The sequence below is a fragment of the Spermophilus citellus genome, assembly GCF_964194105.1.
Source record: "Spermophilus citellus genome assembly, chromosome: 4".
Classification (NCBI taxonomy): domain Eukaryota; kingdom Metazoa; phylum Chordata; class Mammalia; order Rodentia; family Sciuridae; genus Spermophilus; species Spermophilus citellus.
This window is the reverse complement of record NC_138185.1, coordinates 107,261,710-107,367,103: the sequence shown is the minus strand read 5'-3', so window position 1 is coordinate 107,367,103 and position 105,394 is coordinate 107,261,710. Positions and strand designations below refer to the sequence as shown.

At 42.4% G+C, this 105,394-nt stretch overlaps 1 protein-coding gene and 2 pseudogenes across 3 annotated transcripts; 2 read left to right on the top strand and 1 right to left on the bottom strand.

Annotated features, from left to right (window-relative positions):
• Nucleotides 1–442: 442 nt before the first annotated feature.
• Nucleotides 443–50,111, bottom strand: LOC308648173 (schwannomin-interacting protein 1-like; annotated as a pseudogene). The gene is made up of 2 exons: nucleotides 49,898–50,111; nucleotides 443–1,118 (listed from the first exon to the last, which is right to left on the bottom strand). The product of its transcript is annotated as a schwannomin-interacting protein 1-like (transcript).
• On the top strand, nucleotides 49,947–96,881 carry ARID3B (AT-rich interaction domain 3B). The gene is made up of 9 exons (XM_081292720.1): nucleotides 49,947–50,069; nucleotides 52,828–53,458; nucleotides 73,126–73,197; nucleotides 73,391–73,463; nucleotides 88,559–88,742; nucleotides 90,313–90,599; nucleotides 90,726–90,980; nucleotides 92,517–92,615; nucleotides 94,355–96,881. The coding sequence occupies exons 2-9, from the start codon at nucleotides 52,904–52,906 to the stop codon at nucleotides 94,519–94,521; spliced, it is 1,692 nt and encodes a 563-aa protein (XP_081148846.1). The 5' UTR covers nucleotides 49,947–50,069; nucleotides 52,828–52,903; the 3' UTR covers nucleotides 94,522–96,881.
• A 239-nt stretch (nucleotides 96,882–97,120) lies between these two features.
• On the top strand, nucleotides 97,121–98,151 carry LOC308648026 (small ribosomal subunit protein eS1-like; annotated as a pseudogene). Its single transcript has one exon. The product of its transcript is annotated as a small ribosomal subunit protein eS1-like (transcript).
• The last annotated feature ends 7,243 nt before the right edge of the window (nucleotides 98,152–105,394 follow it).

Below are 105,394 nucleotides of genomic sequence, written 5' to 3'. Positions count from 1 at the left end.
AAAATGTTGAAAACTGATTCAGATACATATTAGGGCAAGCTACGACTTCACAAGGAGGCAGGCATATATTTTGACTTGTGTAGCACTGTCATTTACAGATCTTTAAACTATAGTGAAGGATGAAGTAGTCAATGCAAAGTATTGCTCCAACTTAAAAACCTCTAAATAAGTAAAAATAAAGTTAAAACCACCCTCCGATCAACCATGGTTTATGATGGTATAAATACAGTACATTTTTTATAACAACATTTTGTTAAAATGCCTAATATTAAGTACACACATAAAAAATAAATTAAAAATCAAAGGCAGATCACTGAACATGAAGCTTCAGGCATCATCCATGACTGACACTGCAGTTTGTCTGCCTCTGAGCCACTTTCAGAAACAGCACTTCAAAGTATAGAGGCAAAGTCAACTCCACTGGGCTCTGGCTGATGGTTCCTCACTTTGCAGACATCTTCTCTGCCATGCGCTTCTGCTGACTTTCAGCATGTCTGGTCAAGACTTTGATGTCCACCAGCATGGTATCTTGCTCTGTATTCAGCTTGTCTTGGTTGAGGAGCAACTGCACCAACTCTTCATTCGAGCTTTTGATCTGGGAGTGGAGATCATTGACTTATCACCTGCAGCTGACCAGGGTCATGCCACGAAGGTCCGGTGATCTTCAGGTTCCTCTTTATCAAGCACTCCCTGCTATGAGGCAGGTGAGGCAGGAGATTAGCCATGGGAAACTTCTTCCTGTTCTGTTTCTCCACCTCCACTTGCATTTTGTCCATGGGCTTGGCCAAGATGAGGGCCATCTTGGCTTCAGCCTGCAATTTTTTCTGCCTTGTTAGGAAGTCCACATCATCCCAAGTCTCGGACTCTAGGAGTATCTCTATGGGAATAGAAAGAGCTCTGTTTGCTCATAGGGGATGAGGATGTGTCCCATCTTGCTGTTGTTATCACTGTCATTGACAAGCAAATATGCAGGTTTGTCCCACTCTGGAGTCCAGAGGAGAGTTTGGGCTTGCCACTCCTGCTGCAGCTGGTATAAATTCCCAGACCATTATTGAAGCAGCTTCCGAACACCAGCTTGTCTGAGAGACTCTGGATTTTCTGTGCCTGGTATGGGCATCCTAGTACGCAGACCCACGGTTACTTAGCACAGCCCACAGCAGGTGTGGGGCCTCCATGAATAATTTTTCATATAAGCAAAAATATGGAGCTTTTCCTCTTCTGTACCCCTAAAGCACCCTGTGTTTCTTTCGCTCAGTTATTGTATGTGTTCATTATCTTGTAACTATTCACTTCTTTTTCTCTAACATTGTGGTAGATTATGTTGATGGCCCAATTCATCACCTTCCTGAAGTGGAGGCCTTTATCACATAACCTGGCAGTTTCCCTCCCATTAAGAGTGGAACAGCCTGCACCGTGCCTAGCTTCTACCATGTAACCAACTTTGACAAATGGAATATTAGTCAATATGACAGAAGCAGAGGCTTGAAATGGACTTGAACATTGGAACTCCCCTTTTGCTCTTCTGCTATTACCATGGGAACAGGTCAGACATGTTGCAAAGCTCAGTCTCTTGAGTTGCCCCTGTTAAACCAGTCTAAGCTAGCTATCTGCCAGACCACCTATAGACATGAGAGCAAGCCCAGCCATGGGAAGTGTACAAATTCTAATAGCACTACTTGATGGAGTTTCAGAGTGAACACATGTACATAATCACTGCCCAGATTAAAAATAAAAACCTTAACAACACCTCTGAAGCCCCTCTCCTGCTGCTCCCAATCATAACCACTCTTCCCCCAAAGGTAAACATTACCCTGACTTCTAACACCATAAATTAGTTTTGTCTGTTTTTAAACTTCTTCTAAATACCCTATACATATAATCTTTTGTGTCTGGCTTCTTTCATTAGAAATTATGTTAACGAGGTTCATGCAGGTTGCTGTGAATAACAGTAGTTCCTTCACTTTCATTGCATTTTAGAACACCACAATATGGATATAACACAGTGTATTTTTAATGCTAGTGTTCATGCATATTTGGGTTATTTTCCATTTAAAGCTTCTAAGAATAATGAATATTTTTGCACATGTATTTTGGTGAGCATGTGTACACATTACTGTTGTTAAATTTAGTACTTAGGAATGGAATTGCTGGGATATAGTATCAATGTAGGTTCAGTATTAGATTGCCAAACAGACTTCCCAGTAGCTATACTACACTCCCACCAGAATTATAAAAGAGTCTCAGTTTCTCCACATCCTTGCCAACATTTGGTATTATTAGTCTGATAAATTAATTCCAATGATTATTAAGTAGCATCTCAGTTTGGTTTTCAGTGACATATTCCTTATGACAAATGAGCATGAGTAAATTTTCATATGAACATTTGGACATCCTCTTTTATGGATGAAATGTCTGTTAAAGTAAGATTCAAGCTTGCCTCATGGCTCTTCTACTCTAAGACCAGAGAGCAGCAAGTCATGTCATGAAGCTCACAGCAAGAGATGCTAAGATGAAAAGGAATTTTGCACCAGCTGAAACCCAGCCTTACCAAAACCAGGAATGACACACACAATGGGATTCCAGCATAAAACGCTGATCTCTCTGAGGCCTCATACTAATACCCAAGAAATAGGTGATGGGTTGGGCATGTGGCAATGTGGGGGTCTCCAAGAGAAATTCATCATCTGTTTCCTCACAGACTCACAAGTTGTCAGATATCTTGAAAACACCAGGACTTCTATGGTCCTCAGCCACACAGGCTTGGAAAAGAGTTTTTGCATATGCAGTGAATCAGAAATCAACATCAACACCAGAATGCTGATGTATTGATTCATACTACCTACCACAGCTGCCAGGCATCACAGTCTCTGCTTAGGACACTCTCTCCCTTTAGAAAAACAGCAATGGAAACCAAATATAATCAGCAGACTTCAATAGAGAGCCAAGCACCAGCACAGAAGAAAAGAAAGATAAGGAGTGTGCTTCCAAGACCCTCATGGTAAAGATAAACCTGCCACTGCAACTGGATAGGAATATGACCTTGGACCAGGGCTCCCCCTTCCCCAGCATGCCCAGATGAACACTGCCAATGTCACCTCAGAGACTGTCCTATTTTCTGTGTTTCTGGTGGTAACTAATCTCCAGTCTCATGGACTCTTTCTTTAGCCATCCTAGAGAACATTTGCTGGTTGTCTTCTTATCATCATTTTCCCCATCTCACTATCTGGAGGTCACTGGTCTCTTTTCAACAGACAATATTTCCTTTTGGGGATCAAGCCATGTAGCTCCTGGAAGATTTCTTCCTAGCTCTAAATTTGAAACTCACTACATGGGTGAATCCAGTCAGCACAGTCCCTCCTCTAAGGCCAGTGACGGGTTCAGCTTGTTAGCCACAAATGCTGGGATCCTGATCCTCTGTATTGTTTATTGGGCATGAATCCCTGCAAGCTATTGGTGAACTATTCAGAGACCCAGTCTCAGACTATTCTGACATCATGGAGTAAGGCAGGGTGGACGGCTGGAGAGAACTAGGATTACTGGTGATTTCAGTAAGTCCTGGATCAAATTGGCACAATCTCTGGACTTTTCAGTGATTTAAGTCAAGAAATTTCTTTTCTTGACTGGGCACAGCCATGCATGCTTATAACCCTGGTGACTCAGGAGGCTGAAGCAAGAGGATCACAAATTTAAGGCCAGCCCAGCAACTTAGTGAGACCCCTCAGCAACTTAGGGAAACTCTGTCTCAAAAAAAAAAAAAAAAAAAAAAAAAGATGGGCCATGTAGCTCAGTGGCAAAATGCCCCTGGGTTCACATCTCCAGTACCAAAGAAAAAAAATTTTTTCTGTGTACCAGTTTGTATTTTCTGACAAACCTAGTTGACTATCCAACATCTGTTCTTTTCTTACTTATAGAAACTCCATTCTATTCATAGTTCAAAAAAATTCATCTCCCCACACTCCCCTGGAGTTAAGGATGACATTGTGGTCAACAAGATGGAAGTGAAAGTACTAGCTGGTGCTTCTGAAATAGCTATTGACTACCCAATTTAAAAATGTTAAAAAGAGAATAGACTCACCAGGCACAGTGGTGCATGCCTGTGATCCCAGCAGCTTGGAGGCTGAGGCAGGAGGATTATGAGTTCAAAGCCAGCCTCAGCAACTTATCGAGAACCTGAGCAACATAGAGAGACCCTGTCCCAAAATAAAAAATAAAAATAGAGTGGGGGGTTGGGCTGGGGTTTGGGCTCATGGGCTAGGGTTGTGGCTCAGTGATGGAACACTCGCCTAGCATGTGCAGGCCCTGGGTTCGATCTTCAGCACCACATAAAAATAAATAAAGTAAAGGTATTGTGTCCATCTACAACTAAAAAAATAAATATTTATAAAAAAGAGGGGGGGCAGACTCAACTCTCACATGCATTCTGCTTTTCTTCATCCCTTCTTTCTACCTGCAGAGCAGACACCATGCCTGAAACAATGAGAATTATTTGTCATCATGAAGCCAAAAGACACACACTGAGGATGGCAGTAGGTAAAAAGATCCTGATTCCTTCAACTGCTGCTCCAGCCCTGGACTGCCTGTCCCAGACTCCTTATAATATATATATATAAAAAAATAGAGTAAAGCCAAAAAATTGGTTAAGCCACTTTATGGATTTCTGTTAAATGCCGCCAAATGCAATCCCATCAAATAGAGAACTTAGCACACTGAAGTGGAGGGCTCTATGTCATATCACCTGAAATGTGAACTTTGTTGAGTGGTAGAGATGGGACTTTGGGCAGTGAGAGCAAAGAGACTACAGGACTGGAATACTGATAACCTTATTATGCAGGTGAAATATTTGATCAATCTGCTATTTTTATGAGAAACACGTCACATGTCAACCAAGTCTGTAGTATTAGGGGAAGTGACTGAAATAATGCAAAATGTTGGTATGTGCTGATGACTTTGTTCCACTTTGAATTAATTCCTGAAAGAGACCAATTGAACCAGAATTATCCAGGCTGAAGGAGAAAGGGAATGAAATACCACTTCATTAAAGACAGCACTCTCTGCCATGGCCTGCAAATCTACTTTGAGCATTTCATTATTTGGAGATCCATTGCTACTGTGTTCCAAACAGGAATGGTGGTTGCACTGTCAAGCTATACCTTGAAAGAAGATAAGACTGGCATCCCAGGCCTTCCTAATCACGTTCCTTTAAAAATTCACCTCTCAACAGAGGAAATGGGCTCTGCAAATGATCTTCAACTAGAGTTTGTTCTTTCAAATTATCTCAAGTCAGTAAACATAAAGTCAAAGGTTAGAGGGATAGACAGAGCACAGAGACCAATAGGAAATAGAGGAGGATGTTCAGGCTTAAAAGACTATAGCTATGTAGGATTTTTGGCTATGATTATTCACACACAGAAGCAACCAGAGGCAAATATACTAGGAGTCTATAATACTTTTGAGGGAATCATATTACCAAAAGTAAAAATTTTAAAACCTAGCTAGCAAAAGCTGTTAATTTTTCACACATCAGAAGGAGTATCCTCTCCCAAGTTTACCTCAGATATGGCTAAAGAGAATGATGAACCAAACAAGATAAGACTCAGGACACTGAGTACAAGAGGAAACAGAGTTCCTTGTACAGAGTAGGTTGGCTGAGTAAGGAAATTAATCCCTGTCTTCAAGGGAGCATAGGTCACTCATGTCTAGCAGAATCTGACACTTGCTATAGACTTGATGTTTGCTAGAGATTTGAAGTGCTTTAAACAAGGATTTCTCCCTTCCTTCCCTTTCCCATAGAAGTTCCTTCTTCACTCTTGTCTGAGACATGCTGGGGGAAGATAACTTGCCTTTTAGTTTATAGATTATAGACTATGAGGATTGACATCAGGATTCAATGAAGAAAATGATGCAAAGAGATTCTAGTTTTTGAGATGGATATAGTGTCTGGAGACTCTGGGTTCTGAGATGGATATAGTTTCTAGATGAGACTTCTGAACTATCTTTCTCAGAGAGTTCCATGCATGTACAGATGGAAGGCCAAAAGAATAAACCAGGCTGTCACAGCTTTCTTTCTATCCAATGATTCCTTCTCTTCTCCTCATTCCCTTTCTTCTTCCTCTTCTCTGGGGATGGAACCTAACAGCGCTTAACCACTAGACACATCCTCAGCCCATTTTATTTTTTATTTTGAGACAGGGCCTCACTAAATTGCTGAGGCTAGCTTTGAACTTGTGATCCTCCTGCCCCATCCCCCTGAGACACTTGGATTACAGGTGTATGGAGCACCCAGCTATTCTTTTCTTCTTCATTGCTAGAATCCTGAATTCATCAATGTAAGAAAAGTGCCAGATAAAAGATTGCAATCTCCCAACTCCCTTGCAACTGGGGTGACCATCAGTTTTCCAGTCAATAAGAAACAAGCAAAGCCATGCCTGGAATATCTGAAAAACTTCAGTTTCGGGCATAAGGGTCACTTACTCTCTCCTTTCTACTTCTTTTCCCACAAGAACCAGATGAAAACATGTATCTTCAGGAAATAATGAAGGACATCTGAAATGGTGAATATGTGAATACACATTTAAAACTACAGTAGTCCTCTCTTATCCATCAGGATCCATTCCAAGACCTCCATTGGATGCCTGGTACCATGTAGCACCCAACACTATATGTAGCACTGTATTTTTTTCCCTGTACATACACACCCACCTAAGATAAAGTCTAATTTATCAAGTAGGCATAGTAAGAGATTAACAACAACAATAAAAAATAAGACAATTACAATAATATATTGAAATAAAAATTATGTGAATGTTCACTCTCAAAACTTTTTTATTGTACTGTATTCACCCTTTTTTTGTGATGATGTGAGAGAAAATGAGCTGAGTGATGTAGGCACTGTGATGTAGCATTGAGCTACCGTGTAAGGTTTGCTTGAACATAAGCACTGGGATGCCAGGCCAGTGTCTGATAATCAAGACAGCTACTAAGTGACTAATGGGCTGGCGGTGTATACAGCATGGATGCTGGACAAAGGGGCATTCATGTACACATGAGGACGGAATAGGACATTGACAGATTTCATCATGCTACTCTGAATGGTGCATACTTTTAAACTTAGTGATTCTTTTTTTAATATTTATTTTTTAGGTGTAGATGGACACAACACAATGCCTTTATTTTTATGTGGTGCTGAGGATCAAATCTGGGTCCCGCCCGTGCTAGACGAGCACTCTACCGCTGAGTCACAATCCCAGCCCCAAACTTAGTGATTTCTTATTCCTGGAATTTCCTGCTTAATATTTTCACATCACAGTTGACTGAGTAACTAAAACTGTGGAAAGCAAAATGGGGCATTATGGTGTTTCTCCCCCGCCTCTTACTTTCTTTAAAATGCATGAGATTTTTGTTTGTTTTCAATGGGGGGGCGGGAATCAGTGTTTCTTCTTTTTGGTTTGTTTTTGTTTTTGTTTGAGCTGAGAATTGAACCCAGAACCTTGCTTATGCTCTACTACTGAGCTTTACCCTAACCCTCATGTGGCTGTTTAAAAATAATGTGGGAGTTTTCTTTTCTAAGCTCTGGAACACTTTAAGTAGCTTCAAAGATTTGGTAGATATTCCAGTGAATCCTTGGAACTTCTTGAGGGCTAATTCTTTGTTTCAATTTTCTGTTTTCTGGGGCCAATTTTGATAAACTTTTTCTAGGAAATTATTTATTCAATGTAGGTTTTCAGATATGTTTGTCCAGACTTATGAAAAGTAATGACTGAAATTTTTAAATTTTTCTTCTGTTTCAATAGTTATGTCCCTTGTCATTTCTTGTATATTTATGTCTTTTGCTTTTTTGTTCTTGGTTAGGTTAGCTAATGGGTTGTCTACTTGATTGACTTTTTCCTCAGGAAGAGCAATTGAATCAATTTGTTCTTTTTAGATTTTTTTTCTGTTTTCTTTTTCATTTTTATTTTCTTTTTCATTTGTAAAATCAAGCCATTTGTTTTAATCCCAATAGAATCATGTGTAACAATCAAGATCATATATATGGCTTAGAAATTTCTGAGATGAATTTTGGACTCAGATGAATAGTTTATTATCAGCAGCCATTAAATAATATTTCTAGTCCAAAACCAGATAAACAGAAGGGATACAAGAAATATGTTTTAGACTTATTTTTCTAGTATATAGTAAATTATATTAAATAATATGTCTTTTATGAAATTATTCTGTAAATTAAACAAATAAGGACAGCTACCACACAACCCACCTGTCACCCTCTTGAATATTCTTATGGCTTTTATGTCTTCAAGTGAAGTTAAGCTCTAGTCTCATCCACTGTTGAGTTCACCTGATGAAACCTCATACCATTCCTTGCCCATCTCATCCTGCAAATAGAGATCTTACTTCTAAGGAAATAAATTCCTTTTTTAATATTTATTTTTTAGTTGTATTTGAACACAATATCTTTACTCTATTTATTTATTTATATGTGGTGCTGAGGATCGAACCCACGGCCTTGCATGCACTAGGCAAGCACTCTATCGCTGAACCACTACCACAGCCCCAGGAATAAATTCCTTTTTTCCCAGTACTGTGGTTCAATAATTGATACTATGATTTTAGAAGGTTTTCCAAGATTTGTGGATTCTCATCACAGAATCCTATAAAAGAAGAAAGCAAACTAAACTAGTTCTTTTTACCATGCCATTTATTTTTTATTCTTTAAGAGACTGGGTCTCTTTAAGAGACTGTTACCCTTGCTGACCCCAAACACCTAGGCTCAAGCAATTTTCCTGCCTCAACAACAAGCTTCTCACATTTATCCCCCTCTGAGTCAATGTACTGGCCTTTTAAAAACAAGGATAAGAGGGTGAAATAAGGACAGCTTTGGGGAATGAGCGTGGTATGTAGTCAGCTTTTTGTAGCTATGACCAAAATATCTGACAAGAACAACTGACAGGAGGAAAAGTTATCTTGGCTTACAGTTTCAGAAGTTCAGTCCACAGATTGCCAACACCTTTGCTCTGGGCCCAAGGCGAGATGGAGCCTCATGGCAGAAGGGTGTGGTTGGACAATACTACTCCTCCTAAAGGAGCCAGGAAGCAGAGAGAAAGGGGAAGCGGCTGCAGGAAAGATGAACCCTTCTGGGGCATGCCCCCAGTGACCCACCTCCTCCAGCCACACCTCATCTGTCTATAGTTATCATCCAGTTAGTCCATTTTAACTAAGATGAACTGATTAGGTTACAGCTCTCATAACCCAATCATTTACCTTTGAATATTCCTGCATTAACGTAGGAGGTTTGGGGAATATCTCATATCAAAACCATAACACCTGGCATCTGAGACCAAGCACACATCTACCTGCAACATACCCTTCCAGTCTTCTCCCCACCATTTCTGCAACCATCATAAACTTAGGTCTAACCGTCCACAAACCACCCTCCAAATTTGGCTCAAGTTTCCCTTCCCATGCTGACATCATTTCCTTTCCTTCCTTGCAGCCCATTAAGTCTTTACTTGATTACATCTTAATTTTCTTTGGAAACTCAACAGAGGAGCTAAAGGAGTCCTCCAGTGGCCTTTCCTAGGTTTGTGTGCCTCTAGGAAGTAAAGAGAACTCAATTCCATAGCACGGATAGCAGCAACCCCATGGCACTGAGGGCAAACACAAGGACACAGGGCTAACATCACTCTGTTTCCCCTCATAGAATTAAAGATCAGTCCAGGGGAGACATGTAAAGTTTTAAAAGATTTTAGCCATCATTTATTGAAAATATTCATCTGCTTCTGAGTAATATAAACAATTTTAATGCAAACATTTCAAAGGGCATAATTCCCATTGCTTCCAAGTTCATCTCTTTCTGCTGCCATAGGCACAGATGGCTGTGGGAAGCCACTCTGAATGACCCACGCCTTCCATCCTGAAGTGAGGCTCTGATGGATCGCTACATTTCGTAGTGACTTGGGCATTGTCCTGGTTCAGGAAGTTGAGGGTGTGCATTCAGATGTAGGCAAGTCACCCATGGGGTTGAGCTACACTCACCTATTCCTTTGTAATACTACCCCTTTACCCTGTTTGGGATAGAATGTTCCATGGAAACGCCTTTTGTGTGTCTCCTTCTCTTGCTCTACCTTTGGGTGTGGCCTGCTGACATCAGACATCACAAAGCTGGACTCAACCCCCTGAAACCTGACCCCTTGCCTCATTTGAATGGCTTCTTCTCAATAAAAGGGTTCAGCACGTTCTCTCTCCCCCCACCCCGCCTTAAGGTCAGAAGAGCCATCACAGGACCCAAAGAAAACTGTACCTCTGTCTCTTGTATGATTATTTTGCGCAGCCCAGTTCACCTGGAGTGACCCTGAATGTTTTAGTCATGAGGAACTCGACAGATGGCTTCGCTCCATTCTGTCTTTTCTGGCCCGTGCCAGAATTCCAGAATCTTGGGTAGTTTTTTAAACGTTGAGAAGACTGTGGAACACCTTTCCCTGTCATAGTTTTTCTCATCTGTACACTTGGTAGGAGTATTAGATTCTGGCAAGGACTTACGTCAGAATCCCTCAGCTTCCACTTCACCTCGGGCATCCTAAGTTTTCTTATGGAAGGGCTGATGAGAGCAAATGGGGGATGTGGAGGGATGAGGGTCTGAGGCCTCATTGCCTTCCAGTGCTGGCTGGTCAGTGTCTAATTGTGGACAGTGAGCAGAGGTAGACACACCTTGCTTCAGCCTCTGTCCAAGAGGGGCAAAGATGAGGGAAACCCAGGAAAGTGGGGGTGGGGACAGGCAACTACACTTCAAGGGCTGGAGTGAAGGAGGACAGAGTAATTGCAGTGGGTGTCCAGACAGGGCAGGAGGCATCTTTCCCACCCATGGCCCAAATAGCTTGTCCAGTAGTTAGGCCATCTCCAGGTTCAAATACAATTTTGTTTTTTAACTCTTTATTTATTATTATTATTATTATTATTATTTGTTTGTTTGTTTGTTTATTTTATTGAACCAAGTAGAGCTTAACCAGTGAACCATATCCACAGCCCTTTTTTGTATTTTATTTAGAAACACGGTCTCATTGAGTTGCTTTAGGACCTTGATAACTTGCTAAGGCTGGCTTTGAACTTGCAATCCTCCTGCCTCAAGTTTTTGAAAAATTCTGAGTGGGGGGCTGGGATTGTGGCTCAGTGGTAGAGCTCTCACCAAGCATGTGCAAGGCCCCGGGTTCGATCCTCAGCACCACATAAAAATAAATAAAACAAAGATATCATGTCCAACTACAACTAAAAAAATAAATATTTTTTAAAAATTCTGAGTGGGAGGGCTTTGTGTTCTTAATTGTTTTAATTTATGATCACAGCCAGGCATGGTGGCCCACACCTGTGATCCCAGCAGCTCAGGAGATTGAGGCTGGAGGATCTCAAGTTCAAGGCTAACCTGGACAACTTAGTGAAACCCTGCCTCAAAATAAAAAAAAGTAAAAAGGGCTGGGGGATGTAGCTCAGTAGAGTACACCTGGGTTCAATCCCTCTTATCCCCACAAAATCTATAATTGTATGCATTATGATCAGAATGTTGCTTTATACTATAGATATTTTTTAAAGTGACTGAGGTTTTCTTTATGTCCTGAAACCCTGCCTCAAAATAAAAAAAGTAAAAAGGGCTGGGGGATGTAGCTCAGTAGAGTACACCTGGGTTCAATCCCTCTTATACCCACAAAATCTATAATTGTATGCATTATGATCAGAATGTTGCTTTATACAATAGATATTTTTTAAAGTGACTGAGGTTTTCTTTATGTCCTGATCTATTATCAGTTTTCACAAATGTTCCTTTTGATCACCCAGTAGCCAGTAGTCTGATCCACAGGTCTCAACATGTTCTCTCCATTTCCACTTTCTGGATAGGATTTGCTCCTTCTGGGCACAATCTCTGCTAGTGCTATCAATTTTTTAGCCACCTCTAGGATCCAGCTGCTCTCTGCTCTCTCCCACCACTCCTTTGACTGTTCCTGTGAGCCTTAGCTCAGCTGGTTTCAGATATTTATCTCTCCATTTACATATAAATTGAAGTTTGATATATTCTCTGTCTCAGAGAGATGCTGCAGGTGAGGGCTGGGGTGATTTAACTTGCTTTCGTTGTCTGTATGGTTTTTGAAGGATTGTGAAGGGATTTAGGTGTCTGCCCCAATTATTCTATAGGAATCTGGAAGCTTCACGCTTTCTTTTCTTTGCTGCTTTCCCATCACTCCTGTCTTCCATTGGTTTAATAAAATTTTCTTTTTTGCTCTTTCCTGCTCACAAATGTTGAAGTCACAGTTCTATTTCTGTCCTTTCAGTGGTAACCCTTAAAAGCACAGTGTGCACATCTGGCTTAGCAAAATCTCAAGATAATCAAAGTCACTACCCTCCTTCCAAACCACATCTGTCATGTGTCTTTCATAGTATTATTCATTCAACCGACAATTTTGAATGTTTACCACATGCCAGGATGATACAGTAATGAACAAAAGAAGAGAAGAAGAGGGAATTCCTATTGTAATAATTTACATTTTAGTGAGAGACAAATAAGATGTAAAATTTTTAAATGTAAAATGTTGAATAGTGAAAAGTACTAAGGAGAAAAAAATAAGGCAGGGTAGGGGAATATGAAGAGGGGGACATGAATGGCCTCACTAAAAAGGGCAAATTTAGCATTAAGACCCAAAGGGAAGTATGAGAGTTAGTTATACAGATATCTTGAAGAAGAACATTCTAGAAAAGATCATAGCCAGTGTAAAAGCCCTATGGGACTTTTTGGCATGTTTAAGGAGACCTATGTAGCTATGGCGAAAGGACTGAGAAGCTTGGAAGGACATGAGGTCACTAAGCTAACAAGGAGATCAAAGTGAACCTTGCTGTCCATAATAAAACTTTGGTTTTTCTTTTTCTTTTTGTAGTGCTGGGAATCCAACCCAGGCACTCCTGCCTATTAGGGAAATGCTGTACCATTGAGCTACACCTCCAACCTCAGGAGATTAGTTTTTCTTCCAAAATGGGAACCTTTTGAAGGGTGCTGAATGACATGACCTGGCATATGTTGAACCAGGATCACTCAGGTTGCTATATTAAGAACAGATTGCTGCTGAATGCAGTGGCACATGCCTGTAATCCCAGTGACCCAGGAGGCTGAAGCAGGATGATCACAAGTTCAAGACCAATCTCAGAAATTTAGCAAGACCCTACTTCAAAATAAAAATGGTTGGGGATGTAGCTCTATGGTAGAGCACACCTGGGCTCAGTCAATCCCAAATATGGGGGTGGGGGTAGATTGCTGCTGGGATTGGTGGTACATACCTGTAATCTCAGCTACTTGGGCTGCTGAGGCAGGCAGATCACAAGTTAGAGGCCAGCCTGGGCAAATTAGTCAAACCCTGTATAATAATAAAAAATAGAATAAAAAACAAAATGGCTAGAGGTGTAGCTGAGTGGGAGATCACCCTGGGTTCCATCTATAGTACTGTGAAAAAGAAAAAAAGAACAGATGGCTGAGGGTGAAGCTGTAAGGAGGTTACTACAATGATTCATCTGAGAAATGATGGTGGCCAGCTCGAGATAAAGCAATGGAAAGTGTTGAGGAGGCCTGAATTCTGAGTGTTTGGAAAGTATGGCTGACACAATCTGCTGACTGCCCAGTGAAGTGTGAAGAAAAGTGAGGTCAAGGATGGCACCTAATATTCTGACCCAAACAACTGGAAGAATAAAGTCACCATTAACTTCCTATTAACTAGAACTTAATCACATGGCACAGAAGGCAGAATTCTAAGAATTCCCTCACTGATCCTCCCTCAGGTATAGTAATTCCTTCCTTCTCCCTTGAGGATGAATTTTGTTCCTGGTAATTATGTTCTAAGGTAAAAGAGAATATTCAGGTAGGCCCACCCTAATCACAAGCCCTGTAGAAGCACATTTTTTTCAAGCTGGTGAGCAGAAGGGAAAGTCAGAGATTCTAAGCAGGAGAAAGATACGGCATCACTGCTGCTTTGAAGAGGAGGGGCCCAGGAGAAGGCCTCCAAGCTGCCCTAGAAACAGCAGCCTGCAGCCCAGAGCCAGCAGGCAACCAGGATCTCAGATCCACAGCCCCAAAGGATGTGTATGTATGTAATTTTAAATTTAAACTTAGAAACAGGTTCTTCCTCAGAACCTCCAGACAAGTCCCAGCCCAGTGGACGCCTTGATTTCAGCCTTGTGGGATCCTGAGAAGAGAACCCAGCCAAACCCACACTTTGACTCTGAACTCTGAAATAATAAGCGGGTGTTGTTTTAAACTACTAAGTTTGGGGTCGCCTGTGACACGGCAATAGAAAGCCAAGATGTGGCAGCACCCAACTTTTAGAAGGATGGGAAATGCAAACCTGTACTGACCAGTTCAGTGGGTACCAGCCACAAGTGGGTACTGAGTGCTGGAAATGTGGCCAATCCAAATGGAGTTATGCTGTGAGTGTAAAATACCCACCAGATTATGAAGACTTAATTTAAAAAGCAAATGTAAACTATCTAATTAAATATATTTTAAATTGGTTATATCTTAATATTTTGATATATTGGATTAAATAAAATTATGATTAAAATTAATTTCAGCCATTTCTTTTTACATTTAAAAATTGGGTATGTATGTAATTTTAAATTTAAAGTTACATATGTGGCTTGTGTATGGTTTTATTGAACAGTGCTGCTGTAAACTCTTTCAGACATCTCACATTTCTTTACCCTTTGCATTAGTTGAATTTTTTTTGAATTGTAAATAAACACAATACCTTTATTTTATTTACTTATTTTTATGTGGTGCTGAGGATCAGATCCAGTGCCGCATACATGCTAGGCAAGCGCTCTACCACTGAGCCACAGCCCCAGCCCACATTAGTTGAATTTTTAAAACATTATTTTTATTCAGTGTTATAGGTTTAAAAGGCAATGTTTCCTTAAGAAATAATGGCAGAGAGCACCCAGTCACTCTCAGCAAACCCGTCTTCTCAGACTACATTAAAACACTAGTTGATGCATATAAATGGACAGGAGGAGAGGGTAATGGAGAGATTAGGGAAGTCTTAAAAATGAAGGAAGGCAATGTCATTAGATGACCACTGTCGCAGAGTTGAAGGTGGTGCTCTTACCAACATGATTTCTCCTTTGAGGTTGGGCACACCACTGTCTGGAAGATAATCTAAGTTCTAATAGCAAAATGGGGAGGGGAAGTTGTTACATAGGTGGGAATCATAGCCTATCATTATGCAAGGCTGAGTAAAAGACCTGTGGTCACAACTAAACTTAATCTGGACACTTATGCAGCGCCCTCTGGTGGACTATGGGTACACTTGAGCTAGGCCAATCAGAATCCATCACTTCTCACCACCTCTACCACCACCCTCTTCCACCAAAATGATGTTTTAAAAACTTTCATCAGATGGCATTATCCTCTGCTGAAAACTCAGAATAATGTCCCTTCTCATTCAGAGCCAAAGTCCTCACCGTGGTCTCCAGGGCTGTATTCTATATGCCCTCTCCTCTCCCTCCAGCTACCTTTCTCTGTCCACCTCCTGTCACTCCACCCCTGGCTCTCCACTCTAGCCATGCTGAGCTGCTTCTTCTTCCTCTGCCAGGATAACACACGGAGCTTGCTCCTGCCTCTGCATCGAGGAGTAATGTATGGATTGCTCCTTTATTTCCTTCACAGCTGTGCTCAGATATGACCACATCACCTTATCGCCCTAGATTAAATAACAACCCCCCTCCCAGCATTCTATATATCCCTTCAACTGGATTCATTATTTACCATGGCATTTAACAACATCTGCTATATTATGTATTTATTTACTTGTTATATACAGTTTTCCCTCAGTATCCATGGGGACCCACCCTCCATCATTCAGGATACCAAAATCTGCAGTTGCTCAAGACCCTTACATAAAATGGCATATTTGCATATCACCTATATACAACTTCCTGTATACTTTAAATACTCTTTAGATTAATTAAAATACCCAATACAATGTAAATGCCATGTAAGTTGTTGTTAGACTGCATTGTTTAGGGAACAATGACTTTACAATTTCAGGACAGTTGTAATTTTTTTTTTCAAGTATTTTTGTTCTGTGGTTAGTTGAATCTGCAGATATGGAATCTATATTCAGAGTATATTGCTCATCTCTTCCTACCACAATGTAAGCTTCAGCATTTATGTATAAAACATACATTTTATGTATTTGTTTATTATCTGTCTCCCTCACCAGTAGAATGTAAACTTTAAAAAAAAAAAAAGCAGGAACTTTATCTGTTTTGTTCACTGTTGTGTTCCCAGCATCTACAACAGTGCCTGGCATGTAGCAGCTGCTCAAAAATTATGTTGGATAAATAAATGGAACAATAACTGAACAACTAATAGGCATATGGCCTCCACTGTTCATTCTTGGATATCAAGACTTAATATATGTCACAAAAAGGTCAATTCACCACAGATTTATATAAAATTAGCAAAATTCCAATTATAATCCCAACATATTTTTTTAATTATCTTAAAATTCATTTGAAAGGTTCAATGTATCTACAAATAGTACCAGTATGACGTTGGTATAGGAATAGACATTAGTATAACATTGGTATAGGAAAAGACAAATAAACCAGTGAGACAGAATAGAAAGTCCAGGAATAGATATACTTATAAAAATATAATGTATGAACAATGAAAATTTAATTCAGTGAGAAAAGGTTGATTATACAACAAATGGTGCTGGTATCCCATTTTATACCATATACAAAAATAAGCTCCAAGTGGATTTAATGCTGAAACACTACTGATATTTTTAAAACTTCAACATAAGTGCATAATATTGTTAGTCTGGTCCTCAGGCCTATGTGAAGATGTATGACTGATTTCATCATAGTTGCAATTTATAGCATGCATCCTTAATCTCTTAGCTTTAACGAGTCCCATTTTACTACTGGGTTCAGAGTGTCAAAGCCCAGGCAGAATGAGGAGGGAGTCCATGGTGGGGAGAGTGGGAGTGGACAAGAGCAGGGTGTCGGATCCCAAATATGAGGAGGTTTCCACAGGGAAGTGGGAGTGGTGGTGGCAGCCACTTAGCTGGGAATATCGGAGTCCAAGACAAGGAGAGGGTTCATGAAAGAGTGGAAGAAAAAAAAAAAGATCAAATAAGTAAATATGGGGGCTGGGGTTGTAGCTCAACAGTAGAGTACCTGCCTAGCACATGTGAAGCTCTGGATTCAATCCTCAGCACCACATAAAAATAAATGAATAAACAAATAAATAAATAAGAGTCTTGATTTAAAGAAAATAAGTAAATATGTTAAAGCTAATGGAAGCCAAATTTCTTGCAATTAAAAATGAAAGGACAGAGGCAGTAATGGAGAAACTAGAATGAACTTTGTGGTGTTAGTTTGGAATGGGAGGCTTTGGAGCAAATTCATGGTTTCCATTTGATATAAATAGATAAAATACATGTATAAGTGCATGTATTATACGGCATGTATTTACTGGGAAGGACTGGAACAGCAAGGAGCCTACTTAGCATCCATCTTAGATTCTGATTTTTTAAAAATATATTTTAGTTATCAATGGATCTTTTTATTTTATTTATGTGTGGTACTGGGGATTGCACTCAGGGCCTCACACATACCAGGCAAGTTCTCTATCACTGAGCCACTACTCCAGCCCTTAGATTCTGATTTTTAAGAAGGCTGGAAGACACCATCTTAAGTAAATCGAGTTAACATCAGCAGTAACATAATAAACTGAAATTGTGCACCACCTGAGAGGATGCAGTGGGGAGAACAGAATCATTTCTGTGATATTTCTGCCAAAGATGCAAAACTTTATTCTAGACTTGAGGTTACATCAAACAAACCCAGATCAAGAGACAATCTAAAAATAACTGGCTTGTTATCTCAAAAGTGGTCATGAAGGTCAAGGAAAGACTGAGGAACTACTCCAGACTAAAGAAGACTAAAGAGGGATGAAAACCCAAAGCAGTGTGTGATCTTAGGTTGGTTTCTTTTGCAAGGATATTATTCTGGGTTAAGTGGTGAAATTCAAATGGCATCCCTGGGTTAGACTGTAATAAAGTATCATCATCAATTATCCTGGTTTGGATAGACACACTGTATTTATGTAAGAAACTATTGCTATTTGCAGGAAATATACATTAAAGAATTCTCAAGGGTGACAGCCTATTGTTGGCCACATTCTATTGAATGGCTTAAGACAAAAAGTTTTTTGCTTTAGAATTGAGATCTTTCTGTATGTATTAAATTATTTCAAAATAAAAAGAAAAGGGGGAAATCTTATTTTAACCACCAGTCCTGTGGGGCAAAAAAAAGAAATACAAAACAAAATTATACACATAGAATTAGAACTTTTAGTTATATGAACCTGTATATAATTCAATACAAAATTATTGTCAACTCTCAAAAGGAATGATTTGATGAGTTTCTAAAATGAAAGGCATATTGGGGCTGGGTTGTAGCTCAGTGGTAGAGTGCTTTCCTGGCATGTGTGAGCCACTGGGTTCTATTCTCAGCACCACATATAAATAAATAAAATAAAGGTCCATCTGCCTTTAGCAGATGCCTCCACACTCTTATCAGATAAGCATCTTCTGGATGACATAGCACCGGACATGACCTATGCTAAATACCATAGCCATAGGTTCCTGGTCTGGTACAGTTATGTAGAACCCCATGCCAGTGGATCAAACACCCCATAAGCCCTGAGATAGTGGGGCTGGCTGAGACCCTAGGGCAGGAAAGGCAAACCCATGCCTGAAATATATGTCTGTTTCTGTGAGCATGAACTCTGGTGCTTCCAAGATGAGAAGAGTTCAATGTGGTTAAGATGGTCTCCTCAAGGAATGGTATATCCCAATTGGTCTTTATTAATTGGGATGCTAAACTTTTGGCAGAGGAAGTAGGAATTAGATCAGCCTTGGTAAGTGGACGTTCATGCCATTGGCCCCATGGGTAGCCTCCATCTTTGTCACTGTGGCCACCTTTTTCATGTGCCTTTAATGCCTACACAGGGCAGCTGACTACAAAGGCTGGCTTGGGTCAACTGGCTGAGTCATTTTTATCTTCTTGGTTATTTAAAGCTTTCTTAGTGGATGTTCCCTGGTAGGAATTAACATGTGATACAAAGATCTTCAAACTTGAAGTCCACTCCCATATATCTATCCACACAGCCCTACTCCAGATCTCTTTGCTTTCAATCTTCTAAGATTTTTCTTCCAGGACCCAGACAGTCAACCAAGACATTTGCCACTGCCTGAATCTATGCATAGAGTTGTCCCTCTGTATCCCTGGAGAATTGGCCAGGACCACTGCCTTCCCTGCAGTGAATAGATACCAAAACTCACAAATGCTCAAGTGCCTTATGTAAAATGACATAGTAACTGGGCTCAGTGGCTCATGCCTATAATATCAGTGACTCTGTGACTGTCCTGAGGCAGGAGGCCAATTTATATTATTTAACTTTATTTTTATGTTTTGGTACTGGGGTTTGAACCCAGGGGCTCTCTACAACTGAGCTACATTTCCAGTCCTTTTTATTTTATTTATTTATTTAAATACTTTTTCATTGTTGATGGATCTTTGTTTTATTTATCTATATGTGGTGCTGAGAATCAAACCCAGTGCCTCAGACATGCTAGGCAAGCACTCTACCACTGAGCTACAACCCCAGCCCTATTTTTTTTTTTTTTTGAGACAGAGTTTCACTAAGCTATTGAGGTTGGCCTCAAAATTGAGATCCTTCTGTCTCAATTTCCCACGTCGCTAGGATTACACGCATAAGCAATCGCGTCTGGCTCCCACCTCTAGATCACTTATAATACCTAATACAACGTAAATACTACATAAATAATTGTTATACTATATTGTTTGGGGAATAATGAACAAGAAAAAAAGTCTGTATATATTCAATATTGATGTAGTTTTTTCCAAAATATATTTGATTTGTGGTTGATTGAATCCATGGATGCAGAACCAGCAAATATGGAGGACTGACCATATTCTAAATTAGGGTTATTGCTCTTTCTACACAAAGCTCACTCAGTGTACTGTCTGAAATTCTGCTCCTAGTATGACTTCCCTTCAGCATTGTCTTTAATGTCTAAGTGATGCTGCTCGTTGTCCATGTGTCACTTATACCTGTAGACTAAGCTGACCCATCTGTAAACCAAGCACAGAGATTGGTCTCCTTCAGCTGGTCATCTAGGATTCCCTGGATAGTCATAAATGCAAGTAGAGAGTCCCTGGTTCCACAGTTGTGGGGACTATGGGAGTCTAGGCTATCTGCTTGTGCGACTTTCTCGTGTCTATGGTCCTAATTGTGAGTGATACTAGACATCTCCCTTCAATACTGTGATGGATTGTTGCTGGGTGCTCCTGAACTTATAAACTGGTGGTTCTGAGAGAATTCAAATCATGATGGGAAATTCCAGCTGCACAGTCATTTGGTGTCTCTTGGTCAGCCATTCTTTTTCTACCAAGGCCCAGTGGTGCACCAGAGCTGTTTTTCAAGAGGTGTTTAATTCTCTACTGCAGCTGGAATGATCTTTCTCCAGAGTCCCCAAGACACTTCTAGGGCTTGGTACAAATCACACATAGTGTCTTCTCCCATCTCTGATAATCTCCAGCCCTCTTTGCACTGTAACAGGTACTTCTGGCAAAGCTCTATCATGCTCTGAGCCTGCTCCAGGCCTCACTCAAAGCTGTCAGCCTTTCATGATGCCTGGCATGTAGACTTGAGCGGTGCTGTGCTCCGGAACCTGAAGAGATACAGGTTTCTGTGGTAGAAGGTGCAAGGTGCAGAAATTTCTTTGCCTTGGGAGGGGATATCCCACCAACATCCCTGATGACTGGATTTCTAAAACCTTTATGGGTATAGAAAGCCCCTGAATCTTCACAGTGCTCTCTCTGGAGTACACCTATCCTCACAAGGTCTCCAGTGTACTATCATCTCTTTTTCACGTGGCTCATTAACATGATGTCGTCAAGGTAATGGATCAATGTTGTACTCTAAAGTATGTCGAGACAGTTCAAATCACTTCTGACTAAATTATGACATAGCGTAGGAGACAAAAACCCTGGAAAACTTCAAGTGTTTATTGTTCATTCTATGTAAATGAAAACATCTTTCTGTATTTTTTTTATCTAATTGGGAGAGAAAAGAACACATTTTCCAAATCCATGGGTGCATAGTGTGATCTTAAAGTCAAATGATCTATTGTAGCAAACATGCCACATGGGGAATTCTTCAGCTGCAATTGGAGCTGTCGTATCTGGTTGAATTCATGGTACATGTCTACAGTCACCTGCAGGCTTCACTTAGTTTTTGCAGAGTCTATAATTGTGAATTAAATAGAGATGTGCTAGAAACCATTTTCCCTGTAGTCTTTGTATCCTTAAGGAAGGAACTAATTTCTATAATCCCTATTCCTAGCTGTTGAGAGCCACAGCCAAAGGGGCCCCAGCAAACTTCCAGCTGCCAGCTGATGATTGGCTCACAGCGGCCCCAGCAACATCTAGCTGATTGGCTCAGCCAGACTGCGGCATGAACCTGCGACCTTGGCGTTATCAGAACCAAGCTCACCCCCCTGCTGGTACAAAGACCTCTCCACAGGTGTGGTTGTATACTGGACCGGTAGTCAGTATCCAATTGCAATGGTACCAACCTAAGACAGGAGGCTGACGCCCTGAGGTCAGCTCATCCGATGACGGGTAAGGACCATATGTAGTATTGGACAACCTAAGGCAGGCACGGTCCCTAAGCCACATGCTTGTTGTTTAAACAGAGAGGGGGAGATGTTGAGACCCACAGCCAAAGGGGCCCCAGCAAACTTCCAGCTGCCAGCAAACTTCCAGCTGCTGGCTGATGATTGGCTCACAGCGGCCCCAGCAACATCTAGCTGATTGGCTCCTCTGCGGTGATGCTCATTGGGCTGTTTCCCTGCCCTTTCAGACCATGGAGCTGCTCATTGGGGGACTTCTTTGGCTCCGCCCACGTGACCCAGCCAATCAGCCTCAAGAGCAGGAGGATTGTGGGAGGTGAAGAGGCTGGTGTTGGGGAGAGAGGCTTGTGGGAAGCCAGTGGTGGCAGTTGGGCTCTGAGGGTTTTTTCCTGAGGAGCTGTTTTGTTTGGCGTGTGTAGTTCTAAAAATAAAGTTAGTTTCTTTTGACAAGTGGCTCCTGAATTGTGCCCAGCCAGACTGCGGCACCTAGCACTTTTCTATGTTCCCCAAGAATAACCAATCCAAATACACACTCAGGGCCTGAAAAACAACAACTGAGAGGACCAAAGACACAAAGGACACACGGTAAACCAGGCATGAGACAAAATTCCACTTACACTGTGGCCCCCATGTGCCTCCCCAACTCTAACAGGGAGAAGCCATAATGACACAAGGTCTCCCATATTAATGTCAACACAGACTCTGCTTCCAACAGACCATGATGTAGCTAGGCATCCCCCTGCCCCAGCGTAGTTACCCCAGTAAACAACCTTAAGTCTCTTTGAGATAGAACTGAGGAATCATTATCACATATTCTTTCTATATTGTTAAGGGTCTTTCTCCTCAGGCCCCAGCCACCTCTTTAGCCATGAGATTTTAAATCAGAAAACTGGTTCAAGTCTGGACATGAGAAAAGGGATTATGAGTTTTTCTTGGGGCTGTTGTCTTTAACCTTTCAGTCTGCTCTTCTTAATTTCTTCTGCTAGTACAAGGTGAGTAGTCTAGTTGTCTATGTTGTCTCTAGGAACACTCTATCAATCACCTCCATAACTGTGGGCCAGGTCCCTAAGGCTGCCACTCTAACCCCATCATTATGATCACTGTCATTGCCTAGCTTTTACAAGTTAAGCACTGTCACCTGGACTTTATTGTTTTATTTTTATTTTTTTTACTTTAATTTTTATTGTTGGTTGTTCAAAACATTACATAGTTCTTGACATATCATATTTCACACTTTGATTCAAGTGGGTTATGAACTCCCATTTTTACCCCGTATACAGATTGCAGCATCACATCGGTTACACATCCACCGTTTTACATATTGCTATACTAGTGTCTGTTGTATTCTGCTGCCTTTCCTATCCTCTACTATCCCCCATCCCCTCCCCTCCCCACCCATCTTCTCTCTCTACCCCATCTACTGTAATTCATTTCTCCCCCTTGTTTTTTTCCCCTTTCCCCTCACTTCCTCTTGTATGTAATTTTGTATAACCATGAGGGTCTCCTTCCATTTCCATGCAATTTCCCTTCTCTCTCCTTTTCCCTCCCACCTCTCGTCCCTGTTTAATGTTAATCTTCTTCTCATGCTTTTCCTCCCAACTCTGTTCTTAGTTACTCTCCTTATATCAAAGAAAACATTTGGCATTTGTTTTTTAGGGATTGGCTAGCTTCACTTAGCATAATCTGCTCTAATGCCATCCATTTCCCTGCAAGTTCTATGATTTTGTCATTTTTTAATGCAGAGTAATACTCTATTGTGTATAAATGCCACATTTTTTTTATCCATTCGTCTATTGAAGGGCATCTAGGTTGGTTCCACAGTCTTGCTATTGTGAATTGTGCTGCTATGAACATCAATGTAGCAGTGTCCCTGTAGCATGCTCTTTTTAGGTCTTTAGGGAATAGACCGGGATGATCTACATACTGTGGGGTTGGGCTCCAAATTCCTCAATAGGACACCCATAGCACAAGAGTTAATAACTAGAATCAACAAATGGGACTTACTCAAACTAAAAAGTTTTTTCTCAGCAAAAGAAACAATAAGAGAGGTAAATAGGGAGCCTACATCCTGGGAACAAATCTTTACTCCTCACACTTCAGATAGAGCCCTAATATCCAGAGTATACAAAGAACTCAAAAAATTAAACAATAAGAAAACAAATAACCCAATCAACAAATGGGCCAAGGACCTGAACAAACACTTCTCAGAGGAGGACATACAACCAATCAACAAGTACATGAAAAAATGCTCACCATCTCTAGCAGTCAGAGAAATGCAAATCAAAACCACCCGAAGATACCATCTCACTCCAGTAAGATTGGCAGCCATTATGAAGTCAAACAACAACAAGTGCTGGCGAGGATGTGGGGAAAAGGGTACACTTGTACATTGCTGGTGGGACTGTAAATTGGTGCAGCCAATTTGGAAAGCAGTATGGAGATTTCTTGGAAAGCTGGGAATGGAACCACCATTTGACCTTTATTGTTTTAGAGTCCAGTGACTCCCATGGCTATCAGTGAACCAAGTTCTGCAATAGTGTCTTCTATTATCAGTCCTATCCTCTGGAAGACAGCCCCTACTTAACTTTTTATAGAGATTCTGATGGGCAAATCACCAGCAAATTCTTCAAGATATTGATAAATAATGTACCTTCCCATGGAGCATAATTATCTGCCAGCTCTGTAACCACTGTCCTTCTATCACCATAGACTCATGTTTTTTATTTTAAATTTCTAATTACAGTAAAATACACATAACATAAAATTTACCATCTAAACAATTGTTAAGCACAGTGTAGTTCAGTAGTGTTGAGTACAGTAACATATAGTGCAACTAATATTCTTTTTTTTTAAATTTTTTTTAAAGAGAGAGTGAGAGAGGAGAGAGAGAGAGAGAGAGAGAGAGAGAGAGAGAGAGAGAGAGAGAGAGAGAATTTTTAATATTTATTTTTTAGTTCTCGGCGGACACAACATCTTTGCTGGTATGTGGTGCTGAGGATCGAACCCGGGCCGCACGCATGCCAGGCGAGCGCGCTACCGCTTGAGCCACATCCCCAGCCCCAGCAACTAATATTCTTAACTCGTTGTTTTTTGTTTTTGTTTTTGTTTTTGTTTTTGTACTAGGGATTGAATCCCAGGGCTTACACATGTTAGGTAAGTGCTCTACCACTGACCAACATCTTTTTCATTTTTTATTTTGAGACAGAGACTAAATTAGTTGCCCAGGCTGGCCTTGAACTTGCAATCCTTCTGCCTCAGCTTCCTGAATAGCTGCAATTAGAACTCCTTTCATCTCGTAAAACTGAAACTGTGAACCCATTAAACAACAACTCCCCACACCCTTCTCACCAGCCCCTGGCAACCACCATTCTATTTTCTGTCTCTATGAATTTGAATATTCTAGGTACTTAATATAAGTGGAATCAGACAGTGTTTGTCTTTTTTGTGACTGGCTTATTTCACTTAGCATAACATCTCCAAGGTTCACCCATGTTGTAGCATCTATCAGAATTTTCTTTCTTTTTTGAGGCCAAATAATACTTCATCATATGTCTGTACCACATATTGTTTATCTATTTATGCATTAAGAACAATTGGGTTGCTTCCACCACTTAGCTATTGTAAGTAATGTTGCAATGAATGAGGGTATACTTTTTTACCTAGTTTTGAACTTTATGTAAACGAAATGGAACATTATATATATAGAAAGACATTCTCTTTTTGCATCTGGTTTCTTTCCCTCAACATTATGTTTGTGAAATTGATCCATCTTGTTGCAGGTAGTCTGATTTATTCTTTCTCATTGAAATATTGTATTCCATTATATGATCACACTCATGTGTTTGTCTATTCTACCATAAATGGCTATCTAGATTGTTTCTAGGTTTTATCTATTACAAAGAATGCTGCTATGAATATTCTTGTTTGTCTTTTAATAAACACATGTATGCATTTCTTAGCCTATATGCCTAGGAGTTAAATTGCCAAGACTGTGTTTAGTTTTAGTAGACATTGCCAAATAGTTTCCCAGAGTAATTGTACTAATTTACTCTTTCAGAAACACTGAATGAGCATTCCAATTGTTTCATATCTGCAACAACACTTGACGTCATCAGTTATTTTAATTTTAGTCATTCTCGTTGGTATAGAGTGGTATCTCATTGTGGTTTCAATTTGTGTTTCCCTAATGACTAATGAGGTTGAAAAAGTTTTCATGTTTATCAGTCAATTGGATATACTCTTTTGTGAAGTGCTTATTCATGGTTTTTGGCCTTAATTTAGTTGTCTGATTTTTTTTTTATTGTTGTTGTTTTTCTTTTTCTTATTGACTTTCAGTACTGTAGAATGTGTTTTCTAAAGGGTGACTCTCCACTGTAGATGACATGGCTTAGCTCCAGAACCACAAGGAATTCTCTAGGGCTTGCCACAAATTTCATACAATGTCTCCTCCTGTCTCCCACACAAATTGTGTGTGTGCGCACATGTCTGTTCTTGATAAAGCTCACTTTTTTTTTTTTTTTGAGATGGGGTCTTGTTCTATTATGTTGTCTAAACTGAACTTGAACTTGTGATCATCTTGCCTCCACCTCCCAAGTCACCCAGTATGGCTTGCCTTTTTGCTCCTTTAATGAACAGAAGTTCCTCATTTTAATAAATTCAACTTATGAGTCTTTTTTCTTTATGGTTAGTGGCTTTTTGTGCTCTGCTTACTACCTATTCTACCACGCGGCCTGCGCAGTGGTTTCATTAATGAGGTTCTAGGCATAAAGTTAGTTAGAAGAGATCGAAATAAAACACACAAACCAGTTACCTTATTTATATTGCTAGGTCCGAGACGGCTCACCTCTCTGGTTCCCACCTCTAGCCGCCCAGCAGGGCAGCAAGGATTACTCTGGGCTAGCAGGAGAGAGAGAGAGCGAACACGCCTGGGAGTAGCCTTTTATTTGGGGAACAAGAGATTCAGGGGAGAATTCCATCCAATGAAGGTTGAGGGGGGGCTGCACTCCAAGGTCAGGGTCAGTGATTGGGTCCCCGGGGTCAGTGGTCAGGCACACCCCACACGGATGGGCTCTCTCATCAGGAAAGGGTTGGAAAAGCTTCGACACAGCCAAAGCGCCTCAGGCCCTTAACGGGAGTCACCCAATCACGTGTCAGAATGGCCCCCGACAACCTATCTTTAAAATACACTTAAAAATAAACATATACCTAACCAGGAGCAGTGGTGCATGCCTCTAATCCTAAGGACTCAGGAAGGTAAGGAAGGAGGATTACAAGTTTGAGGCCAACCTCAGCAATTTAACAAGACCTTAAGCAACGTAGTGAGACTGTGTCTCAAAATAAAAAATACAAAGGACTTCTGGGTTCAATGCCCAGTATCAAAAGAAAAAACAAAAAATAAACATGCATTTATTGAAATAAAAATATTCTTCTGTGAACCACCTAAGATTTATTGTGTAGCACTAGTGGTCTCATTGGCATACTGAATGAAGCCCGAATTGCCTTTGGAAGTGCAAGATCGTGCCCCTGCCAAGCTCTGATCCTCATCTCTGCTTTTTGCTTTTTGCTTCATCCCTCAACATGCCGAGCAGCTCTCATGGTACTGGAGACAGCAGTGGTATGTCATGACAGCATGGGGTATCAGCCCCCATGGCAGATACCCATTTTCTTTCTCATCAGAGCCCTGATTTTCTTCAGGTATCCACCTCCTCCAAGTTGCCTGTGCTTCACAGGAAGATGGCCCCAACCTGAGCTACTATAGGGATATCCTGATAGCTTAATCCAATATAGCTCCATATTCTCCCTGCCATGGGCATGGGACCCAATTCTGGCTAACTAGATGTGAGAAACTCTTGAGAAAGTCATCCATGCTCCTACCAAAGACAACAAGAAGAGAAGGCCCATATCTCATATAGACGTTTTCAGGCCTAAAGGAAAATCCCATATATGTACTGAAGACAGTGATACACAGATACTTGTCTGAAAGAACCTTGGTCTTTGATGACTTGGAGTGCCAGTGTTCACATGAAGCCTTCAAATGATATTCTGCTGGCCTATATCTCCTTATGAGTGAAGCCATTTGAATCAAGGGTCTGTCCTTTCAACTGAAAGTGCCTCAGTAGCATGACCTTAACTGACTCCAGGACAGTAACTGAATGTAGACATATTTGGTAGGTTGTGACATTTGGGACCTGCTTCCTGGGTGTGTTACCTGTGCCATCACTCAAGGCCTACTCTTAGTAAGGCCCTGTGCTTGGGTTAATGTTCTGCTGTCATGATTTTGAAATTCTTAATAACTTATAAAGAAGAAACCTGCATTTTTATTTTTCTCTGCACTCCCTGCCCTCGGTTATGTAGTTGGTCCTGGGATGTGACACTTGCTATCTTCTTGTTTTCCTGTTCTCCTAGTCTTTGAATCCTCACAGCTTCATCCTGAAGACCCTAGTCCAGACGCCTCATCTGTAAAACCCACGAGCTTAACTGTAAAAAAAAAAAAAAAAAAAAAAAAAAAAAAAAAGGAGGTTGAAGCATTCTATGGATACTTCCAGCTTTGATAAAAATAGAATCCTTGCTCAGCATTATATCTAGTGCAAAAGTTCATAAACCTAAACTTAACAAGTATAGTTAATTAGTTGTCCCTTTTGAAATAATTTCAGACTTGAAAATGCTTTCAGGAAAGGTCAAAAACCTCTTTTTATTCAAATTCGAAAAAATGTTAACTTTCTTTTTCTTTTTTTTTTTTTTTGCAGTTCTAATGATGGAACTAAGGGCCTTTTACGTGTCATCATTGTCTCTCTCCAAACACAGACACACACAGACACACACACACATGTATTGATAGATAATTATTTTTACAGAGCCATTTAAGAATAAATTGCAGACATAATGAATTTTTACTCCTAAATACTTGAATATGGGTTTGTTTCCTAAAATGAGAATATAGTATTCTCTTACATAACAGTAGCACAATTACCATGCCAAAAATAACATTGATAAATCTTACCTAACTTTGAGACCTTACTTAGGTGTCATTAATTGTCTCAATAATGTTCTGTACAGAAAAAAAGAAAAAAAAATTCCTGTTGCAGGAGCCAAGCCTGGAAAAAAAGGATCACATATTGCATTTACTTGACAGCTTCTGATTTTCTTTCAATCTGGAATAATGCTTCAGTCTGCCTTTGCCTTCTATAACTCATCACTTGAAGAATATAGACCAGGGGCTGGGGATGTGGCTCAAGCGGTAGCACGCGCGCCTGGTATGCGTGCGGCCCGGGTTCGATCCTCAGCACCACATACAAACAAAGATGTTGTGTCCGCCTATAACTAAAAAAAAAAAAATAAAATATTAAAAAAAAAGAATATAGGCCAGATATTTTGTATGAAGTTATTCAATTTAGTTTTATCTGTTTATTTTCCTCATGATTAGAATCAGCTTATTATCTTTTGCAGAAATAGCATAAAAATATGCTATGTTCTTTTCAGATCATTAAATCAGAAGGTACATGATGTCTATTTATTACTGGTGATATTTTAACTTTGATTCCTAAACTAAGGTGTTATCTGCCGAATTTTCTTTCTTTCTTTTTTGGTTCTGGGATTGAAACCAGAGGAGCTTAATCACTGAGCCACATCCCCAGCCCTTTTTTTTTTTTTTTTTTTTTTTTTTTTGAGACAGACAGTACGTTGCTTAGGGCCTCACCAAGTTGCTGAGGCTGGCTTTGAACTTGCAATCCTCCTGTCTCAGCCTCCTCAGCATCTGGGATTACAGTCATGTGCCACTGTGCCCGGATTATCTGCTGGATTTTCTACTGGAAAATTATTCTTTGCCTATTTGTAATTTAAAAGACTCTTGTGGTGAAACCTTTTGAGACTATATCCTTTTCATCATGAAACTCACCCACTATTTTTAGCATCCTTTGGTACTAAAAGAAAAATTATTTAATTGAAAAACTAGACAAAAGACAATGGTTTAAAAATCCTAAATAACTTAGTAAATAGTACTAAACAATTTTAGCAAGAGAAGCAAATTTCCTTCTGATATTATATCCTCAGACTCCCTCCTCCTATTACTGCTGTGTGTGTGTGTGTATGTGTGTGTGTTCTTGTAGCAGACACAATGCCACTTAGTATTGAATTCCATTTCATTTGCATTTTTCTGGGCATGAAATATGACAGTATTTGCTTCCCTGATTTACACTCATTCTGGCTCAGGGTTATGAATAGAAGTATTCTGTGCACTCTTGGACCAAAGCATTTAGTGCCAGCATATGACTCTCTGACTCTCTCTTCCTTTACTAGAGCAATTGTGGAAGCCATTCATTTACATGGTGGAGACATGAAACAGAAGCAACTGGATCCCTGAGTCACCACACGGAGAACAGCATCCCTGAAGTGTTGCCCATCTTACACAGGATGTGTGCATACACAAAAAATCTATGCACATACACCAAAAATATACTTCTTCATTCTGCTTAGGAACTAAGATTTCAAGTTTAATATGTTAGTTAATACAACATAATTTAGCCTATCTTAATAAATCTTTCCAGAAATGTTCTTCACATATTCATAAATGTGCATTAATGCCTAGTTTCATTGCATATAAATAGGCACATTGTGAAATATTACACCTCCTTTTTATTACTAATAAAATATCTATGAGACTTTTCTACATCAAAATATTCTTTTTAACATTTTTTAGTTGTAGATGGACAGAATCACTTTATTTTATTTATTTATTTTTAAAAAAATTTTAAAGTTATTGATAGACGGGCTGGGGATGTGGCTCAAGCGGTAGCGCACTCGCCTGGCATGCGTGCGACCCGGGTTTGGTCCTCAGCACCACATACAAACGTACGTTGTGTCCACCGAAAACTAAAAAATAAATATTAAAAATTTTTAAAAAATTATTGATAGACATTTATTTATTTATTTATATGTGGTGCTGAGGATCAAACCCAGTGCCTCATATATGCAATGCAAGTGCACTACCACTGAGCCACAACCCCAGACCTATATAGCTCATTCCTTTTAAGATTTACAAAATATTCTACTGCATGAATGTATTTCAATATATATAAGAGTGAGATTTCTTTATAGAAAACCAGTTTTCATGCTTACCTCATCATCCACCTCCATCTTCCCTAGAAAAGGTATTAGAGAGCTGGTCCTGGTGACATGTGCCTTTAATCCCAGGTATTTGGGAGGTTGAGGCAAGAGGACTGTAAGTTTAAAGCCGGTTTCAGCAGTTTAGCAAAACCCTAAGCAACTTAACAAGACCCTGTGTCAAACGAAAAATAAAAAGGGCTGAGGGGTGTGCCTCAGTGGTTAAGCATCCCTGGGTTCAATTCCCAGTATAAACAACAAAAATAGTGTCAGGAAAAATTGAAGAAAATATAGGAGACGCAGTTTTTAGAGAAAGTTATAGGTGTGCTAAGTCATTACCATCACCCCTAATCTTATTCTTACTGATGTATATGCCTTGCCTCATATAAGAATTAATTAATATAAGGAATTTTACTGAGATTGCCTAGTAGAGCATAGTATGTTTACCTTCCAACTTGAGAAAGGTGGTAGGTGGATATCTGAGTCACACCTGAGATATGTAAAAGGTGAAAGACTGATCAGGCACCCTGCGGGGTAGAGATGAGGCTATGGTTTAGAAAGTAGCAGTGCTCATAGTAATGGGTCAAACTAATATGTTAGTCCAAATATGATACAAACATGCAAGGGTTCTGGAAAAGGGTTTCTTGGATTCAGTTCAAGAAAGCTGCTTAAAGAAGTGAGTGGACTTCAGCAGAAGTGAGATGAAATCTTAAAAGTAGTTAGATTTGCTTCAAGAAAAAATTATAGACCAGGTGCAGTGGCACACACCTATAATCCCAGCAGCTCAAGAGGCTGAGGCAGGAGAATCACCAGTTCAAAGCCAGCCTCAGCAATTTATTGAGGCCCTAAGCAACTCAGTGAGACCCTGTTTCTAAATAAAATACAAAACAGGGCTGGGGATGTAGCTCAGCAGTCGAGTGCCCCTGACTTCAATCCCCAGTTATCCCCCAAAAAACAAAAGAATTACAAACAATTGTAAAAGTAATAACATTCATCTATGCAAAAGAAACTGCCAAGATGAGCTCCCCAATGATAGGAGGAGGGAGGTTTAAAGTGAAAGAATTCCCCACGCAAAGACACTTCGCCGGGAGAATTCCAATTTCATTGCAAAAAGCTGTGTGCTTATATAGAACTAAAGGGGAGATGGTAGGGCTTAGATAAATGGCAGGCCACCCGTTTATTGGCAAGTTCTTCCAGATATCAGCTCCCGCGCCCAGGAATTAGTTCTCATTGGGGCTAAGGTTCCCCGCCAGCGAGATTTGAAATTGGCGCCAGTGGGAGAATTCACAAGGGCGGGAACTTTTCGCGCCACTGCAGAGAAGAAGAAGGTAGGAAGAAGAAGTCCTTAGGCGCCATGTTGGGGTTTTTTCTCTGGGGTACGGCTGCCGTTTATACTTTTCCCAACATAAAGAGCTCAGGAATAATATAAAGAACTCAAAAAAACTTAATACCAATAAAACTTAATACCATTTATTCCAATGAATAAATGGGCTAAGGAGCTGAACAGACATTTTGCCGCAGTCTGGCTGGGCACAATTCAGGAGCCACTTGTCAAAAGAAACTAACTTTATTTTTAGAACTACAAACGCCAAACAAAACAGCTCCTCAGGAAAAAACCCTCAGAGCCCAACTGCCACCACCGGCTTCCCACAAGCCTCTCACCCCCACACAACCCTCACCACCTCCCACAATCCTCCTGTTCTTGAGGCCGATTGGCTGGGTCGTGTGGGCAGAGCCAAAGAAGTCCCCCAATGAGCAGCTCCATGGAGGAGCCAATCAGCTAGATGTTGCTGGGGCCGCTGTGAGCCAATCATCAGCTGGCAGTCTGAAGGGCAGGGAAACAGCCCAATGAACATCACCGCAGAGGAGCCAATCAGCTAGATGTTGCTGGGGCTGCTGTGAGCCAATCATCAGCCGGCAGCTGGAAGTTTGCTGGCAGCTGGAAGTTTGCAGGGGCCCCTTTGGCTGTGGCTCTCAACAACATTTCACAGAAGAAGAAACACAATCAATCAACAAATATATGAAAAATGTTCACCATCTCTAGTAATTAGAGAAATGCAAATCTAACTACTCGAAGATTTCATCTCACTCTAGTCAGAATGGCAGTTATCAAGAATACAGACAACAATAAATGTTGGTGAGGATGTGGGGGGAAAAGGCACACTCATATGTTGCTGGTGGGACTGCAAATTGGAAGCAATCTAGATGCCCTTCAATGGATGAATGGATAAAGAAACTGTGGTACATATATACAATGGAATATTACTCAGCATTAAAAAAGAATAAAATTATGGCATTTGCAGGTAAATAGATGGAGTTGGAGACTATCATGCTAAGCAAAGTAAGCCAATCCCAAAAAACCAAAGGTGGAATGTTCTCTGATAAGTGAATGCTGATCCATAATGGGGGAGAGCATGAGAAAAATGGAAGAATTGTGATTGGGCAAAGAGGAGGGAGGTAGAGAAGGGTGCGTGGGTGCAGGAAAGATGGTGGAATGAGATGGACATCATTACCCTAGGTACATGTATGACTGCACATATGGTGTGATGCTACATCATGTACAACAAGAGAAATGAAAAGTTGTGCTGCAACTATGTACAATGAATCAAAATGCATTCTGCTGTCATATATACCTAATTAAAATAAATAAATTTGAAAAAAAAGAACTCAGGAATATAGTCAACCTCCTCCCCAAAAAAGTAAGTCTTAAACATCTGCCAACCCCAGAGAGTACAAGTGCCATTCATACATTCATGACAATACTAGTTGTACAAACTTTACTGTCTCCTCTATTACTTTCCCCTTATGTTCCAATCTTAACAGGCCCATGGTTGTGATTCATTCACTGCTAAAGGCTACCTAGCTGAAGGTACAATGGGGACTGAAGTCTGGTCTGAGTTCCATTCTCCCAACCATATGTTCTGTGGCTACTTGGAAGAAAAGTTGCCTTTTTCTAATTCATTCAGAGGTATGGTTCTTTCACCATAGGATTACATGCACCCAGGAAAGGAACACTTTTATTGTCTAAACAGAATCACCATATGAATTAGCAGCCACTCAGCTTGGAGGCCCATGAACAGTGGCTAGCAGGGTGAAAAAAAAAAAAGAGTAAAAGCATTGAATTAGGAAGGAATAAAGTCAGTCAAATATTTTTAGTTGTAGATAGCACAATAACTTTATTTATTTATTTATTTATTAAGTGGTGCTGAGGAACAAGCCCAGTGCCTCACACGTGCTAGGCAAATGCTCTATCACTGAGCCACAACCCTAGCCCTCATACCTCCTTTTACATAGCAAGTCTGTGAATCTGCTCTTCATTGCTGTTACAAAATAACTGAGAAAATCTATTTAAAGGAATAAATATTTATTTTGGCTCACCATTTAGGCATAGTTTCTTGCACAAGAAACTGTTTTGAAACAAATAGATTCAAAAAGTTTCTGAGGGAATTATATTGTCAAAAAATATATAAATTTCATCTGAATCAATAAGTAAAGCCGTGAAACAACACTTGGATATCCAAACTTGCACCATCAGAAAGCAGCCTGTCAAAACTATGTACATCTCAAGGAGGGCATGCTTCCTACTCCACAGAAATCCAAGGAGGACAGTGGCCAGGAAGAATAAGTAGAGGATAGAATCAAGGTTTAAGGAGAACAGTGACAAGAGAATTTTCCCTAAAGAGCAAAATCTGGTCTAATCTAGGAACTTTCCCCACTGCCAGGAAAGGGCATCTATCTTCATGATACATATTTAGCAGGATTCCATAATTGCATTTGACACTGTGGCTCTATGTTTCTCATTCTCCTTTTTCCAAATAGGTGTTTTTATTGCCATTTACCTGTCGCTGTTCCATCACTGCATATTGGGTGGGAAGGTTTATTGGAATGGTAATGAAACAACAACTTGGCTCTTAGTTCATAAGTTGCTGAGCTATGAGGAAATTCATCCAGACCAATTAGAAATTAATGCATTCCAGATTTTGATGTAAGTGCCATAATTGGATAGGATTTTTTTTTGGTCATCTCCCTTGGGGGAAGGGTAAATAGTATATGGATTAACTGTAACAAGAGTCCTTTGGCTGTCTATCAAAGCCCTCTCTCTCTCTCTCTCTCTCTCTCTCTCTCTCTCTCTCTCTCTCTCTCTCTTTCTCATACTGAGGATTTAAAAGATACCGCTTTGGGCTGGGGATATGGCTCAGCTCAAGCGGAACCTTGCTCGCCTGGCATGCGCTGGGTGCTGGGTTCAATCCTCAGCATCACATAGAAATAAGATAAAGATGTTGTGTCCACCGAAAACTAAAAAAATAAATATTAAAAAAAGATAGCGCTTTACCTTTGAGCTACATCCCCACTCTTTTTTATTTTTTATTTTGAGGGTCTCACTAAGTTTCTGAGGCTGGCTTGAACTTGCTATCCTCCTGTCTCAGCCTCTGAGCCACTGGAATTATAGGTGTGTGCTGTTGCGCTTGGCTCCACTATTCTTTTTAGGCACACAAATACACTGTTTCCCATACTCTCTTTCAATTTGAGGGTAACCATGTGACAAAGTTTTCTCCAATGTAATGTGAGCTGAAGCAATGTAGCCCCTCTCTCTCTCTCTCTCTCTCTCTCTCTCTCTCTCTCTCTCTTTGTGTGTGTATTTTAGAGATAGGGTCTCCTTGAGTTGCTTAGGGACTTGCTAAATTGCTGAGGCTGACTTTGAACTATGGATCCTCCTCCCTCAGCTTCCTGAGCCACTGGGATTACAAGCGAGCGCCATCCCACCAGTAATGTAGCCACTTTCTGAGGAAGGTCACAAGATGGAAGGAGCCTGAGGCTCCTAATGAAAACAGTGAAGGAGAGCCACCTCACTGACCTGAATATCTGCACAGGAATGTTGTGCAAGCAAGAAATTAAGTATTTTTCTGAGTCATATTTTAGATTATTTGTTGCCTACAGTAACTGATACACACCCCATGAGTCATGCTTGTTCAACATAATGATTATGTACATATGTGTCCCTTTAAAAAATAATTATTAATAGTAACATAATAAACACTGTGTAATGAACCTGTGATTTTAAATTGTTAATAATAATAATAATTATAATTATTTAAATTGGAGATTGAACCCACAGCCTCATACATGCTAAATATGTGTTCTATCACTAAGCTACACCCCAGACACTATTTTTTCTTTTCTTTTTTTTTTTAGAATTGATTTGCTTTTTATTTTTTTTTATTGGTTGTTCAAAACATTACAAAGCTCTTGACATATCATATTTCATACATTTGATTCAAGTGGGTTATGAACTCCCATTTTTACCCCGTATACAGATTGCAGAATATGTTTTCTTTTTGAATAGCTTGAGTAACACTTTTATTTAACCAGTTCCCTGGTGATGAATGTTTAGGCTGTTAGGTTTGGGTTTGTTTTTTTGGTTTTTTTTTTTTGGTTTTTTTAGTTGTAGATGGGCACAATATCTTTATTTTATTTATTTATGTAGTGCTGAGGATCAAACCCAGTGCCTCACGCATGCGAAACAAGTGCTATACCACTGAGCCTCAACCCCTGCCCTGTTAGGTTTCCTGCATTTGTTTGTTTATTTTGCTATTGCCCTATGTTCAATTCTTTCATGTTCTTTCAACTGTTACTCTGCAAATACAAGAGGTAGGTCAGCTTCACATCCAACATTGTCTAGTTCTACTCACTAACTTAAGACTTCTTTAGTTTTTAACCAAATTGCAAAGCTAATACACACTCCTATTGATTCTCTGTGGTAAACTATGGTAAAGTGTATATTGAAAAATAAACTCAAGAAGTTACAAGTCAAATATTTACACTGGCAGGAGGACCATAGCAAAGTGGCCTAATAGCATGAATTACAGTAAAACCTACCAGGTTCACCCCAGTTCTATTACCTGTAACATGTGATTGAACCTCAGGTAATTTACTGAACTCCTCTAAGCATTAGTTTTCTCACTTGTAAAGTTTATTAGGGGAATTAAATGATAATGAAGTGTTCAGCACATGATAATATTTCATTAACAAGTACTATACTGTAGATTTTTCCTTTATAAGTTTTTAAGTATCAAAGAAAGCAAAAATTAACCTTTAGTCTAAAGGTAGAACATGTACCATAACTGCCTTTACTGTTTTGATGAAAATTTGTTTTTCAGCCAGGTGCTGTGGCACATGCTTCAGGAGGCTAAAGCAGGAGGATCATGAATTCAAAGCCAGCCTTAGCAATTTAGTGAAGCCCTAAGCAACTTAGGGAGATCCTGTCTCTGAACAAAATATAAAAAAGGGCTGGGGATGTGGCTTAATGGTTAAGTGCCTCTGGGTTCCAACCCTGGTACCCCTCCAAAAATAATTGTTTTTCAAAAGATTAAATCATATTAAATATCTCCCTTTTCAACATGATTTTATTTTACATACTTCCACCTTGCTGGTTTTTGTTTTTTTTTAGATTGTGCTAACATCTTGACATCTTCACATTCCAACAGAAGTATTGGCTTTTAACTACTTTTTTTGATAATCATTTTTAATAAGGAAAGATTTCTCAAGTTCTATGACTATTCATTTGAATTTTGTAATTAAACTACTAGGGTTAGATTGTTATCAGGGCTGATCCTATAGTGTAGGTTCAGGAAATTCAGTCATTCCTGATGCCATAATTAATGTTAAAGGAAACAACACAGAGGCTTCATAGCTTTGGGGAATGAGAAGGGAAGGAGTTGTAGAAACATACACAAATGTAAATACCATTCTTCTAGCACTTGAATTCCAGAAGTGAAACTGGAGGGCTGAACTGCCCATATTAGGAAATGATTCGTTGCTTGAGGACCACAGTGTTAAGCTAAGTAATTTGCTCCTTTTTTCTGGGGGTAGGGTGGTACAGAAAGGAATTGGTCAGGAGGATTTTAGATTAGTTAACTTTATAACTGCTCTATTCTCTTCCAATATAATCTCAGTACCATTATAAGTATTATAAAATCAAACTTCTACTTTAATTGGAGAAACTAAAGTTCAGTTTTCAAAGGTGATATTTCTGAATCAGGTTTCCCAGTGAGGTTATAAATTTTTCCCTGAAATTGCAGCAGGGCTAAAAATCTATGTTGAGATTGATTTGTATCAATCTAGTTATTCAACATGTGCTCTTGCCATAAAGCCTAGAGTGAAGACAACTTTTCAATCTCTCTGATGTTGAATGTATTTCACCTTAATAAAATGTCAGTATACTATACTATATTTAGCTTCCTTTAGCTAAGAATTCGGGATAAAATTGTATTCAACTTGCAACACAAACGTAAGTATGTGGTATGTGCTGTGTCTGATGATGAAGATATGATACAGCAGGAGTCCAACATCTCAAACCTAACAAAAGCAAGTACTTCTCACCCTGGATTTAGCAAACTACTTTCCTACCAAACTTTCTCCAGAATGCCTTGTATCCTCCAAGTTCATGTTTCTAAAATACCTGCCTAGTGTTGTCCCCTAACTTTTCTGAAGTTTCTTAAGCTGAAATTGATTGTGTGGGGGGGTGTGCCAGAAAAAAGGAATCCCAATCAACCTTAACAATAAAAAAATGTTTGTTACTGTCATTCAGTATCAAGAGTTTAGAAATAAAAGATTTTTGATGTATGTAAATTCCCCAGGCTTGGGTAGGGGTCTGTGGACACATTTGTAGCAACTGGTTGGCCACACAATTCTCCCAGTCAGCCAACTACACTGCCAGGCTGACTTTGGCTTGGGCTCCCTCTCCTTCTCCAACACTTTACAGAGTCTGGCTTATCACAGCTCTGTCAGATCAGGGGCCAGATGGCTCCCAAAGAGCCCCGACCAGAGGCACAGGTCTGTGACCAGATGTCTTGTTTAAGGACAGATGGCTTGAATTGCCTCCTGCTCCCTTTTGCTCTGGCAATCTGTGGGACTGCTGAGTGCTGGGGCCACCAAAGAAATCTGGATGGAGCTTTGCAAAGACAGCTTTCAATTAAGTATCACTGAGAGCAATACAATACAATGTTTTCAAAGATTAATCACTTTGGGATCAGCCCTTTTGCTTGTCCTCCAGGTCTAACCTCTTCTATTCCCAAGTGAGAAAAACAATAATAAAGTCAATTCAGCTCATCAGAATGTTGGCAAGTCATGGATATGGGTTTGGAAAGGACCTTTGCTGTGAGAGCAGGTTGAAAGGGAATGTGGTAAAAGAGCAGCTACCTCCAGGAAAATTTACTCCCAGGACTCATCACTTTAAAAAGTTCTTAAAGTTTATCTAGGGCCTCAGGAACTAGGTGCTGGCATTTCCTCAATGTTAAGTGGCTAGTGGAAGCTGCCTTATCAAACAACCAGGTCATCAGACCCAAATATCAATTGCTGACTTAAAGTACAAACAGTTCTATGAAGAGGAGACTTAGAAGGCCTACTGATGGGCATATGCCCTTCTCTACCCTTCCCATAGGACCACACTCAGAAGCCAATCAGGCTGCATGTGACTTACTGGTTCATCTACCCCCACAACTAGCTGGGTCCCCTCAGGAATGTGTCTATTCCATACACCTCCTTTCAGGGACCCCTCCCGTCACATTCTTTCAATATACACATTTACTATTTATACCATTTCCTCAGCAGAGGCTTCACACATGCTAATAGAGGTTACTGAGGGTATCCCTTGATCTAAGGACAATAAGAACCTTTCCTCATCTGGTTACATTTTAATTTTCAGTGACAACAAAAGGTACAGCCACCTCAGGACAGTCCTTTCCTGCCTTACTAGGGCAATTAATCCCGAAAAACCTTTGTGGAGCGGATTCAAGTTGAAAATGCAATCATAAATTATTTTAGAGGCAAAACATTTTGTATCTTCTTTTGAGTCTAAGTTTCATTAAGACAGATACAATTACATCAACAATTAACACTGGCTATCAGAAAAACAAACTAAAGGAATTTTTTCCTCATTAGTTATGACTAACTACATTAGTACTTGCTAATATAGTTATTTATCTCCTGCTTCTCAGTTTCTATGCACTGTACATTTAAGACTAAAATTATAATGAAACATACATAAAAAAATAATGCCTGGGGCTGAGGATGTAGTTCAGTGGTAGAGTGTTTGCTTACCATGGGCAAGGCCCTGGGCCAGGCCCTAGCACCAACAATCCAAAACAAAAAAACAGAAAGAGAGAAAATGAAAGAAAGGAAGGAAAGAAGGGAGAAAGGAAGGAGGGAGTGAGGAAGAAGGGAGAGAAAGTAAAAAGGGGGAAGGAGGGAAATTAATACACAATATTTTATACAATTCAACTTGCTGAAAATATTTGTTGCTGGGCATGGTGGTGCATGCCTGTAATCACAGCAGCTTGGGAGACTGAGGCAGGAGGATCACAAGTTCAAATCCAGCTGCAGCAACTTAGCAAGGCCCTAAGCAACTCAGTGAAACCCTGAAGCGGGGGTCGGGGTGGGGTGGCTGGCAATGTGGCTCAGTGGTTAAGTGGTTAAGTGCTCTTGATTTCAATCCCTGGTACTAAAAAAAAAAAAGAAAAGAAAAAAAATTTTGCTGAAATATATTGAAAATGCAGTGACACTCTCTCTCTCTCTCTCTCTCTCTATATATATATATATATATATGTATTGAACATTGTTTCAAAATCAACAAGGACATTGAAACACCACCACAATTTATAGCTAATTCGTGTAATTTTCTGTAAATAGATTTTGAGGTTCTTGGTTTCAGTTAGTGTCCTTAGAAAATTATGTGCTTGCTTTTTTCCTTCATCACTTTGTCTTTTTTTTTAAGATTTTTTTTTAGTTGTAAACACAATACCTGTATTTTACTTGTTTATTTTATGTGGTGCTAAGGTTCAAACCCAGTGCCTCACACACACTAGGCAAGTGCTCTACCACTGAGCCAGAACCCAGGCCTCTCATAACTTTATCTTAAACAGAGAGCTATAGAGAAAGTAGTGGGTGAATCCTGGAAAACCGGGATATCCCCATTTTTCTCTATGCAAAGGTGTTAAGCCTTCCAAGTTTGCCTAGTGACTGCAGACTGCAGTTGAGAAAGGCCTGTCTTTTAGCCCCAGAACTTGCTACCCAAGGCATGTCAAGTGCTTGATTTTAATTTCTAACTGTGAATTTGTGCCTAGATTTGTCTTTAGAATGATATAAAGCAAGCCAAATAATTTGAAGATATCCTGCCCATCTGTACTTTCTTTCTTTCACTCTTGGCAGAGGTTTTGAATACAAAGGGCAAAAAGAAGTTTGGCTTTTTTTTTTTTTGGAATGGTACAATAGCCCCCCTTATCCACAGGAGATACATTCCAAGACCCCCAATGGATGCCTGGAAACTTGGATACTATAAAACCTTGTGTGTGTGTGTGTGTGTGTGTGTGTGTGTGTAAAATCGTTTTTCTATACAAATATATCTATGATAGGTTTAACTTACAAACAGTAAGAAATTAACCATAGCTAATAAAATCAAACAAATATAACAATGTATTATAATAAAAGTCATGTAAATGTGGTCTCATTTTCTGTCAAAATAACATTATACTTTTATTTTTCACTCAAGGAAGACCTATATGGATTCTTCTTGGGGTTTCCAAATTTCCAGCATCATTACTCTTGTGCTATGGAACCATTATTAAGTAAAATTATGTTAATTTGAACATAAGGACTGTGATATTGCAACAACCAAACTAAGAACTGATTGGCTACTAAGCAACTTACAGGCAGGTAGCGTATACAGTGTGGATATGCTAGATAAAGGGATGATTCACATCCTGGGGGGCAGGAAGGAGAGGGATGCTGTGAGATTTTATCATGCTACTCAGAACAGCAATTTAAAACTCATGCATTGTTTATTTCTGGAATTTCCCTTTAATCATTTTGGACCAAGATTGACCATGGGTAACTAAAACCACAAAAATGGAAACCTGCAGATGAGAGGGGACAACTATAATAAAATGAATTAAAACCATGCAAGTTAAATTTTTATATATATATATATATATATATATATATATATATATATATATATGATGTAAATTATCCCTTACATATATTCCTTACACACTTTTTTTGCTATAAATGGGCAAAATGATAAGAAACTTGATGAGAGAACTTAATTTAAGTTAACATATAAAGATGAAGTATGGTGGGTCTCTTCACATGCTCAGCAGTTCCAAGCAGTTACAAACCAAATCCATCCTGGTTGATATAAAGAAACATCTTAAGTATCAGTTATCATTTGTTGCAAATAATCTCAGAATTTATTGATTTAACTTTTAAAACAATAAATATTTATTATTTTTCATTTGTCTATGGGTTGTTGGGGAGTTCTAATCTTGGTTAGTATAGAATGGCCTGGCTCACATGTTTGGTGGTTGGCAGGCAAGTTGGTCTAAAGTTTCACACTTATATGTCTAGCACTTGGTTAGATGTCAGATGGGGTAATAATCATATATCTGCTATCATCCATCAGGTTAACCCAGTTATTCACATGATGGTGGAAGAATTCCAAGCAGAGAGAGAACTAGGCCCAATTGTAATCACTTTTATAGACTCTCTTGCATCATGTTTGCTAATGCCCATGGGCCACAGCATGACATAGGACCAAGCCTACCTTTAGAAAATGGAATAATAGACTCTACCTTTTGATGGGAGGAGCTCAAACCATTGGCTATTCTGTTCAATCTACCACACCTTGAAAGCTAAAATAAAGATTCTATCACATTCTTTGTAAAATGAATAGGTATATATCTCAGGACTTAACCATATTTATGTGATGGAGAGAGAAGCACTTTCTGGTTTCAGCTACTGGGTCCTGAGGCAAAGAGATAAAACCAAAGAGGTAGGTAAGAAGCTAGATCTTCCTAATGCCTGTAGGCCCTGTGAAGGAATTTAGGCCTTGCCCTCGAGAGCAATGGGAAGCCATAAAGCTGTCTAAGAAGAAAAAAGATTGGAGCACTTGGGCTGCAGTGAGAACAATATCGCTGGATACCGACTGGAAGGGGAATAGTGAATGGAACAGTCATGGAATGTGGGATCAAGGGAAAGACTTTCTCTCTCTCTCTCTCTTTCTTTTTGTAAAAGATACCCAGTTTGAATGCATCCCCCAAAGTTCATATGCTGGAATGCATAGTTATAGTTTGAATGCATCCCCAAAGTTCATATGTTGGAAACTTAATCCTCAATGCAACAGTGTTGGGTGCGGGGGGGGGGGGCTAATATGAGGTGATAAGGTCATGGGGACTCTACCTTCATGAAAGAAATAATATTTTTTCTTTTTTAAAAATTTGTTCTAATTAGCTATATATGGGAGTAGAATGCACTTATTTATATATCATGCATAGATAGAGTATAATTTCTCATTCTTCTGGTTGTACATGATGTAGAATCCTACCAGTCGAATAGTTATATATGTACGTAGGGTAATAATGTGTGATTCATTCTACTATCCTCCTTACTCCCATACCCTCCTCCCTTCACTCCCCTCTACCTAATCTAAAGTAACTCTATTCTTCCCTAACCATTCCCCTGCCTTATTGTGAATTAGCATCCGAATATCAGAGAAAACATTCTGCCTTTGTTTTTGGGGGGGATTGGCTTATTTCTCTTAGCATGATATTATCTAACTCCATCCATTTACCAGAAAATGCCATAATTTTATTTCTTTTTATGGCTGAGTAATATTCCATTGTGTATATATACCACATTTTCTTTATTAATTCATCTGTTGAAGGGCATCTAGGTTGGTTCTATAGTTTAGCTATCATGAGTTGAGCTGCTATAAACATTGATATGGCTGTGTCACTGTAATACACTGATTTTAAAGTCCTTTGGGTATAGACTGAGGAGTGGGATAACTGGGTCAACAGGTAGATCCATTCCAGTTTTTCTGGATCTCCATACCACTTTCCAGATTGGTTGCATCAATTTGCAGTCTCACCATCAATGTATGAGTGTGCCTTTTCCCCCACATCCTCACCAACATTTATTGTTGCTTGTATTTTTGATAATTGCCATTGTGACTAGAGTGAGATGAAATCTTAAGAGTAGTTTTGATTTGCGTTTCTCTAATTGCTAGAGATGTTGAACATTTTTTCATATATTTGCTGATTGATTGTGTTTCTTCTGTGAAGTGTCTGTTCAGTTCCTTAATCTATTTATTGATTGGGTTAGTTGTTGTGTTTTTTATTTGTTTGTTTGTTTGTTTTTTGATGTTAAGTTTTTTTGAGTTCTTTATGTATCCTAGAAATTAATTCTGTACCTGAGGTGCAGGTAACAAAGATTCTCTCCCATTCTGTAGGCTCTCTCTTCACATTATTGTTTCCTTTGCTGAGAAGAAGCTTTTCAGTTTGAATCCATCCTATTTATTGATTCTCGATTTTACTTCTCATGTTTTAGGAGTTTTGTTAAGGAAGTCAGATCCTAAACCAACATGGTGAAATTTGGGCCTTCTTTCTCTTCTATTAGGAACAGGGTCTCTGTTCCAGTGCCTAAGTGTTTGATCTACTTTGAGTTGAATTTCGCACAGGATGAGAGATAGGGGTTTAATTTCATTTTGTTATGTTTGGATTTCCAATTTTCCCAGCACCAAAGAATTAATATTATTGCAGGAGTGGAAGTTATCTCAAGAGAGGCTTGTTATAAAAGTTAAGTTTGGTCCTCTCTTACCCTCCAGCTTTCCACTGAGATAACACAGCAATCAAGGTTCTCTTCAAATGGGGCACCTCAATATTGGACTTCCCAGCCTCCAGAACTAATTTTTTAAAAGAAATTATTCAGCCTCAGGCTTTGTTATAGCATTACAAAACAGATTAAGGCAATGAGTGAAACAAGTTTGCTTGAAACTTTATGGGAGGATCCAAATTCAAGAGACTAAAGGGAGATCCCAGAGAATTGGAAAGGGAAACGATTGTGTGTGAAAGGTTGGCTTTTAAGAAAAAACACTTCATACAATAAAATTAACTTTATTTTTCTTATATATAATCCTATGGATTTTAATACATATATAGAGTCATGTAACTACCACCACAATCAGCATTCAGAAAAATTCCATGATTGCCAAACCCTCCTTTTTACTATCCCTTTAAAAGCACCCCTCCATCCCCTTCTAGCTGCTGAGAATCACTTGACTTATGCCCCATTAATGCTTTCAAGAATAACTGGACCTGGTGCAGTGGCCTAGCCCAGCATACTACAGTGATGCAGCCACATCAATGTTTATAGCAGCACAATTCACAATAGCTAAACTGTGGAACCAACCTAGATGCCTTCAATAGATGAATGCATAAAGAAACTGTGGTATATACACAATGGAATATTACTTATCTCAGTGAGACCCTGTCACTAAATAAAATACAAAATGGGGTTGGGGATGTGGCTCAGTGATTGAGTGCTCCTGGGTCCAATCCCCAGCACAGAAAAAGAAAATGTAGCTGAGTGTGGTGGTGCATGCCTATAAGCCCAGTGTCTTGGGAGGCTGAGGCAGGAAGATTGCAAGTTTCAGGTCAGCCTCAACAATTTAGCAAGGCACTTAGAGACTTATTATTATCTTGTCTCAAATTAAAAAGGGCTGGGAATACAGCTCAGTGGTAAAGTGCCCCCTGGGTTCAATTCCCAGTACCAAAAGAAAAAAAAGATTTCAAGAATGTCATTTTTTAGACTGACTTGTTTCATTCAGCAAAGTGTATGTTATGTATTTGTGTATTTATTTGCAGGGCTGGGGATTGAACCTTGTGCATGCTATGCAAGTGCTCTACCACTGATCTACATTCCCAGCCCTTTAGTTATTTAGAAACAGGGTCCAAATCACTGAGGCTGGTCTTGAACTTTCAATCCTCTTGTCTCAGCCTCCTAAGTCACTAGGATTGCAGGTATGTGCCACTGTGCTCAGCTCAAAATATCTTTACTATGATGCTATAATCAATTCTGCATTCCTCTTTATTGCCAAGAAATAGTCAACTGATTGGTTTCTAATAGTATCCCCCTGGTCAGTGACACCATTATTCTACCAGTTACTTGGGCCAAAAACCTTGATATCTTCCTTGATTCTTTCTTCTAACCTATACAACCAGTCCATCAGCAACTCTTGGTAGCTCCACTTTCGATCTGACCACCTTTCACCACCTCCACTGCCATCATCTAGTTCAGGCCACCACCATCTTCTGTCAGGATTAATGCTTCTACTTTGACCCCTCTATCCTCATAGTCTGTTATACCCTGAGCTAGAATGGTCCTTTTAGGCACTTTAATTTGATCAAATCATTCTTCTGCTTGAAAATCTCCAGTGGTTTCCGTGGTGACAGGCAAAGTTGTTGCAATGTCCTACAAAGCCCTGCATGATTGGCTCTGACTATCTCTCTGATCTTATTTCCTACCACTCTACCCCTCACTCACTCAGCATCAAACATAGGGGTCTATTTCTATAGCATATTAAGCATGTTTCTGCCTCAGAGTATTCAAATTTGCTGTCTCCTATACTGGGATACTCTTTCTCTAGATATACACATGGTTCACCTCTATCAAGTCAATTCCAGTTTCTGCTTAAGTCATCTTTATCAGTGTGTTCTTTTCTACCATTTAAAATAGACGCTACCTGACACTACTATCAAATACCTTCCCTGCTTTATTCTTTTTATCACATATTCTTGATAAAACATTTTTAATTAATTTATTTGTTTTAATTAGTTATATACGACAGCAGAATGCATTTTGATTCCTTATACACAAATGGAGCACAATTCTTCATTTCTCTGGTTGTACACAAAGTAGACTCACACCATTCAAGTCATCATACATGTACCTAGGGTAATAACATCCATCTTATTCCACCATCTTTCCTACCCCATGCCCCCTCCCTTCCCCTCCCTACCCTTTGCCCTATCCAAAGTTCCTCCATTCCTCCCTTGCTCACCTTCATTATGCATCCACTTATCAGAGAAAACATTGGTCCTTTGGTTCTTTGGGATTGGCTTACTTTGCTTAGCATGATAATCTCCAACTCCATCCACTTATCCACAAATGCCATGATTTTATTCTTTTTTAGTGCTGAGTAATATTCCATTGTGTATATGTGCTATAGTTTCTTTATCCATTTGAAGGGCATGTAGGTTGCTTCCACACTTTAGCTATTGTGAATTGTGCTGCTACAAACATTGATATGGCTGTATCACTGCAGTATGCTGGTTTTAAGTCCTTTGGGTATAGACCCAGGAATGGGATAGCTGGATCAAATGGTGGTTCCACTTCAAGTTTTCTAAGGAATCTCCATACTACTTTCCAGATTGGTTGCACCAATTTGCAGTCCTACCAGCAATGTAAAGAGTGTGCTTTTTCCTCCACATCCTTGCCAACACTTATTATAGCCTGTATTCTTTTTTTTTTTTTTTTAGAAAGTGACACAAACTTTATTTATTTTTTTTTTAAAGAGAGAGTCAGAGAGAGAGAGAGAGAGAGATTTTTAATATTTATTTTTTACTTCTCGGCGGACACAACATCTTCGTTTGTATGTGGTGCTGAGGATCGAACCCGGGCCGCACGCATGCCAGATGAGCGCACTACCGCTTGAGCCACATCCCCAGCCCTAGCCTGTATTCTTGATAACTGACATTCTGACTGGAATGAGATGAAATCTTAGTTTTGATTTGCATTTCTCTAATTACTAGAGAATTTGAACATTTTTTCATATATTTGTTGATTGAGTTTCTTCTTCTGTTAAGTGTTTGTTCAGTTCCTTAGCCCATTTATTGATTGGTATTTGGTTTTTTTCTTTGTTTCTTATTTTTTTGCGGGGGGTGGGGGTACCAGGGATTGAACTCAGGGGCACTGGACCACTGAGCCACATCCCCACCCTATTTTGTATTTTATTTAGAGACAGGGTCTCACCGAGTTGCTTAACACCTCGCCATTGCTGAGGCTGGCTTTGAACTTGCAATGCTCCTGCCTCAGTCTCCTGATCTGCTGGGATTACAGGCATGCATCACTGTACCCGGTGGGTTATTTGTTTTTTTGATGTTAAGTTTTTTTTTTAGTTCTTTAAAAAAAAAAAAAAAGAGATAGAGGGGAGAGAGAGAATTTTTTTTAATATTTACTTTTTAGTTTTTGGCAGACACAACATCTTTGTTTGTATGTGGTGCTGAGGATCCAACCCAGGCCACACACATGCCAGGCCAGCATGCTACTGAGCCACATCCCCAGCCTTTTTTTAGTTCTTTATATAACTTGGAGATTAATGCTCTATCTGATGTCCAAGTGGTAAAATTTGCTCCCATTCTGTAGGCTCTCTCTTTATGTTATTGTTTCTTTTGCTGAGAATAAGCTTTTTAGTTTGAATCCATCCCACTTATTGATTCTTGATTTTATTTCTTACACTTTAGAAGTCTTGTTAAGGAAGCTGGGGCTTAATCTGACATGATGAAGAATTGGGCCTACTTTTTCTTCTATTAGGCACAGGGTCTCTGTTCTAATTCGTAGGTCCTTGATCCACTTTGAGTTTTGTGCATGGAAAGAGTGGCTTAATTTCATTTTGCTGCATATGGATTTCCAGTTTTCCCAGCACCATTTGTTGAAGAGGCTGTCTTTTCTCCTTTATATGTTTTTGGCACTTCTGTCTAGATAACTGGATTTATGTAAGTTTGTGAGACTATGTTTTTGTTTTTCTGTATCTCTGACTTAGTAAAGATCCTGGAGGACAAGAAATTGGCTTTGTTCAGTGCTCAATAAGCACTGAGATGATTCCGAGGTGGCATGTACTAAGAGTTCAATTAATATTGCTAATTGTATAGGAGGGAAAGACAGAATCATAACAAAATTTCAGGGCATTCTACATTTTATTACTTTATGGTAAAGCAATCAGGGGAAGTGGTAGGGGAAGTGTAGCGTTAGAGATTTTCAGAGATAGTAGACAGCAAGTTGACTAGATGAATATAACGAAGTTTCCAGTCAGTTCAGAATGATGAAAGAGTATAATTAATTTAATTATGTCAATCTATGAAACAGGACATTTTTCCACGACAAAGTACAAGCATGGAGAAGTACGTAGACCCATTCAGGATGGAGGTCTTGGAATACTGGGAGTGTTAGAACAGGACTGAGAGTAGAGCAGTATTGTAATTACTTATCATTGAATCTATGGTTAAGGAGGAAAGTGAAGACTGGAGGGAGTTAATGGCTAAGAGATAAAGTAGAGGCTTTCATCAGATTAGAGGTTCTGATAAGCCGAAAGAACAGTTATCTAAAATTCTTGAGCAGTTGAGAGGGTAACAGGCTGTGGTTGGGTAAAGGTATGTTCAAATTACTGATTCATGACGACACCGTGTTTCTTGTGACAAGATTTAGGATTAGGAGCTGATGTGTTGCTAGAGATAAGGCTAGATGTTGAATGGGTTGTCCACCTAGACTCTGAAACGATCAAGGAAGATGATCATAGAGGAAAAAATAATATAGGGAGCTCCATGCGCAAAACGACAAATGTTCACTACAGAGGTGGGTAAAGGAACAGCAATTCTTAAGAAGCAGCATCGGAGAAGCAAGGGTTTTGACACGGAGTGACGGTATTCGGCACACAGCCTCCACTTTTGAAATCTGGCGAGAATACTAATCCATGTGAGAGGGTTCCAGGGGATGTAGCATTTTCAGAAGACAGGTCTCAGACCAAGACAGAATCATTCGATCTAAGAGCGGAAATGACTAAGAACCACCAATTTGAGGATAGGAGACTGGGAGGGGACCTAAGCAAAAGAAAACTCTGAAGCCTCTTTGTTTTTACTAGACTTTCTCTCAACCTATCGCTCGCACCATACCCACCTCCGCAACCAGAAAACACCCAAGAAACACTAGGTAAAGCCCAGCTCTTTTCAACTCCCCGCGGAAGTCTCCCACCGGAACTCTTCTATGTCAGTGCTTTCCTATTGGCTGAAGCTTCCGCCCGCTTCAACTTGCTTCCCCTCACAACACAGGTGGGCCGAGCTGTCCCTAGAGTCACTTCCGCTTCGCCCCATACCCCCTCCTCGTTCCCTTTTTAGCCGCTTCCGGCCTCAAGCCCCGCCCCAGCCCGTGGGCCCCACCCTTCACCGCCCCTCCCCCGCCCCCCGGCCGGCTGCCCGGCCCCGCGGCGCCGCTTCCGGTGCGGGCCCCGCCCCGGCTGTGGCCCCCGGCTGCGGAGAGTAGGAGACGCAGCTGCCGCGCTGGGCATTGAGCGGCTCCTTTGCCGCGGCGGACCGGGAGCTCCCCGCACAGGTACGCTGAGCGGGTCCTAGTTCTTTTAGCCGCCGCGGGCATGGGGGCTGTGGCAGGTGGAGGTGACCGAGGTGGGAGGGGAGGCAGGTGTGTAGGGGAGACACGAAGGCGCGGGCCGTCGGAGCGCGGGGACCGCTGAGGAAAAGTGAGAGCCCTGGGGAGGAGCCCCGGGGCGTCCTGTGCCCATAGGCGTGATTTAAGATAAAGGGAAAGAAAAGGGTAAGGGGGCCCCTGGGAACCGAGAGGGCGAAGATAGGTGGGGTCGGGGCGATCCGAGAAGAACCAATGAATTGGCTGAGAGAGCTTAGTAGAGGTAAAAGTGATAGGGCTTGGTGGGGTGGGGGGACAAAGAATGGGAGGGGGACCATTGGAGTGACCTGGGAGGGGAGATTGGAGGGGCCCGGGGCTAGTGGGTCTGGCAGCGAAGGTAAAGGAATGGTCAGCAAGGCCAGACTCAAAGGCGCAAGCTGTCGGTTTTGCCTGGCTTAGTGGTCCCTGAACTTTAGGGGAAATAGGGGAGGACCTGTGTGAGGGGATGGAGTGGTTTAGATTTCTGAGACTAAGTTCTCCAAATGTAGGCAGGTGGTATTGTTTGGATCACTGGCTACTTAGGGGCTGGGGGAAGATGGGCTCTTGGCGGGGAGAATGTGTATATTGAGTTGTAGAACTGAGTCATCTCAGACTTACTGAAGTAGCTGTGGGACACCTCCCCCTCTGCTGGGGACAGCATAGAGAACATGGTGCCACAAGACAAGAAGCAGTTGTTCAGTGACTGACAGGACTAGGTTGAAAAATTATTTCGATTGTGACTGATTGTAATGATTACAGGACATGTTTTAATGACTACCAAATCATTTACTTTATTCTTTAATTTTCTTTGACCCAAGTTTTTAAAAAAAAAAAAAAAAAAAAACTTTAAATGAACATTTTTGGGCTAGGGATGTAGCTCAGTGTCTAGTGTGTGCAAGGTCCTAGGTTCAATGCCCAGTATAGGAAAAAATAAATAAATAAACATTTTGCCAATTGGATTTATTGTGGGTTTAAATTTTTTCATTCCTTTTGATACTCTAAGAAGAGCTAAAGCGGAATGAAAGTATTGTTTTGGACATATCTCAAACTCACACTTTCTAAAAGTGCCAGGAGAGGAAGTAGAGACATTGAGGGGCAAATTGGAATTTGAATCTTACAGACTACAAAAAGCACAACCTGTGCTTCTAAGATGCAGAGAAAATGAGAATTTTTAATCTCTGCTTTTTTGCCTAGGTTTAAAGTTTGTACTTTTTTTACTCTAACCTATTTAAAAAACTTAATCCAAACCATTTTTATTGCTAGGGATGCAGTTACTTCCCTGTGAATTTTTAAATATGCTAAAGACATTTACTTTTCTTTCTTTTTTTTTTTTTTTTGTCTTTCAAACTCAATCCCAAAACACTGAAACAATGCAAGCATCAAGTCCCAACCTGTACAGTGCAGCTTCTTTCATGTGATGACAAAATTGTACACCATGCTGCAAGTCCTGTTCACCCTAAAATTTGCTCCTGCATAGTAATTCAGTTATAGAGACTTGCTGAGAAAACAACTCAAGTGAAGAGTCTGGAGAGGAGGGTGGGGGTTGAGGTGGAAAGGGTGTGAAAGGGGTATGTTTGGAGACTGGTAAGAATGCAGATAAACCTGCCCCCACAATGCTTTTGGCCTGAGAGCCTTTTCTTTTTGTATTCGTTGTAGAATAAATATCATAATAGAAATTAACCATAAAGAAAGGGGATGTGAGGAGATTTACTTGGCCATTTATAAAAAAGAAGCCGCATTACCTTGTTTAGATAATATTGATACCTGTTTCAAATTAATTAACTTTAAAATCTCCAGAGGAATTCTCCCTGTTTGTTTTTGAGCAAGGATTGCAATTTGAGACTCTTGCCTCCTTGCGTGTTTCTTTCTTTCATGTTGTTGAAATTGGATTCTTTCTGAGGCTATAATGTCCAGTTTGCCTGCCTCAGTACACTCGGCAAGCAGGCTGGCAATTTGATCTGGGAAATTTGCAAAGTTTAAAACCCAAGAGCAGTTTGCTTGGTTTTGCTGCTTCTTTTAAGAGGATGCATTCTGTCTGCCTGTGTCAACTTGAATGGTAATATCTTTCTTCAGTGGGCCTGGGAATATAAGCAATAGTCTCTCTTTTGCTAGCAGGCCTTCTTTTTTCCCCTCTATTATTGTGGTTTTCATATTCCTGTTTAGTACAAACCCATTTACCTTTTCAGTAATAAACAGATTAATGTTTGAGAATGTAGAGGGAGAGAGATCAGAACACAGATGCTAGCAGCTTAAATATCATCTGAATTGCTTCTTTTAAAACCCCCAGTAAGGTCTGGGGCTGTAGCTCAATGGTAGAGCACTTGCCTAGCATGCATGAGGCACTAGGTTCTATCCTCAGCACCACATAAAAATAAACAATAGAAATAAAGGCATTTTGTCCATCTACAACTACAAAAACATTTTTTAAATAAAAATAAAACCCTCAATAGTATACCACTATTGAAATTCACCCCATTTCCCCTCTTAGATCATGTTCCTCTTCACACCTTTCCCTACCCACCCCTCAAAACCCAAATACTCATTGAAAATCAGGTTTAGAAGCACTAAGTTTATGTTTAGTATTCAGAACTTATGGCTCTTTATTGGAGGAAAGAAAGCCTTTTATATCTGTTTTACATAGGTTTTTTTTTTTTCCCCCTCCTCTGTGGTTTTGGTTAATCACATAAAGTATAAACCCAGTGTGCCTACTGGGCTATGTTTGGGTTTAGAGCCATGCCAATCTGTGGTCGAAGCTTGAAGCAGTAATGGAGCCACTGCAGCAGCAGCAGCAGCAGCAGCAGCAGCAGAAGCAGAAGCAGCCACATCTAGCTCCTTTGCAAATGGATGCCAGAGAGAAACAGGGACAGCAGATGAGAGAAGCCCAGTTCCTGTATGCCCAAAAACTAGTTACACAGCCAACTCATCTTTCTGCCACACCTGGGAGACCTTCTGGCAGCCCTGCTCTGGGTCCCTTAGCCAGAGTTCCACCAGCCACACCAGTGGCCCGAGTTTTTGAACAGAGCAACGTGAACTCAGAGCCTGAGGAAGAAGAAGGTGGTTTAGAAGATGACGATGAGGATGAGGATGTTGCAGAGGTGGCTGAAAAGGGGGCCCAGGCTGCTTCCAAATATTTTCATGTGCAGAAAGCAACTCGCCAAGACCCCAGAGTAGCACCCATGTCCAGTCTGCTTCCAGCACCAGGGCTCCCACCACACGGACAACAAGCTAAAGAAGACCATACCAAAGATGCTTCCAAGGCCCCACCTTCTGTCTCCACAACTGGACAGCCAAGCTGGAATCTGGATGAGCAGCTTAAGCAGGTCAGTCTTTCCGCTATAGGAGGCCATTTATTCTTCCTAAAGGCTAGCTAGAAAGAGTATTGGATGGTCTGGTGCTATGCCAATCTGGGTCTGCTCACCCCACTTCACTGAACCACACCATAAACAGACTTTGAACTTTTTTTTTTTCACTTAATATTTGTTTTCTTGGGCTTGGGGTATAGCTTAGTGGTAATGTATTTACTATGCCTGAGGCTCCAGGTTTAATCACCACCACCACCACCACCCACCCTACACACAGAAATTAACATTTGCTTTCTTGATTTAACCAATAGAATGTATCAGTAACTCCATGTAGATTGTTTCAAGTTTGACCTGAAAGAATATCAGTATAATCTTTTTTTTTTTTTTTTTTTTAAAGGAAGAATGAGATTGCAACTGTGTTGATGTGTTGAGGATGCATCTAAAAATGTGAGATGCATGACACTGGAGTTTTTCCAATAATAACGTAAAAGAACAATCTTGCCCAAGAACTTCTTATTTCCAGGCTAACCCAGGATCATACTCTTTAAGGGAGATTTGAACAGAGCCGACAAGAAGCTCTTGTACTGTGTATGTTTCCTAGTAAAGAGGCTTATAGACATGATTTCATTTCACCCTTATAACATCTGCTTAGAAAGAGAGAAGGGTGGACCTCAAAATTCCCTTTATAGCCAAGGAAAACTTCTAAACATGGCTGAAATGACTTCTAAATGTCAGAGTCGGTTGGGAAACTGTTTTAAAAGACAAACTAGAGTCCTAATAAATTATCTTGGAGAGTAGAGCCTACGGAATTTGTATTCTTATTCCAAGTATTTTAATTTTAATTTTTTTTCTTTATGGTGTACAATGTATATTCTCACTCAAACAATGAGATGGTTTAGGTTGGGAGTTCATGATAAAGCCATTAGTACCTGGATACTCAGAATATAGAATGTCCACATGCTCGTCATGTGTTCCAAATGGTGCTGTTTAGAAATTATTTGTGAAGAGCCATGGGTTAACACAGAACAACTGAGAAATGTAAGAAAGGTCCTTTGGAACCTGAAAAATCAAGCATCTTTGGATCAAGGAGCCCTGTGCAGTTGACCTAAGTTTTACAACAACAGTGTGCAGTAGATTCTAGAATGAGAAATAGGCTCAAATCCTATTTTTTTCCTGTATCTTCCTCTGTGGTCTTTTGGTAGCCACACTTGAATTGCTCTAAGCCTGTGTCTTATCATCTGTGGAATAAAAGTAATGAAGGTGCCGCAAGGATACTTTGAGGATTAATGAGCTAGTCCATGTGAATATCTGTGCAGTGCCAAGCACATGGTCGCTAGTAATGCTCCAGAAGCTGTCTTATGCAAACAGTGCCATCTTCTTCCTGCATCTACACTGACAGGCCTCTGAACCAGAGAAAGTACTAAGATGTACAAAGGGTTTCCCTCACATGACCCAGGGAGATAGCAGTAGAGCTAGGACTAGAATCAGAATCCCAACTTCCACGACAGCAGCACCCTGGCTGCCAGCCCAGACCCGCCTCCTGGCTGATTGCTTTGCTTTAGCAAAACATCTGTGAGTTGCCGGCAGCCCCGCACTGCTCTACGGTTGGCAGAGTTCCATGCTGGCCGCTGAGTCAGCTCATAGGATCCCGCCCTGACAGCGCTGGGAAAGTTCAGGCTCTAGGCGGCTGGGCTGCCCCCGCCTTGGCAGCTGGCCAGCCTCTGCTTGTGTGCGGTCGTTCCTAGAAAGTGCAGCCGGGTGCGAGGAACAAGTGGAGCTCCAGAGCCTGTCTGTCTTCAGGAAGTGCAGCAGGTGTTGAGGTCAAGCCATTAGAGCTTTGAAAAAAGCGACTCTTCAGAACTGGCTTGTGTGTGTGCACACGTGTGTGCCATGGCAAGGCAGCCTGCCTCAAGTCCTGGACAGCAGCCACTGTGCGGCTATAGAACTCAGCACTCTTGGGGGCTGGCTGTTGGCATTTGACACCCTTTGAGTTCATTTAGGTGTCTGAAGCACACTCGCTAATTATAGACTGCCTGGCAGAGCACCTGCCAAAATGTTTTTATAAATGTTGGAGTAGCTGAGGCCTAATCCCTGCCCCCTGAACCTGAAAATCAGGAACTGGGTCAGGGGGGCATTGAGTGGACAGTGACTTAAAATCTTAGATGAGCATCTCCTATTCCTCTTATGGATTTTATTTTTTCAAAATGGGTTTGGTTTGTATTCTTTGTCTAAAACGTGTGTGTGTGTGTGTGTGTGTGTGTGTGTGAGTGTTTTATTTATTTATTTACTTACTTTTTAGAAGTAGTTGGACACAATATTTGGTTTATTTATTTTTATGTGGTGTTGAGGATCGAACCCAGGGCCTTGTACATACTAGATGAGCGCTCTACCACTGAGCCACAATCCCAGCCCTAAACTTGCTTTTAAAGAAGTAATGTGCTTGGGGATTAAGGTTTTTTTTGTTGTGTTTTATAAGGAAGACTAAAAATCTATCCTTGAATAGGTCCTATAGAAATCGTGGAAACCATGAGACTAGCTGTTTATTGTTTAGTCTTTTTTTTTAATGTAATTAACTTCTAGAGAGCATAAATAGGGCTGCTGTTGCTCCAGCAATTGAAAGGCTTTATGTGTTACAGTGTCCATTTTGTTCTTTTAAACAACAAACTTGTACAGAAGGCTTCTTTGTGCCAGGGCTGTGCTCCTTGAGGTAAGTCATGTCTTTCCAGGGAGCTGGTGTGATGGTACTGGGAAACCTCAAGGTGGATTGGAGTAAATTACTTTGTCCAGGATCAGCTAAAGCCAAATCTCCAGTCTGTGCTATGGTGTAGATATTTCTAATAGATAGATGTTTATGTTACAGTACAGGGGATTGACCTCAGAAGCACTTTACCTCTAAGCTACATTCTCCAGCCCTTTTTATTTTGAGACAGGGTCTTGCTTAGTTGCCTGGGCTGGACTCTAACTTGAGGTCCTTCTGCCTCGGCCTTTAGAGTCATAGGGATTTCAGGCATGCATGACCACGTCTGGCTATGATGTAGGTATTAGTTTTGTTTCACTCACTAAAGTAAAAAAGTTAAGTGTTGATTCCCCCCCCCCTTAAATTAACAGCATAGCATAGCTTGGCAAATCAACAAGATTACTCTATTTTGGAAGCTTTGGTGAATGTGGGTGTGGGTATGGGTGTGGGTGTGGGAAGGGGGTGTTGAGAGTAGGAGAGGTAGCTGCCAAGCAAAGAGCAAAACTAGAAAACTTAAGGGTGCCATAGATTATCCATTGTTTCTGAAATCCCTTTCTTAGAATATGTAAAGTCAAAACTATTTTATGAATTCTCTTTGAATTGAATAAACTCTTAGAAAATGTTTGTTTCTGAAGATCTAGATCATTATGAATATAGTATTCTGACACAAGAGCAATGTGGAAAATGAATAATACCACCTAGCCCAACATCTTAAAACCCGTCAGATTTCTATGGGCAGAGTAAATAATTGTAAAACAAGACAACAAAGAACTGAGTGTTTCATCTCTCAGAGGAAATCACATAGCCAATGGAGAGAGGGCTGTTGTTGGCCTTTTAGGGGTGGTCTTCTGTTGTCCTGGATAGAGGTCGTTCAGGCAATACAGTCTTTGTCTGTCTTGAGCCTGTTAGTAGAGCTAGGTTTCCAGAAAAGCATAGACTTCTTTCCACAAAATAGGAAGATGAGCGATGACTTGATGGCCTGTGGGAGCCAGAGTATATATGTCTGGATTTCTGCATACTTTGGCAGTCACTTTGGTTATTGTGTGTGACTTTCCATAACTCAGTGCAAAACACTACAAGTTGTTACTCAATAATGTAGGCCCTCTCCTTCTCCTCTTCTTGGATATTTTACAAGGTTTTGCCTCAGTTGCCTTCTAGGATCAAGAGTCTAATTTCAGAAAACTTGCAATTAAAGAATTCCTAACACTTCTTAAAGCTTGCTGATCACATGCATTAATGAGGAGAAGGTATTGCCAATTCTGAACACGTGGAAGTTGTTTGGAGCACTCTCCACTCATGACAGCTGTGTAGGCTTTCTTTGAATTCATTGGAGCAGCATCTCTGCAGGACTGAAGCAGGGGAAGCTTCATGGCAGACTCAAAGAACCATGTTAGATGGGCACTGGGAGACAGGGAAAATGACGAGGAAATTTTGTCTGTTTTCCCAAAAAATAATTGATTTTCTCTAAAAATAAAAATTTTACTAACTACTTCAAAATCAGTCTTGTTTTACTGTGAGAGATGACTTCCTGCTGAGCAGTTAGTGGACAAAGATGTGTCTGCCTTTTTCTCCTAAATGTTGTGACTGTCTGGTTTTCCAGAATCTATTCCTGTAAGTAAAATATGGGTCTTTGGGCTAGGCCTCCTTTTCTTGGTACATACTGCATGACTAGAACATCTGGGACTTTTTGTAAAAATTGTGTAAAATATTGCCTTTAAAAAAAATTGTAGACTTTCCTCATTCTTTGTAAGGCTGTCTTACATGCCCTTGGCTTCTATAATCACAGTAGAGTCTGTCTAGATCAGAAGTTCTCATTTGGAGGTGGCCCTCCCTTTCTTCCCCCAGGATACATTTGGCAATGTCAGGAGACATTTTTGGTTTCTGTGACAGGGGTGTTGGCAGATGTGCTACTAGCATCTAGTGGATAGAGGCCAGAGATACAGCACACAGGACAGTTCCCCACAACAAAGAAAAGAATTACCCAGTACAAAACATCTAGGTTGAGAAATTCTTGTCTGTATTGTGTCACTGGAAAGAAAATCGTATGCTATGCTTTTCATAGACAGTGCTCTAGACTTAGCTCCTTTGTGTTTCAGTCTTAGTAACTGAGGGCTTTAGCATCTTTGATTTTTTTTTTCTTCTATTTTTCAATGTATGTGTTGAGTTAGGTGTCTCCTGAAGTCATCTGAGTGAACAGACTGCCACCTGGGAGAGGCCTAGGACCTAGAACTTGAGATCTCTTACTTGGCTTTAAGCAGGGTTCTTCCAGCCCAGCATTCCATTATTGTGGTGATTTGTGAAAGAGCTTGGTTGCCCTTCTAGTCATTAACCCCAAAAGATTAAGGCACAGTTACCTGGCAAACTTGTTACTTAGTAACAGATTTAATAATTGACTCAAAATTGGTTTGAGAGAAACAGAAGGTAGATTTAGATATTAGCTCTACCACTTGATTGCTGGACAAGTACTTTGGACAAAGGTCCTAACCTTCTAACCTTCCTCTTCAACCTGTGCATCCATTTATTCCAGAGGATGATAATTCTCTCCTACCATCCTCAGGAATCTATTTTAAGATATTACAAACATGGAAGAAAAATGGTTTGAAATATTTTTGTAAAATGTATACACTATACAATAAAGATCAGGTTGAATTGTCATTAATGTGTAAATACTTTTTAAAGCTATATTTTTTTAGTTTTTATAACCTTTGTAGATAAGATGCTCCACAAATCCTAGACAGTACTCTAAAACAACTCCTTCTGTAAGTTTTCTGGAGTTGTGGCCAAATTCAAGTGTTCTAGAGTTCTATGAAACCTTTCAGGATTGCACTTTTGAAGATGATGCTTTCCATATTAGAATAGGGATACGTGGGCTGGGGTTTGTGGCTCAGCGGTAGAGCGCTCCCCTTGCACGTGCAAAACCCTGGGTTCAATCCTCAGCACCACATACAAAAAATAAAATAAACAAGTGAAATAAAGGTGTTGTCCAACTACAAACTAAAAAATAAATTTTAAAAAAGTTAAAAAAAAAGAATAGGGATATGTGCATATTTTTTCTTTAGGTAGAAGTAAGCTTTATAGATATCAAATCCTTATAAGTACATGATCACTGACTAAAACTCAGTTCTTCTCCCTCTTTCCAGAGACTAATCCCTCCATGCATGTCCTAGAGCTCATGCTCTCGTAGATTTTCAAGGACTTGTTCATCAGTGAACCTCTCCATTTCCTGACCTTTGGACTCATGCTCTTCTGGCGCCTTCTCCACATTAACAATTATCTAGCTCCCAAACTAAAAAAAAAAAAAAAAAAAAAATTAAATTCTTCTTTAGTCTTAAAATCTCCCTCATTCAGTTACTATAAAGGATGAGAGATCAGGTTTAAAGAATTTTTCTTCTACACCTCTCCCTCAGGTTTTTCTGTATTGCTACCTCCCCCTTCCCTGCATCAAAGCTTCTCCAAAGAATTGTTTGTATTCCACAGTTCTATTTTGTCACCTCCTGCTCACTCCTCGGCATACTCAATCTGGATCCTGTCCCTTAAATTGTTCGGGTTTCTAATGACCATCATGTTGCTTGCCAACCATATTATTATTTTGATTTCTCAGCATGTTGAATACAGTAGACCACTTCCTCTTTGAAACATTGGCTTCTTTCTGCTTATTTTACTTATCTCTTATGCTTTCTCTTCTATCTGGCCTCTAAAACTTAAGTTCCCCAGAGTTCAAGACTAAGTACTCTTCTCTGTATGCCCTGCATCTTTTACTTATGTGGCTTTAAATACTGTCTACAAGTCAGTGACTCCAATTTATAATTTTTGGCTCACATTTCTAGTCTGAGCTCAGTGCATATATTCCCAGCTACCCGCTTGGCATTTCCATTTAGATATTTTACTTACATCTTAAGTTTAATGCTTGTAAAACTAAACTCTTGATTTCTAACCTCCTCCACATTATTTCCTTCTTTATTTTCCTTCTCAGTAAATGGCATTTTTATTCATTTAGTCAAGTATACCAAAAACCTTGGAGTTGACTCTTTCTTATCTCCTATTTTGTCACTCCTTGTGTTTGGTCATCACCATCAATTATCTGGATATCTAGAATCTTGCTACTTCTTTTCTTCTCCAGCATAACCTACCCAATCCAAGCCACTTTCCTACTGTTGTAGCTCTCAGCAGGTTTCTGTGTCCCCTGATTCTAATCCATTCTGTACACAATAGCTAGAGTGATCTAAAAAACAAATCAAAAAATGTTACTCCTTTAATGGCCTCCAAGTAGATGTCCCACACTGTAATTTTAAAATCCCAAATCTTTATGATCTGGCCCTCCCTACTTCTCTAGCCTTATCTTTGACAATCTCCTGACCTATCACTGTGTTTCAATCACCCTCACTTTTGCATATGCTAGAATACCTTTATTGGTCACTTCCTCAGAGGCATTGTCATCACTCTCAGTGTAGATCAGGTTCTCCCTTTATATGCTGTCATTGAATGTTATTGTTTTACATTTGTGTGGTTGGTTGGTTAGTTCCTAAACTAGATAGTAAGCTCCAAGAGAACAATGATACCATTTGATTCGCTTATTATTGTATAGTAATGTTACATTGTAAGCATTCAATAAATATTTATTTCTTCCATTTTCATTTACTGTCCTTTTTCATGTGAATTGCTTCATTCATATTTTTTTTAAAAAAAGACTTTATTTTTTTAGGTTCATAGCAAAATTGAGCAGAAGGTGCAGTGGTTGTCCGTATACCGCCCTCTTCCACACATGCACACCTTCAAATGCTGTGCCAGAGGGTATATTTGTTACAATTGATAAGCCTATATTGATCCATTATTATCATTCAGAGTCCATAGTTTACAGTAAGGTGCACTCTTATTGTACAATCTGTGGATTTTGACAAGTGTGTGATGATTTGTATCCACCATTATGGTGTCATACCGAGTAGCTTTACTTCTCTAAAAATCTTCTGTGCTCTACCTATTTATTCCTCTCTTCCCACTAATCCCTGACAACCACTGATCCTTCTACTGTCTTCATGGTTTTGTTCTTTCCAGAATGTTGTATGGTTGGAATTATTTAGTATGTAGCCTTTTCAGATTTGTTTTTTTCATTTAGTAATATGCATTTAACATTCTTCCATGTCTTTTTATGGCTTGATAGCTGATTTCAGCTGAATAATATTCCTTTGTCTGGATGTACCATAGTTTATTTATCCACTCACCTATTGAAGGATGTCTTGCTTGCTTTCAAATTTTGGCAATTTATAAATAAAGCTGATATTAATGTTCATATGCATATTTCTCTGTGGACATAGGTTTCAGTTTGAGTAAATTCTAAAAAATGCAATTGCTGGATAGTATGGTAAGTATATTTTCAGCTTTGTAAGAAACAGCCACATTCTCAAAGTGGCTGTATAATTTTGCATTCCCATCAGCAGTAATTATACCAGTACCCACTTTTCCCATTTCCTCACCAGCCTTAAATGGTGTTATTTTATTATTATTTTTTTTTTTTTGGATTTTGACCACATTCTTTTTTTCTTTAGTTGAAATTTTATTGAAGCCAGGCCCGGTGGTACATGCCTGTAATCCCAGTGACTTGGGAGGCTGAGACAAGAGAATCAAGAGTTCAAAGCTAGCCTCAGTAATGGTGAGGTGCTAAGCAACTCAGTGAGACCCTGTCTCTAAATAAAATACAAAATAGGACTGGGGATGTGGCTCAGTGGATGAGTGCCCCTGAGTTCAATCCCTGGTATCAAAAAAAAATAAGTAAATGAAATTTTATTGAAATAATTGTAGATTCACATGGAGTTGTAAGAAATAATACAAAAATGATCATTTTTATACATTTTGTCCTTTTTTTCCCCATGGTAACATTGTATAAAACTGTATAGTGTGCCAGTATAACCTGGATGTTGATTTTGATATGATCCTTTGATATTGAGCTTTCTTTCTATTTTTAAGCCATTTGAGTTGGACGTTTAGTACATTTTCTGAAATTCTTGTAAATGGGTTTTACAAGGCTTTGGGTTTTTCCTCTGGATCTCACTTGCTTGGTATCTCACAAGTTTTCATGTGTAATACTTTCATTGTTGCTTACTATTAAATGCTTTATAATTTCAATTGTGATTGCATCTTTAAGCCTTGGGTTGGTTGTTTAGAAGTGGTTTTGGTTTCCAATACTTTTTTTTTTCTTTTTTCTAATATTAACTTATAGCACACTCACATTGTTAAAGAACTGGCATGCTTCTCTGATTCTCTGGAATTTAAGATAATCTTTTGTGTTGGCCTTGTATATGATTAGTTCAATAAATGATCCATATGTACTTGGAAAGAATGCATATTTGCTATTTGTTAAAGGCAGTGTTTTGTATGTCTAATGGATCAAGTGTATTGATTTCTGTTTGAAATCTTCTTTAAGTTGCCTTTGTGTGATCGTTTTCAAAAAAAGGTGAGTTAAAATATTCCAGTGTAAGACTTGCTTTCTTTTGACTAGTATTTATTAGGTTAATTTAATTTATTTGGTTATTAGGATTGATGATACATTTGGATGATCTATTTCTGTCCTCTTATTTTGGATTTCGATTTATTCATACTTTTTATTTTCTTCTTTTCTGCCTTATATTGATTTGACTAAGAGGTTTATTTAGTATCTCTTCTACTGTTTTGGATGTTATACTTTCTGATTTTGTTCTTTTACTGGGGGGGAGGGTGTTTATTTTGTTTTTGTTTGGGGACCGGGGATTAAACACTAGAGGTGCTTAACTACTGAGCCAAATCCCCAACCCTTTTTATTTTTTTTTTGAGACAAGAGTCTCACTAAGTTGCTTAGGGGCTTCCTAGTTGCTGAGATTGGCTTGGAACTTGCAATCCTCCTGCTTCATATTCCCGAATTGCTGGGATTACAGGTATGCACCACCACACCTCTGTGTTTTGTTTTGTGATAGGGTCTTACTATGTTGCCTAACTGGTCTCTCACTCCTGGTCTTAAGCAATAACAGTCTTCCTGCCTCAGCCTCCCAATTAGCTCAGGCTACATGTGTTGATTACTCTTTTTTGCCCAGGGAAGTAGGGTGCTGGATATTAAACCCAGAGACATTTTGCCATTGAGCTACATCTGCAGCTTTATTTACTTACGTTTTTGAGATAGGGTCTCACTAAATTGCTTAGGGCCCCACTAAGTTGCTGATGCTGGCCTCAAACATGCCATCTTGGGGCTGGGGATATAGCTCAGTTAATAGAGTGCTTGCCTAGCATGCACAAGGCCCTGGGTTCAATCCCCAGCACCACCAAAAAAAAAAAAAAAGTCACCTGTGCAGTAAACATGCCATCTTCCTGCCTCGCCCTCTGAGTCTCTGGGATTATAGTCATGTCACATGCCCTTCTTGACTGCTGTTTTGTACCTTCATGAATATATTCTAGATTTGTACTTTATTTATTCCACTTGGGGCTTTTTTTTTTTTCTTTTTCTACCAACATTTTCTTTTACTTGTGTCTTTGTGTGCTCTTTCAACCTTATTTGTGTGTTGTCATAGTGTTCCCTCTCTATCCCCCACTTGGCCATTATTTTTTTAATTATTTGGACCAATGTTCTAACAGGAGTAGTGGAAACTTCTCATGAAGTCTTCTAGATATCTTTTTTTTTTTTTAACTAACTTTGTCTTTTATGGCATTCTGCATTCACATTCAGGTTTCCAATTTCTAATTCCCTCTTCAGTTCTATCTGCTCTATTTTACTAGTCTTTAAATTTTTATCTCAATTATTGTGTTTATTTATAAAAATTTTTTGGTATTTAAAATTTTGTCTGTTCTTACCTTGTGATTTCTATTCTTTAGCTCTTTGGGCATTTTTAACTTTTTAAACTTTATGTTGTGAAATTTGCTAAAAATTTTTATTGTGAAAATTTTAAATACACAAAAGGCAACAAAGTATGCATCCTTAATCCTGCTTTCTTTCATCAAGGATCAGTGTTTGACCATTCTTGTAAATATGACTGTTTGAAAGATGCTTTTATATTAGTCTATTATTTTTTCTTAATTCTTGGGGTGCATTCTCCCTTTACCATATTAGTCTCCTGTATAATGGTTTATTTTATCTTGTGGTAGTTTGTTTTTCTCATTTTGAGTGGGGATTTGTTTCTGTGGAAGTACTTGTAAGGGGAATTTTTCCTTTCTTCTGGGGCTCAGATATAGCTTAGCTAGTTGCATTGGTTTGGCTGATGTGAATTTAAAGTCCACATCTATGCCTAATGAAAGCATGAGTTTCTATGGACACTTTTTTCCCATAAATCCCCTAGTAGATGGCAAAGTTCCTTAATGCTTCTCTGGGCTAGTGGGCAGTTTTTCTGAGGTGATAATGATAAGTCTTTCAAGTCCTCTGACTTTAGTATAGTTATTTCAGTTCTGGTTCCTGACATGCAGGAGACTTGCAACCTGGACTCCTCTTCTGAGATGGGAGTATTTATGTGATACCAACTCCACTTCTCAGCCCTGAGCTGAGGAGTGCAATTCTTCCTTGAGCCCTTCAGCTTTGGTGCTTGCTCACTGATTTCTTCCTTTTTGTTTCTGACACTATGAAATGCTTACACCATAATAACCTGGGAGGGAAGTGTAGGCTGAGTACGTACCTGAGAGGAAGTTCTGAAAGTTTGTATTTGGTCCAGGCATGGTGGCACACACCTATAGTACCAGTGACTTGGGAACCTGAGGCAGGCATATTGCAGGTTTGAGGCCAGCCTCAGTAACTTTGTAAGGCCCTAAGCAACTAATAAGACCCTGTCTCAAAATAAAAAATGGCTGGTGGGGCTGGGGATGTGGCTCAAGCGGTAGCGCGCTCGCCTGGCATGCGTGTGGCCCGGGTTCGATCCTCAGCACCACATACCAACAAAGATGTTGTGTCCGCCGAGAACTGAAAAATAAATATTAAAAATTCTCTCTCTCTCTCTCTCTCTCTCTCTCTCTCTCTCTCTCTCTCCTCTCTCTCTCACTCTCTCTTTAAAAAAAAAATGGCTGGAATGTAGCTCAGTGGTAAAGCACCTCTGGGTTCAGTTCTCCAATAAAAATTTTAAAAATTCCTATACATTTAAATTGTATAACTTGAAAAATAGTTTTGTATTTGTGGAGCAGTGATTTGGGCCAGTTTCTCTAAACTCTTCAGATCTGTTTTCCTGCTGTGACACCTGGATGAGGGGCTCTCTTACTTGGCACAGAGAAAAGGAGGTAGGACTCTGTGGTTCTCAGATTTGAACTTGGTCTGGCCATTTCACCCCTTGGTATCAGGGTATCCTCTTCATCAGTGTTGCATTTTAATTTTTCTCCCTCCTTTTGTAAAAACACCTCATTTCAGCAGTCTGATTGCCTAGTGGAGTGATTCTGTGCCTAAATGGAAGGTAACTCCCCATTCCCCAACCCTACCCCCTTTCTCATACTTCATCAGTAAAGTGTCCCTTAGCTCTTTTTCCAAGCCACCGAATTTGAATTGATCTCTGTTGCTAGTAGGAGGTAGGCAGGCTCTTTCTGGTTCCTCCTAAAGTTACCTGACAGCGGAAGGTGTGCATCTGATAATTATAACTCCAGTGCTTCCAAGGCCTGAGTGATTTAGTTAAGAGCAGTAATCCTGATCTTATCAGGAAGGTTTTGTAGTCCAACAGTGTTGCTTATAACAGTATCTGTTTTACTTCCTGGGGCTCTCCTCTCCTTTAGGATTCTTCTGTAATCCTGCCATTACCCTCATGTCTCATTGGAATCAGTTGAAACTAGTGAGAGGGCAAAGAATGTTTTTTTCTTTTCTTCATACCAAATCTAGGAATTGGACTATTAATATTACAATGTCACCAACCAGGTCACAACCAAAGTAGTCACAAATGTAGCACATATATTATGTTTACAGAGCTACAGATCTAGCAAAAGACAAGGTAGTTTATTTATTTATTTATTTATTTTTAATCCCTAACAATCATCTCCACATTCAGCCCAAACACTTTATTACAGTCTGTATTTCAGAGCAATAAATTGATATCTGGGAGCCTGTGATCAGCCACTTGGAAGTCTAGTGATTTTGCTAATGAATACTTTGACGTTCATTTCCTAGAAATTTACCTAAATCCTTGGCTTTGGGCTTCATATCTATCAGATTATAGAGAGTACAAAGAAAGGAAACACATTATCACTCTGTGTCTTCAGAGAACACTCAAGAATCTCCATTTTAGGGCTGGGGGTGTGGCTCAAGCAGTAGTGCGCTCACCTGGCATGCATGCGGCCCGGGTTCGATCCTCAACACCACATACAAACAAAGATGTTGTGTCCGCTGATAACTAAAAAATAAATATTAAAAAAAATTTAAAAAAAAAAAGAATCTGCATTTTTTTAAGTTATCAGTGTGCTCAGTGGTGTTTAAGGATAGGATTATTTCTTAGAGGTTTCAGAGTGTGGGGAACCCAAGTGAAGAATTGGTAGCTTAGCCCTGTACTTTACCCTAAGGAAAGGGTTAACTTTTGCCTTGGAGAGGAGTGAGGAATGGGAACTAAAATTGCTTTGGACATCTGAGCTGTGCCTTTAATAAGATATTCCAGGTGGTCAAGGAGTAATCCTAAAATAGCCTAGATACTTAATTGCTTTTAAAGTCAGGCTCCTGTCTCTGGGGAGGTACAGCTCTAAGGAATGCAGTGCTGGCTCCTGAGATCTTAAGGCCTGGTCTGGTTGGATCTCTTCCTCCCCTGGGTCCCCTCCACCCCTGAGTCTCAGTAAAAAGAAAGGCCCAAGGTAGCCGCCTTGGACCAGGAGAATTTGCATTCTCTACAACAGAAGGTTGGCAATAAGTCTTTTGCTTCTGCTGCTACTAGCTACCTTAACCTGTTTTTCTCCTGGCTTGGATTTTGTTACCCCGTCCCCTAGGCAGTGGTCTGTTTTCATTAGTGCGCTGAGGCTTCCTGCTTGATCCCTTGCCCAGCTTCTGTTTGCATAGGAATATGTTTTGTTCACTGTAGGAATTCACAGTCACCCTTCTCTCTCTTTTTCATCCCTTTAACCCAAATCCAATTGATTCCCTGACTTGGCTGCCTCTTATGACAATCATTTGTTCTTGGTTCTCTCTCAAAACCCAAATTCTCAGTGTGGGCACAGCCACCCAGTTCAGCACTGGCTTTTTCTCAAGTCTTCAGTGCTGTTTATAAAAGCAATACATTGACATTGTAAATAACTGCAGAGGGATTAAAACATTTTATTAAATGAAGAAACTTAGTCTCTTATCTGAGACTAAGTATTATGAAGGAGTTATTTCTATAAATTATTCCATCCTTTCTTTCAGTGACATTCAAATGCAAATCTTTGTTGAAGTCTGGGGAGAAAAATTGGTAGGTTTTAACAGAGGAGTCAAAGTCAAATCTAGAAAAATATAACAAATTTTTAAAAAATAGCACAAACATAATTTTTGTTTTGTTGGGTTTTGTGATACACACACACTGTGTGTGTATGTGTGTGTGTGAGTGTGTGTGTGTTTGTGTGTTTTGTTTTGTGATGCTGGGAGTAAACCTAGGACCTTGTGCAAGTTCTAAGCAGCTGTCCTACTGCTGAGTTTTATACCCCCAACTGCCATAATTTATTTATTTTTTTGGGGGGGGGCGGGGTACTGGGGATTGAACTCAGGGGCACTGGACCACTGAGTCACATCCCCAGCCCTACTTTGTATTTTATTTAGAGATAGGATCTCACTGAGTGAGTTGCTTAGTGCCTTGCTTTTGCTGAGGTTGGCTTTGAACTTGTGATCAAAGCCAACTAGGTATCTGTGTGCATTTGTGTGTGTGTTTTATATTTATTTCAACATTAAGGAGTTGTTAAAAACATCCAGAACATTAATTTTAATCATTTGCTTTTGTGTTCAGAAAACATCCTCTGCCTTCCCACTGGTTCACAGTTCAGAGTTTAAATTTCCTCCTGGTATTCAAGGCATTTCACAGACTATTTCCACCTTAACTATTCAGACTTGCTGTCCTTACATCCTCCCTGCCAAAACATGCCTCGATTATCTCCTACTCCATACTCATTTAAACTATAAACCTCCCCTCAGCCCATTCTTCAAGGCCAGCTTAACCTCCACCTATGAGCATCCAGCATTTTCTTCCACCACTCAGGCACTTTCTGTTTTGATACTTGTTGCTTTGCATTATTAAATGCTATAGATGTGCTTGTTTTTCTAACTCATGGTAAAACTTCCAGTGGTGGGACCTATATTTTTGAGGATGGGGTACTCTCCTCAGCAGCTTGCACAGTGCTATTCCTAGGTGGGTTCTCAGGAAATCTGTGTTGAATAAATTTGTCATCAGATCTTTGCTTCTCAGGGCAGAAAGGGCCCCTAGAGATCATCTTGCCCAACCCCGTTTCGTGTTGGATTCCACACTGTGACATCCCAGACAGATGATCATCTAGAGACAGGAAGCTGCTCACCTCCTGAGAAGGCTCACTCCATTACTAGGCAGTTCTAATTGTTAAGAAGAGGCTTCACTTGTAGGCTTGGAACCTTCCCCCTGGCAACTTCTGCCCAGTAGCCCTCGGTTTGCTTTAGGGGATAGGAGGTGGGGGAGCAGATTCTCTTCCACAGGCAACTTTTAGATTTTTCAAATGTAGTGAATCTCTTCATTTTCTTCTAAGATTGAGATGTTAGACTAGAAGCACTGTTTTATTTTGAGTAGCAGTTAGATTAGTTAGATTTAGGGTTTGTTGTTTTTAAAACCTTATATGTACTTGACAGGATGCTGGGTGCCATTTTTCTCTGGTTCCCTCAGAAGTGTAATCTCCTTGTCTGCTTGTCAGTTTCTTTGTCTCCATCCCTTTTCCTCTCTCACCCCTTCTCTGCCCTCCCCTCTGTCTCTTATCCCCTGAGGGAATATAGGAGCTCATCCTACACTGGATAGATGGATTGTTTTGGAGGTAGGGGTAAATTCTTATTTCACTTCCCCCAGATAATTCTCAGAGCACATGTTGTGTTATTTCATTTGGTTGAAATACCCAAAAGACACTAATGAGATGAATCAAGGATTAAAAGAACCTCTCATTGATGAGAGCCACCCAAGGCTGTGACTTGGGCATTCTGTGGACAGAGGATTTTATTTCCACATTTTTCCTCTTTTTTTCTCCCTTCTTGATCTTTCCAACCAGACTGTGTTCCAATACTCTTTCATGAGGCTGCAGGATGTTATGAAGTGAGACCTAGGTGTGAATCCTGTTGCTGCTACTTGGAAGTTCTGAGGCTTTGGGCTAGTTGCTTGAACGCATTGAGCCAATTTTTCCCCAACTCTTAAATAACCCCCAAACATTGTAGAATTAAGTAAGAAAAAGCTTCTCAGGCTCCTGGTCCAGCCCTTAAAACACAAAAAGCACACAAATACTATATTCCTTTTCCTTCCTCCCCCTTCTTTCACTACCATTTTGGAGGGATTTACAGGCAAAACACTCTGACTTCCTTGGGGAAAATAGGCCAATGTGAGTGTAGAAGCCAAATCTGGTGTTGGATGGGTATTTGGGAGCAAACTGTCAGTTTCCTGTGAGCTCCTGGTGAGATCAAAGATGTTTAAAGAGTTCTAAAGTAGAAGAGGCTGTAAATGGCAATAAGTGACCACTCTGGCTACTGCTGACTTCCCACACACATTTCTGGGCTATATAATACTGTGGTCTGCTGCTGATGGGGTAACAGAACCTGTTCCTCAGCAGGGTATACTTCCATGCAGCAGCCCTTCATCTGAAATGCTCTCTCTGTGGATCCCTTGTGAACCCGAAAGGGTTGAGCTCTTTTTGCATGTGTGTCTCCACACTTCTCCTGCTTCCACTATTTCCTGTTTTCTTCCACCTCTGTAGCCTCTGTCAGCCAATACTCATCATCCTAGAAAAATTATTTTGGTGTTGGTAACTTTCTAGTTTGTTACACCCATAGCTCATTGATAGTCTAAGAAACTTCTTGTACATAAACTTGAATTGCGTAAGCCATGTTTTTATGGCAGTTGATCGGAGAACCAAGAGAATTACTGGTTAAGCTTATAATCTTGCCATTGGGAAGGGAGGGAGAGTGGAGACAGAGGAGTTATGAGGTTGATGGTCCTAGGAGAGCCCATGTCTGTCTTTTAGCATTTATGTCAGTGCTTTTTGTGTGCTGGAGACAGGAGATACCCATAGATGCTTTAAGAGTGAAGACATAGGGGTACAAATAACCAGAACTTGAGCTGAAAAGCGTTGAATCTGCCTGGTGGACAGCGTTCAGGAATTACTCTCACCTCAGCAAGAAAATCCTGTGAAGCAGGATCAAAGTTTACCTCAAGACAGAGGCATCACTGCACATTAGACATTTTTCCATCAGCCCCAACTGAATATTTTAAATTAACGGGCCATCATTGACTTGGAATTAGACTAAAGAAAACATGCCCACACTGAGTCATCTGTTTTCCTTGCATTTTCTTTCAGTAGTAACTGACAATTCCTTTCTATGGAAAGCTTAAATAGTGGCATTACTCAAAGAGTTTGGTGTCTTATTTTTGTCCTCTTCTGGTCAGTGTTTCTGTCCTCTAGTCACTGAGTTGAAAGCCTTTTAGGCTAAAATTCTGTTACAAAGCAGATTTCTCAGCTATATCCGATGCTCAGATTCCTTTCCAGTTTGGGAAGAGCTGGAATGGAGGCCTGGCGGGGCCCCAGCCCCCACTGTACCAAAACATTCTTCTCTGTCTCTGGAGCTGAGCTCACACTTGGGTGTTTATTTTCACACATAGTACCATGGTGCTCACACTGGCATGCTTGTTCTCACACTCCTGTCCTGCTGAGAGAGCCCTGTCTGAGATTTCTAGCTTGTGGATTCTGTCCTCACCATCCAACTGAGTGTTAAATAGTTTCTGAATGAGCCTTCAGCATGTCTGCAAGTTACAGTAATTAGCAAAAAAACTGGAGTTTTCATCTCTTAGTGACCTATAGAGAAAGAATTATCTTATGAAAAATGTAGGCCTCAGATCTCTGGCTATGGAGGGTTGGGAATTGAGCTGCCACCGTAAACAGCTGACATAACAGAAGCAGCAATGATCCCCCCATTAAATGTCTTTCAGCCAATGGGGGCTCCTGGGATAATTGACTTTCCAGCAGGAATTACTGGCTCAAACAAAATCACTGGGCATTAGAGCGACCTACTGCATCCTTTGAAAGCGGGAATGTAACAGTCTGGTTTTGCTGACCTGACAGGCATAATTCATCTTGATTATTCATTGTACTAGTTACCACCAGATGACACTATATTTCTGGTGGCTGTAATTACAATGTGGAGTTGAGGTTTAAAAAAAAAAAAAATCAAGCTAGTGTTTCTCCAGCTTGGTTATTGGGTTCTCTGAGCTGAAGTTGTTGTAGGAACAGTTCTAACAATGTCTACTTCAGGATCTGATGAGCGCCTGGTATGATAGCATTTACCAAGCACTTCCTTACACACATCTTTTAATAGATAAGCAGGGAAACAATTTGGTGTAGCCTGTTTCATTTCAACTGACAGGGTGTCGCTTCTTTGTTAGGTTTACTTTACCCTGTGCTGAATTGTTGCTATTGGGAAATGGCTTTGCATCTCAGAGCCCCCTTTGAGTAGAAAAAAAACAAGTATGGCCTCCAGATATAACTGATTGATGCCTCCTGCTTTCAGGCTAGCTTGATTAAAGGGAGAGCGGGGGTAAACTGAAATCTAGTCAAACTCTCATTTTTTGACAGAACTAGATCCCCATGCAGTCCAAAGAATGTGCTCCCAAGAAACCTCTGTTCTAAGCCCCTCCTCTACCACAAACATACCCCAGCTAGGTGGGTGATGTTTTTGCATGTGTCTGTGGAACTAGGAGACAAAGGAGAGCATGTAACAGGGTCAGGGCATCTAGTCGCACCCATTGGACCCTCCATTGTCCCATGGGTCAAGAGTAAGTAGCAAAATTATACAGGTTTCATACTCGCCACCAGCACAGAGACATTGTGACTGTACCATATGGAATGTGCATTTATATATTTTTTGAAGAGGCATTTAGTTGGTTCAAATAACCAGTTAATTATGTGCCAGACAATGTGATGTGTGCTGGGGTACAAAGATAAATAAGATGCCTTTGCTCTCAAGGAGCTTTCCTTCTGGTGGGGATGACAGATAATTCCAAAGTACTGTTAAATTCTAAACTAGCAATAGACAGACACTGCTCCTAGGGTCCTTAGTGCAGCTGGGGATAAAGGGAGGCACTCTTGCAGAAGAGGTGCCTGATTTGAGGAGAAAGAGTTACCCGGCTGATTTAAAGGTAAGAAGCAAATTTAAAGAGCATAAACAAAGGCGTGTTTACTCTCTCTTCTGTTCAGTTGAATGTTGTTGATTTAATCTAATCAAGTAATTAAACTTAGGTTGTTCATTATTTTCCTAATGAAAATGAACTGTGCCCAAGAGTCACCAGTCTGTACTTTGGGAACAGCCTCAGGCTATGATGACCCTCATATCACTAAGGCATTTTTATCACTAGGCTTAGGGCTTCCAATGTGAGGCTTGATGGAGAGACCACAACTTCTAGGTCTTTACCCTGCTCCCTTTAGCCCTTTATCTCCACTGGGAGCATTGTGTAGGAAACTAGTATGAGTATCTTCACACCTGTAGCTCAGCAGATTTTAGGGTGATGGCTTCTGGAAGATCAACTGGGGAATGAAAGGTTTTTAGAACAGTGGGCCTTTGGGTCCCCTTTTTACAGCTTTATCAACTATAAGTGATACCCACTCTTCTCCAACAGTGTAGAAGGAGAAAAAAAAAGAAAGATATTCTTGTAAGAGTATTAGAGGTGGTGGTCACTTAGCAGTCATTTCTAGTCTGAGCCAAGCATCATCTGAAGGGCATCATCTTCCCCTAAAATGATTACCTTGCCCTCATACTCTTTCTCTTCCTATTCCCTTCTCAACATTGTTATGTTTTGTTCCCCTCTAGAATGGTGGTTTGGCCTGGAGTGATGATGCCGATGGAGGTCGGGGAAGAGAGATCTCTCGAGATTTTGCCAAGGTCTGTAATATGTCCTGTGTGATAAAGATGAGGGCAGTTCTGCAGTGGGTTGTGTCTGTTCCCTAAGAATGAGGATGTGAGTGGTTAGTCAGTCGCACTGTAGTTGTTTGGGTGATTGTAGTGTCTCTACTATGAGATTTCTTACAGTGAAGTGGAATGTTTCATTGTTTTTCTCTTGGGGTTGGGATTGCAGCTGTATGAACTGGACAGTGATCCTGAAAGGAAAGAATTCCTGGATGACCTCTTCATCTTTATGCAGAAGAGGGGTGAGTGTGCAGTCTCTTTGGTATTCCAATTCAGTGCTTATTTATTAAGAGCTTTCTGTGTGCTAGTCACTGTTACACATCCTTCCTTACCCATCCTTGTCCAGAAAGATGAGCAGCATTTACTGCTCAGGTAAATGGTTTAGGATTTGTCTGAAAATTGGCAACCACATTGAAGAAGAAAGAGATGAGGGCTGGGGATGTGGCTCAAGCGGTAGCGCGCTTGCCTGGCATGCGTGCAGCCCGGGTTTGATCCTCAGCGCCACATACCAACAAAGATGTTGTGTCCGCCAAGAACTAAAAAATAAATATTAAAAATTCTCTCTCTCTCTCCTCTCTCACTCTCTCTTTAAAAAAAAAAAAAAGAAAAAGAAAGAGATGACTGGCAGAAAATGGATGGAGTGATCATCCTTGGCACTGCCTTATTTCTGTCTCTCTTCTAATTAACTGGTCTCTGGAGTCATTTCAAATTCAAATATGCTTTATTCTTAGCCTTATAGCTGCCCTGGGCTTCACTTAGACTAGCATGTGGGGCTTCTTGATGATGTATCTAATATCATAGAGACTGAGAATGGTAAGTAGAACAATTTTTTAGAGAAACTGAAATGATCCACAGAGAAAAAGTCAACATTTTCTTCAACATTGGCTCTTTGATATTTGCATCCAGTGGTTTGGTCAGAATATTTCTGCAGTTTAACTGTAGGGTATGTGTATATCTGCATTGAAATGCACCCACTCAATTCTCTCCTCCTTTCCTTTCCTTTCCTGCCTTTCTCACCAACCCCAATAGCCATCGCACTGTAGACCATGATGTGACTGAGTCTTGAGCCCAGTGACTCAACTTCCTAGTTTAATATCATATCATAGCAATGGGTCCACCAGCTGGGTCAGTCCTCAGGAAGCATGGCCAGAAACCAGATTCTCTAGGAGAATGCCCTCAGCAAACTGTGTGACTCCAGTTTTATCACCCTGAGGATACAGCCATAGGAGAGCGCTGCTTCTAGGACCCTGCTGATATCTGATCATGCATCCTTGGGGGGTCTGTGGCAGCAACTTTATTGAGACTTGGGAGTGAAATTCTCCTTATTATTCTAGGCTGAGCTTCTGTTTCTTTCTCTCTCTCTCTCTCTCTCTCTCTCTCTCTCTCTCTCTCTCGCGCGCGCGCGCGCGCGCGCGCATTTTCTCTCCCTCCCTCTCTCCTCCTTTCTTCCCTCCTTTCCTCCTCCCCTCCCTCTCTTTCTCCTCCCTTTTTCACCTTCCAAAGCCTTATTGCCTTCTTGGTAGCAGGGCTATTACTGCTGGTTTACTTAAAAGGGCAATCGAAAGTTTTAAGTCTCTTTCCCTGCAATCTCCAAGCCTATAAAAGCAGTTTAAGCGGCCCTAATTAGTTTACTTCTCCAGCGGTTATCTGGAGCTGCATGTGTTAGTAAAAAACAAGAATATAATCCCGAAAGATAATGTGACTGGCAGCAATGAAACTCCCTGGTTGCCCTGAGAGAGAGAAATCCACTTAATACTTTGGTCTCCCTTTCCAATTACCTTTTAATTATTTACAAGCTTCACAAGCCCAGCTGGTGCAAACCCAGGAGCTGATCCTGTCTCAGAGGGGCTGCCATAGCAATATAGATTTTAATCAGCAATGTAGCTCCACTGCTTTATTTTCTACTTTATTGTTTTTCCCCTTCCCAGAAGGATTTTTAAGGGGAAATGGAAGTTAGATCAGCCTAGCCAAGAGCGAATGTCAGTAATTGTTTACTGCTACATGTCTCCACTAGAGTAGGAGCTCCTCAAGGACAGCTACTTTGTCATACATCTGTGCCCACAATGTTAGCACAGGTCCAGGCAGAGAGGTACTGGCATGTTTGCTGTCTGAATAGTCTTCTTGTTGTCATAACTCAGTTTGCCATGCAGGGCAGCTGAGCTCCCTTGAGATTTTGGGTGCCTCTTCTTCCTTTCTACAGCTGCCCTGATTGGAGGTCAGTAGAGAGCACTCTTTGCTATCTACCTGCTATTCTGGGGCTGCCAGATAGTCATTTACTGTATTTCTGAGTGAACCCAAAGTAGAAGTCTTTGCCTTTGGTCAATTTATGGTTATTTGGGTCCTGAGTTAAATCTTTGTCCTCTACTCAGCACTTATGTCAGATATTTCACTATTTGCTATCACCACCAATAAGAGGGAAACAGTTCAGCTGGCTTCTTGTTAGTTACTCTAATACACGATTTCTTGGCCACAGCACTATTTGCTTTGGGAACTGGATTATCCTGTGCACTGGAGGACATCAGCAGTATCTGGACCTCATCTCCCTAGGTATTAATATTAACCACCACCACCCACAAGTCATGACAACCAGAAATGCCTCTGGGTATTTTAAGTGACACCTAGGAGATCAAAATTGCCTCCTAGTAAGAACCACTGCCATAGAAGGATGGGGAAGAGTGTAAAGATAAGAATTCTTTTCTGCAGAATCCAGGCACAGTGTCACACATTTGTAATCCCAGCTACATGGGAGGTTGAGGCAGGAGGATCTCAAGTTTGAGATCAGTCTTAGCAAATTAGCCCTGTCTCAAAAAAAATAAAAAGGGCTGTGGATATAGCTCACTGATAGAGTATCCCTGGGTTCAATTCCCATTTACCACCCCACCTCCCCAAAAAAATGATCTGTAAGAAAAAAAATCTCATTATGGAAATCACCTTAACTTCTTTTCAGTACCTGAGGGTGGGCCTGAGTCAGGTGGTATCTTGAGCTCCCCCCCCCCCCACACACACACACACTAATTGCCAGAGGGTACTGGGAGCCCACACCCTGGGCTGGAGTGCAGAGAAAGCCTCTCAGAGGGGCTGTGGCTCCAGTGTATGAAAGACCTAGAGTCTCCTTCCTGTAATGCTCTTATCTGATAAATTAGAGTGATAGTTCAAAAGAGCTAGGAGCAGATTGTACTCTGAATCATGTGAAACTTGCTGTCTTTGCTCTTCCCAGAATGGGCAGGCCAAGAGCCCCTAGACATGTATGACTTATTTGTCATTCCCAAAGTGGAGTGTCTAGGACACTTGAGCCAGATCTTGTTAACTGAGACCAAGGAAAAAATCTCAGACCTTGGCAGAAGATCAGCAACTCAGCTTCTGGAGCTAATGTAAGGATAAGTAGTAGATTGTGCAGGAGTGATGAGCACAGCCTGAATTTGAAAGGCCTGTGATGTCCACCTGCACTGTGAGCAAGATCGGGCAGCTTTGACACAGCAGGCTACCACTGAGGAAGTAGACTGGGCTGCAAAGGAGGCAGCCCTCAGCAGGCTGCTCCGAATGACTGCAGCTGCAGGTGATAAAACGACAGTCCAGTGGGAGAAGGGCACAGACTTTAACTGCTGCTTTGTGCTGTCTCTCGGCTATTAACACATTTGGGTGAATTGACCACAACAGATGGTCCTTTCAGCTGTCAGCCGTTGGTGTCTAGGCCTTGCACCCTGGTAAGCACCCAGTTGAACAGCAGAGGAGCCTGATAATAGTAGAGTGAGCTGAGACAGTGCCCCACTCATGCTGTCTCCTGCTGGCCTTGGAATGGCACTGCTGCAATCATGTCAGGAGACCCAAGGAGAGGGAAAGAGCTCTGGACTAATGAGTGCAAATCCAGGGCTAACAACCACCCCTCTTCATGATCTTGAGCAAACCCTTCCCTTCTGGTGGCCATCTGTAAAATGAGAAGGTTATCTTAGAGTCAACTTATAAGTTTCTGTGCTCTGTATTATGGTATCCATGATTGTTCTATTGAACTCCCCACAGACAATGAACTACCCTTGATGAACAAAAAGAAAGAAGAAAATAATTATGTGAAAACTATACCAACAATCTCTCAGACCAAATGTTTCTTTGCTAAATAATGTATTTCCTCTTTTGCTGACTGAAGCCAAATTGAATAAAACAAGTTGCTCTGTATCCCCAGGCCCTGCCAAGAATATTGCTCTAAGAAAGATGAGTTAGATTTCAGAACTCTAATGTCCCTTTTTGCTTACTTTTGCTGTTGGCACACATATACTTGAAGGTACACATGTAGGTGCATCAGGCATGTGTATGTGTATGTTTCTTTGCAAAAAAGTCAAAAACTTCTAAAAAGGGGCCAAGGGTTGTGGTTCAATGGCAGAGCGCTTGCCCCTCACGTGTGAGGCACTGGGTTTGATCTTCAGCACCACATAAAAATAAAAAAAAAAAAAGATTGGGAATTGGTAAATAAAGTTTCTAAAAAAAACTTCTAAAAAAAATTGACCAGTTTAACTCACTGTGGGTGGTTTCTGAGCTACTATTCCCTGAGAGATTTTTCCATTTAGTTTTCCAGTGCCCAAGGGAAGGGACTGATTTATAAGTCTGATAAGCAAAGGCTGTGTATAAACAATTCTATTTTTCATCAGTGAGGAAGAAAAACTTGTTTCCTGGCAGGTGAAACAAAAGTATAGTCTCATTAAAGAGCCATGATGATGATGATGATACAGGTGAAACAAAAGTATAGTCTCATTAAAGAGCCATGATGATGATGATGATGGTGGTGGTGGTGGTGGTAGTGGTGGTGGTGGTGGTGGTGATGATGATGAAAATTATGTTGGCAATTTTGTAGTTCTTTTTTTATTATTAACCCATACACTTTACAGAACTCTTTTGGCCCATTATCTGCTGCCCACAGCTATAGCTCAATGGGATAGAGAAAGCAAAGATTATCACCTGCAGCCATGATGAATCAGCCCCAAGATTCAGGGACTTACCTATAGCCAGAGAGCAGACCTTAGCCTTTAATATTCTAACTTTCAGAACAATGTTCTTTCCTCCTCCTCCTCCTCCTCCTTCTTCTTTTTTTTTTTTTTTTTTTAGTTATAAATGGACACGAATACCTTTATTTCTTTCATTCATTTATTTATTTATTTTTATGTGGTGCTGAGGATCAAATCCAATGCCTCACACATGTGAGGCAAGAGCTCTGCCATTGAGCTACAACCCTGCCCCTGCTCTTCTTGCTTTTGGGAAATGTGTTCCCTAACACTGGCAACCCCATTACTTCCCTTTGGAGTACCCAATAAGCCTGTCTCTCCTTCAGCATTCTGAGGCCCACAGAGTGCTGGCTACCTACATTGGCTGTGGCCCAGTAGAAGGTCCCATAGCATTTAGCTGATTAGCTCAGGGTAAAAAACGCTGTGTGCAAGAGGAATCTGCATCCCAGGGTTATCACTCCTGTCTCTTGAAAAAGCAGGTATGACAATTCATAGGGGTAAGGAAACTGCCATCTCTCAAGGCAGGATGGGATAGAATCAGAGGAAACACACCCATAATGCCCTCAAACAGGGCTGTCCCTTCCTGCTCTCCCCACCCCCTACCTCCCACCCCCAGCTAAGGAACTGCCTGCCTGTTCACATGGAAGACAAGTTTTGTCAAGACCTCACTAGTAGAGAAGCCCTACCACCCCCACTAGTTCTGGCCAAGGCTGCCTACTGACCTTGGTTTTCCCCAATGGATTGTTGGATCTGTTTTTGATGTGTATATACAAAGAATTTACTGTGGGAAAAGGGCTTGGTCTGCCTCAAAGTGCAATTTGAGTGTTTTTCCTTCTGTTGTGTGCTTATCTATCCATCTCAGGCAAGGAAATGTTCACGACATACATTGCTTTTGCCATTTGGTAAAGACGATTTCTTCTGTGTTCTTTGTATCTTGTAGTAAATATTCTGTGCCCTGGATACCCTTCCTGATAGAATAAAATATGTTGTCTTTGTCAGATTAAATAAGTTGGTGGTCTTCACTTTCTAACTTTATCTCCAAATGAAAGTCTAAAATGCATATTTTTGACTCTCAGGATAAGCCTTTTGTCAGAGGCCAGGTCCTTTTCTTGCTCCAGGTGATCCAGCTGCTATGATAAACATGGTGTTTCTCCTTCACCTCTTATAATAATCATTTAATACTCAGTTATCCACAGTGAATGGGAAGAGAGCCTGGATTTTTTTTTTTTTTTTAATACCAGGGATTGAAAACTCAAGGGCTATTAACCGCTGTGCCATATGCCCAGCTCTTTTTGTTTTATTTATTTATTTGTTTGTTTGTTTGTTTTTGGATGCATGATCTCACTAAGTTGCTTAGGGCCTTGCTAAGTTGCTGAGGTTGGCTTTGAACTTGCAATCATCCTGTCTCACCCTCCTGAGCCCTTGAGATTACAGGCATGCAATTAATGGCGCAGTTTGTCATTAAATTCAACATCTTTCCTTTCAAAGTCTTATCGGTGGGCTGGAGATGTGGCTTAGATGTAGAGTGCTTGCCTAGCATGCATAAGGCCCCAATTTCAATCCCCAGCCCTACAAAAATAAAAATAAAAATCTTTTGTTGGTTTTTCTAGCACGTGGATGGTAAAATTGAGTTGTTTCATAGTGTTTGCCTATTGTGTTCCAATTGAGCCAATATTCATTAATTATCCAAGGGTTGATCTAAGGAAAGGTTGAAGTGAGAGTTTGACCCACTTATGCCTTGAGGATATTGCAAGGCCTAAGAGTCTAGTGGCAAGATTGGCAGTAGAAGATCAGATAATGGTGCATATCCAGGCAATTGAGGTGTACTCCTCCCAGCCAGCCAAGGTGTGGTAATCCAGCATCAGGCAGAGCAGAGAGGGTCTGACAGTCCACTCTTGCCAACTTCTCTTCTGTTCACTTGGAAGACAAGTTTTGTCAAGACCTCACTAGTAGAGCAGCCCTGCAGTTTTTAAGGAAAGCGATGGCATGACCATAATCATCATTTATTATTAACCATAGCAGAATACAACATTATGTCACTATTGAATTTCACCCAAGCAATTAGTAGTGCAAGTTAGAGTATCAAAAACAGTGATTTAGCTGGGCATGGTGGTGCCTGCCTGTAATCCTAGCTTTTGGGGAGGCTGAAGCTGGGGGATTACAAATTCAAGGCCAGCTCCAGCAACTTAGCCAGGCTTGACTCAAATAAAAATTATAAAGGGCTGGAGATGTAGCTCAGTGGCAGAGTACCCTTGAGTTCAATTACCAGTAGGGAATATGGGGCCGGGGGTGGGAGAGGGGGCAGTAAAATTAGCCTCCCAGATTGTAGAGCAGCTAGAATTCCCATACATTGCTGATGGGAGTATAAATGGGTACAACCACTTTGGAATCTGTTTTGTGGCTAACATGCTGAGCCTGTTACCCAGCAGTTCTACTTCTGGGTGTATACCCAACAGAAACAAGTGCTGTTCTTCATGAAAGACACATGCAAAGATATTGATAGCATCACTATTCATGATAGTTGGAAACGAAAAATAACTCAAATGCCCATCAGTAGTAGAATGGACTAATAAGCTGTGGCACAGACATAGTGCAGTACAGTGAAAAAATGAACTGCTGCTGTATACCTGAAATGACTCTCATAGTCCTAATGTTGAGCAAAAGCCAAACACAAAAGATTATATTTTATTTATTTTTTAATATTTTTAGTTGTATATATAATACCTTTATTTTATTTATTTGTTTTTATGTGGCACTGAGGATCAAACCCAGTGACTCACACATGCTAAGGCAAGCGCTCTACCTCTGAGCCACAAGCCCAGCCCAAAAGATTACATTTTAAAAAAAGGTTGTGGGGCTGGGGTTGTGGCTCAGTGACAGAGCACTTGCCTAGCATGTGTGAGGCACTGGGTTCGATCCTCAGTGCCACATAAAAAAATAAATAAAAGCCACAGTGGTGGCGCTTGCCTATAATCCCAGGGCTTGGGAGGCTAAGGCAGGAGGATCAGGAGTTTAAAGCCAGCCTCAGCAACAGCGAGGCAATAAACAACTCAGTGAAACCCTGTCTCTAAATAAAATTCAAAATAGGGCTAGGGATGTGGCTTAATGATCAAGTGCCCCTGAGTTCAATCCCTGTACCTAAATAAATAAAAGTTTTGGTGGTGGTGGTGGTGGTGGTTGTTTTTAAGTGACTTTTTTTTAAAAAAAGTATGAGATTTTTTTAAAAAAAGCTTATATACTATATTCTTCCATTTATATAAAGTTCAGGAAAATGCATTTCAGGATAGTGGTTAGTTACCTCCAGGCTGGTGGGATTGGAGGATGGATGTTGATTGAGAATGGCTGTGGTGGAGTTTTCTGGGACCCTGGAAACATTCTGTATTTTGTCTTGAAGGATGGTTACATGGGTGCATATGGAAGTACAGATCCATTGTATACTTAGGTTAGTGCACCATACCATATGTAAGTCAGACCCACTCAGTATGCAATCGGAGGCAGCAGATTTAAGTATACCTGTCAGTCCAGTAAAAGGATACTAGCGGGCTGGGGATATGGCTCAAGCGGTAGCGAGTTCGCCTGGCATGTGTGCAGCCCGGGTTTGATCCTCAGCACCACATACAAACAAAGATGTTGTGTCCGCCGAGAACTAAAAAATAAATATTAAAAATTTTCTCTCTCTCTCTCTCTCTCTCTCTCTCTCTCTCTCTCTCTCTCTCAAAAAAAAAAAAAAAAAAAAATATGGGATCTGGGGCTGGGCTCGCTGTGTCACAAGGACGATCCAGAGCTCTGAACTCAGCCACCAGGCTTCCCTTTAAAAAAAAAAAAAATTTTAAAAAAATAGGATACTAGCATGTCCTTAACTCTGCCCTGCCCTCTGGAACAGTCAGGCTACAGACTGCTGGACACTGCCACCCAGTCTCCCCATGGGAAGGTATTTTCTACATAAACAAGTTGGGGAAAAATCACCAGTCATTTCCCTGAGCAGCACAAAAATGCTATAGTGGAGTGGTTCGGAAGCTGGCCTGCCTGCCTGTGCACATTCCCTGCTTAACATGAGTTTTTCTAAACTCATCTAGGCTCCCTGGTCAGCTCTCTTGACAGGCTATGGAAATGATTAATGATCTCTTTCAAAGCCAGGAAAAAGCAGCAAGGGTCCCTAGTAGGGCCACCCCCTGGGTCCTGGGCCCTCACCCCTGACCAGTAGGCAGGAAAGCAGCCATGTGAGTCTGTCTGGGGACCCTGCTCCTTATTGCTTCTGGTCTTCACTTGAACATGCCCATATTCTGTTATGAAGAGGAAGTGGCTTTCCTTTCAGCACTCTGCCATCTTCCATCTTTGTCTCTAGAGCCAGAGGTGGCCATTTCCTTTCTTGCCCTCACCTCTACCCTAGCTACTTCTGTATTGTCTGATAGAAAGAAAGGTAAAGTGCCAGGGAACATTTTTTGTTGGCCATATCTGTACTGGAAAAGCCTGATGACAACTCTGGCCTGCTAGTGCCAGTGCCCAGCAGCATTCCCACCAACAAGGGTTAAAGCCCCAGGAGTCCCACAGGGAGGCTTCACTGGGTCCCTGGCCCTCATAAAAGCCTTTTACATCCGTCCCTGGTGCTGCCTCAGGCTCCCTGGCTGAAATCTGATAAGGAGCCTCTTTGTTGCAACTGTCAGTCTCCTTTATTGAGGAGGGAACTGGAGACCAGCAGTATTTCTTGGGGTACAGATAAGGCCCTGGATTCCTGTCAGAGGGAGCATGATTAATTACCCTGAGTCCTAGCTCCTGCTTTGATAGCAGTGACTGACAGTCTGCAGGCTTCTCCATCAGGTGCTCTGATGCCCCACCCCCCCCACCCCCCCGCCTCCATCACCCTACATGTTGGAAGCTGAGATTTGGTTTTCTGCAGGACCAACACCAGTGACCCTCAGAGAGCTCAATTCAGATGTGTGATTGCCTCCTTGATGGTACACAGCAAGCTGCTTTTGTGCTTATTGTGGTCACAGGTTTACCTCTCTCAGGTGAACAGCTTCCTTAGAGGAGGATATTAAAGAGAGTCAGAGACCCTGTCCCCTTCTCCTGAAGAAAGGGGTAAGAACCATTACTTGTGGACTTGAACTTCATGGACCTAGTCTTAAACCCCATAGAAGGTCCTTCACAGGAAAAGATCCCAAATCATGCATTTCAAAGTCACTTGGCAACATTATTCCCTAAAAGTGAGTTATCCTCTCTCTGGTAGTCACAATTATCAATTTATGTTTTGATTTTTTATTCTGAAAGTCATAAGACTTTAGAACTGAAAGTCAGTTCTAAAATTCCTCATTTCATAGATGGGGAAACTGAATCTGTGGAATCTGTTGAGTCCCCGAGTCCCACTCCCTAGGAGTATGTATTAGCTAAAAGACTCTACCTCTTTCTTCATAGAAGAATCTTCTTTGACAAGGGAAATGACTACCAGGTCCATTCAGCATAAGGTGAACTGTTGAGATAGACCAACCTGAGGATTCCAGTTGAATCTTGGTCATCAGAAGAATTAAAGCCAGGGCAGATTTTTTGTATCTGGATTGTCTAGATAATGTGCAAAAATCATATTGTCATCTAGAGTTACCAAGTGGGTGGCCTCAGCTGTGTTTCTGACAGTGCTCAGGGACCAACCTGCCCCGGGAGCTGCTTTAACCCTTTAACAGAGGAGACAGACTGATTCCCTTATTGACTTGATCTCTGGAACCAGAGTGCCTGACCAGAGGGGTCCGTGTGCAGTGAGGTGGGGTGAGGGAAAGCAGGATCCCAGTATACCCAGGGTGGGACTGGCTGCAGGGGCCACTACCAGGGTGTCCCTGCATTAGCTGCAGCCCTCTGGTATGAGGAGATGATTCCCAGGAATGGCTGCTCTCCCTTTGCAGGTTCTGGGAGAAGCCATTTTATAGCCTAGACTTCAAACACCACTTGGACCCTTCTTGTCTTCTCAGATTCTGCATTTACCATTTCCCTTCCCTAAGCAGTTCTCATTCTAATACAGTCACACTCTGGGTGGTTATAGAGAGACTAATTTTTAACAAAATTTCTACATCTGTAACAGTGTTACTCTTCAAAGAAGCTGTCTTAAATGGCTGAACATTTAGTCCATTGACTATTCAGAATGAACATGTCATTCCTCTCTGGGGAGTTGCCCTTAGAGACAGTTTGAGCTACACTGGAAAGTCTGTCTTAGATGTCCACATCTCCTCTTCAGTCAAAAAACAGTATAGCTGGGGTTGTGGCTCAGTGGTAGAGTGCTCGCCTAGCACGTACAAGGCCTTGGGTTCGATCCTCAGTACCACATAAAAATAAATAAATAAATAAATAAATAAATAAAGGTAAAAAATAGTATAAATATCCTTTCAGGATGAAGGGATCCTGATCCCTTCATCCTGTTGGCTTGCTTCCAAATGAATGATGACCATTTCTAAAAGTATAATGTATTCTCTACATTTGACAATTTACCATTGCAAAGAGATCCCGAAGAAAATAATGCAAAGTCTGAAAGCTGTTAATACATGGAGTTCTAAAATTGTATGGTATGTCTCTCCAAGGTGGTTTAATAAATGGCACTCCCTCAGCTGGGCAAACCCTGCTGTGCTGTAAACCCTCAGCCATGGGCTGGGGTTGTGGCTCAGTGGTAGAGCGCTCGCCTAGCATGCATGAGGCACTGGGTTCGATCCTCAGCACCACATAAAAATAAAATAAAGATATTGTGTCCACCTACAACTAAAAAATATATATTTTTTTAAAAAATCCTCAACCACAACTGCTCTGTGTACTCACAAATCCAGCCACATATACTCTTAACATCTTTCCATTTTTTTTTTAACCCCATTGTATTGGAATCTCAAACTGGGATCTCAAAATCCCCTCTCCATCCATTCTTTACATGTGACTAGTCTTGTACTGTGGGACCTGGCAGCACAGCGCTTAAGCCCTTTGAGCCCTCAATCCTAGCTCCTGCTTTGATAGCAGTGACTGACAGTCTGCAGGCTTCCCCATCTGGTGTTCTGCACCCACCTTTCCACTCCCCTCACCTTCCATGTTGGGGGTGGAGATTTGGTTTACTGCAGGACCAACACCAGTGACCCTCAGAGAGCTCTCTTCAGTTGGGTGATTGCCTCCAGTTCCCCCAGCTGTTTAATAATGGTTTAATGATGGTTTAACCCATGTTGCTGGGTGTGGTTGCACATGCCAGTAACCACAACCAGTCAGGAGGCTGAGGCAGGAGAATCACAAGTTCAAGGCCAGCCTCAGCCACTTAATGAAGCCATAGGCAACTTAGCAAGACCCTATGTCAAAATAAAAAGAGGGGCTGGAGTTGCAGCTCAGGGGTAGAACGTTGCCTGGCACGTGTGAGGCACTGGGTTTGATCTTCAGCACCACAAAAAAATAAAGTGAAGGCATTGTGTCCATATACAGTTAAAAATAAATAAATAAAATAAAAAGGGCTGGGGATGTGGCTCAGTGCCTCTGGGTCCAATCCCCAGTACCAAAAAATGAATGAATGAGACCTTTTTAAGACTGAAAGGGGAAGGTGACCTCTGTTGGGGCTATCAGCATTTGACACTCAAAACTGAATCTCAGCTGTCCTCCCACAAGCACAAGCATGTGTTTTAAGGTTCCTAGTTGAGTTACCACAGAGCTGAATACCTTGAGAAGCATTTTCCCTTAATCTGCATAATAGGTTTATTTATTAGCCACAATAATATTCAAGGTGTGGCAAAGGAAAGACTGTCCCTGCTTCCCAAAGCCAACAGTCCTCCTGAGATACTACATGGCATACGTGAACCTTATTTATAGAATAATTGCCAAATTTGGAAGGGTATCACAGAAATTCCTGAGGGAAGGAATCCATGTGAACTAGGGTAGTTGGACAGTTCTTTATAGAGGGAGTGGACAGTGTTGAGGGTTGAGTGGAGGCAGGTCATTTCAGGGCTGAGGAGGGACAGTGCCAGAGAAGCAGAAGTCACTGTGGCCCAAGGAGCATGGTGAGAAATCCCAGCTGACTGGAATGAAAGGAGTTGTCAGGATGTGCTCAAATACCATATTTCACCCCATAATTGTGGTAGATTTTATGTCTTTTTTTTTTTTACCATTATGTGAAGCTTTTTTTTATAGTAAAATTGTGCCAGTATTACTTAAAATCATTATTACTAAACTGTTTTGGTGCAAGATTTGGATCCACAGAATACTCATGTTGGCAGCAGTGAAATGTGGTACTTTATAGATGATCTGTAACTGGGTATTGAGAACATGGGTGGTATGCTGCTAGCCAGAAAGGAATATGCCTATGAAAGGAACTTCAAAGGGTGAATCAGTGGAGCCTCCTAACAACCTAAAAGTGGGTAATAAGGAGAAAAGAGGAGTTAGTGCTGACTTTGAGGTTCCTGCTTAACCTATAAAAACAGTGGTATTGGGCTGGGGTTGTGGCTCAGCAGTAGAGCACTCGCCTGGCATGTGCGAGACCCTGGGTTCAATCCTCAGCACCACATAAAAATAAATTAGTGAAATAAAGGTATTGTGTCCAACTATAACTAAAAAATAAATTAAAAAAAAGAGAACAGTGGGGGTTAGGGGTGGGACAGAAGAAGTGATGGGGAAAGGGATTAGTTTAGAGAGATAAAAGTGAGGTCATACCCACATTCTGACTTGGAAGTGAATAGGTCACATGTGAGGATGCCCTGGAAGCTTCTGGAAATGTGAGCTTAGGAGGCCTATGTGAAGGAACCTTGGGAGTGGTCCTCCCAGACTTTCAGGAAATGCCATGGAAGCTGTGTATTTATCAAAGCCATAAGTATATTTGGGCATACAGGCCTCCAGAAGGAAGTAGTGTTAGCCCTGTCCTGCTAGGAGATCAATTCTGCCACATCAGGCTTTTGTCTTTGTGGTAGGAGTGAGGTTCACTGTCCACAACAGCATGGGGAGATGTTAACCACTTTGTGAACTGTTGTGTCTGAGTATATCAGTAATCCGCTGATATTTTACCTATGAATATTTTCAGTCTAACTCCATGATCCCTTTGTCCTTGACTCTTGAAAGACCACTGGTCAAGACAAAGGTCTTCAAGATTGGTCACTCCTTCCCACTCTTAGGAAAGAGGTGTGATCCTTCCATAGCATTACCACATGCTCCCTCTTCAGAAATGTGGGACCCTTGACTCCATTCTCTGGCTTTTGATGCTTAGGACTGAGAAGAAAACTGGCCTGCCGCCTGCCTTTAAGGGAGAGAGCGGGAGAAGCAGAGCAGCAAATAGCCCCCCCCACCCCCTGCTCAAGCTGTTGTGACACCACCAGAGAGCTCAGTGTGTCCTCAGTGAGATGGGGGCAGGCAGGGGAGGTACGCGAAAAGCAGCAGCAGCCTGTGTACAGTAAAAGGAGTTTGCCATCAAAAGGCAACAAGTCTTATACTCTGCCCTGGACGGTGACCCTTCCCTGTGGAATTCTCCCCTCTGACCTATAGATCATTAATCCCGGGGCTGCCAAATGACAGTCATCCATCACGCCTCCTGATGAGCATCCCAGCCGGCTGTGAAGGGACCCCAGTACCGCCCTCCCTTCCATCCCCTGGTGCTCATTAGTAGCCCTTCCTGCCCGGTGCCAGGTTTCCTAATCAAGTCCCTGGCTCCTCTCACTTCCCCTCGGGGCTATTGGGCGGAAGCTGTTCTGACCCTCCCTCTTTCAGAGGCCAGAGAGGGGGTGGGGTGATTAGTGGAAAGAGAATTGTTGAGTGGCTTTTCATTCCCCTGGAGATCTGTTTGTCCAGCAGCTCCTTTGACATGGTGAGGCACACAGGAAAGAAAGAAACCATGTCTCCATCCTGTAGCAGGAGGGGAGAAGTAGGCAGGCAGTATGCAAAGGAATATACTATTGACAAACTGCTACCAGGGAGTAACAAGGTTCTAGCCAGGTGTATGATCAGGAAGGGCCTCTCCTTCCAGGGAGTCAGGATAAGACCTGCCAGAGGAAGCAGCCCCTGAGTAGAGTCCAGATGCTCCAGAGGAGTATAAATTGCCAAACCATTAGGAAATAATCTGGAATTGTATTGCAAACAGACAACCCCACTGAATTCATCTAGTCCTGCCCTCTTATTTACAAATGGGAAAACAGATCCAGAGAAGCTAAGTGTCTTGCCTAAAGCCACTTACCCTGGGAGTTGGACCTGTCCTTCTCATCCTAAAGAGAATCAACAGCTAGTCTGACAGCTTTCAGGTTTGGGGAATTTGAGTTAAATCACACTTCTAAGCAGATTCATGAACAGTGTTTCCAACTCAGCTAAGTGTGAGCATACGCAGGCATCTTTCTCAGCCCTGTCTTTCTCTTATTATATGATCACAGGGACTCCCATCAACCGGATCCCCATCATGGCCAAGCAGATCCTGGATCTATACATGCTGTATAAGCTGGTGACAGAGAAGGGGGGCCTGGTGGAGATCATTAACAAGAAGATCTGGAGGGAGATCACCAAAGGCCTGAACCTGCCCACATCTATCACCAGCGCCGCCTTTACCCTCAGGACCCAGTGAGTGACCAGGGCTGGGGAAGGAGGTGGAAGCTAGAGAAAGGGGATGTTTTAGCCCAGAGCTGGAGGAGGAAGGAAGGACATTCCATTACACAGTTAATAGGAGGAATGGAATTCCTGAAACAGTGAGGAGCTTTAGAGATGAATCTCACACTAGACCAGATAACAGTGAGAGTCGCCCTAACCCAGGGTCTTCTGTGTACTGGTACTTTACCATTCTCTTTTATTTAAACCTCTGTCTTGTGAAGTATACATTTCCCTAATTTCTATATTATAAAAACTAAGTCTTTGAGGTTGAATGATTTGGTCAAGGCTATACCAGCCAATAAGTGGTAGAGTTGAGATTCAGGCCTGGGTGTCCGTCTATCTCTAAAATCCACACTCTTTCCAGAGTATCGCCTCCCAAACAGCACAAGTGGCCCTTCTTACCTGACACTCAGCTTGCAGTCAGGCTCCATGGTATCACGACCTATTTTTGTCACTATTTGAGTTAGTTTCAAAAGTCACAGAAGCAGTAGAACCACAAGTAGCACTAGAGAATGAAGGCCAGAGGGGAATCTGTTCTTTGGGAACACTCTGGAAGTTGCTATGTGAAGAATAGGGAATGAACAGCTGACACATCAGTTTGGTAGTATGTCATGGTCTTGTTGAAAGGTAGAAGCATCTTATCTGTTGGAACTATTCCAGTAGAAGTTGGGAACAGAGCAATGACCAGAATAGCAAGGTTTGTAGGGAGAGAATTACTTCTTGGGGCACTTGACACAAAGAAGGACATTACTTCTAGGTCCCAAGCACAGTGGAAGAAGTGTTTCTATCTATCAAAATGTTAAGATCAAGGAGTCAGGCCTGGGTGTCTATCTCTAAAATCCACACTCTTTCCAGAATATTGCCTCCCAAACAGCACTTGCTCCCCAAGGGACCTCATTTCTCTCAGGGCCCTGAAAAGGCACCAAAACAAATGTGAAAATGTTAGTTAAGATGTTGCTGATTTCCCTTAATGACCAGTGCTTCAGATTTGAGCAATGTTTAGAATTAAGTAGCAGTTAAAGGGGCCTTAAATCAGCATGTCCAGTGATCCCAAACTTTTCTCTTCCACTAAGTACACCAACGTGCCCTAGAGCTTGCCTAACAGAGGCTGCTTCCAGAAACCCATCAGCTTTGCCTGGGCAGTCTCTGATGCTGTGTTCTGGGTTTTGTTTGTTTTGTTTTGGTTTGGTACTGGGGTTGAACCCGGGAGCTCTTAACTACTGAGCCACACCCCCAGCCTTTTTTATTTATTTATTTGTATGTTTAATTGTTTACTTATTTTTTGTGGTGCTGGAAATTGAACCCAGGGCCTTGTGCATGTGAGGCAAGCATTCTACCAACTGAGCTATATCCCCAGACCCCTTTTTTATATTTTATTAGAGACAGGGTTTCACTGAATTGCTTAGTACATCACTAAGTTGCTCAGGCTGGCTTTGAACTCATGATCCTCCTGCCTCAGCCTGCTAAGCCACTGGGATTACAGGCAGGCCCCACATGTTGGGCTGTTCTGGGTTATTCTTCTTGCTTGCTTCCTTCCCCACAGGTATATGAAGTATCTCTATGCCTATGAGTGTGAGAAGAAAGCCTTGAGCTCTCCAGCTGAGCTCCAGGCAGCCATTGATGGCAACCGGAGAGAGGGCCGTCGGCCCAGCTACAGCTCCTCTCTCTTTGGCTACTCACCTGCTGCTGCTGCTGCTACTGCTGCCGCTACTGGGGCTCCAGCCCTTCTCTCACCACCCAAGATTCGCTTCCCCATCCTTGGGCTTGGCTCCAGCAGTGGCACCAATACCAGTAGCCCTCGGATATCCCCAGCATCCACTCTCAGGAAAGGTCAGCAGGGCCCTGGGGGAAGAGGGAAGGGAAGAAAGAAGGGAGCCCAGTTTCTCTGTGTCCCAAGATGGGGTTGTTGGGTGGGAAGGGTGATCATGGATTGGTCTAGTTCCACTTCCTTCACAGGTGATGGAGTCCCAATGACTACAGTGCCCGTGCCAAATCGCCTGGCTGTGCCCTTGACTTTAGCAGGCCAGCAGGCCAGTACCCGGACTGCCACACTAGAGCAGCTGCGAGAGCGACTGGAGTCAGGAGAGCCTCCTGAGAAGAAGGCCTCAAGGCTATCAGAGGAGGAGCAGCGCCTGGTACAGCAGGCCTTCCAGCGCAACTTCTTCAGCATGGCACGGCAGCTCCCCATGAAGATTAAAATCAATGGCAGGGGTGAGTGCCAGGCTCAGGGCTCAGTCTTCCCTTCCTGATACATGCCAAATCCAACTCCATTAGAGTTTCATTCACATCTCCTGGGACCGGGCAGGCAATGAGGTAAAGTACATAATCCTGACCTAGAAGGGGCCCCTTCAGATCTGCCTTCCAGGTCCCAAAAGAGAACCACATGGAGTTTCTTTGGCAACTAATATCTCTGTTCATCAAGCTGAGGTTTTCTAGAGAACCAGAAGTTGCTTCAGGCAGTGCCCTGGGAAGTCAAAGACAGCTGCTGTACTTCTCTTCCCCACCCACCTTTTGATCTGTCTAAATTAAAGGGCTTGGCCTACCCCCCTGTACCTCACAGGATATAGGCCAGAGCAGGGTACTGTGGTCTGGCCTTCTGGTCTGGGAGGAAAATACACTTGTTGTTCCTAAGGCTCAACAAAGGGTCAGCAGGGAAACATCAGAGTGCTGGAGGCCATCAGGAATAAAAAGTAGGAAATACAAGTTTGGCGACATAAGTGACATCTTTCCCCTTCCCCTCTACATCTTTCTAGTGGCCCACCTTCTCTTTTTCCAAAAAACTATCTCCATTTTCCTTATTCCTCTTTCTCCCCTTTCCCCTCACACACCTGTTCTTTGCCATTCTTGCTGTGACTCTGTCTCACAGCAGACATGCATAAGCATGTCCTGGAAGGAGGCAGGTGTGAAGAGAGCTAGTGCAGATTCCAGGGCAGCCAATCCCTACCCACTGTTCCTGGGTGAGGAGCAGAAGGAAGCTAGATGGTAACAGCCATTTCAGGGGCCTGCCGCCCTGTTCCTGTATAAAGCCAGAGGCTAACAGAAAGGCAGCTCACTTGGAAGAATTCTTGGTGCTCTGTGTGTTGCAGAGACAGAGTCCCTATGTGCTAGCTGACCAAGTATTGAGAACATACACATCTAACCCTGATGATTTACAATCAAGGGGCAAGGGACAGGGTAAATCCTCAAGAGTCAAGGCTGAGTTTTGTTGGTCTCTGATTTCCTATACCCAGTGTCTAATGGGTACTCATAGTTTGCCAAATCACCCCGAGAGTATTAGTGCACAACTGTAGAACTGGCCAGCCTGCCTGCTGACTGTGATCCCTTCTCTCCATGAGCAGAGGGGAAAAGAACTGGTTCACTGAGTAACTGGGTGCAGTGGCACATGCCTGTTCTCCCAGTGACCTGGGAGGCTGAGGGAGAAGGATCACAAGTTTAAAGCCAGCCTCAGTAACCTATCAAGACCCTGTCTGAATAAAATGACTATGAGTGTGGCTTAGTGGTTTAGTGCCCCTGGGTTCAACTCTGGTACCAAAAAAAAGAAAGAAAGAACTGGTTCACTGGAGAAAGTCAGTACTGGGAAGCTGACTGAGCCTGGTTCCCTCTCACACTGTGTGTTCAGGAGGTGGTTATGTAGGTGCTTTCTAATGGTGTGAGGCCTTGAGTCAGGGGTTGCCAGGAAGCACCAGAGAGAACAGTAGGAGCATAATAGGAAGCTTGACCAGACTTGCTTCTCCCTTTCACCACCAGAAGACAGAGCAGATGCCTCGACTGCAGCCCTGAACCTGACCACAAGCAGCATTGGGAGCATTAACATGTCTGTGGACATCGATGGCACCACCTATGCAGGTAGGCCCTAGAGTCCCGGAAGATGCCCACACAGTGGCAGCCAGTAGCAGTTCAGTTCCCTGACTGGCCCTGCTTCCTTTCACATTGTCTTAGTTCCAAAGGTAAAGGGGTTCTTCTGGACTACAGAAGAATAAAGGATGCTGAAGGATGCCACCCCCAACATTGACAGACACCCTTCATCTAACTCTTTTTTGGTTGATGGTTGGTAGATTAATTGAAGAAATCATTTATGTGAGGATTCATAATCAATACTACATTAGTGCCTTTAAACATTGTAGTAACTTACAAGCTAAGTTAGTGCCCACCAAGAATGGGTCTTGCAATACATGCATCTCCTTTCTCTGACCATAACATACACTCATATTACATTATGTGTCATTCCCTTTCTTTAAAATGGACCATGGGTTGAGACCCTGGCAAAGGAGTCTAACTGCAGCACAATCAATATACATTTTTATGGTTTCTTCCCCAGTCTTTTTCAGTTGTTCCTAAACCTAATTTACCAACAGTTTTTTGTTTGTTGGTTGGTTTTATACCTTTACTGAGCCTCTTTAAAGTGTTCAGCTTCATATTCATAGAAACAGCAGTTCTTTTCCACTGCCATTCCAGTGGTTTAGGGACCACCTTGGGAACAAGTCCAGCTGAGTGTTGGTAAGTACAACTATCATTAGGGGCCACAAGGCCTGGGCTAGGTGTCACTTGCCTGTTTTACTCAGGATGCAAAAGAGTGTCAGCCAGCCTGGAGAGGCATCTAGTACAAAGGCTTTAAAGCCTTACAGCTGCACCTTCTATCAAAACTGGGGTTGTAGCTGGTTGTGATGGTGCATACCTGTAATCTTAGTGACACCCTGTCTGAGAAAATAAAAAGGGCTGGGGATGAAGCTCTGTGCTAAAGCAAACAACAACAAACAACTGGAGGTGCTTCCCCAGGGCTTTGCCTGTTTGAATGCTTCTGTTCTGGAGCTACACCCCCCATACACACTGCACCACCATGCAGGCCCCATGGGCCCCTCATGCTGTAGGTCTCTGGTGGGCTACCTACCACCAGCATCGGGGACAGGGCCTTTCCCCACCCTCCTAGTGCTTTTCTCTTCTCCAACTCCTCCCCTGTCCTTGCTGGCACCACTAAAGTAGAGTCCCTGGAGGCCTCCCCTCCTCTCTCACCCAGGTTCCTCTCACTCCCCAAAGAATACTCTGATATCCCTCTCCTGCCCAAAATTTTCAGGGCCTCCATGGCCCTTGCAAACCACACCACCTTGCCTGCGCATCTCTCCAACCCCATCTGCTATAGCCCTGGCCATCACTACCCCTTGGTTGTCCCACACACTTCAACCAGCCCTTGTCAGTTTGCACCTTTCCCTGCTGTGTCTGTGTCTCAGATTCTCTGGCCATGCTTTTCTTCACTTGGCCACTTTTCCCACTTCCAGTAGCCCAGGCTCACTCTCCTGCTGGATCCTTTCACATCCTACCCTCCCTTGCTCTCCAAACCCTCTCCAGTGTTCCCACAACACTGGTTACACTGGTCTCAGAGCATTTGTAATGTTCTAGCGAAGTTACTGTTTCTTCTCTGTCCCCTAAGCAGTGTGTGAGCACAGGAAGGCAGGACAGTGTCTGGGCTTCTGTTGGCACCTTGCATTGTATGGAGAGCAGAGCATACTTAGGGTTAGACCTGCAGTCAGTCCTTGTTGAACTGAGTCCGCTGTCTCTTCAGCCCACACTGTTTCTCCTCCCCACCCTAGGTGTGCTGTTTGCCCAGAAACCAGTGGTCCACCTCATTGCAGGCTCTGCTCCCCAGAGCATCGGCAGCAGTGCCAGCAGCAGCAGCAGCAGCTCTCACTGCTCACCAAGTCCTACCTCATCACGGGGCACCCCCAGTGCAGAGCCCTCCACCAGCTGGTCCCTCTGACGGGCAGCACCCAGCTACCCACTCCCTACTCCTGCCGAGAGTGAAGGAAGTTGATGCACAGAAGTTACCTCATCTCACGGAGCCCACATCAAACACCATTTGGCCAGACGTTGAGAGTTTGGACATGACCGTCTGTCCAGGCTCCTTTCAGGTCCTGCTGTTCTCTGGGGACAGGGAGAGGCTAGAGGGTGGGACAGGTCAGCGTTGTCCAATCAGGGATTGACCTGGAGAACTTGGCAGAGGTCTGGGTGTCTAGCTTTCTCTAGGGTTCCCCGGCCACTTCCCATCCCGGGTCACAGTGTATCGACAATCTGAAAGCCGACACAGGGCTGGAGGCCCTCCATATCCCTTCCCCTTTAATTTATTTCCTTTTCCCTGCCTTCTACCATCACCCCAACTCCACTGCTCTCTTCCTTGACCCAGTCCCCCAGTTTTAAAATCCCTTGTGGTGCTGCTAGGAGCCAAGAGCGTGCCTTCCTGGCTCTTGTCTGCAGAGCATGGGATGGGGCCCTCCCAGCCCACCTAGCCTACTGTTTGGTTCCTGGAGGGTGGGTCCCTCAAATCCAAGTCTTGAATCAGTACTCAGGATCCTATATCCCCTTTTAAAGGGCCTGAGAAAGAGCACGTGAGAACAGACTTCAGTCCCAGGACCTCCAGGCAGCTGCTGAAGAGAAGCAGAGCTTAGGCTGCCTAGGCCCTGGCACCCACTTCACACGGATCCTATTCTGACCCTCCCAAACCTCAGGCTCCCCACTTGCCCTTGTTGGCCAGCACTCCCAAGACAACCCATTTGTCCCTGGCTCCTGTCATCGTCTCTTGGGGCCATCTCAGCCCCATTAGCCCCAGATGTGCTGATGTCAGGTTCACTGAAATACCTCAGATTTGTAATTGTTGATGTTGGATTCTTCAGGAAGTATTTGCATCTCTGAAATCTTTTTTATATGTGTTTTGCTGACTTTTTGTTTTTTATTTTTAAATTGTTATTGTTGTTGCTGTTGTTGTAGCACCAAAGAAATGAGAGCGGATCACCCCAGCCAGATGAGGCTCAGTAGCCAGCCCTGGCTCAGTAGCCAGCCCCTCCAGCCCTGCCCAGGCCCCAGCCCACAGGCCAGGCGGGAGCAGGTGGGATGACTCAGGGATCACTGTGGTGGGAGGGAGGGGCAGATGGAGAGGCCCACTCTTGCTGGCTGCTTCTGAAGAGGGCCTTGACTCCTGTGTTCTGCCGCCCTCTGCTCCAGCTGACAGGGTAGGCAGGACATCTCTCCTCCCTTAGCATTCCCACCTCAGGACATGAGGTAGGTGGCTGTGGGCCCTGCTGGTGGCCAAGCTACCCAGGGAACGAGGAAATGTTGAGAGAGCTCCTTCTCTTCTCTTGGCTCCCGCTGCTCCTGTGTGGTAAAGAAGGCGTGATGCTTGCACAAGGCTCGCCTCTCGGCCAAAAGAGTTCACTGGAACACCACCCACAAGAACTCCCTGGGTGGTGGCAGTGGAGATCACAGCATGGCCTATACTTGGTCCTATCTAGGGAAAGAAAGGGAAATCAAAAGCTTGCACGCAAGACATACCTCAACCTGGTAAGCAGCCGCTCTGCTGACCTGCATCTCCTCCTCCCTCCCCCGGCCTTCCACACATCTGCGCATGTGTGCACACACACGTGTTCACACATGTACACACATGCATTCTCACATTTACACACATTTGCATATTTTCACACACATTTACTCATACACATGGGCACAGCCCATCCCCTGGGGGCTGCCCCTCTGGCCTCAGAAGCCTCTCCCGCCAGGCACATGCCAGGTGTGGGCAGAGAAGGGCATCTGGAATCTGGTGCCAGTGAGAAGCCCAGGTGGCTGATTCTGGGCCCACTTGAGAGAGTCTCAGACATTTGGTCAATGTATCTTTCTCAGGGTTTGGTCACAAAAGAATGGACTCTTCCCACCCAGAAGATGCAGGGTCAGTGCACTGGGTTTTTCTGGCATTGAACCCTTTCCCTTTCCTCAGGCATCATGCTAATCTGTCCCTCCAAGTGCCCTCTTTCCTAAGGCCAGCAGCAGGGGCTCAGCCAGAAAGTGTGAGAGTAGAGGCACTAGCTGGTGCCCCAGCATCCACGCTCTGGCCCAAGCAGAGCTTTCCCTGGAGGTTCAGTCCTTGAAGGCCACATGGGAGGCAGTTGGCCAGAGCAACTCTGTCCCCTCCCCTTTCCCATCTTATATGTATTTTAACCAGGAAAAATGTGATAGCACATGGGTAGCCTAGGCAGTGAATAAATACCTCAGACATCCTCTTGCAGCAAGTGTCTATATGTTGTGGTTATTTTCTATCTTACATGTTCTTGAATGTTTATATTTCAATAAAACTCTACCTCTTCACAAGCAGGTCTCTCTGTTGCTTTGAGTGACTCTTGCACGGTGTGAGGTCCTTCAGAGTGAAAAGGGAGCAAGGGAGCTGCTTCTCTGGTCCCCTGGCTTCTCTGAACCTTCTCCCCTGCACTGCTTACGTTTCATCCCCAGAGCATCTACTCTCAGGTTATCTGCTGTTTTAGCAGTGTACTCTTATCATTGGGTAGTCACCAAAGCTGATTCCATTAGGGTTACCTCATTGTCCTGACAGGCATAGGGCCAGGGGATCACCTCTTTAGCTTAGCATGCTCCTGCTGAACTGCTAGATGCCAAGGGAAAAGACACGGCATCTAGACAAAGACTTGTTCTTTGGGATGTGGTATAACACAGACTCTATATGAACAGTCGACAGTGGACAGGTCCTTTTGGCTCTCTGAGCAGCACCATGGCGGTAGGCAAGAACAAGCGCCTTACAAAAGGCAGCAAGAAGGGAGCCAAGAAGTAGTTGATCCATTTTCTAAGAAAGATTGGTATGATGTGAAAGCACCGGCAATGTTCAATATAAGAAATGTTGGAAAAACATTGGTCACCAGGACCCAGGGAACCAAAATTGCTTCTGATGGCCTCAAGGGTCGGGTATTTGAAGTGAGTCTTGCTGATCTGCAGAATGATGAAGTTGCATTTAGGAAGTTCAAGCTAATTACTGAGGATGTTCAGGGAAAAAACTGCCTGACCAACTTCCATTGCAGTTGGATCTTACCCGTCATTGACTACCGGTCCAGCATACAGTCGCACCTGTGGATAGGTCTTTGTACGGGGGGGGGGGGGGGTGAGGTTCTTTGCCTCACCTCTGTTGGCCCCCAAATTTTAGCTGAACGACCATGACAAGCAGAAGGGAGGAAGATACACCAAGTCAATTGATGGCTCCTTTTGGAAAAATTGTACCACCGATGACACCATCAGCAAAAATACCCCAACACTACCACAAGTCGCTGCACCAACAGATAGTTCACAATGCATACAAGTGATACATATAGTCCAGGCAAGTTCTGCAAGCAGTTCAGTGATGGTTATTGCAGAAGCTGTAGATTGGTTTTATCTTTGTCTTCACCGGCACTGTGATGAAGATAGGAATTCTGGCAATAATGGCTAAAGAAAAAATTATGTAACATTCCAGAAGGCACTAAAAGAAAACAGTTTTCTTAACAATGTACCTTATCTTGAACAGAATTATTAAATATAATGAAAAGGAAAGGTGAAAGTAAACAAACAGATCTGTTAACCTCCTTTTTTGTTCACATATTAAAACAATCCTCAACAGCTGTTTACCCAATTTAAATTAAACCATTTAAATCACGTGAATAAAAAAAAAATTTTTGGATCCATTTTTTTATGAGCGCTCATCATATATGATATATAGACATACGTACATACAAACATACAACATAAAAGGTGGAAGCTGGAGCAACTCACCTGGGAATCTCTGGAGGTCTTCCCAGGAAGTGCCATTATATGTGGAAGAGCCAGCTGGAGATGTTTAGGAAGAGCCCTTCCAGCAGGGAACTGATGGGTATGGAAATGCAGTGGCATCAGAGAATCTGGTGTTGGACTAACCAGTGCCAAGGGTCAGAGGGGTGGGAGTGGTGGGGGATTGGGAAAAGATAAAAGACTCCAGACTAAAGGATTTGGGTACCATCTTCTGAGAATCAGAGGCTGTGTTTTAACCAGAGTTCAGGTTTAGAAAGGCTCTTCCAAGCCAGGTGAAGTAAGATATCTATAATCCTAGCAACTCAGGTGCTGTGGCAGGAGAATCCCAAGCTTGAGGCCAGCCTGGGCAACTTAGCGAAGACCTCATCTCAAAAGGGCTGGGGGTATAGTTCCGTGGTAGAGCACTTGCCTAGCACATTCAAGGCCCTGGGTTTTATCACCAGCGCCACATACAAAAAAAAGTGCTTGAAGCAGCTCCCCTTAAACTCTGCCTGATGTGCTTCCTTTCTGGGAGAAGAAGGGGCCTGCCAGCATGCTAACCAGACAGAGGAAGAGCACCCAGGACTTTTTGTCCCCTGGTCTCCACTGTGCCATGCTGCCCCCAGCCAGAGGTCACTGGGTGGCAGCTCCAAGAAAAGCTTTCCCAACTACCCTCATCAGGCCACACTATCACCTGTCTACCAGGATTAGACCACACTCCCGGGGAGCTGAGGGCTGAGGGCACAGTGGTAAAGCCTAGGAATGACTTTAGCCTAATTGCCATGACAGAAAAGGGGAAACCCCATAAGGCTACCCCTCTGCCTGCAGGAAAAGAAGGCTACCAGGTCTTTGAAATGGGAGTGGAGGTCATTGCCATGAAGGAAAGGGGAAATGGTGTCTGAGGGGCTTATGAAAGGAGGTTTGGGATCACTGCTGGGAAGAGGAAACAAAGGAGTAGCTAGAATAGGAAGAGCAGGGGGAGGGTACCCAGCTGGTGGTTGGCCCTCCACAGGAGTTAGGGATCCAAGATTGACAAGGCCAAGAGGGGCTGAGCGCTGGGGCACACAGGAGTAGTCCCAGTACTCGGGAAGCTGAGGCTGGAGCATCGTTTGAACCCAGGAGTTTAAGGTCAGCCCAAGGAACATAATGAAGCCCCATCTCAATATATATATCTCCAAAGGGATAGAAGGGTAGGTGATCTTTGACAAGCCCCTGGCCTTCCCTTCACTGGGGGTGGGTCCTCTGTGTGTCAGGGAGACATACAGGAGTTGGGGCTATATGAGGCCAGAGGACTGAAGGGGGAGGCAGAAGTCTAGTTGGGAGCAGCACTGGGGATGTCTGTCTTCTCCATGCATGAGACCCCCTTGGATGAACTATAATTTCTCCATCCCAATTCCACTTTCTCCATTTACTGTCACTGAAATCCAGCTCTTTCCACATGGTGAAAACCAGGACAACTGATAGGTCCCAAGTTTTATGTGTCTGGTCTTCAGCCCAAGAGGGACTAGCCCTGCTCCAATCAGTGATCCAGGCGGGGGCCCACATGGCCAGTTGGGCTCGATACCCAGCCTTGGAGCAATCATGTGAATCTGGGTTGGCATCTTGGAAACCCCAGAAAAGAAGGACAGGGTGGCATGAAGCCTCATCCTCACAATGCTGCTTCAGTCTAAAGTAGATGGAAGGAGGGTTCTGGGTATAGAGCCCGGCTGACAAGAGTTCTATAGGGGAGGAATCGCAAAGCAGAATGGGAGAGGAGTTCAGGTGAAGAAGAGTAGCCAGATGACCTTGAAGGAGAGACACAGCCTAAGCCAAACTTGCCTGTGGCTATTGAGGACAGTCGTGCTATCAAGCTCAGAATATGAAGTATGATAGAAGAAAACGCCTTTCTGGGACAGGTTAGGGGGCTAGGGGCTTGGCTGTTGTTTTGCCGTGTGACCTAGGGCAAGTCACTGCCCTTCTCTCCCTGTCTGTGAAATGGTAATTGTGATGTGATCTGAGGCATAAGTGAATAACTCACCAAAATGTCTGAAGCCCAGTGCCCAAGGCCTTCAGCAGTAAGACCAAGGGGGTGCTGGTGGGCACATTGATGGCACTGTACCAATGATGCCCTACAAGGACGCTAGTACCCCCAGTGGCCACTCCTCTCCCAGCTCTACTCCTAGCCACAGAATGCCCTGGGAAAGGGCCAGGTGGCCTTATTTGAAAGTCAGAAATCTTAACATTGTGCCAATATGGACATTTCAGTCCCATAGGTAGGCAGGGGACAGGGAGAGGTTTCTATTGATAGGGAGACCTCTGACTGCAGTTGCCTAGCACAAACCCTGACAGACACAAACACAGGAGCCTGCTCCTCCCTGAGGAATCCCTGCGCACTCTTGGCTCTTCAAGACCTCTCAATTCAGTCCCTCTAATGCCAGGACTACCCCGCTTACTGGCAGTGGGCCAGGGACTGACCTCTATCTCTTGAGCTGCACTACGAGGCTGTGAATCTGTACCCTGGTGCACTGGGCCATGGTCTCCATGTTGCCTGGGTATGTCCCCTGGCTCCCAGCTGTTCTCAGGTGCTCCTCTTCTCTGTGGCTCAGAGGCTGGAGCTGGAATCTGAGACAGATGAGCAGAGGCAGACTCCACGTGGTACTAAGAGGCTGCAGCTTCTAGGCATGGGGTAGCTCTGGCTCTGCCAGGAAGAGGGAGGCCAGCCAAGCTCCTGCTGGAAGGACCCTCCCAGCCTTCTATTTTCCCTCGAAGTTGTCAATGGGGAGACCAAGGCACAAAGGAACTAGACCTGGGTCCCACAAGGAGTGATCACTCTTGCCTCTTTGGAGGGCTATAAATGCAACCTGCAGGGGTTTTTAATTGGCTGGAGCCTTCCAGTGCCTTTCAGTGGCCCTGACTCTTTTCCTAAGGTGCCTGAAGAGGAGCTGGATCAGAGACAGGAGCCCTGCCCCATGGAGCTCCTCCCCACAGCCCTCAAAGCTGAAGACCTCATAGTGGAATAGCTTCCAAGCACAAGCAAACACTGCCTCCACTCAGTGGCTGTGTCACATTGGTGATCCTGAGCAGCTGATCACAGCAATGTCCTGTTTCTGAGTTTAGTAAGAAGGCAAATGAAGGCTTGATCATTGCACACTGGGCAAAAGGGACTTTGTGACTCAAACTTATGGGTCATAGGTATGTGTGCACAGCTCTATGGCTTTAGTTCCAGCTCAACCCACCTGGACCCCAGGTAGAGGGGAAATAGGGGACCAGGAAAACAAGCCCTGAACCAGGCACAAACATACTGTCCCGTGCAATCCTCATATCAATCCTATATGCAGGGACTGTCGTTCCCATTTTAGAGATGAGGAAGCAGACTTAGCAAAGGCAGGACTTGCTTTCACTCCCCAAGCAGGTAAGCGACACACAGTGCAGCATAGGATTGTGCAGTGGTCTGAAGACCACCCTCCTCCAGCTGACACCCAGGCCCAGGAACCTAGACGTCCTGACTCCCTGCACCCCCAGAACCCACCTGCCTGCCCTCTAGCTTCTTCCCTGTATCCCTCATCAGGGAGAAAGAAGACATGTTAGGAGAGACGTGGGGCCCAGGTCCAGCAGCACACCCCCACACCTGCTGCCCTAGCCCCACCCTTCCTCCTGAGGGCAGGAGAAGACTTGTGTTTCCAATCCTGTAACAAAGAGGAGGGATTATAAGGCCTGCCAAATGCTCCATGAGGGAAAGCAGTGTCCCACACCCCTGCCCTGTGACCTCATTTTTCCACCATCTCCTCCCCAGAGGCCCTAGCTGCTCAGGGAGCCAACTGGAGCTGGGAGAGAGGTAGTGAGCCCACTCTCAGGGTCTTGGCAGGATCTTGACTGACCCAGTGTGGGGAAGGGAAGGTGATGGCTAGCTGGGCACCAAAGATTGGACCTGGGGAAGCCTGTAGGACTCTGCAGGCCTGGGCCATGCAGAATTGGAGTACTGCCGTTGAGTATCTGGCGCTGAGCAGCTTCTGGCACCCACTATTGAGCCTCCAGCTAGGAGTCTCCAGCTTGTAGCATATCCTAGACCTTGTGGAGCTCAGTCCACATCTGAGCTAGCTCCATGCCCACCTCTTGCAGGAAGTCTGAGCCAGAGAGCCTCAGGGTTGGCTCTCATTTTAATTTGGTCTTTCCCCAAGAATATAGCCACATCCTGGATCTACAGCCCCATTCTCTTAAGACTATGCCTTTCCCCAAAGAAAGGGCCATAATAGGAGCATCAGGTACAGCGCTGATGGAACAGTACTGGGAGAGAGAGCAAAATGACTAATTTCCAAATTGTACAGGTAACTAAAGATCTAGAGTGCTTGCCCCAAACCCTCTGTGCTTCACTTAATTAACTCTTTCCTTTTACATCTGAGTCCCAAAGTATCCATGGGTGACAGTCCTTCAATATTCCCTGTGTACCTAGTGCTGCCCAGAGCCCAGGTTTCCAGGTAGTCCTCTATTTCTAGGTCCTGCCCTGTCTCTCAGTGCATAGGGCTGGACCCACACAGCCTGGGTCCTTAGTGCACTTGCTTCGTGGAGATTAGTGAGAACCTCCTGCCAAGGAGTAAGAGTCTAGTCGCCTCTGAGAAAGTGTGAAGCCATGGCAGCCTGTGTTTCTGGGCCAAGGATGAGTCTAGGCTCAACCTGCTCAACCCTTGGCCCTTAATGGAGACATCTCTATGCTGACTCCTAGGTCCCACAAGACAGTTACCCCACCCTATCCCCTTCCTTTTGGGCCCAGGCCCTACCTTCCCTCCTCCAGGTAGTCTTGAGCTCAGCTCTTTCAGATTCCTGGAAACAGGGGCCCAATGTGTCTTTAGAGGGCAAAGAGACCAAAGCTGCATCCTCTGCCTAGGAGGTCCCACCCTCAGCCCTTGTTGCCAGCTTGACCTTTGGGAAGGCAACTTCCTTCCTTCTTTCCTTCCTTGGTTTCTCCTCCCTTTCTTTTGTAGTACTGGGGATTGAACCCAGGATGTCCTACCTCTGAGCAACATCCCTTCCCTTTTTACAAATTTTTATTTTGAACAGGGTCTTGCTAAATTTCTGGGGCTGGCCTTAAACTTGTAATCCTTCTGCCTCACCCTCCTGAGTAGCTGGGATTATGGGGTGTGCCACCATCCCAGGCACCAACACCCCATTCTAAATATCGTTAGTCCAACCAAAGTCAGTAGATTGATGTGTGGAGACACAAGCCCAGTTCTCTGGAGCTGGGGAGACTGTAATCCTGGGACAGTAACCCAGTGAGTACATTGAATAGGGCAATAGGGTCTCTGAATGTTAAAACTGCTTGGAATCCCTTCAGTGCAGCTCCCAATGTATAGATGGGATCCTAAGCCTTGGAGACAAGGGGCTTAGGCACAGCCACTGGGCCAGTCTGGCAGAACTGAGACAGGAACCTCCATCTGGATGTTGGTAGAAACCCTACTTCATGATGGGCCCAGGAAAAGTTCCACCACACTCCCAGCCTGAGGGAGTGGGCTCAGCCAGCACTCACTCAGGGGAAATGCCAGTGTGGTCCCCAGAGAGAAGCCAAGCTGTGCCCAGGCTTCCACCAGAGGTTGGGTGGGGCCCACTTTCCACTTCACCTCGCAGACTCCTGGGGTTGGCCTGGGGCCTGTCCCTGTGGGAAAAGGACAGATGGTGAGGACTTGAGAGCATCTGGGCTGCTTCAGGAGTGACTTCCCTTCCTTCTGGTTGGCTGGATTATTCAGATTCTCAGGTCCCTGTCCTTGGGTGGGGTCAGGATCAGGCCAGGATGACCTGGAGACATCCAATACTTGACACTAGCAGTTGATATTAAATTTCAGTGCCAGCAGCAGCTGAAATGCTGCTCCTGCCCACAGCATCGGTTTCAGCCTGGGGTCCATTTGTGAAGAGATGACCTACTGCACCCCAAAGGCCCTACACTGCTGGACCTAAACCCGAGGCACTATAAAGATCAGTGTAGGGACCCATTATACAGATGAGGAAGCTAAGGCCCCAGGAGGAGAAGGGACTGGTGACTATGGCAGAGCCTGGGCCTCCCATTGTTTTGCACTAGGCCCCTGATTTCAGATTTGGGAAGGGGCTTTAGTGCCCTCAGGAAGTGTTCACTGGGGGCCCTGATCCCACATGAGTTCTTCCTCACCCCATCTCACACTTCTCAATCCCAGCAGCCATCTGGTCATTCTCCTTCTCCGGAGTCTGTGTCCTACTTCTGTGGCTGGCCAGGTAGGAGCCGTGAGGGGACAGATTGTGTCCCCATCTGACAGGACCCCCTTTCCTCTCATACCCACAGGCACTCCCATAGAGTCTTGGATTTGGCAGGGTCCAACCTGGCCCCTGCCTGCCTCAACTTCAGCCAGGATTTGGAGGAGGTGCTGGGGGCTTCCTGAGCATTGCCCCACCCCCTGCTCATGAATCTTCCTCCTACACACATTCTGGACTCTCTGCTGCTGTGTGAAAGTCCTGGGGTCACAGGAGGAGCAAAATAATATGAGAGCAGCTGGGTCCCAAGTCATACCCAAGATGCCCAACAGGAAAGTAGCAGGAAGCAAGATAAGAGATGTTGTGGGCTGAATTGTGTCCACCTGCACCCCCCTCAAAAAAATAAAAGATGTGGAAGTCCCCGAGACTTCTGAATATGAACTTATTTGAAGATAGAATCTTTACACAGGTAAACAGGCTAAAATGAGGTCATGAGACTAGGAGTTAATTCAGTGTGACTGGGGTCCTTATAAAAAGGGAATGTGATCACAGACTCACACTCGGAGAATGCCATGCAGAAATGAAGGCAGAGACCAGGATGAGTCACACACAAGCTCAGGAATATCAACCATTCCCAGGAACCACCAGGAGCTAGGGGAGGGGCCTGGAACAGATCCTTCTCACAGCCCTCAAGAGGAGCTAGCCCTGCCCTGTGACACTTTGATGTGAACTTGTAGCTTTCAGAACTGGGAGATAATCCATCTGCCAGGCCTACTCTGTCTCTGGAGTCTCTGCAGTTCTTCCTCTTTAAATTTCAGGGCACCTGCCACGTGTACCAGCAAGCCTTCCAATACTCAGCCACCTCCTCACGA

Excerpts from the sequence above, each read along its gene's own strand:
- ARID3B (XM_081292720.1), top strand. The coding sequence starts at position 52,904 with ATGGAGCCACTGCAGCAGCAGCAGCAGCAGCAGCAGCAGCAGAAGCAG. Across the intron at positions 53,459-73,125 it reads TGGATGAGCAGCTTAAGCAG|AATGGTGGTTTGGCCTGGAG; the intron begins GTCAGTCTTTCC and ends GTTCCCCTCTAG. Across the intron at positions 73,464-88,558 it reads CATCTTTATGCAGAAGAGGG|GGACTCCCATCAACCGGATC; the intron begins GTGAGTGTGCAG and ends ATATGATCACAG.